The sequence below is a fragment of the Podarcis raffonei genome, chromosome 5 (genome assembly GCF_027172205.1).
Source record: "Podarcis raffonei isolate rPodRaf1 chromosome 5, rPodRaf1.pri, whole genome shotgun sequence".
Classification (NCBI taxonomy): Eukaryota; Metazoa; Chordata; class Lepidosauria; order Squamata; family Lacertidae; genus Podarcis; species Podarcis raffonei.
In genome coordinates this window covers 48,202,292-48,346,470 of record NC_070606.1, presented here as the reverse complement: position 1 = coordinate 48,346,470, position 144,179 = coordinate 48,202,292, and the positions used below count along the sequence as shown (strand labels likewise).

The following is a 144,179-nucleotide window of genomic DNA, read 5'->3' as shown; positions in this document are numbered from 1 at the left end:
GTGCTCCACTCTTGCTTATGTTGGGGAGCCTTCGCAAGTTTGTTCACAGCTGCACCAAGTAAACACCTCTCTCCCCACTTCTTACTTCCATGGAGACGACAAGGTTTTCTCATTTTTCCTGCTAGGAGACGTGGGCTTGTACCATTGCACAGCAAACACAAATTCAGCAGCGGTGGCTTTTCTGAGCATGGAGATGAAATGACACAGAATTTATTCCATGAAAAATGGGAGAACCATAGGAAAGCCTATAGTGCAATACTATGGATATGGACTCAACTCAGACGTGATGCCTGTTGAGTTCAATGGGACTTGCTACCAGGTAATAGTGCTTAGGCTTGTGTCCTTAAAATACTTGCCTCGTGTGTTGTCTTGGCTGATTATCTATCCAGGGAGAGCAAATTATGCCTATGGCCTCAGAGTCATGACCTCAAGTGTCATTTCCCCTGAACACTCTCTATATCTCTGAAAGTCTTTACGATGTTGTTAATTAACCATAACTGAGTAATTTGATAAAGAGATTGCTGATTGATTTCCAGACCTGCTACTGCTGTTCACGTAGCCTCCTTTCTGCTTTGATTCCCTGAAATGTTGTCTTTGGGCTTTGCCTGTTTCTTCCTCAGAATCCTACTCAAGCATCATGTCTTTTGTGTGTGGGCGTTTGCCTTCTCCCATTTGGCTTCTTTTTCTAGTGTTAATTTCCATAATATAGTTTCCAGTCATTTTCCTCTACCAGACTCATGCTGCAGTCTTAATATCTGTTGGCCAGTTAGGTATCCCAAAATGCCTCGGCCTATTGTCCTCTTTTGAATGTGGTATGAGCATTACTTCACTACTACTACTTTTGGAAGTGGTATGAGCATTACTTCACATTGACCAAAGTTAGGTCATTTCCAAAGTTTCCTGTTTCATACCATTGGGGACCAGGGACAAGTGTGATTAAAATGCCACATGAGAAGTTTTAATATTAGTACTAAAGCAATCTGCAATGTGCAAATATAAACAGTCTCTTGACTCCTTTATGCGCTTCATTAGCAAACATTTTCAAGCCCTTCAGAGGAAAACAATCTGCTTTTTTTTCTTTATTCTGAGGATGGCTGTTTGAGTAGGAATTACTGTAATTAACTCTGGGTTTTAAAAATATGCGCTCTTTCTATCAAAATGTGGGAAAGCGAGGCTGGTTTGGTAATCTTCATTTGTAGAGCAAATATAAATACTAAAACTGATGAAGCCTTTAAAGATAACAAAAAAAAAGCAACACAAGCTTTGTGCTAAAGTTATGACAATGCAATGCTATGCATATCCACTCAGAAGCAAATCCCATTGATTTCAATGGTCCTGATTTCCAGATAGTATGTATAGAATTGCACCCTTGATCAGCTTAAACTTGTCATTTAAGAGCCATGTAATGTTATTTACACATCTGTAAAGAACTCATTGCCTTTTGACTGGCACCTTTGCTGTACTGTTTTCAACACCTGCTAAAAATGTTTTTGTTTCGGCAAGACTAACCAGATAAGTAAGATTGATGTGTATTCTAATATGCATTTTTTTGAAAAAATATATAATGTATATTTTTAACTGCTGGCCTTTGTTTATATCTTGTTAGGTTAACTCCTTCCTTAAATTTGATTTTTATCAGTGGGGCAGCATGTGACTGAGTCACTCAAAAGACCTATCTCTTACATGTGAGTATTTAGGATCATGTGTGAATTAAATGTACACATGTGTTCCTAGAGCCATTTGTAACAGTGTACAGTGGAACCTCTGGTTATGAACTTAATTCATTCTGGAGGTCCGTTCTTAACCCGGAACCGTTCTTAACCTGAGGTGCACTTTTGCTAATGAGGCCTCCTGCTGCCGCCGTGCCGCTGGCGTGCGACTTCTACCAGGAGCATCTACTTCTGGGTTAGCAGAGCTCGTTACCTGAAGTGTTTGTAAGGAGAATGGTACATAACCCAAGGTTCCACTGTGTAAGTTTGCAGCCTCAAGCTACAATCCTATAACTGCTTTCTTAAGAATATGCCCCACCGAACTCAATGGAACTTACTTCCAAGTAGCCATGCATAGGAATGTGCTGCATGGCTGCAAAACTATGCTTGCTTAGCAGGAAGTAAAACCCAATGAATGTAGTGGAACCTACCTGCAAAAAAGTATGCATTGTTAGGCTACAGTCTGAAAAACGTACACCTGGGATTGATTCCCTTGTTGACCCTAAGCGGAACTTAAATTCTGAGTGAATCATACCATAGAGATAAAGCTCTGTTGGAAGCTAAAATGCTGTAAACCAGCAAGATGAAATATGAATGACAAGCTAGATATTTTGGCAGGCGCAATCTACAAATGCTTGCTGCGACTACAGGTGCTTCCCAGTTTGCAGGCCATATGGGTTCCTTGGTAAAGCAGCCAAATCCCAGATAATAGAGCGAGCTATCATTTCTGCTGCAGTTGATTCTCTGGCAAGCTCAGCATCCAATGTTGTACACTGTGGTCTCATTGCCAGAGAGCAACAATCATTCCCACCGAACAAGGGTGGAATGCAAAACACAAAGAGTCTCTCCAAGTTCAGAGATACAATATGCTGTGCCAAACAATTATTTTGTTAACAGAACTGGGTGTTGCCATCCAGAGCAATAGTCAAAGCAACCTTGCCAACCTGGTTCCCTTCAGATGTTTTGGACTACAACTCCCATCAGACCCAGCCAGCATTACTGGGAAGGGCTCTAAGAGCATAAGAGACTGCTGGATCAAGCCATTGGCCCACCTAGTCCAGCATCTGGTTCTCACAGTGGCCAACCAGATGCATGTCAGAAACCAGCAAGCAGGACCTGAGTGCAAGAGCACTCTCCCCTTCCACAGTTCCCAGCAACTGGTACTTGGAAGCATTACAGCAGGTTCCCAGCTTGATAACACAGTAAGCGTAGCTAATTAAAAAGGAGGATTTATTGCAAAAACAAACAGATAGCTCCAGACGGCTCTAACAGTGCCTCCAGCATCATTACTCAAGATGACCCTTCTGAAGACTCCTTCCGGTATCTCCAGCAGATATTGAACTTATGACCTTTATGACTCTTGTTTTGCTTCCTGTCTAACAACCCTCCCATTTGCCGATTCCTCGGACTTATTGGATCAGCTCCAACTTCTTCCGGTTCTGAGAGGCTGTCTCTGAGTTTATTCATACCTGATTCTGCTTCCGGCAAGCTTTGGCTGTGTTCCAGCCAAACACAGAGCCAGTGTGGTGTAGTGGTTAAGAGCGGTAGTCACGTAATCTGGGTAACCGGGTTCGCGTCTCCGCTCCTCCACATGCAGCTGCTGGGTGACCTTGGGCCAGTCACACTTCTTTGAAGTCTCTCAGCCCCACTCACCTCACAGAGTGTTTGTTGTGGGGGAGGAAGGGAAAGGAGATTGTTAGCCGCTTTGAGACTCCTGAAGGGGAGTGAAAGGCGGGATATCAAATCCAAACTCCTCTTCTTCTTCTTCTTCTTCTCTCAGCTACTGCCTTATCAGTTTCTCTGTCAAGGTCAGGAAGAGCCAAAGTCTGCAGCTGCCGGCTCTCCCCTGTCTGACTAACATCAAAGCCTCTCTGTTCCTGGCTGTTTACTGCAGTTGACTGCAAACCTTCACTTGGAGCTGGCTCATTCCAGACAATAGCCATCATGGATAGTAGCCATTATCTTCTATGAAGTGCTGTTACCAATCAGCGTGGACAATGTTGAACAAGATTTGTTTCTAAGATTTCCTGCCTACCCTTCATAATAAGGTCCCAGGGTGGGTTGCAACAATATAATCTTACAATTAAACACAGGTACAACAGTTTATAGAATTATCAAAACAATTCCCAACAAAAGCAGCGTAATGAAGTTTAACCTAAACGGAAGCTGTACAGCCCACAAAAATACCCTGTTGAAGATCAGGGTAAAGATGGACTGTTGATCAGACTCATCATACGGCAGCTTCCTATGTTCCTATCTAAAAAAAAAAACCACTTCCAGGATTTATCTGTTATGTCTCTCTGTCTCGAACTCTCTAGCAGTGGTTCCCAACCTTTTTCTGGCCATGACCCACCTAAGCATATCTAAAATCCTAGTGCCTTCCCCCTGTGACATATAATTCTTATTATTCAAAAAGTGAACTCCTGTTCATGTGGAGGAAGCCTTAAAGGCCATTAACTGTTAATAACTCATTCTCAAACTGTCCCCCTTAAAAATCAAATTGTCCCCCTGTGTGGGGCAATTGTGGGGCGTGTGCCCCACGTTGGGAACCACAGCTCTATAGTCTGTTACTAAACTTTTAATATTTGCCATGACTGCCAGTTCCATTCTAGAGATATTTGCATGGCCCATCATGGAACTGCTCTATCTTCACACTGGGCATCCTGCCATATTAAGCTTTGCTATTGTGTACCATGCTGGCCAAAGCTGGTGAAAGCTATTCAAGGCCATCACCACCACCACCATCTAGACAACCAAGTAATGTTGGGGTCCAGGATTTGATTGATTATATTTCTATGCCACTTTTCATTCAAATGAATCCCAAAGCAGCTTACAAACAATAAATAATATGGTAGAACATAACAGAATATCACAAATAACAGCATACATCATTCAGAAAAACTAGCAAATCACCAGTGAAAACAATTGCAATCTATAAAACACTGTTAACAAAGCAACAGCTAAAATATAAGCGATACATCACAATTAAAGCAAAAGTCCTATTATATGATTAATAAATCAATACAGCATTTATAACCTATAAAGCAATATTAGCAACATTAACAAAATAGCAGCCAAAAGATAAACTAAGTGCTGTTAAATCCATACACACACTCTCCACAACCCCATGACTCATAATCTTTCACTCTGTTCAGCTCATTAAAATACACGTACGCATAATGCCCAAGGTGTAAACTCCCTTCTGAAGGTTCCTCAGGTTGGAGGTTGAAAGCAACCACCCCCCTTCTTATATTTCACATTCTATGTGCTGCAGGTTTTCAGTTGCATTTGAACAGCTTTAAAAGCTTCACGTGCTCTGACTGGTAACTCATTTTGCCTTGAAATTTTACTATATGTTGAGGAGGAAAGGCTGCACATGTTCACTTGAAGACCACATGAGCCAAGTGGCATGATGATGATAATGATGATGATGATGATAATTTATTTATACCCCGCCCATCTTGGCTGGATTTCCACAGCCACTCTGGGCGGCTTCCAGCAAAATATTAAAATACAATAATTCATCAAATATAGACTCTCCTCCTGCAAAGAGGGGAGGGGTTGTGGGCGGGAGCCAATCTCCGCCTCAAGCAGGGGGCGTTAGCCCCCTGCCACCCACTCACCTGGCTGGCACACCACGTCCACGGGCAAGCGCCCAACCAGGTGGCTTGGAAGGGGCGTGGACGGCAGCTTAACTTGCTGCTGCGCCAGCGACGCGGCCTCACTTTTCGCCGTCCCGTCGCAAGTCACCCACCCTCCACTCCCGTAGAGCTCAGGGTTTCAGTTTTTCTCTTGGCCTTGCTATGGACCTTAGGTTGGTCACCCAGGTTGTCCAGGGGGCCTGGTAGGAATTTTTCCATTTGGCATTCGGCTTTGTGGTTTTTTCGCCTAACTCGTAGCAACCGTCACAACTTTCGTGGTATTGGTGGGTAGGTTAGGCAATGGAATAATGTGTTTGTGGTGTGTGGAAGGGCTAGGTGTGGCCATCGCCTATGCCTTCAATTTTTGGGTATTCCGTTAAAGGAATCCGGCAGTCGTGGAACTTGTCCGATGCCTGTGTGGCGGGGGGCCATGGCACGACCCTCGGTGACATCAGGGGAGAGCTTGTAGTTGGATTAGCATCAACAGGCTCCACCTACTGGTGAATAAACCTCCCTTTTAGACTCACCCCTCTCCGAGTGGGTGGAGTCAACTGACGTGATCCAATGCCTAAGCCAATACCTTTTCACTTGCTGTAATCAATAAAGTTGTGGCCTTTTCTTGCCCATTAACCTTATATTATGTGACGTGTGTCTTCATTCCACTAAGCGGGGATCGGGTCCTCAAACCACAATCAAAGCTTCCCTAAACAGGGAATACTGTTAATACTGGACGCTTTTTGTTTTTTTGTTTTTGTTTTTAATGCAAAGATACAAACTTTAGGCAAGATATAATGGGTGTGAATACCGGGTGAGTAGATATGTACATCTGGATGAAAAATTTGAATGGTGTTGCTGTTTCTTTACAGACCAGCTTGTGGGCCTGCAGGATATAAGCTCTGTGCGCCCAGCTAGAGTGTTATGTTGTTTATGACCCATTCATACCTGCAGGTCATCCCTTGATAATCAACCTGTACAGCGGCTTTGACTCCTTTGGACCGATGAGGCTGGAGTCACCTATCCCTATTCATAAGAGCTGTTGATACTGGTGTATGTGTGGGTGATACCTGTGATATCCTCACCTTCACTTCTCCCCCTACTCCTTTGCCCAGATCAAATATTACAGCCTACTACGAGGTCAGTGAGGCACCCATAGTCTCATAACTACTATTGATAAACTCCCAGAGTAATTCATGTACTACCACTCTGGATTTGTAGTCACATGGATACCTCACCGTCATTTTCCAGCCTCTGGAAAAATATTAATTTGATTAAATGCAGTTTTGTTATGGAATTCAGCTCCAGTTCTGCAGTAATAAATGGAGGAAATACAAGATTAAAAGGGGGGGGACATGATTACAGCAGGGAGAAATTATCTGATGTTTTGTGATTTCTTTAAACCTTTTAATATATTTGTCATGGAAACTGAAAACAGAAAATACCTGCTTTTCCGATTGCACTTAATGGATTGTTCCTTATGGTACAAAATGTCAGCATAATAATTTCACTGCCTTAAGTGCATCTTGGTGACATTTTAAAAGTGTAATATGAATCCACTCTCTGACTAATCTTTGAAATGCATGTATTTTTTTATTGTTGTTACAGACCAGCATATGTTGTAATGGGCATGTACAGTGAGATAGACAGCAGGCTTGTGCATGGTGAAGTAGACATTAATCACAAGTGGTGAATGGACTTCTTTCCTACATAGAAAATCATCATGCATGAAGCAACCCTCATTAGATGTTTTTCCATTTTGGTCTGTCTTAGTGAGAATTAGAAAATATACATGTTTCACCCTGTAGCCACATGGAGTATCACGACATTGCATTTCCTTGTTAAAAGCTGAGATGCCATTAACAACCCATCTGAATATCATGAGGCTGTAGCTGAATATTTAGACTTAAGAGCACAGTATTCATCTGATACATCAGGATATGGACTAATCCACTCCTCACTGCAGCATTGTTAATAGCGAAGCAGTGGCCTAGTACTTCACCCGGAGATGAGATAGCTGGCAAGTTCACATTGAGCTGAATGACTTGACTCATTTATGATTCCTCTAGAGAAAAGTGAATTTGTAAACAATGGTAGAGTCATCATCACAGAAGTGGGTGGGAAGCTTTCCGGATCCACCCAGTCATCCACCCTGAAACCCATGACAACTTGAAATGGTCCAAGATACTCAGTACAGAAAGGCAGATAGAAACATTATAGAATTCTTGTGGCTTCGTAGTTCCACTGGTACTGGCAACAGAAGAAGTATAAGTGGCAAGGGATGCATTGGGGAGATTTATGGTTCTCTCTTTTTGTACAAGCCTCAGAAACGCAGGTGGCGCTGTGGGTTAAAGCCTCAGTGCCTAGGACTTGCCGATCGGAAGGTCGGCGGTTCGAATCCCCGCGGCGGGGTGCGCTCCCGCTGCTCGGTCCCAGCGCCTGCCAACCTAGCAGTTCGAAAGCACCCCTGGGTGCAAGTAGATAAGTAGGGACCGCTTACTAGCGGGAAGGTAAACGGCGTTCCGTGTGCTGCGCTGGCTCACCAGATGCAGCTTGTCACGCTGGCCACGTGACCCGGAAGTGTCTGCAGACAGCGCTGGCTCCCGGCCTATAGAGTGAGATGAGCACACAACCCTAGAGTCTGTCAAGACTGGCCCGTACGGGCAGGGGTACCTTTACCTTTACCTTTACAGAAACAAAGATGAGAAACATGAGTCATTCATACTTCCTTTGTCATCGCTGTGGATGAACATCTGAAGCTGTTCTCAGAATAACCATCCCCAAACAATAATGAACCTGCAAAACCACCCTTGATTTTTTAATTGTGAAAACAAGCCTAGAAATTGCTTCTGTGCTCCTCCACATATCCTTAAGCTTCCACACCCTACAATTCGTTATCTCCAGTGCTTTTTTTCTGGGGGGACACAGGAGGGAGGCATACCCCTAAACATTTTGTGAGTCTTTGTACTTTTGTCCATTTACTGTACAGTGGTACCTCGGGTTACAGATGCTTCATGTTACAGACTCCGCTAACCCAGAAATAGTACCTTGGGTTAAGAACTTTGCTTCAGGATGAGAACAGAAATTGTGTGGTGGCCATGCAGCGGCAGCAGGAGGCCCCATTAGCTAAAGTGGTACCTCAGCTTAAGATCAGTTTCAGATTAAGAACGGGCCTCTGGGATGAATTAAGTTCTTAACCAGAGGTACCACTGTATTTATTTTTCCTAATTTGAACTATAAAATGGTGATTTTCTTGAGTTAAAATGAGAGTACCCCTAAACATTTTTTTAAAGAAAAAAAGCACTGGTTATCTCTACCTCTAAACCGACTCTCCAGAAATCATTCATTGCAATGCCCATTATTGTTAACAACGGCATTTTTAAAAGGACAGGGTGTTAATTTCATCTCTGCTTCTGTATTCAATTAATTTTTGCTTGGTTTTGTTTTCAAGATGAGGAATAGAGATGCTGGGCTATGCTAATCCATGTCAACAGCCAATTCGAAGCTGTCAATATCCCAACACATGTTGACAGTTATTCCCCTCGGGGAAACACTTTGCTTTTTTATATACTGGAGCAGGATATGGCAAACCATAATGAAATGTTTGCTGCTGTCAACAGCAGGCCTTGCATATCATCTGCAGATTGTTTCCACCCTCTGCCATACAGCAAATGCTTTCCTTTTTGTCAAATCAAACAGCAAATTATAAGTGGCAACCAGATAGAGAGGGTCAGCTGATATTTGCTGAATGAAATTTGGTTTAGGTGCAGGGGAGCAAATTAATACAGTCAGAGATTAGCTGTAAGCAGTAGCGTGCCTTCAAGGGAAATTGGGGTCAGGAACTTGGCATTTGCAGCCTCCCTGATTGAAATTTTTAATTCCGGGAGCTCAGTCGTCTAAACCCCATGTACCAATGTGCCAGTATTCAAGTAACCTTTATTTATCTATTGAATACCATAAAGTTGCTGGAGTAGTCTTTTGATTTATTATCTTCTTGAGCAGATGCTTTATCACTTTTCCTCCACCACATTCATATGGTGTGATGTATTGTGCTTTATTCCAGTCAGTATAAACAAAGAGAAGAAAATAGCACCACCATCGGAGAGAGCTATTGTACCTAAGCACTTCTCTCACTTAATAATACATTGATGGTCTCTTTGGAACTAGTATTCCCAGGGGATCAGCTTTCATCAGGACAGTTTGGGTCAACAGCAATTTCCCAATCACAAAAGTTAATTGATCAGAGACTAATGGTAGATCTGGGGTTTAACAGCACATAAATTCCTCTTCATATGGGAGTAATTTGCAGTGTGTTGGGGGGCAGGAATTAAAATCCTAAAAAAGCACTAGTCCTTTTATTAAAACCCAAAACTTCATTAAATCTTTCTATTTGGTCTCTTATTTCTGGAATGCCCTGCCTCCTGAGATAGCAACATTTCTATTGGTTTCATGCTTTAAACAGTATTTGGAAATATAGTTGTTTTCCTTGAGTTTTACTTCTTAGTTAATTCTCCTCCATTTCTCTTCCTGTATCCCTCTTGCCTTTGTTAGTAAGGCCGCAGATAGGGATTATCTATAATGTGATTTATTCTACCACACTTGTTTTCAAAATGCTTTTGGAATAATAGTTCTTCTTAATGCATTGCTAGTGGTTTTCTTTCTCTAGATTCTGGCCTCGTCTGTTTGCACCTGTCTGTTGACTTCCCTGCAGTTACCCTGAGATGATGACATGGGGCAATGGAAGGGTCAGATAAAGAGCTATGGCAAGTGGAAAGAGAATGCAGCACTTCTTTTGAGACTGGGCCAAATCAAAGAGCATGTTTGACCAAAATAAGAGGAAGAGAAAATTACTGTATCAAAAAAACAAACCACTTTAATAAGGGATCGCCCAGTAAGATGTGCCACAAATAACATGTACAAAATAGAGCAGTCTTTTTGTAACAAAACCAAACACTGAATCAGGAGTTGCCCTTAAAAATATATATATTTAGCTAACTGTCGACTCCTGATTTCATCACTGACGGATAACCGTCTAAATGAAGAGGGCGCCTAGGGCAACAGCCTTGAGCACAAAACCTTGACTAATGGACCTGCAAGCCCGTTCATGGTCTCCAGTGGCACCCTGCTCTACCCATTATTTCATAGCTATCTGGGGTCATCTGAAAACAGAGCAATCTGCAATGTTGCTAGGCAACTACTCATGTAATGTTTATCAGGCCCTCTCCTCTTTCGGGAGACATTTTTGCCACAACATTAAGCAACAGGTGGTGTTCTGCAGCAGTGAATAGGGTCATGACTCCAATGGCCAAGAGGACAGTCCCTGAAGAAGAGTATCGTGGGAGCACATCCTATACACTGCTAATGCCTGCCATTCTCTTTATAGGTTTTCAGTTTGAATGCACTTTACGAAATAGTGATGCCCTTACTTCAATATGGTTTTTGTTGTTGTAGTGAAAGGTGTTTTGACAAACCTTTTATAACTTCTTCCATCATTCCTATTGCTGTACTCCACCACCAGTTAAAATAGGATTTCATGTTTTTCTAGAACCTCATGTAATTTTGTATCATGACGTTAAACTACAAAGCAATGTATGTAGGGCAAAGCTTTAAAAATGCAATGTAGGTAGGGTTTCCTTTAAAAATGCTCCAGAAACTACAGTTAGTCTGGATGAGGGCAGCAAGATTGTTAACAGGGCCTGGGTGATTTGCTTACTTACAGTGGATTTCAGTCCAATGCCAAGTCCAATTTATGGTTAACCATTACTGTCTTAAATACCCAGACATGTAAAGTTGGCATGCATTTTAATCTGTAATTTTATTTTATAATGTATTGATTTTATTCATGGTTTTTATTTATTTTTAACTTGTTTTTAACCTTCATTTTTATTGACATTTTCAATGTATATTTTATATTCTTTGTACGGTGCTTTGAGGTTTAGTCTGCAATCAAGTGGTATATAACTTTTATTAAATAAATACATAGCTTGGAGCCATACATATCTCTATTTGCATGTACCTACTGGGACCTTGAGATAATCTTCCTTCTGCAGCTGTTCCTTAGATCTGAGATTCAGAAGCAGCTATCCTTTAACATACAGGACAAACTCCATCAAATTTTATGATGCAATTCTGCATATATTAGGGGAAAGTGAATATCAAAATGTGTATAGAAGTGAAAATAACATACAAAAATGCATTTTATTCAGGAAAATGTCTTGCAGAAATGTGTATATTTGGAAATAATGTTCACAGAAATGTATACGAATTTTCATTCCCACATGTAGATGTGGGAATGAGGTGAACTGAACTTGTCTGGGGGCAAAAATAGTAATTTGGAAAAATCAAAATTGTCAAATTCACCGTCCCTACTTCCAAATAAACATGTATAACAGATGGTCTAGCTAACTTGTGGCCCTCCATATGTTGCTGGACTGCAGAACCCCCATCCCTGATGCTTTGGCCATGCTTACTGGACCTGATCGGAGTCCAACAACATCTGAGGGGGTGGGGGTGGCACAGATACCAGATATACAGGCTTCCCCCCACCCCCCGACACACATTCTACTATAATCCCAGACCATTAGTTGGAGCTGAGTCCAGCAACATCCTGAAGGCCACATGTTCCCCAATTCTGATGTATAGAAGCCAAATCCTTTCAAGGAGTTGGGAGAAGGAATGTGAATCAAGGTGCCCACCCATGAATAGACCTTGTTTACCATGGAATTCATCCATTTTATACTATGGTGGAGCTCAACCTTCAGGATAATGTGATCCTATTCAACATTTGTGTGCTTCCTTTGTTGAATAGGGCTTAGCACTACCAGCATCTCAAATGGTGCTAACAGACAGTGAGACACTATCCTCTTTGGGCAGAAAATTGCAATGCAAATGTAGAATTATTTTCTTACCGGTTTGAAGGCTGGCTCAGTTCAAATTCAGTTAAGCTCAGGTGGTGTTGGTGGCAACAGTGATAATGAAACACCATCAGATGGTTATGTTCAGCAGATGGTTGTACTGAGCAGATGGTATCCCATCCTACTGTTATTTGAAAACTCAAGGAAGCAGGACCAGATTTGGTTTAAATTGGACATATTGCATTGTTAGCTTCTGTGATTTGGGATTCAACCAGGAACAAAATGAAATATTTTTTTATTTTATTTTTTGGAGGAATGGGCTTAATGGAGATGGAAGATGAAGATGTTCAGCTCCTCACAAGGAGCAGCTAATAGCTTAGAGGGCCACTTTTTGCACTGCTTAAAGTAATATCCTGCTTCCCTGTCCTCAAGTAAAAAAAAAAAAAGTATGTTCAAAACTGTGTATGTTCAGAACATAAAGTAACCCCATTAGGGAACATTACCATAGAACACAGTGGAAACTACATTAGTTAACTGAATAGGGAGGAACCAAAGCTATTCACAAACTGCAGGAAAAATAGCATAGCTAATGAACTATCCTAAGTCAAAGACTCTCTTTCCATTTTCCATTTAAAAGAAAAGCAAGAAACTGCTTGAACTTTAGTTTTCAGAGTGAGAGATAATGAGATGGAAGAATTATTGATCATTCCATTTATATGGCCTGAAAGTTATTCTGAAGGGGAAAATATTATGGAGAATCTAATTTAATTGCAGCTGTAAAGTGTGACTCACCCCAAGCAGATTTTATTGCCATTCCACCAAAAGGGAAACAAAGAAATCAACCCTAATTTTGATAGTGATTACTTCCTCACTAACAAGAGTACATAGTTCTTGCGCAAGCAGTTTCTAGTACTACTAGAAGGGTGGTGAGCCAGCCTGGTCCAGGGGACTGAGATTTGAATGAAAAATGCAATTCATGCGCCTAATCAGCCATGGATTCTCCTATCTGTCATTTGGACAAACTGACAACTCAGTCACAGTCCCTCATCTGCAGAACTGGAACAGTGATCAATATTAACATAACAACAGGACAGAGATGATGATAAATGGAGTAAGGCTTGCATGACACTTTGCACATACAAAACAGAGAACCCCACATTATGTCAGTGGTTTTGATATACACTTTCGCCATACAGAAATGAACATGCATGTGTTCCATAACACATGCTATTGTTAGATACAAGCATGACAAATATAAGTGGATACGAAGGTAGCACTTCTAATTGCAAGAGGAGTCCATGATGGAATCCCCACAAAACTATTTCAGAACAGACAAAATGTAAATTGGGGGGGGGGGACACAACCCACCCCCAGCAGCTCACTACAGACAAGACATGTAAACATTTCATCAGATTTGTTGCACTGGAAAGCAAATTAAATTTTTACCGTTCACTCTCTTTTTGGCATCTGAATTAAAGAAAATGTCTGAGTGCTTTGAATCCCTAACCTCATGTTTTTCTCCTTAATAATTTAAGTGTCACTGCTTCCCAAGAGTCAGATCATTGCAACCAGTTTCTAACACTATCCTTAGTTCACCTTTTGCATTCTCTCTCTCTCTCTCTCTCTCTCTCTCTCTCTCTCTCTCTCTCTCTCTCTCTGATATGCAACAAAATCTTCCTTATTGCCTAAGGACAATGTTTCAGACAGTTGAATGTTTTCAGGCATCTGTGGGGTTGTTGTTGTTTTTCAACCAAGACAGATGGTTTTTAATGAACTCACATAAAATTGTATATGTGTGTGTGAGGCTTTTGTATTTTAGTGCTGTTCATTTGGTAGTTTGAAAAGTTTCCTCTAGGGGCAATATCTGTGTTTGGGAAGATAGCAATGGCAGTGCTGAAACAATGAGGGCCTGTGTGTGTGTGTGTGTGTGTGTGTGTGAGAGAGAGAGAGAGAGAGAGAGAGAGAGAGAGAGAGAAGGAGGGAGAATGTTGATTTTTATGGGAGGGTGAATGTGGCCCATTGTATATTAGAGTAAGTGAGCCTTCCATTGATAGTTCTCTATGATGTGCTAACAGGACTGTACTCAACACCATCTTCAGCTTTTACCATAGTCACTAAACATGGCATCAGAAATGTCATTTACATTGTGGCATCAGAAGCACTTATATACATAGAGTTCCAAGATAATTGAAAATGAAAGGTTGTGCTGAACTGATTTATATAGCTAAATGTATAAGCCATTTCTGTTTTTTTAAATCTACATGGTATACAATAATACATGGTTATAATCAGGAAAAGTAATAATAATGCCCTGCCCATCTGACAAGGTTGCCTCAGCCACTTTGGGTGGCTTCCAATAAATAAACACATACATATAGTTATGCAAATATACAAATATGCATAACTAAAGCAAGGGGGTTGATTACTGTAAATGGCCACAAGTTCCAGAGCATGGGCTAAGACATTAAAGTGTCCAGACTGTGTCCCTGCTTATTCAGAGAGAGTGCAAATGTAAAATCCAGTGGATAGTTAAGTTCAAACAAGCACATTAATAGGATCAGCACAGATCAAGTCACCTTGTATCAGAATCTGCAAAACTCCCAGTTCCTCAAAAATCCCAACTCGAACCTTGTGATTCAAATAGAGTAGGATAAGCCCAGTGTTCTATACTGATGGCAGCCTTTTGAGACCCAGAGCCCTTCAGATGTTCTGGATAATTTCCGTCAACCTCAGCCAAAGCATCTGGAGGGTGTGAGGTTGGCAAAGGCTGATCTAGGGGACGGTACATACTTGCACATATTTAACAACTTAATTTCGGATGTTGTGTACTTTCAGCCATTCCAGAGAAAACCTACCGGGGTGCCTATGGCAGTAATAGAGAACTCAGAAATTATCAAGAGTTTATAATGTATCCAGCATGAAAGTGGCAACTGTGAGACATGGTATTGTCCAGAAGGTAAGACAATTTGGAAACATGCCAGTATGCCCCAGATATCTTTGCAGCAGGATTCAGTTATAATTTTATGAGACTGAGTGTGAAGCTGTGGAATGTACTGAAATAAGTTCTACATTACAAAATCAGTTTGAATTGAGATACCACAATTCCATTATTCACTCTTCTTTTCCTTAGCCTTCATTTGAAGGGCCTGAATATATCTTACTTTCACAAGTCACTATGATTCCTAAAATGGTGGGTTGGACTGTTTGTTACATTTGCAATGGTCAGAATGTTAAGATCTTATATAAATCCAATGAACTGAAGGACTCTGGTTCATTATGATAAATGATATGTGGGAGAATTTTTGCAGCTGGGAACTGATTTTCACCTTTTGCCAAAAACAGCAATTCTGCAGGATGTTATTGGTGATGTAATAAGTCATGAGCCAATACCCTGATGGCAACATTCTTGGGCTACCTTAATTGAATAGACCTAAATGACACAAACATTCTACCCTATCCGATTATTTGTTTTGTGTCTTGAACACATTTCTGCTTCTTAAAAACCTGCACCATTTGTTCTTTTGATAAAGGAATTTCATATCATTGTCTCTTTTTCTTGCAATTTAAGAATGTCAGTTTAAGAACCAGGGCTTTTGTTACCAGCTCTTAAATTATCTGAAATGCTTTTCAATTGGATTAAGTTTGAGCTTTCAAACAATCCAATTTTCAGTAGCATCTTTTAGAATTTAAGCATTGCTCACTTGCGAGAAAAATATCAGATTGTCAAAATACTAGCTTCCTGTGTTTCGCATAAAGCTAGTCATCAGCATATTGGTGACACCGAACCCCGAAATTCTGGATGACCTCTCCCAGAGGTTTCATGTAACCTCACAGGCCAATGGCTAATGCATTGAACAGGAGTCCCCTAGGACCACCTACTGGGTTCACCACTCCAAGAAGGAACAGAGTCATTGGAAAACAGTGCCTCCAAATCCTATCCCAGCAAGGCCACCCAAAAGGATGTCATGGTCAATGGTATCAAAAGCCACTGAGAGCTCCAGGAGAACCAACAGGGATACACTCCCCCTGTCCAGTTCCTGGCATAAGGCATCCACCAAGGTTGTCAAAGCTATCACTGTCTCATAACCTGACTGAAATGGATCTAGATAATGTTAGGAATAAGAGCAATAGCACTCTTCTGCTTGTGATTCACAGCAAATGGTAGTCAGAGGTATATTGCCTCTGATATAGCCATTATTGATAACAGGCATTTATAGCTGTTTCTGCCATGAATTTATCTAAACCCAGGCATCACTACATCCAGAACAAAATGTGGAGGGTCAAATTTCTCTTCCTTAATCAACAGGCTTCAACAAAGTATTATGTTCTTCTTGCAGAGATGCTGAATTCAAATTACACAGCAAGGCAAAAATGAGCAATGTATTGTCTTTTTATGTTTCTTTTTTTCTTTCTGACATCTAGAATGACATCTAGAAAAGTTGCCTGAGGGCAGTTCCACACCATACATTTTGAGCACATGCCTTCTTCTCCCGTCCTTGGACATACCAACTGTGAAAGAGGTACATTGCAAAGTTAGCATTTTTAAGCCACAATGATTTTAAGAGGAGCCTAAAATTCACATTAACATCAAGATTTAAAAGTGCTTGAATTTGCAGCAAGGTATTCCAAATTTGTAGGGCACTCTGCATTTTTGCATTTTAAATATACTGTTTCTTGCTTTTTTTTTTTTTTTTTGCAGGTGAATGAGAAGCAAAGCAGCATTCTTCCGAGCAGTCACAGCTACATGCTATGTGCAACCCAAATGTAAGCAGCACCCGTGAAAACAGTATCCCTCAATTATCTACATCAGAATACAGCTGTTTGATTTTTATGACTTAAGAAGGTGACAAATCTAAAAGGACAATAGTGATAATATCCATGGCACAGTGACTTATTTTCTAAATGTGAATAAGTTATGTTAGCTGTTCCAGAAGGCAGGAGCCACAAGAATAGGTCATAAATCCCCTCCATGAATGAATAAAATATGGCATGCATTGTGAATGCATGCATGGATGGATGAATAAAAGATGACTCAAGTCGTGTGCAGATGACTGAAATGTGGAGATATCCATATGTGGCTGGGAGCGTGAGGTTACTCCTTTTGATTCCATTTTGACCCTCCATACATTGAGTTGGTTCCTATACACAGATAAACTGTAGAAATGGCCTCCAGTATAAATAGCTATAAATGGGGATTAGACAAATTCATGGAAATTAACGCCTATCAGTGGGTACTAGTCATGATACTACCTCCAATAACAGAGGCAACATGCCTCTAAAAAGTACCAGTTGCTGAGAAACATGAGCAGGGGGGTTCTTGTGGGCTCCCCACAGCCATCTAGTTGGCTACCACAGGAACGAGGATGCTGAACTAGGTAGTCTGTATCCATTGGGGCTCTTCTTATCATGGGATACATTTTGCCTGGAGAGAGCTGACTCCATCAACATATGGATGTGGGGCCTGGGGCCAGTAGGCACAATCCTACTCTACCCTCCACACTCATTGTCCCCACATTTTGGTCCTCTGAGCATGGAGCTACTGATTGCCTCACTATATAGAACAAGAGGAACTACCGTAATACTAATAGTATTTACAAACTGTAAAGCAGAAACGTCATTCATGTCACTCAGCTTCAGTGGGGAAAAGGCCATTAATGATATAGCATGGTGAAATCTGACAACTGCCCTTTCAGGCTGCCCTTTTAGGTAAACGTATGTTCAAGCATTAAAGCTATAGCACGTCAACATTTCAGATGTCAGATAGGCTGTTGTATTGAGGTAAGTTTTCCATCCTCTCTTCACTTAATAAAAGTTGGGAAATAGCATCTGACAGAGGCCAAGCCTTCTGTTATGCTTTTAAATGAGGTCACCAGGTCTCTGTTCTACAGTTTGATGTATTTGGGTGTTTACAGCTAGGGAAAATCCCCACCAAATAGCTGTTCATTGCATGCAGGCATCTCAAAGGGGACTTGAAGGTCCAAGTGAAACTACACATATAGAGGAAATGCAAAGAAAAAGAAGGGACATTCTTTCATCAGTGGTGGGAATGTAAGAAAGTGAAAAGCTTTTGGGAAATGATATATAATGAGATGAAAAAAATGTTAAGATATACTTTTGTGAAAAAACCCGAAGCTTTTCTTTTAGGGATTGTAGGAAAGGACATAAGAAGAAAGGACTGTAAGCTTTTCCAATATGCTGTAACGGCAGCCAGAATTCTGTTGGCCCAGAAGTGGAAACAAGAGGAGATACCGACGATAGAAGAATGGAGATTAAAATTGACAGACTATGCGGAACTGGACAAATTAACTGGGAAAATTAGATATATTAAAGATCAAAAGTTCATCGAGGACTGGGGAAAATTTGTGGACTATCTGAAAAACATATGTGGTGTTAACACAACGCTAGTGGGATTTCAAGAGGCACTGTAAAAAATAAATAAGTATTGTTTATTAGAAATAATGGGAGTAAGGAGGAACATTGGCAATACGAAAGAAGCGAATGTGTATCAAAGGTATAAATATGGATGATTGTCAGACACGCTGAAGGAAGTCCAAAACAGTCATAATTTGTTGTATTCGGGATAAAATGTATAACTGGATGAAAATTAATAAAATTTATATATATATAAAAAAAGAAACTACACATATAGAAGGAAGATTCAAACTGAGATAGAAAACTGTTCTCAACTCTAAAAACAAGTGAGGCTCCATCTGCATTATACATTTAAAGCAGTATTGTGTTACTTGAAACTGTCATGGCTTCCCCCAAAGAATCATAGGAAGTGTAGTTTGTGAAGGGTGCTAAGAGTTGCTAGGAGACCCTTGGTCCCCTTACAGAGCTACAGTTCCTAGAGTTCCCTGAAAAGAGGGGTTGATTGTTAAGCTGCTGTGAGAACTGTGAGAATTCCCTGGGAAAAGCCACGGATGTTTAAAGTGGCATGATACTGTTTCAAATGTATAGTGCAGATGGGGTCTTCTGACAATGATGAGAAAGGATGTAAATTTGTTTCACATTATTTAATCTTTCTCATTTGGGAAGCATGGCAGTATGGGACCTGCAGTTTGGGCACAAACAAGATGGGAAGGAAAGAAAGTGTGGAAAATAGATGTACATTACTGGGATCTAGAGGCCTGTGCAGGGGTGGAAGGCTATTATAATGTGGGGTAAAGGTAAAGGGACCCCTGACCATTAGGTCCAGTCGTGACCGACTCTGGGGTTGCGGCGCTCTTCTCGCTTTATTGGCCGAGGGAGCCGACGTACAGCTTCCAGGTCATGTGGCCAGCATGACTAAGCCACTTCTGGTGAACCAGAGCAGCGCACGGAAATGCCTTTTACCTTCCCGCTGGAGTGGTACCTATTTATCTACTTGCACTTTGACGTGCTTTCGAACTGCTAGGTTGGCAGGAGCAGGGACTGAGCAATGGGAGCTCACCCCGTCGCAGGGATTCGAACTGCCAACCTTCTGATCGGCAAGTCCTAAGCTCTGTGGTTTAACCCACAGCACTGTCGGATTTCAAGCCAGCAGAGCACATCTTAGTCCAGAGGAATTTGGCCACCCTCCAGGTGCCCGGCTTGAATCCTTGTTGACCTCCCCTGCCAGCGTCTGCCGGCAAGATCAAGGGAGGTCTCTTCGGCGATCCTTTTCAAACGTGAAAAGAACACACCACTCCTCCCCCTCCCATCTCCAGCGGGGGGAATGAGACAGACAGAAATATATCTACATGTCTTTATTCCTGTCTTTCACCAGTACAGAGAAAACAAGTCTGTACCCTCTGATTCCCAGCTGCAGAGAGAGAATAAACTCCACCCATGTACTTCCAGTACAGGGTCATGTGCCACTCTGAGCTAACATCTGGCTCTCAGTGCACTGAATAGACTGTCCCTGGTTCCCACGGTACATTCCAATAACATCAGTTTCCTGTTTACCATTCCAGCCACCTGGGGCTGGCTTCTGCATTGCTCCTTTTTCGTAACATCCTCCCCCAAAAGAAGCAATGCGTGTTGCAGCAAGCAAAGCGTGATCCAGAGAAGAAAACAAACAGTTGTTATACACATAACACTCCCCTGTTGTTTCAGTTCCACCCTTGGAACTCCCCGCCACTGGTTTCCCCAGTGTACCTCTCTGGTTGATTGGCTTCCAAGGAATGAGTGCATCTGCATTACCTTGGCTAGCAACTCTCTGTTGTGTCTTTGTCTCTGACTTAGACACAGCTCCAACCTGTCCTTGGTTGTTTACAACAGCAACACATGCAACAGCTAAGTTAGCAAACTCTTTTGAGTACCTCTTGGGTGGTTGACCCTTTGTAACTCTCTCAGACCTACGTATGAGGTGCTGATCCTCTCTGCTCACTGGTCCAGTCTCAGGACTCTTTGGAGAACCAGTTCCAATGGTAAACAGTGGTTCATCCTTCAGTTGTGAAGGCCTATCCATTGTGTGAGACTTCCTCTCAATGACTGTGACAACTGAGCTCTCCGTGCTATCAGTGTCATCACTTTCAGTACAGCTGTAATCAGTAAAATCATCATCATCTGAATCGTCCTCAGTGGGAAATGTGTGTACTATCACTCTCTCCTGTTCAGGAGCATTCTCTAGAAATTTTGTGAGAATCACCTGACCAGATTCAGACAAAATTACTCTGTAGAGACCCTTTTCATACCCCACAAAAATGCCTCTGGCATTCTTTACTCCACCTGGAGCTTCTGTTCTCACATGAGACCCAAAAACCTTGAAATGGGCAACAGAAGGTTTTCTGTGGAACAGTTTCTCAAAAGGAGAACTTCCCAACTCTTTTGAAACCTTTCTCATTTTCGTATAACAGAACGACATTAGAGACTCGGCCCAGTACTCATGTGGCAGATGTGAACTAAGCAATTGTGCATTCATCCCCTTTTGCAATTCTCTGTTCACCCGTACACAGACACCCCTGTTCCACGCTTCCGCTGAAACCGCAACTTTGTGTCTTATCCCCTTCTTCTGCAGGAACCTTTGGAAATCCTGTAAAAGAAAAATCTGCTTCTCATCTGTGAATAGACAATCAATGTTAGCATCATGCATACTCTTAACTTTGTCACAAAACTCCTGAAACCTCTCCAAGGCTTCCTGTGGCTTTCTTAACACATAAACCCAGACATAGTTAGAGAAATGATCCACACACACAAGATAATATCTTGCATTGCCTCTAGATGGTTCTAGAGGACCAATCACATCAGCATACACCTGCTGAAATGCTCTGTTGACCCCGGTCTTCTTCTTGCTCACACCTGCAAGAGAAACTTGGTTAGACACAGATGAATTACATTCCATGTAATCACTTTGTGCAAAAGTCAACAAATATAATCCATCTTTCTCTCTGGCAGAAAGATATAACTCTCCATCTTTGTAGATCTCGCAGCTCTCAGCATCGTAGGACAATCTCAGTCCTTTCTTTGCAATCTGCGAAACACTCAGCAGATTGAACTTCAAATCAGGAACCAAGTAAACATTGTTTATTGTCAAGTTCAGACTCTTAAGATAGACAGTCCCTACGCCGGCCGTTTCCAGCTCCTGACCGTTGGCCTGTTTCACAGTGAAGCTTTGCTTCTTTAACGTTGAAAAGAGTTCTCTGTGTGGGGACATATGGACCGTGGCTCCCGTGTCAATAACAAACGAGTTCCCAACATCTGGCGTGGTTCCTTTCGCCATCAAAGCTTTTCCAGGTTTCACCGAAGTCTTGGTGTGACCTTTGCCTGACGCCTCAGGCTTTGCTGAGCGGCCCTTCGCTCCTTTTGGCTGACGTGGCTTCTTACAGTTCCGCTGAAGATGCCCAGCCTGTCCACAATTGTAACATCGGACAGCGTTCAAAGCTAGAGCTTTCTCTCCAGTAGCTTCATCTGCGGGGGAATTAGAACTCCGTTCCTCCCTCCCCCTGTCCTTTTCTTCCAGTGCAGCAAGTCTGTCATGTTCATTCAACACGACGGCAGACACCCTTTCCGCGGTCAAATCTTGAGCGGGGAGGGAACCAAGCTGACTGGCAACGGTTTTGTAAGTCCGATTTAGGCTGTTGATCATCATGAAGCAAAACACTTCCTCCTGCAGACGGAAATTGCGTTCCACCATCTGCTGGCGCAGATATTTCATCTCCGTCAGGTGCGCTTGAACATCTCCATCAGGCGCAAGCCTCAGATTGGTCAGCTTCTCAAAATACAGCAACGCTGAAGAACCAGCATCCCTCTGATGTGTTCTACGCAGCATTTCCCAAATTTCCCGTGCATATTCCAAACCCTGAATATGCACCAATTGGTCATCTGACACACACAGAATTATAGCCGTTCTGGCTTTCAGATTCTGTGACTCCCAACCTCGGGTTGGTGCTGCTGGGATGGGGTTCTCAATCACGTCAAAGACCCTCTGATTCTGCAGCAGGGCCTTCATCTTTATAGACCAAGATGAATAATTGTCATTAGTCAGGGGAGGGGGATAGGGCAACCCCCCGCCTTCTTGGAATCCATGCTGAACTCAAGTCTTTACTTTCTCTCTCAAGCCTGCTTTCACTTTCCAGCCAGTAAACTCCAAAAGTCTTTAGGCTTGTTTACTGCTTTCACTGGCAGGCAAACCTTTGGGCTTATTTTCAAAACCCTTGCACAGCTGCGCAGATATCAAAACAATTCGACTTCCCAGGCTCTTTTGAGCCATTCAGTAACTTTACAAGTGCTGGCGGACGTTGCCTAGCAACCTGCTCAAGACGGGAATCCTTATCTCACCACAGGAATTCCTGGTATGCAAGCTTGCTCTCTTTCAGAGCTGTGTTTCTCAAACGCAGCTCTCTCGTGAACAGAAAATTAAACCTTTCTGTTCACTCTCAATAGCCCGAAATGCAGCATACCTTTGAGCATACACTCCTCTCGGTGTCCAGCTGTCTGTTCTGTTCAGCTTCTGGCTGCAGGCAGACGCATTCTTTATCTCCTTAGGTGCAGAGGATGGCAACGATTCATCGACCTCTCACCTCTCATGCAGATTCTCATGGATCTTTAGCCATCGGCTCTTGCTATCAGATGTAACCTCTGCTACCAGATGTCGGATTTCAAGCCAGCAGAGCACAGCTTAGTCCAGAGGAATTTGGCCACCCTCCAGGTGCCCGGCTTGAATCCTTGTTGACCTCCCCTGCCAGCGTCTGCCGGCAAGATCAAGGGAGGTCTCTTCGGCGATCCTTTTCAAACGTGAAAAGAACACACCACTCCTCCCCCTCCCATCTCCAGGGGGGGGAATGAGACAGACAGAAATATATTTACATGTCTTTATTCCTGTCTTTCACCAGTACAGAGAAAACACGTCTGTACCCTCTGATTCCCAGCTGCAGAGAGAGAATAAACTCCACCCATGTACTTCCAGTACAGGGTCATGTGCCACTCTGAGCTAACATCTGGCTCTCAGTGCACTGAATAGACTGTCCCTGGTTCCCACGGTACATTCCAATAACATCAGTTTCCTGTTTACCATTCCAGCCACCTGGGGCTGGCTTCTGCATTGCTCCTTTTTCGTAACAAGCACCACCCGCGTCCCACATAATGTGGGGTAGGGAAGCAAAATTCTTTAACATGCTTGAGGATGCGTATACAAAATTATTGCCATGTACATCTGTATGGTTTTATGTAGTTTCTAGATGTTACAATCTCTTGGGTCTTGTAAGAGCTGCTGGATCCTCTGTGAAATAGTGTACAGAACAAGCAGCAGTTTGACAAATGAGCTGCTACCCGTGTCTTGCTCTAGGCTGCCATATGTCTGGGGGAATTTCTGAAAGGTGGCGCTTTGTCCTGGATCTTAGGCAGGTCAATCAAAAAACCGTGGTGTTGTTTTTTCGCCTTTTTGTAAAAAGAAGCTCAACAAGTTTCAGGGTGTCCTGGTTTTTACTTTTTGAAATATGACAACCCAACATGCATACAGAATGGTGAAATAGGCACAAACTGTCACAGTGAGAGCAACTTAGTGACACAGAGGGAAGGCACGTATTGAGGAAACTGAATCATGAAGTGACTCTGCAGAAATAGCAGAGCCACACACACACACACACACAGAGAGAGAGAGAGAGAGAGAGAGAAGGATGGAGAATGAGAAGTTTGCAGCAGTTTATGGAATATGAATCCTGTATACTATTAATAGGAAACTCATTCTCTGCGTTCCTCTCTTTGTTTACCCAAGATGGCACCATCTGTGCATAAGCAGGCGTCTGGGGGCAATCCCAAGGCTTGCAGAAGTACAAAAGGATACACTAAAACAAGGGGAAAGCTGAAAAAGCCAAAGAAGACTAGAATATGGGCTAACTGAATGGAAAGGGATTGTGGCAGAGGAGAAGCAATGGAATAAGGTATCCTGGGTCATTTCTTGCACATTCATCTGATTTGTTATATGATGTTTGCTCTTTATTGAGCATTTGTTTATCATTTGATTATCTCTCCTTTTTTATCATCATTTTACAGCAGTGCTGCAAAATCAAAGTCAACAAAAACAAACAACTACAACTGTCAGTTCTGGAGATTTTCCAGTTTGCAATTGAATCCCTCTTGCAAAATAGTGACAGTTTGGAAGAGCTCATTGGCATGACTGGCTGGAACCTTGACCAGGAGCACTGCAACATTTTGTTGCAGACTCCACTATTTTGTTCTAAATTGTTTTGATCCTCATCAATCTGCTAAATTTAGAGAGTAGAAACAATGCTTTTCTCTGCTCTCCATTTACTTAGTACCTTCATTTTTCCGAATGTTTAACCAGTACTTTATTGTGTTGCCTTTCTCCTTATGTAACAAAAAACACAATCTTATACAAAGCCTTGACAAAAAGAAAATCCCCAGCACTGCTATTTTCCTCCCCCAGGTGATTCATTTAAACCACCAACTAATAGTGCTTAATGAAATGTTATGCCTGAGATATTGTGGAAATCAATAGTATCATTCAGGCCACTCAACCTTTGGCAGTATTCCTGACAAGTTAAATTTGTGCAGTGAATACACAAAGCTGAATTCTGTGACTGGTGGTGATATCCACTACCATATTATATCAAGTGTTCACTGGCTTGAACATTCCACTAATGAAGAGAGAAGACACAACTGCACACCAGTTCCATGTTCCCTTAGGGCCATATTTATATCACAATAATAACCTAGCAATAATGACTGAAATAATTACAAAGCAAACAGAATTTAAAAATGTGCCTTTGCAATCCAGACATCCGCCAGCTGGGAAACAGAGAGAAAGAGAGAGAGAGAGAGAGAGAGAGAGAGAGAGAGAGAGAGAGAGAGAGAGAGAGGAGGCTAAATAGGCATGTATAAACCTGAACCAAAAACCAAACAAATGATTGGGGGAGGGGGCTTACTTTCATAGCCTCTGTGATTCATGAAAGATTATTCTCCTCTTCCAGCAGCTTCTTTCTTAACTTACTGAATAGAATTCCTCCTCACAGCTGAGTTGTTGCCACTTACCAAGGCAGAGCAGTGGTGAGGTTGGGGCTTTGTGGACACACCGGCAGAGCCTATATAGCATGAGTAGGCAAACTGAGGACCAGGAGCCAGAGCCGGCCCTATCGTCTTCTAAATGCAGCCCGCAGACGGTCCGGGAATCAGCATGTTTTTACATGAATAGAATGTGTCCTTTTATTTAAAATGCATCTCTGGGTTATTTGTGGGGCATAGGAATTTGTTCATTCCCCCACACACAAGGTCTGAGGGACAGTGGACCGGCCCCCTGCTGAAAATGTTTGCTGACCCCTGCTATATAGTGTTTCTGCCATGCTGTCATGCAGCTCCAACCTTTCCACTGCTACCACCCTGCCCTTTTAAATGGGACATATTGGGGGGGGGGGAGAGATATGCAATATTGTTTAAAGGCAAATATGCTTAGTTTGTCCATTCCAATATAATATGGGAACCAGAACACAGCCGTCCTCCAAATTTCCGCCTTTAAAATTTTGCAATGCAAATCTCCAGCCAAGTAATACGTACAGAACTGTGCATACTCGGGGAAGGTGTGAATGAAAATGCATTATACTAGTGAGCTTCTGAGTGTCCAATTCTTCTTCTGTAACCTAAAGAAGTAGGATTCCAAGGTCATCTGCTCAGCACTATATTTGTGCAATTATATTTACTCATGCAAATAAAACTACACATGGCATTGGGTGGGGGGGGGGCTATAAAATCCATAAAGGCCCATCTGTAATGCTTAGCCTCCTGTAATGTTGGATAATTTTGTAATCGATTTTAGGACTCCCAGGCTTTAAAAAGGGAAAGTTTTGTTTCTCCTCAATGAACCTATTAATATTCAATATTGATTTTGCAGTAACATCTTACTTTAAAAATTATGGGCGGAACAACCAAAAAATCGGTGTAAGACTGATGGTGTCATGGCCCTAGGAAGAAACTGCCTTTCAGGAGATGAGGCTGAGGATTTGGAATGTGAGACAGAATTGCCCCCAGGCCAGATATGCATAACCAATCAGAAGTACTTTCATAAGAGAAGCCCATGATGTCAATGCCTGAGGACATTACGCTGTCCTCCTCTGATTCAGAAGACTCCAGCTCGAGAGGTCTGATAGAACCAAAGTCTTTCCTGCTCCACTAGCATCAATATGAAGGCTTTATATGAAGGCTCCCCTCTCACTGAAGGTAGAGACAGAGCTGCTGCTTCTACTTAGCGCACAGTCTGAAGATGGCTGCTGCTGAAACAAATCCTGAGCCCTGTTCTCAGGGAGTCTTTAGCACAAACCTTTCACTGAGCTGTCCATGGTACTATGGAAGCCTTGCCTTTGTACTGCCAAGGCCATGGCTCAAAACAGAAGAGGCTGAGGGTCCATTGGAAACACTGCAAGTGCTGCTCCTTCAAGAGCAGGGGTAGGCAACCTAAGGCCCGGGGGCCGGATGTGGCCCAATTGCTTTCTCAATCCGGTCCTCAGATGGTCCGGGAATCAGCGTGTTTTTACATGAGTAGAATGTGTCCTTTTATTCAAAATGCATCTCTGGGTTATTTGTGGGGCATAGGAATTCGTTCATTTCCCAAAAAAAATATAGTCCGGGCCCCACATGGTCTGTGGAATGGTGGACCAGGCCATGGCTGAAAAAGGTTGCTGACCCCTGATCAAGAGAGAGGAGCTTGGTTTGTGTGTTGATGTTTACAACTGGTAAGCTGGTGGAAAGTCGTGCCAGAGTAGAATAGAACACCACTTAGAAATTCCTGTGAATAAGTAGTATATAAATATTTCAAAGAAATAATAGATGTATGAGTGGTGTCTCACCAGCAGTAGGACCTGAAACAGGCCATTCTGTGGGTGTGTTGTGGGCAGGGCAGGGCTCAGCCTTGAATCCACAGGACCCAAAGCTGCCTCGTTTCCCTGCCATAAACATAAATAAGGCCTAAAAACTGTATTAGCCCTGGAGCTGACACAGTTCGTTTTCCTCCCACTGTGGTAAGTGGGAGGGAAATGGGGTGGGCTGGAAAAGAAGTAGAAAAACTCCCCTTCTAGGCAACAATCTGTCACACTGACTGTAAGGAGCTGGCAAGGCTTTGTAAGTGGCAGAACAAATGCCATGGAAACTTTGCTCAATGCCCCTCCCCCCCCCCATTGAAATGAGCCTTAGTGTGCTCAAGAATATTAAGATGCAGTATTAGAAAGGTTGTTTTCTTGTTTCTAAGGGACTGCAATGGGTAATTTCACCTTAACATTTTATTTTACTTTATTGCATTGGGTGGCATACTTAGAAATTGCATTGGCCTGTAAAACACTTTGGAACTATGTTTTCTTCCAGTCATTACAATCTTATCTTAGAAACCTGTTTATGATTATTATTTTTCTAAAAAAAACCAAAGAGAGAAAGAAACAATTGTGCCCTACAATGAGGTAAAATAAGCACACAGTCATGTTTTTAGTGAATTTAATTAAAACAAAGATGTTTGTGACAGAAGCCATTAACTAAGCAATTTATAGATTCTCAAAGGAAACTAACTCTTCCTTATGCAACCACAAATGTATAAATCCCTCCTGTAAGTTTTATAAAAATCAAGCCAGTTTAAGAACAGCAACAAAAACACTGCAGAGTAAAAGGAAGAATCATCAAAACTAGGTTCACACAAGGTAATGCATAAAAACCAGTTCTGCTCTGTCAGAGCTTTTGACAGAATATCCAACCTTCCTCTTTGCTAGTGGCAGATTGAAAGAAAATAAGCCAGCAGCCAGAACCTTTCCGAAATGGAAAGGCCTTCTGGGCACAAAATTAGTACCAGTAATTATTTCCGTGTGGACCCTAGCAGCAGACCCTCCAAGGGTCCCTATTTTCCAGTGATGTCCCTGATTTAGAGAAGCCATCCCGATTCCTGATTTGATCCCAGAATGTCCCGCTTTTCCTTAGGGTGTCACTATTTTCAGTGGAGAAATGTTGGACAGTGTGGAGTTATCCAACCTCCAAGCTGTCTGAAGGCAATCCTGTATAGGGAAGGGTTTTTTAAATGTTTAATATTTTGTTATGTTTTTATACATGTTGGAGCTTCCCAGAGTGCTGGAGCAGCCTAATTAAGATGTGTGGAATATAAATACTAAAATTATCATTATGGAAAGGGACGGCCCTATTTTCATTGTAGAAATATTGGAGGGTATGTAGCAGAATGAATGGGAGCCACACCAAAGAGGCTCTGGATTACTCTGCCCCCAAGAAAACCTCAGACCCAGGTCTAAATGTGGAATTCAGGACTCACCCTTTCTTTCCATGACACAACCCTCCCTGACCTTTCTTCATACACTCCTTGAGCGTGTTTTGCCTGGCTGGAATATGACCTTGAACTGCAATAATGATGCTTGCTTCTCTGGATGGAGGATACAGAGGGAGGAATGTAGAAAGCAGCCTAGTGCACAGAGGTAACAATTATATCCATTGTTTCATTGGCTTTGTCTCTGACCTACGACTAGCATGTGGCCACTGGAAGGTTGCCCAGTAGTCACAGAGGCCCTCAGGCTAAAAAAGCTTCCTCACTCATGTCTTATACCGATATGTGACCAAGTGAGTCATACATTTGAGACACAGACCAGTGGCTGTGATCCCTTTCTTTCCTGTACAGACTTTCAGTTTCGGCTGCCTTCAGCAAGATAAACTCTTTAATCTGATTATTGTATTGATTACTTGCAGGTCATAGATCAGTATAAGACATGGAAGGATGGAGTAAGTAAGATTAGGGCTGCTAACAATACATTGGGAATTCCAGTCATTGTCACTGGACACTGAAAAGTTGGATGCAGTGGGAAAGATCCACCCATTGTTATTAATAGTTCGAATAAGCAAGGCACATGGTTTTACAATTTCAGATATCAATTTTGTATTTTCTTATTCTCCCAATGCCAGTCTAAATTAAATATTTCAATTGAGAATGAAGACATGAAAAGTTCCTGGATTTTTTTTCCAGCTTACCACCAAATGATTAATGTGTGATTTGGAAAAGTGTGTCTCAGGTGTAGCCTGGAAAGTTTTTTTCTGGTTGCCCTGTTTCTTACCATATTTGGTGGGTTATTTAGCTGCCATCCTTCAGTTACCAGTGTAGTTTCAGCTAACATTTTACAGCATTAATCCTGTGCTGTCCTTCACAGTCCAAGCTTTAATTCCTCCAAAATGTGGCATATCAACTTCAAAAAAGATAAGGGATAGAGTTCTTCAGATCAAAGTGGTGGTGCCGGATAAAAGAGAACCGGGTAGTCCTTGAGGAATTAGAGGGGCTTGAGAAAAGGTATACAGAGTACTGATTGGCATGTGTGGAGAAATACATCTTTCCTGAAGAGGTGCAGAGTCCTAACAAAGAAGCAAAGGATTGCTCTTAGTTAATCAAAAATTGATATTGTAATAGGAGAGACAATAGATGACCACTCTCATTCCCCCCCAAAAAGTATTGCCTAATTCTATATGTCAGGTTATAGAATCACAGTCATGGCCCTATATTCAGGATAAGCCAGCTAAAAGGTATTCCATCATTATAATGAGAAATCAGTAGGGGGTGGGGAGATTTTATGACATAGTTATAAAGTGATTCAACAGATGATGAGAATCTTTAATATTTTACTTTGAAAACTTCTTGGGGCTATAAAACAGGATTGTTCCTGACAAGCTTGGTGGAAGTAGAATTCTGCACATACCCCAAGATTATGTGTTTATTTTGGCTTCACTTTGAATGAAGAACGTAGCTCTAGTGCAAATAATCAGAGGAAGTTCATGCCAAGTAGAAGTTGAGCTAAAGCCCAGAATCATTTATCTATGGGAAACCCCAGTCATTCCCAACAGGGATCCTCCCCAGAGTCACTGCTGTAGAGGGATATTTCCCTGCAGTAACTGATATGCATAATGAATCAAGTATCTGCATGTCTAATCAGTCCCCAGAACTTCTACCATATCTAATGCAAGGATAACCCTTATTTGGCATTAATTAATTCTAGATAGTAATGAAAAGGGGCAGCCTCCAGCAAGCATCTCCCCCTGGTAATTCAATTGCATAAATTCACAATTCTTTGGAAAGCGTCAATACCATTTCCAATGAAGACAAAATTGCACCCCAAGAGTATGCTTTGTTTTGCTAAAATGCTGCTCATGACTCCCCTGAAACTCTCTGGCAAGAAATCATATTGTGATGTTTAGTAACACCACATTGCCTGCCTCCTCTACCCAGCCCTGTCCTGAACAAGATTATCCATGCCTTTCAAGAAGCTTCTTCTTTACAACTTGATACCTCTCAATTCCTAATTTGTTCAGTTCAGTTTTTCCCACTTGGACTATTCCTTGGTTCAGCTTGTTGGGAATCCTCCAGGAGGCAGTTGAATTTTACTCTAAATGAGTAGATCATTTTGGGCGCTAGGGTTCTTCTTTAACTTCAGCTTGACCAGGGATGGGGAAACCTCTGGTCCTCTGGGTGTTCTTAGATGCCAACTCCCACCAGCCACAGCCAGCATGGCCAAAACTCATGGACGATGAGTTTTCTGCCAAGTAATCTGCCAACATCTGAAGGGTCACAGGTTCCCTATCCCTGACCTAGACCTGTGTTTTTTTGTCCTTGCCTTTAAGCAATGTTTGTTGTTTCTCTTTCAGATCAGTTAGGAACCTTGTGGGGGAAAGTCTGCTTTTTTCCCAAAGGAAAGCTTCTCCTTTTAAACTGCGTGGGAGAGTTTGAATCTTATTTAGGAAATGAAAACCCAGGCCTTGAAATCAAGTGTGGCCACTACCAAGGTAGCAAAGGACCAATGGTGGTCCTTTTAGAAAATAAGCTACCAATATCTGGCTCTGCTTATGGACCTACCATCCATAAGAAAATTCTGCCATCCATCACAGTCTCATTTGGATGCAGACACAATCTTGAATGCTTAAATCATGGTGAAAAGCCAATAAACTGCTTCTCTTTGCTCCCACTAATGCAAGATAGGCAACCCTTGTATATGAACCATTTTACTTCTCTTAGTTCACTAATCTCACATCTCTAGTTCTCTCAAAATCTGGACTGTAGCCAAATCTTTTCCCCTTTTCTTGGTTTGCTTATTCTCTCTGCAATTTTAACAGGTTTCAATATGTCAACATATCTCTTCCTATCTCTATATATCTGGGAGGCATTGGTTAGGGTGATTAGTCTGTGTAGTTTGTAGAACATAGACTTCCTCAATCTAGTACCTTTGGCCAGGCTTGCTGGGGCTGGTGAGAATTGTGATCCAAAAGAATGGTTTGGAGAAGGTTGGTATAGTGTGCAAGATACCGTAATCAGAGATTCTGATCTGGTTCAGACCATATGTACTTCCTGCTCATACTTCACAATGCTTTGCAAGAAAATACGATTCTAAGTTCTTCATACACTTCATACGTTTGGAGACTTAGAATGAGTTAGACCTCAGTTGACAAAGGCGGCAATAGTCCCTGTGGCAACCATTGGCTTTGACTGTCATTGGTGGAGTGGGAAAGTTTGTGGGCAGGCAGCTAACATGCTTACAGGCTCCATGGAGTCTGTAGAATCTTAATTTCAAGGGTTTGGGCTTTTTCTGTAAGCATAGCAAAGCCGCCAGTAAACTAAACCTAACTCCTTTCTGTCAGTACTCTGTGGGCTTTAGAATGACATCTTGTTGCAGCTACAGATGGAAAAGGGCAGACAGCAGACTTCAAGGTGCATTATCTGACAGTTGCTTTGAGTTTCGGTCTACCAAAGAGAATCAGATCCTGACAGGGCCGACTTACCAATGAGACAAGGCAACAGCCTTGGGTGGCAGCAGCCGCAGAAGCAGCAAAACTGGCCTCCTAGGAATGCATCACCTGCTGCTGCTGCCACAGTGACATCAATAGCTGTGGTGCACTCCTAGGAGAACAGATCTGCCCCCCACTCCCAACACCACCTCTACCGTGGTCTCTTGGTGAATAGGAGGTGCTGCTCGTCTCCTCCCACCCATGTTTCTGGTGTAGATGTTATTTCCATCCTGTCTCCGATGTAGGACTTCACTTACCCATTTTCCCCGGTTGGTGGTGGGGCCTGCCATTTTGTGGTTCACCTCAGGTGCCAAAATAAATGTCAGCCCTGGATTCTGAACTACAATGTGTACAAAAGAAAGGGGGGGAGGGGAAAAAACTCAGTGGCAAGGTATAATAAATTGTTTCCAAATACATGTATTAAAGCTTCCCTGTTTTAAAAAAATGAAAAGCAATTTTGGAAGGAACGGGGAAAGAGATCCTTCAGATTTTATGCACAAGACTCCTTTCTGCTGAGAGTTGCCCCCAGCTGCACCTCACAAACTAGTTACATGTGCCATAGCTGTCAACGTTTTCCTTTTTTTAAGGGAAATTCCCTTATTCCGAATAGGATTCCTCACAAGAAAAGGGAAAAGTTGACAGCTATGACATGTGCATGTATCTTGAACCTCATGGGGCACCCTAAGGGGAGCAGTTTGGAGTGAATTTGTGTTGGGAAATGACCCTTTACTTATTATTACATGTATAGCCCACCCAGGAGCTCAAGGTGTCATGCATGGTTCACCCCCTGATCTCCAGTTTAAGGTCACCCAGTGAGCTTCATGGTTGATCTCCCAGGTCTTAATAAGACACTCTAACCACTATACCATGCTGCCCATTAGGGAGTGTGTTATGTACTGTCTTTTTCAATCTCCGTTCCCATTTCTCAATTCAAAATAGCCTGACTGCTTTTCTTTTATATAAAAAATAATGATCATGATTAGGCCTCCATTCTACAGCTTTGCTTGTAATGTGTGGTTTGACCTTTCTTCCTATTACAATGATCTTGTCACGGGAAATTTTAATTAGTGGGTCCTCCAACTTCACATTACGACCACACATTATGTAATCAATGTGGGGAATGGAAACGGCTTGTTTCAGCTGGCAATTCTGTTCTGGAAACAGAAGGGCAGACTCAACAGTATTAAGTGTGGTTCAAATGACATAGGAAGATGATTCAAAATGCACAATTAGTGCGATACCCCAAAAAAGATCCCATTAATCTTAAAAAATCTGTTATTTTTCCATTAGCTGAATGTCACCAGTCAATGAAGACTTTCAGGAACCATTTGCATATCTGTAGGGTATTATTTGTTAGGCTACACACTTATATCCATGGATAACTGTTACTATGGACATTTTGCCAAAGTTGCCTTCCAACTAAGCCTCATCAATGTTGATCACTGACCTACCAGATTATCCTTTTGATGATGACGACGATGCAAAATAGTGACACATAATTTCCTAACAACCATCACTTTATCCACAGCAGGGGTGGGGAAATATCATCAGCTTTAAGGCCATATTTCCCATGCACAACCTTTTGTGGACAGCCTGCCAGGGATGGACAAGGCCAGAGGGTAAAAGCAGGAAGAGTCGGATGTGACAGAGATTTTTACATAACACCTCCACCCACCCACCCACATGCATACATCTTCACCTAAGCAGTGATCACAATTCAAAGACACGTAAGTTTTTTAACTGTTTTAAATGCTGTCTTTAAAATTGGCATCACTGCTCTGTGATCTTAGGGTGAAGGGTGGAATGATGAGAATAACAACAACAATAATAATATATTTAGCCAGGCAAAAGCACTTCAGGAGGGTGCAGAACCAGGACAAAGGGCTGTGTGTATGTGAGATGGTGTAGTAAAAGTATAGCATTATTACAATTTTATTCCACATGGTTGGTATTCCCACATTTTCTTCCTCCAACTATGAATCATTTGTGACATTGCTATAGCATCAGGTTTGTTTGTTTGTTTGTTTGTTTGTTTGTTTGTTTGTTTGTTTTAAAAGGGAAAGAGATGGAAGTGGTCTTCATGAGGCCTCCATAAATCTGAGAAGGGGTTCGTGGTGTTTGGTTCTAATCAGTAGTTGTGCCTCCACAATTCAGGCTGCAATCTATACACTCATTTACCCATGAGTAATTCCCACAATGGTACTTACTTCTAAGTAGATATAGATTTCGCTGTTGGTATAATAATATATTACAAAAATGGAGTCTGTTATCTGTGTGAATGGCACATATTTATTTGTGTGTGCAGTTTTCAGAACATGTAGAAGTTGAGCTTTCTGCTTTTAAAACAGAGTGAATATGCAGAAATATGAGTGAGCATGGGATTCTTGTCCCACTGTCCTATGCATGGGTAATAAGGGCTTATGCCACAGCATACAATTGCCACAGCATACAAATCAGGGTCGAAGTTTTTCTCTTAGTGTACTTTCCTATGTTGCAAAACTGCAATTTATGTCCTTCTATCAACAGCAGAGTAGGCAATAATCTGGGAATTAAGTCTTAATGGATTCTTATTAAACTGTATTTTAAGAAGGCTGCATCTGGCAAATCAATAAGACATTAAAGCATGGCCCTTGTATTCATCCCCAAGGGCTGTTCAGGTGGATATTAAGGATCCTGTTTGAAAGGGAGAAAAGTTAATTCCACTGAGCCACTTAGCACGGAGAAGAAATATTAAGACTTCCGCAGGGTGTGGGGGCAGGGTGGCTGCACATGGCAACAATTACAAAATGTTTGCTGTGGTTTTAGTCACTTAAAAAAAATCTCCTAAAATTGTTAGACATAGCAAAGTTTCTCCTCCTCCTCATTAATAAAGATGTAGTAGATACAAAAGAAAAAAATGTATATGCCAAAAGCTTTTTTTTGTGGGAACAGTAAGTTTGTTTCAGTAAGTACTCCTAAAAGCTTCACACTGAGAAGCACTTAGAGTAGCCAAGAGTGAAACATATTGTATTGTGTGTTCTTGTATGATTATCTGGTTCTTTTAACTTACTATTTCTGTACTTGCTTCTCTTATCTGTCAAACAGAAAACTCTTGTTTGCATTTATCAAAAACTGAACACAGAACAGGAAACTTTGTGGTGTATTATAAAAGATAACATCTTTTCTTCTTCTCCACATCTACTAAATATTTTTGTCATTGGCTTGGATCTTTTAAAACATTCACTTAAAAGGCGTATGTGGAAGGAAAGTGTCTTGTCTGCAGTCACGGTACCCACTCAAAAACTTAACTGGGCCCTCTTGAATGACATGAGATGGGGCAGAGAGGGGATGCTGCAGGGAATCACCCCAAATCGAGTAGAGATCTAAGGCTGTCAGAGGTTGGGAGCTGAAGATGGTCTGGAGACTTTGGCTCACTTTGATTTATATTGGATTTACACAGTGCTTTTTTCTATGTTTAGGGGTACTCTCATTTTCCTACTCATATTGAAATACCGCCCCTCAATGAGGTCAAACTTAGATTCACAAAATGTTTAGGGGTATGCGTACCCCTGCATCCCCACCCCCGAAAAAAGTACTGGATTTATACACCAAGACACCCATGGTGTGCTACAATTTTAAAATACTAAAACAAATTCAGTAAATAAAACAGAGAGAGAGAGGCCAACTAGAAGCTGACAGTTGCACAAGCTCCCATGCCTGGGCTCCCTCACTTTTCACTCCCTCAGCAAACACAGAGCTCTAGGGAAGGTAGCAGAGAAGCTGTCCCAACATTTCATTCAGTCCACTGATGGAATATGTGCTCCCTAGTCTTGACCCCCTCACTTCTGAATATGATAAGGAGAGTGTTAATTCGCTGGGACCAGGCATCGTGAGCATATCACACTGCTTCTTTTACAGCTGCGCTACATACCAATTGCTTTCTAGGTTCTCATCTAGTCTATATGTGACCCCAGACACTGATTTCAATATTTCCATCACCTCACCTGAGTCAGATATGAAGCAGGGAAGGGGGGGTTGTGTCAGGTGTCCTTTGCATACCAATAATGTCCAACTTCAAAACCCCACATGACTAACTCAGCAGTTTAATGCAGACACTAAAAAGTATGAAAGATGAGATGCAACTCCACACTGCAGCTTCCTTTGAAATTCCATTTAGGGTGAGTTTAGATTTCAGCCTAGTAGTCTTAACCAGTATGTTTGCTACTGCTGCATTATAATTCTTCAATTAAACGTATCAGCTCTTCAATGGACCAGTGTGATTGCTCGCTGCAAAGGATCACAGTTAAAATGGAAGTGGAGGAGTCTGCCTGCCTTCTCAATGTATGAGTCCTTTTAAGGCTTATGACTGGAGCAGTGCAGAAGCTGTGCCTGTTTACTTGACAACACAACAGCAAACAAAAGCCCTTATTAAAACCTTTACAAAGAAAATGGCAAAATAAGCTGTAGATAATTTATGAGTGTACAACTGACTTTTGCTGCTAGCATATGTAATACCCTCAAGGCAGATCAGACTCATTTGTAGAATGTTGCTCAGCTCTTATAAAATAAACATCACGCTGCTCAGGTTGCAGTGACTACAACGTTCTCCGAGACTAATTGTTTCCCAGATGGTTGGTCTATGGACAGCCTTTCTCTGGATTTAATCTGTGATGAGGCAGACAATAAGACGAGAGAAGTGACGCTGCAGGGACAATGCAGTACATGCCACAGGGCTGCAACAATGAGACTTGTCATTCAGGAAAGAGCTAGAGCACAGAATCAAGAGCTTGCTATAGAATCCAGGCGATCCCTTGTCCAGACACTGCACAACTACTTTCTTAATATTTTACACTGGATCTCCAGTCCTGATCTCCTTTTAAAAACAAATAAACAATACAGTTGTACCTTGGTTGTCGAACGCTCTGGAACTTGTAAGTTTTGGCTCCCGAATGCCGTAAACCCGGAAGTGATTGTTCCAGTTTGTGAATGTTCTATTGGAACCTGAATGTCTGATGGGGCTTCTGGTTGGCTGCAGGAGCTTCCTGCAGCCAATCAGAAGCTGCAGTTTAGTTTCCGAATGTTTTAGAAGTCGAACGGACTTCTGGAGTGGATTCCATTTGACTTCCAAGGTACAACTGTACCACCTTTCCTCCAAAAAGCTTAGGGAGCTTACAACCTGCCTGCCAGCCCACTTGCTGTCCTCACAACAACCCTGAGAGGTAGGTTAGTCTGAGAAGTAGTGGTGAGTCAAGGTCACCAAGTGAGTTTTTTGGTTATTTGGGGTTTGAACCTCAGCCCTCCTGGTCCTAGTCTGCAACTCTGACCACTCACAGTGATTATTACAGCAGCTACACTACCAGCATAGTTTGAAAAAGCTTCCTCTCTGCTAAAGCTAGTTGGTTGTTTTGTTATGAAAAGGCAGAAGGTACATATCTCATGACAATATCCCCTGGAGCTCTGGCCTGGATTCTGGAGGCCATGTTCTCCCCTCCTGGGGGCCAGGGTGGGATGTGAGCAGGCATTGGCCCATTTAAATGGGCCAATCAGAAGTTTTGGAGGAGGCTTTTGGCCTTTTAAATGAGGGTCGCACCTGGGGTTCCCCCTTCATGGGGGTTAGTCATGTGAGGTTTGGAAGTTGGACATTATCAGTATGCAAAGGAAACTTCTGGAATATTCTATATGAAAACAAATGAGGTTCCCCAAGCTGCATATATAAATAGTGCACAAAAACAGTCCAAAGGGCTACAAATGCAGCACTAAATCTTTCTTTTCACACTTATTTACCTCACACATATTGTGAAGGCGGAAAGGCAGCAACACACAAGAGCTCTTTGGTGCCCTGAAACCCTGTTTGAGTAAAGCAAATACCAACATTTCTAATTAAAATTCAGTCAGGCAACAATGTTATCTCTGTGTCCCAGGGACCTGCAATGATGCAATTTCTTCCAAGTTTTAAGTAGCAGGAAGAACTTGGGGTGACACACTAATCACTGGGAAAATGTAGCAATTAATACAAATAATTAAGGGCAATAAAGCAAAGTGAAGAACTTGGAAGGGGATATTTATGTGTAAGCAGAGCATTATTTCCTCACTCCCCCCCCAAAAAAACCCCCTTTGCAGTATGAATTAATATAAATTCACAGAATCGGATAAGACTTAAAGCCAAACAAATCCGTTTTAGATTAATTTATTTTTAGCTATGGAAACAAGGAAGTTCTATCCAAAAGAGGTGTGTGCTCTCTATATTACATCTGGAGCAACATGAATTCAGTCTGACAAGTTCCAAAGTTTAAAATATAGATGTAGCTCCCAGCAGCTGCCTGAATAAAATTAAACAGGAATTATTTGTTCTCTTTGAGGCTACCGAACTAAAAACATTAGCTATGTACAAAAGGGAATTGCTAAATCCAAAGATAATGTTGCTCAATGGATGGTCTGAGCTGCTTAAGAAGAATGTCTATAGCAAAGTGTCAGGGAACTGCCATCTGAGACTAAGGAGGTGAAAGGGCTCATGGAGGGTGAGAGAGACCATTCAGCGGAGGAGGGGACCAGCAGGGGGAGAAGTGGAGTTCCAAGGGAAAGTGAGTCGGAGGGAGGGCTCAGAGACACTTCAAGCGGGAGCAGCGGGGAGATTTCAGGACCTCCTGTAGGGACACCCACTCCTCGGCGGAAACTGTCACGCCGAGAGTCCAGAAGACGCGTTTCCGTTAAGGAGCTTTTATGCTGGAAGAAGTTCCGTAAACGCCCACTGTCCGATTCAACGAGCGATTGATGGAGTCATGTTTAAGGAGCTCCATCACAGACAGAGGTTTGGGGACTTAGCCAAACTCTGAGGGATTAGGATTTTACGCACAAGCAGCTCATCATCCCATCACAGCAATCGGACAGTCCCTGAAAGCAGCTTGTGCAGAGAGGCATCATGAGTAACCCAGCCGGAGCCGGAGGAGCAGCAGGAGCTGGAGAGGGTCCAAGCCTGGAAGAAAGGTACAGAGTGTTGGAACTCCAGCTAGCAATGCAAACGGCGAGGCTAGAAGAAAGGAGGGCGCAGGATGCAGAAAAGGCAAAAGGCGCTACACTAGCAAGAAAGATGCCAGGAATGGTGCAGAAGTTTGGGGGGGACCCCAGGAACTACCAAGCCTTTAGGACAGAGATGCAGTATGCTCTTGAACTGCAGTTTAATGACTTTCCCGACGAGGCATCGAGAGTGGCGTTTGTGATTGGCCATCTCGAAGGAGGGGCGAGAGATTGGGTCAGACCCCTGATGGCAGGGAATAGTGACATGCTGAAGGACGCGAGGAAGTTTTTTCGCGCCATGGATTTGATGTTTTCCAGCGAGATTGAACAGGGGCTGGTGCGCAGACAATTGATGGCGTGCAAACAGGGGAGCCGATCGGTTCGTGAGTACTGGACTGAGTTTACAATGTTGATACATAGATTGGGGTGGGACCTTTCGGCGGAACCCATTCAAATGCTCTTTGAAGAGGGGCTTTCTTCGGCGGTGAAAGATGAACTTTCCCGGGCGCCCAGGGCGGAGTCTATGGACCAGCTGACCAAATCAGCGCTGACCATTGGAGCACGCCAGGAGGCAAGAGCCTTGGAGAAGCGGGAGGGGAAAGGAGAGCGTTGGAGGGATTTCCGCATTCCAGAGATTCCAGAACCAAGTTTCCCGCCAGGAGAGCCGATGGAAGTTGGAACAGCGCGCGCGCGCGCAGTTTCAAATCCCAGTGAAGGGAGGAAGAAGGAGGGAAAGAGCGCCAAGAAATGTTATCTCTGCCAGCAGCCAGGTCACTTTGCCAGAGTCTGCCCGCAAAGAAAGGAATGGCAAGGGATGGCTGGAGCTGTTGGGGGGAAGGAGGAGGAAGTCCAGGAGCCAGTAAAAGCCAACGCCTGTCTGCCTCTGTCAGGGCACTGCAGACAGGCCAAGGAGCAGTAAAAGTGCCCACTCCGGAACCTCCAAGACCAGCCCTAGTAATAGAGGTGTTGCTAGAGCTGGCAAACGGATACCCACTAAAGACTAAGGCGCTGCTGGACTCAGGCAGCTCCTGTAATTTTATGAGCAAGGAGTTTGCAGCTGAACACCAGATACAGACACTCCCTTTAAGCAACCCCCTGCAGGTCACCACGATCGATGGGAGGGAGCTGCTGGGAGGAGAAGTCAGCCTACAAACCGTCCCAATGGTTATGAGGGTGGCCAGGCACACTGAGAGGATAGCGTTCAATGTAGCCACCCTGGGAGGGGCTCCAGTCATTTTGGGAATGAGCTGGCTAGCGTTGCATGACCCGCTAGTGGGCTGGCATCAGAGAGTGGTCTCCTTTGGGTCAGCACATTGTCTGGAACACTGCAGAGAGGGAAAGGTGCCAGAAGGGGCAAAAGCCTCTCTAGCAGGGACGGAAGTGGCGGACAAAGGGAAGGTGCCCAAACAATACGCTGACCTGAGCAAGGCCTTCAGTGAAAGGGAAGCAGATAAATTACCACCGCACAGAGACTTTGACTGCCAAATTAATCTGGTCCCTGGGGCCCAGCTCCCCGTGGGCAAGCTGTACGCCATGTCAGACAGGGAAATGCAGGAGTTAAGGGAGTTTATTGATAAAAACCTGAAGAGGGGCTTCATCAGAGAGTCCAGAGCGGTGGGGGGGAGCCCAGTGTTTTTTGTGGACAAAAAAAAACACGGATAAACCGAGATTGGTCGTGGACTACCGGGCCCTAAATGCCGTGTCAGAACCAGTGACTTTCCCCATGCCCAGGATTGATGACATTTTGACCAGGGTGAGGAAGGGAAAGATATTCACGAAACTGGACCTGAGAGGAGCATACAACCTGATACGAATAAAGAAGGGGGATGAATGGAAAACTACCATGTTCACCCCTTTGGGGGCGTTTGAATATCTCGTTATGCCATTCGGATTACAATCAGGCTCCGCCTGTTTTCAATCGCTCATGAACCACGTACTGGGACCTTTGCTCTACAAGAATTGCGTGGCCTTCCTCGATGACGTGCTGATATATTCAGAGAATGAGGAGCAGCATGTAAAGGATGTCAGGGAAGTGCTGAGCCAGCTGCAAGCAAACCAGTTGTGGGTGAAATTGGAGAAGTGTCAGTTCCACACCAAGGAGGTGGAATTCCTGGGGTACCGCTTATCAGACAAGGGATTAGCCATGGATCCAGGGAAGGTCCAGGCGGTGCTGGAATGGAAGACACCGAAAACGAAAAAAGATGTGCAAAGGTTCTTAGGGTTTGGGAACTTTTACCGTAAATTCATCAAGAACTTTGCCCACTTAACGGCTCCCATCACGGACTGTCTAAGCAGCAAGAAGAAATTCGTTTGGACGGCGGAGGCGGAGCATGCTTTTGAGGAATTGAAAAGGGCATTCGCTTCGGAAGAACAGCTCCTGCATGTGGATTTACAAAAACCCATGAGAGTGGAAACTGATGCCTCAGACCGGGCGGTGGGGGCGGTGCTGCTTCAGCCAGGGAGCAATAAGTCGGAATGGAGACCGTGTGCCTTCTTTTCGCGTAAGCTGAACAAATCCGAGAGGAACTACACGGTATATGACCGAGAACTACTCGCCATTCACGAAGCGTTCCGGAGATGGAGACACTTACTAATTGGCGCACAGCATAAGGTGCAAGTGTGTACGGACCACAAGAATTTGGAGTATTGGAGAACGGCACGGGTGCTCAACCAACGACAAGTGAGATGGGCCCAGGAGTTCTCCAGATTCCATTTTGAAATTTGCTATGTGCCAGGTCCAGAAAACATCAGAGCGGACGCTCTCTCTCGCAAACCTGAATATTTGGAGGGGGAGGGAGCGCCGGAAGAGAGACATATTATCCCAGAGGACCACTGGGTGTGTGGTGCGGCCTGGGTGGGGCAAAGAGAACTGGTAGAGGGAACGGTAAATGATGAGTACGCCCAGGACAAGCTCAGAGGTCTAAGGAGAGAGGGAGAAGACCCCGGGGGTTTTGAAGAAAGAAACGGGGCATTGTATTACAGAGGGGCGCTATATATACCCGAAGGGGAATTGAGGGGGAGAGTACTCAAACAGCTGCACGACAATCCCACAGCGGGGCATTTTGGGCAACACAAGACCATGTGGTTGGTGACCAGGGAGTTTTGGTGGCCCAAGGTGAGGGAGGATGTACGGGAGTATGTGAGAAGGTGTGACCAATGCCAGAGAGCCAAAGGAGAAAGGCGGGCACCAGCGGGGTTATTAGAACCGTTACCCACACCAGAACGACCGTGGGAGGCGGTGTCGATAGATTTTATGACTGATCTGCCCAAATCCCAGGGGAAAACCGCCATACTAGTCGTAGTAGACCTGTTAACTAAGATGGGTCACTTTGTAGCTTGCTCACATGCAGTCACGGCGGAAGAAACAGCGAAATTGTTTGTAGAACATATTTTCAGACTGCATGGCGCCCCCTTGAGGGTGGTTTCCGACAGAGGGAAACAGTTCACGTCCAGATTCTGGAGGAAACTTATGAGCTTATTGCACGTAGAGGTCAACTTTTCGACTGCCAGGCACCCTGAGACCAATGGGCAGGCGGAGAGAGCAAACGGTATTCTCCAACAATACCTGAGGTGTTATGTCAATGACAGAGAGAACGATTGGGTCGAAAAGTTGGCACTAGCGGAATTTGCTTACAATAATGCTGAGAATGTGTCCACCGGGATGAGCCCCTTTTTGGCTAATTATGGGTGCCACCCCAGGGCGTTTCCAGGGGAAGGAGGGGAAAGATGGAGTGTTCCGGCCGCGGAACTTTTTGTAGAAGAAATGGAAGCGATCCATCGTCAACTCCAACTCAACTTAGAAAGGGCCAAGGAAGAATATAAGAGGCAGGCAGACAAGAGCAGAAGGGAAGGTGAAACAATTAGGGTGGGGAGTCGGGTCTGGCTATCAACCCAAGGGTTGCCGTTCAAGGGGGGTTGCAAGAAATTGAGACCCAAAAGATTGGGACCATTTGAGGTCATCCAACAGGTCAACCCAGTGGCGTTCAGACTCCGGTTACCGAACCACATGAAACTGCACCCAGTATTCCACAGGTCATTACTGTCACCATACGGGGGGAAGGTGAAGGGGTATCCACACGGGGGCCAGCCATAGAAGAAAGGGAAAGCCGCAACCATGTGGCAGAAATCATCGACTCCAGGTGGAAGGGTAATCAGGTGGAGTATTTGGTCGCGTGGGAAGGGGAACCGGAGTCGGAAAACACCTGGGTGAAGGCAGAGGAGGTCCGTGACGAGATCTTGATCGAAACGTTTCACCAAAGGTTCCCCAGGAAACCTCAGCCAGTAGCGAGGTTTCGGAGGGAGTACTTTGGCACCACCGACGATGAGGAGGAACTGGAGGGATTCAGGGAATCGGAGTTGGAAGGAGGAACAGACTCCGATGAGGAGGAGTACTTGGAAACCGGAGACAGCAAAAGGTGGAGGGAAGTGTTCGAAACTTCGGAAGATGAGGGAGGTTCCTTCAGGGGTTTTGCTCCCTCGCCTCCCGCAGAGGAGGGGAGGGAAGGGGGTGAAGGGGGCCCTGGAGGGGAGGTGGATGTCAGGGAACTGCCATCTGAGACTAAGGAGGTGAAAGGGCTCATGGAGGGTGAGAGAGACCATTCAGCGGAGGAGGGGACCAGCAGGGGGAGAAGTGGAGTTCCAAGGGAAAGTGAGTCGGAGGGAGGGCTCAGAGACACTTCAAGCGGGAGCAGCGGGGAGATTTCAGGACCTCCTGTAGGGACACCCACTCCTCGGCGGAAACTGTCACGCCGAGAGTCCAGAAGACGCGTTTCCGTTAAGGAGCTTTTATGCTGGAAGAAGTTCCGTAAACGCCCACTGTCCGATTCAACGAGCGATTGATGGAGTCATGTTTAAGGAGCTCCATCACAGACAGAGGTTTGGGGACTTAGCCAAACTCTGAGGGATTAGGATTTTACGCACAAGCAGCTCATCATCCCATCACACAAAGCTATGTGATAGAAGATCTGTGGTTTTCAAACTAGCTTGAGCATAACCGTGGGATGGCTCAGCAGCTTACTCATCATAAGATAATAAGTCATGGTGTGCAATTTTTCTGAATGTTTGTTCACCATTTTAACTTACTGTACCAGCTACTGCAGTGCTCTGATGTTTCCTTGGCCATCCCTACAAGCTGGGCAATAGAGGTGTGTCAGGCCTCACACACTAATATCCCTTTACCTGTGGTTGCACTAACCCAACCCTGCGATACAATAATAAAGAAGCGAAATAACAATAGACATCACATTTAAACACTTCAAAGTACAGTAAATGCAATTGTTTATATGTAATCGCAGTGTGTGGCTGATGTTTATAACTCTCAGCACTTTTAAAAAATCTTATTGCTATTGCTTTGTAACAGTAAACCCATTCTCTATATAAGGGATTGTGAATATCAGCACCTTTAGAATGCCCAGGGCAACAAATAAACAGTCTAACTGAAGTGGCTCCTGTGGATTTGATGTTCCTGCTCAAATCACGCAAACAGCTAAAAACAGGCTTGTAAGCAGTAGCAGTGCATGCGGTAAGACAAAGCCATCCTCCGAAGAGAGCATTGGTGTTGCTTCCCTGGATGAGAGTGGACAGTGGCGAGGTTGGGGTGGTGAAGTTGCTCTGCTGGGAATGCCATTGTCAATCTGTTACTCCTGCACAACCCCTAACCTCACCCCAATATCTGCAGTCCTTCTCAGCCTCTCTAGACTGGACTTCTGGGATCTTCCCAGAGCAGTAAACCCCTCCTGAAATTCCTTGTACTGAGCATGCCCCACCAGCTAGCTCTGAGAAGAGAAGGAAGACAGCAGCTGCCACACCTTACTCATACTATCCTCAGTCCAGAACCATTGAGAGCTAACATTGTTGCAGAAGGGCTATGTCCTGCTATAATGGTTACGAGTTACAATTTTTTGCATTGAAGGGTCTAAGGTCACTTCCAATGACTGCTATTGTAGTCTTCGATAAAGGCAATACTCCTTGGAGGACAGAAATAAAATGTGAAGGTCTCAAGTTTACTACTTGTTACTATGATAATGCAAAAGGTTTGTTGAGAGGGCAGCAAGTTGTCACTGTGACAAAGCTAATTTGTTGCCACGGTGCTTTTGTAGCAGGAACAGATTATAAGGTTTACTACGTGTGACACTGGCATCTGGGCTTACACATTCAGGGATGTAAGAACTCTGTGAGGCTTCATTGTGCACCATTATGGGGTGGTAATTAAAGCATATTGCCATTGTCAACTGCTACTATTAGGATCAGCCACATGACCAACCACCGGCACATTTTTAGCATTAATACTACCTTCTGTGGTGTGGGCAGAATGTTTGATAATCAAAGATGCTTGTGCCTCCAGTGGTGCAAAAATTGGACAGATGGAAAGCACTTAAGCATCTAAGAGACTTAATGTGCACCAGGAATGTGAATGAATGTAAATCCCCAACCTTCAATGGCAAAAAAGTACAGAATAATATTCTGGCTCCTGTGCTGTATATTTATCTTCAAACTGCTTTTGAGAATTCTTGAGTTTTAGGCTGTAGTGCTATATACACCAACCTGGGAGTAAGCCCCATTGAACGCAATCAGACTTACTTCTGAGTAGACACATGTGGGGTGGCACTGTTACTTTTTGTTGTATACCTGATCAGGGAGATCATTTCCTAGTTTGGGGGGGATGTGAGGTGAGAAGGTCAAAATTACCATGAAAGAAACCATACTGTGTCAACCGTGGTTGTGTATGGGTGTATTTTGTCCCTGCTTTGCATATTGCACCAGAGTTCCTTTGTCTGTTGCTCGGGTCAGGTTGTATGCCTTTCTTGAGTTTCTTCTATTGTGGGATGAGAGAGGATAGGTAAAATATTTTCCTCTGTGTGAATTTGAAGGAGCATACTCCTGAGTATATGTGGTGCTGTTACAGACAGCACCACAGAATTTCCTCACTTGTTGCTAGTGCCTGGCTCTATGTATTTCTTTCCCCATGTGGATTTGAGCCAGCAAACTACTGAGCACATGTCTGCCTTAGCAGACAGCACCACATCAGAGTTTCCTCATTGAAACATAAAAAACCATCATAAAATAGCAGTCAGAACAGATCAAAAAGGCTTTTGGTTAAATACTAATCTAGAAATTCCAGGCAAAACACATTTGGGTTACCTGATTTTCATAAATGAAAATCATATATTAAAATCAGGTAACCCAAAATGTGTTTACAACAACGGGGTTTATGATATAATGAAACTCATGGCATATAAATCCAGGGAAGAAGAACAGCACATTGCAGTTTTCTTTTCAGTCTGTCAAAGAGACCTATAAATGCTTTTAATGCCAGCCAAGGTAAAAGTGTGGGATCTCAGTCCATTTTTAGATAGCAGAATATCATTAATATTCAACGAAGGAGAAGAACTTGCAATATTTGATGCAGATAAAATGCATATAGAGAGAAGTCAGATTAATAAAACATTAATTTCATATCAACCTGTCAAGTAACATCACAGGTAAATAGAGAAGAAAGAGAGTCAGGTGTTTTCTGTAGGCTTGGATCCTGACAAAATGAAAGGGAGATATCAGGAATAATTAAGTCATCAGCAATACTTTAACTAGCTGTTCTAAATAAACAAGGCCAGATCCCATCTCAGCTAGGTAAACATGAGTGTTCCATTTGCTATTCATCATTTAAAGTTTGGAAACACTCAGAAAATCTCCAACTAACTGCACACTTGATGTATCTGAAAGTATATACTTGTGATAACCTAAGCATTTTGTTTATATGAAAATCAAGAAAAATAATGGTGGGGGGAACAAGTTCAGAAAGCATCCTGTACTCATTTCATCTTAAAATTCTAACATGCTGCACTAATGTGTTCTGTGGTGGTAAGGGTCATATTAAATGTGACATTTGTCACATAGTTTGCCCTTGCATAGTTCCACAAAAATAAATTGGCAGAGTTGTTGTTTTTTCTCTTTAGTTGGCTTTCCTGGATCTATTGGGACCATGACACAAGGGAATATTGAGTTTATCCCTGTGCCCAACAGTTATATTCCTTCAGAGGCACTAAGCACCTCTTTTCATACCAGCTTCAATAGCTAGAGTAATTTAAATGATCAAATACTGTACCATGATTATAGTGTAGTAACAATACCCTATGTGTTTTAACATATGGGCATGCTGAAGATTGTGAGGTCAATACTTAGCAACTATATTTGGGGCTTATTTTATGCTAGCATCAACATATTATTTATATAGAACTTTTAAACATACAAAGTGGTTTATTTAATTACTAAAGGCCTTCTTCCTGCTTCTTCCCCATAGAAGAGGCTTCCTATTTTGCAGAAGGGAACTGAGAATGATATATAATAACTTGCTGTTAACTGAGCTTACGACTGAGATGGGATAGAATTATCTCTGCCTAGTCCAGAACTACCTTTATCTTCTCTTAATGAATTTCACTGACAACCTTAAAGCATCCTGCAAATGTAATGGCTGAGTCTTGAGTTTTACTATTGAAGAATTCCTGCTAAATTGTAAAATATCTCTGGTACCTTTTCAGCTCAGATGCAAGGCTATGATTGCTCTCCAACAATACATTTGATCTTCAAATGTAATATATATTATTTAAACTGCTTCAGAGAAGGTGAATCCAAATGCTTTTGTCAAGTGAATGTGTTCTCAATCTGACTTATTGCTTCTGTGAATAAAACAGGGTGAAGATGAAGGAATGGGGAAAACTGAGCAGCTGCAGAATACATAAGCAGCACAAAATATATGCTAGTGCAATAAAAATGTTTCTCCTACTTAGGAATTGCATTAAAAAATATGTTCACATTAGAACAGGGGTGAGGAAAATCAGAGGAAGGGACAGGAGAGAAATTCGGTCCTCTTTGCATTTAAAGGCAAATCTACCTAATTTGCACTTTCTGAAAAAACAAACTGAAACACAGCCATTTTAAAAAATGTGCACTACCCTAAATTTTGGAGCGCAATTCTCCAGCCAAGCAATGTGTGCAAAAATGTGTATACTAGGGTAAAAACTCATACATTATTGAAACTAACACACAAAATGCATCATAATAGGGAGCATTGTGTTATAAAAATGCCTATATATTAGGCAAAAATGCACATTATTATTATCATTATTGGCAGGACTCAAGGTAGTTTACAGATAAAAACAAGAATTGTTTAAAACATAGGGGGAAATCTATATATAAATATTGTGTAAAACATACAAATAGTTGCAATGGAAACAGCATGGCACCAGCCCTTTCATTCAAAGCAGTCAGTTCCCAAAAGACTGTTGGAACAAGGACAAAGAGGAAGCCAGTCTAGCTTTACCACACAATGCTCCACATGGAGGGAGCTCTGGAGTCTAGGAGCTGCCACCAAGAATGCCCTTTCCCACGCCCCCGCCAAGCATTCCTGTGAGGGTGGCAGGACCAAGATAATGTGCATAATGTGCCTCCCCCAATAATGTGCATATTAGGAGAAATGGGCATTAACATGCTGATGTTACTGAAATGAAGATTCAGGAAAAATGAGAAACCAGGAGAAACTGAATTGACAGATTTGCCCAGCAGTAAGTGGAGCCAGCTCCTGCCCACCTAGCAGTTCGAAAGCACGTCAAAGTGCAAGTAGATAAATAGGTACCGCTCTGGCATGAAGGTAAACGGCGTTTCCGTGCGCTGCTCTGGTTCGCCAGAAGCGGCTCAGTCATACTGGCCACATGACCCAGAAGCTGTACGCCGGCTCCCTCGGCCAATAAAGCGAGATGAGCGCCGCAACCCCAGAGTCGGCCACAACTGGACCTAATGGTCAGGGGTCCCTTTACCTTTACCTAAGTGGAGCCAGAGCCAAAAATGGGTAGGACGCCGTCTCTCTCCGTCTCTCTCTCTCTGTCACCCCTTTCCTTTATTTTGGATAGCCATCTCTCTCTATTTATTTCTCTCTCAGCCCAATGGATTTTAGAGGGATGGACAGATCACTCTGAACTGATGGCTTACAGAGGGCTTTCTCTGCTCCTCTTCCATCTCGCCATCCATTTCTGCCCCCCTTCCCTGTTTCTCTTCCTTCCCATCCCCCTCTTCTCCTTTGGATTCCCTCCTACATCTGTATGAAATTAGGCCAAGGGCCTCGTGCAAACCTTGAGCTGCAAGTTGCCAATACCTCTATCAGAGCCCTAGGTCACCTGTTTTCATCTGTGAGATTTCCACCTGGCAGCTGCCTCCAGGGGCACGACAATAAATTCTGGTGTCTGAGGTGGAATAACAAACAATGCCCCCCTCCCAAATTGAGGTGTATATCAGCCCAGGGCTCGGTAAAAAACAAATGTAGATCATGCAAGCCTAAAGCTTGTCAATTTCTTGAGGTAAATACTCCTGAGAGCAGATAGCATCCAATCGTTCTACAAGAACTGTCAAAATAGTCATGTACTGCCGAAGGAAATCAGACAAGATGATGAATTCCACTAACTTTGTCTCTCTTAATGCATGTTTGCCACTTGGGCACGTGCTTTCTGAAGAATAATCCTTAACTGTAGTACATAGGCTGTTTACTCTGTTTTACTAGAATTATGATGGCATACTGAAGCAATCTTTCCCCAGAGTACCTTGTGAATGTGACAGCGGCTAGATCTAGACACATCAAAGAAGCATTTCAGTTTGAAGCGGCGTAAATTTAAACAGGGAAAACAGGTAGAGAGAAGCGGAACTCCACATCACCATCTGGTGGCACAATGTTATATCGCACATACAACACGTATGAATTGCTTTTTCTTTGCCAGTCTAGCTGAGTCCAGCCTTTGATACACACACACACACACACACACACACACAGAGAGAGAGAGAGAGAGGGGGGGGGAATGCTTTTTTTCTGGGGGGACGCAGGGGTACGCATACCCCTAAACATTTTGTGAATCTAAGTTTGGCCTCATTGAGGGGCAGTATTTCAATATGAGTAGGAAAATGAGAGTGGCCTTAAACATTTTTTTAAGAAAAAAAAAGCACTGGATGTAGGGTTCCAGTACACTAATGTCAGTGTACTGGAAGAAGCAAAGATCACCAGTGTCAAAGCGATGATTCTTCAACTTCGACTTTGTTGGACTGGTCATGTTCTGCAGATGCCTGATTATCTTCCGAAGCAACTACTCTATTCTGAACTTAAAAATAGAAAGTGTAATGCCAGTGGTCAACAAAAGAAGTTTAAAGACTCAAGGCAAATCTTTAAAAATGTAGTATAAACACCGACAACTGGAAAACACTGGCCTGCAAGTGCTCCAGCCTTTACCAAAGGTGTCATGGGCATTGAAGACACTCGAATTCAGGACAAAAGGGAGAAACGTGCTAAGAGGAAGGCACGCTTGGCAAACCCTCACCATGATCAACTCCCACCCGGAAACTTATGTCCTCACTGTGGAAGGACGTGTGGATCCAGAACTGGCCTCCATAGTCACTTACGGACCCAGTGTTAAAACCGTGTTTATGGAAGCCAATCTTACTTGGCTACGAGTGATCGCCAAAGATAAGAGATTTAGTGGTCTTGGGCTACAAATATTCTCCAGTGCAATAGCTTTTATGATATTAGTATTGGGGTGGGATGCTGGACAGGAATGGAACTGTACACATAGCTGATTAATTTCATTTCCTTCTGGACATGTCAGGACAAAGTCTGAATAATGCTCCACTTCCAAGCCCCTCAGCAGCCTTTGGCTAAGGAAGGTATTTTCTGTAGTTATGCTGTTGTTACAAGAATTTATCAGTTAAATGGATAGCAGGTAACAAATCTAGCAACTCATCTCATGGTGAGAAGTAGCATTATGGCAATAATTACAAAGCTTCAGAGAGCAGAATGGTTTGAATGAGAAGGAGCAGAATGAAGTGGAAAGATGATATATCTGTTTAAGCCCCATTCAGGTATTCTTAAATTGCATCCCTGGAGAGGGGCAAAGGGTGCTCTTGTCAGCTTCACCTCCTCTGAGAGGGATGAATCTGTCAATGTTAGTTTCTCTCAGTGTCTCGTTTTATCAATCTTAAGCTCACTTTGTCATGATTTCTGCATTAGCTTGCATTTTTAAGTCCTCACAAAAACTGGTCAGCGTTTTCGTGCACAGTTCTAAAATACACATTTCTGTATGTGACCTTGCCTAATAAACATGGTTTTGGCAAGCAATCGTCCTAATAGAATGCATTTGTGTGTATCTTCTTTAAAAATATGAAACTTGGAAACAGAGCCTAATTTTATCTGCTTTGCTACAGAAACTCCACACGATCCTTTTGAAAAACTGTGGGGATATAAATGAAAAGAAGGTGGAAAATGTAGCAGTTCCTCGAGTGGTTTAAAATCCTGTTTATAAGGATGGGAGTTCTACTTTTGAGAGAAAAGTTGAAAGTTCTTTGGAAGAAGATGAGATTGTTTGAGGCCAAGCTTGTTTTTAAATGAGTGACAGACCATTGCTGTGGGAGGATGCTCTTATATTTCAGAGAGCCCTTTTTGTAAGCGTTACCTTCAAACTCTGAGACTGGGACTCCTTAATTAGGCATTTCTTTGGATCAATATTTCATATTCACTCCCTACCCAACATACCCTTGTTTTTGGAAAAAAGAAGGCTGCCTTGCTTTCCCATGGTTCTCAGGAGACATAAAAGCAGCAGTTATAAACAGGAACACTGTAAATAAAACCTACCATAACATTGCTGCCAATGTGCCCTGGGATTCACAAGCTGATCTCTTGTGCTGCCAAAACTGGTCATTAAAGCTACATGCATAGACAGAAGAGTACACATCAGTGGCAGCTAATGCTTTAAGGGACCATCTGTTGTACCTCTGGGAAATTCTGCTGTTCTTTCTGAGAAGTTCCTTGAAGAAGGAAATGTGAACATAACACCCCCACACGTGCGCACACACAATCTAAGCGGAACAAGTTGTATCTCAGTAGATTTTCCTCACATGCTTTGAAAATAATTTCATCACCTGGGACTAGAGGTGGGGTTCACAACCGTGTATCTATTTGTTCGTTCTTTTCTCACAGTAAACTTGGTTTGTCTCAGTTCTCAGCTTGTAAAATGCATGTCAGCTTGGCCTGCTCTCCCCTTTTATGAAAACGATGCAATTGACTTTGATTCTCCAGTTCTCTGTGTTGTGAGAACTCCTGACAGATTTTCAGCCATTTGCAGTTCTGCTCCTGTTAATCAAGGCCCACCAAATATCCATTCACTTGCCCCCAGTAATGTTGTAATTTGTTCGTCTTGCAGTGTCTTTGATACCAACAGAGCAACTTGGGCTCCTGACCATCTTCTCCCTTTTATATCACATTTCCCCCTTAATTTGGTTTCAATGCAAGAAATAAAATGGTAAAGGGAATCAGAGAGCAGGGGTGGCTGAAATTTTCTGCGATAGTTACTTAGCAACAGTAAAAAATAAAAAAGGTATAAGGGTGGAATCCTAACATGACTTACCTGGGAGTAAGCACCATTGATTTAAATGGAAGTTACTGCTGAGTAGACATGGTTAGGCTTGGTTTTCTGGCTAGGCCAGTTATGTACATAGATGCTATTATTTTACTATTTTTTTTATCATCTGTTAGCAAAAGCAGTGACACTGCCATGGCAATGGCATCTTGTACAACATGGCAAAGTGTGTGTGTCCATGGATGTCTCTCTGTGTACAACTTTTACCCAAAAAATTGGTTTCCCAGTTACCACCATTAAACGTTATCACCTTCACAAGCACACACATCACTCACAAAATCATGTCAGGATTTGAAACATAACAAGGAATGTTAATGGCTACTATCATTACTTCAATTAAAGAGAGTTCAAGAGAATACACATTTCAGCAGCAGACTAGATCTGACATTGAAATGGGTTGCGCAGTTATTATGGTCTGGTTCTATAAATTGCCATTTAGCTTGTTATTTTTTTACGACTGGATAAATTTGTACTGCTGAGTATCAGCTACACTCAAATGAAATCTGATCAGCTTGCAAAGCTCATGAATGGCTGTGAGCAAGCAAGTAGGACTCAGCTTGAGTGCAAACTTCATTATTGCAAAAATCATACCACTCCACTGGAGACTAGGGCTGCCAGGTTGCAACAGGCAGAGCAGCCCAGTAAGGATGGGCAAGAAAGAATCTGTAGCAGTAGATCATCCAACCCTTTCTGTAAAATTTATTTTATTTATTAATTTGTATGCCACTCTTCATCCATCACAGTGCGGTTCACAACATAAAAATACAAAATGAGAACACAAAATATACATTTTGAATGCATTTACCCTTAAAATACATATTTATTGTACACATTATGGATAAAATATGCACTTTTGCATATGTATCACAAACTTCAGAGTAGTGTGCAATCCAGCTGAAAACAGAATTCTCATCTGCATATATGTTTGGGAGCTGGGAATAGGCCAGTTTGTTTTAAAACGTGGACCAAATGAAATTCTCCTTTTTGTCAACTTCAAATGCATTTGATGTTTGCTATGTCAGCCTCCAGCTCTAATACATTGATAAAGTGTTAACTTTAAGGACACCATTATTTGAAGAGTGTGAGCAAGTTTGTGAGTCCTACACATGCCAGATGTGCAATATTGGAACATAGCTAGTCAGCACAGCTATTCCATGCTCATATGTAAGGAGAACCTGCAAATAAAACTTCTGAATAGGACTGCCATTTGGTCAACAGGTATTTGGTGATCAGGGTTAGAATCAGGTTGGCAAATGCAATATCTTTGTTTAAAAGTGTTTCTGACAACCACAATTCTTTAGGAAGTCTAATATATTTTCAACTCTACTAATGGACGTAATATTTCAGTAATGTCATTCCCTTGTAATGACATTTGCAAGTGCAAGACGTTTTTATATGTGAGTTGCGATGGTTCTTGCGGGATGCTTTATTTCCACATTAATTTTTAGCAGTGAATGTAAAACTTGCTTTTTCAGCACTATTTCACAGTCAGATCAAATCACGGGGGTACTTGAGGGAAACATTTACATAAGCTCTTTCAACTCTAAAATTCAAACAGGGAACAGGCCACAATAGGAAAAATACCAAGAACTATTTTTTTTCTGGCTCTCTTAACTCATGGCATGCTTCACTGAAAAAGTTAAAAATGCGAAAATAGCTTCCATCCGTCACTGCAGTAATTCATATAATCATTAATGAAGGATAGCACAATAATGCAAATCTCATCCATTGTCTATGGACCAGGGAAATTTCAGCTGAGGCAGTTTTTAAAGATAGATTTATCTGCTTTTGGCAACTATGCCAAACTATGGAGAATATTCCATGAAGATTTGTCTTAGAAGAGACAGGAGCAAATGCTGTTGTTTTAAAATTGCAGATAGAAGTGGGTGAGGCTAAGGCTTTTATATTCAGAAGCACAGCCAGAGCTATAAAACTTATACACACAGAGGGAGAGTGGTGCTGTATTTAGGTATCAAGCCCAGCCAAAGACATTTTTTTTGCCGGAGGTGGCACAGCAAATGACACTGACACACACACACACACACACACACACAGAGAGAGACAGACAGACAGACAGACAGACAGACAGACACACAGGCCAACCAGTAGGGGTGGCTTCTCCCAACTCAGGTCTATGCTAAAGGGAGTTCCAACAAAATATAAGTTGGAGCTGTATATCCATTGCAGCTGCAGTCCATATATGTGGTTTAGAATGTAATGTACTGTGAAACTTCTTTTCTTTTTAAAAAAGGGTATTTTTTTGTTTTTGAAGCTTAAAGGTAGGCATGAAAGCATATGGGCAAGGAGTGACATCTCAAAAGTGAGACATGGGACCAACCAGTGGTCGGTGAGTCCCTTCCCGTGACTATCCCAAACAGAATAAATTATGCAAATATATGCAAATATCATTGGCTCTGTATAAATTATGCACGTTGGAAAATTCACTTTTCTTTAACATTATTATTATTATTTTTTCCTTTTAGGCCAACAAAGATAATTCTGATGGCTTGATCAGGGATTGATAAAGTATTGGTGAAGACTGAGTAGAAAACAGATGGAATTTTGTAATGTTGGTCATAGTAGTAGTAGTGGTAGTAATCTATTATTATTATTTAGTCCTCCTGTACCCAAGTTTCATCCCTGGCTTAAAGAGATTAATTAGTTAAATACAATACTTATTTGGAGTGAGGTTTTTATTCTTGCTGCTTACCCAATAGGAACAACCAACTTTTTAACTCATTAGGATTCTGCTGTACATCCGTTTCCTCCCAACCCCAAATGTAACCACAGAGCTTCTCACAGAGAACAAGAAAACAACATCTACACAGGCTGCCTTTTGCACTAAATGGGCCTCAATACATCACCTAGGACTGGTATGAGGGGCAGACCATGATGGTGGCTTCACTTGGCAGTATATCGCAAGTGAAATCACCACTCTTGGCTCCCTCCAGCTGGCACTGTTAGCAGAGGGACTGAGGAGTGGCGGCAGTTTCACCAGCAATATACCCCTGCGTGAAGCCACCATCCCACTCTGCCCTCATACCGGCAGAGGAAGAAACAAGCTGCATCCACGAGGCGTGATACAGCTTGTTCCTCCCTCTGCTTCTTTAAACTGCTCAGCTAAGGAGTGTGCAGCTGCCCTTGCCTCAGCCAAGCAGTTTTATAGAGCACCCACTGGCTTGCACGAGCTGGTGGCGGGGTGTGGGGCTCCATGAAACTGCTCCACTGAGGGGGCAAGTGGTTGCTGCTCTCCTCAGCCAAGCAGTTAACAGAGTCCCGAGTCTGCCGTTGGCTCGTTCAGCTGGGCGGGGGAAGAGGTCTCTTCCACCCCCCAGCTGAGCAGTTCAGGGAAGCCCTGATGAGCCTGAGAGGCATTGGGACTCGCTCACTGTGTACGGCTGGGTCATGCCTCTCAGCTGCTTCTTGCTTCCCTAGGGTGGGAAGAAGCAGCTGAGATAAATTCCAGTCATCGTGATATATCAGCATATTCCGGTATTTAGCTGCTGATATATCACGATGTTGAAAAGAAAGTATCGCCCAGCCCTAAACTAAATCATCAGAGGCTGAGCTGTCATTCTAATCATAGTGGCAATTGGCTTAGCTATTTCCCCTGTTGGGCAAGATGAAGCATGAATCCCAAACTTGTAAGTCAAACCCCTAATTAGGAACCACTGGTATAGAATATTCCGACTATGTGTTCAGCAGGTACCTGGGAAATGTGGGGGCACTTCAAATGTCTACATTTGTTAATATTATATTGTCCTCTACATTCATTTTCAGCAATAGTAACATATGGTGTTTCTGCTCCCCCTGCTGGCCAGGTGCAGGTAAATCTTTTAAATGTTAATTATTGCTGACACCTTAGCCCTGTCTAGGGAGATAAAGAGTCTAAACTTTTGTTGACACTGAGACAAAACCAACCAAAAAGTGAGGGGTGTGTATGTGCCAAGGAGCTCAGTGGAGACAAGGAAGAGGCTTGAATAGCAAGCAAGGCTCCTCCACGAAGAGCCTTGGGCCAGAGGCCTTCTGCAGGCTCGCCCCCATCAAGCCCAAGTGGATAGAGTCAGAGAGGAAATATCAGATGGAGGCTCTGTGGGTGGCTGAGTCCTATGTCCTGTCCTATAGCTTGAGGGTGCTCCTGGATACAGCTTACTCAAGCGTCCTCTGCAGATAGCAGTGCCTTCTATCAATCTTGCATGATTCTCCAGCTACAGCTATTCCTGGTCAGGGATAGCCTGGCCACTGTAGTCAATGTGCTGATAACCTCCAGGCTGGCTTACTGCAATGCACTCTAGACTGCCCTTTGGTCTGGTCTAGAAGCTCCAGCTGGTGCAGAATGTAGTGGCTGCTGAGAGGGGCAAGTAGCTGACATATGGCACCACTATTAAAACATCTGCAATGACTGCCTATCTGCTACCGACCAAAGTTCAACTTTGTTTGCAAAGCCTTAAACAACTTGGGCTCAGACCAGCTTAGTTAAGTGCTGCTTGAGCCCTTCTATCCCACCTTGATCACTGAGAAGAATATCTATAGGAGCATCTTTGGTTGTCTCCCAAGTTGGCAAGGCTCATCTGATGTCAACACAAAACTGAGTCGTCAGGCTTAGCGGCCAAATCTTGCGGAATGCCCTTCCCATAGAGATTCTGCAGGCATTATTCAAATTAATGTTTAAGAAAAAGAAAAAATCTTAAAGTTAGCTGGTGATCTGTGAGTTTCCTTACATAGGGAGGCCCAGCATGTGTGGATGTTCTCTGTGTTTGCTGAGCATGTAGGGATGTTCTCCCCATATCTGAGGTCCTTGCAATAGTCACATGCAACACCTTGTCCTTCATAGTGCTGGGCATCTTGCCAATACCACCAAACAAGGTGCTGAGAGACAACTTCATAGGAGTACAAATTCCAAGTCAGCATTTCCCCCTTCTCCACCTTCCCTCTCAATTATCACTTCCCTTCGTGTCCAACCTCCTCTCAATTATCACTTGCCTTTGCCTTCAGCCTCTCTCTTTACCTAGCAGAAGATAGCCCTGAATCACTGAGTAGCCAGTCACAACACACAAAGGCACTGGATTGATATTATCTTTGATAACTGCAGAGAGGTGAGTAGTAGTTATCTACCAGGGCAATAACACTGGCTCTAACCTTGCTGTCAGCAGCTACTGTAAATTACTATTTTTGCACTCCCCTGATGAAACTCCTCAGCAGCTCACCTTAAGCTGGTGTTACAAGGTGGCACTCAATTAAAAATGCTGTAAATCAATTGGTTTGCTCCAAAAAAAAGGCAATCAGCAAAGGCAACCATTGAGGAGTTTCTGACAGAACAGGCACTGCTGCCTCTGGGCACTTCCAGACAATCTGTTTATTTAGCACTCCTCCTGATTTGTAATTTTTTACAATTATTATTTAATTACATTTCTATACTGTTCTTCATCTGAGGACTACAGGGCAGTTTACAATATAAAAATGCAAAAATACAAAAATAGTTAACATAATAATGAACAAACACAATTCCCCCTCCTCCCCATTTTAAAAGGCCATATGTTGTTTCATTAGCCAAAGACCTGAGAGAAGAGGAATGTTTTTGCCTGGCACCTAAAGATATATAACGAAGGCACCTTACCTTTTGTCCTGCACTTTCCAGGGACAGGTCTGCACTTTAAAATTCAATGTCTGAGATCTTTTCTTTTTCTTTTCTCCCACCACGTTCCCCAAGGAAATACACTCTTTAACACTGGATCAGAACAAACAGCAATTTGGGTTTTCTGAGGACTGCAGTTTGCTGCTATTCAGCAGTAAAGAATGACTTTTTGTGGGGAAAGCACCAGGCAACAAAAAAAGCAATCAGAGGGAGCTTTAAAGCACAGACCTGTGCCTAGAAATGCAGCACAAAAGGAAGTCTGGATCAGCCCTACATCATAGTCAAGGGCTAGTTATACCATATTTTCCAGTGCATTTCCCATCACCTTTCCTACTGCAAAAAGACTGATTACTTTTTTTAAGAAGCAGGTTTGTTGAACATTGGTGCACCTTGTAAAAATGTACCCCTTATCAGGGACATTGTATGTGAAATTGTAGGATTCTGCTCTGGTGCCACACCCTGAAATGTTCTGTGGCACTGCAGCAGGATATACCTTGCCTATTTTGTTTCCAGAAACTGGTATGTATCTGTGCAGAACAGATCTTGGGTGCAAACAAATGGGTTAGGTAAAAGGTAAAAATGGCCGGAGTGTTTCACTGCACCATAGCAAGACCACTGATCTCTTTGATTATATGGGATGAGAGCAAAATACAGGCAGCTCTGAAGTAGAAGTTGGACTACTGATTGCTTCAAATACATTGGCAGTCAGTTGGCTGCTCATGTGCATAACCTGACTATGTTGGAGTGCTAGTAGAAAACACAAGTAAAGCATATTGAATTTGAATGTGTGAATGCTATCTGAATCAGACACTGTAACATTTCCATTTTATCAGCAGCTGCACAGCATCTTATGTGTGGGTGCTGTTCAATGTACAGTAACTAAAGTTCCACAGCTGGTGACAGCTGTGGAGAAACTTTTTACTAATGATATTCACACAGTAAATGTTGCACAGTACCTACAGGGAAATGGGACTAGAAGCCCTATCTTTGTTACTCCCCTCTAAAAAAGGGGGGGGCTGTAAGTGTAAAACTCTTGTGGGTGGCAAGAAATTGCAACATGGCAGGACTTCATACCTGACTGAAATCCTATCTGCCTCTTCTATCTAGGCATAGCAAAATATTATAGCTGTCTTTTTAAAAATGGAATGAAAAACATCCACTTCTCAGAGTCTGCTCACCTTATAATAACATGTGATTTCACAACATATGGGGAATCAAGGCTGGGAAAGGCCACTTTAATAGCTTTAGGGTTGGCATCAGGGGAGGAAAATCACCCTGCACAATATGTATGCAAGATGCATCTTCCCAGAAAGTTGTGTAACCTACACACAAAGGGCTGTGTGTCAAGAATAACAGAGAAAAGATGTATCAATCTGGTGGTGTCTATGATAACAGCACATTGACTGGGAAACAGAATTGTCCTATTGTTTCTCAACGCATTGTTTGGAAAATGTGTTTGTCTCTTCCCATCAGGGGATTAAATTTCTGAATTATTACAATACAGTATCACAAAAACCTATACAACTCCAGATCCTACAAAATTGCTGTCACCTTGCTACCTCACAAGTCTATTCAAGTCAGACAAAGGAGAAAATAGCAATCACTCTTTGCAAACAGCTTATCAACACACGGCATTATCCAGAACAGCAAAACCCTCAAGTAATTATAGAAAGCATGAATGGTGCAGAGCCAGGAGTAAAAGAGCAGCAGGAGAGACATTCTCTGATCTGTGCTTCCAGGGAACTTCCTTACTACCCAGCTGCCTGGTCGTCTTTTGTCTTCAGTACAGCACCAAGCCAGCCTCTGCCCACTTGGGAAGGACAAATCACAGAGAAAGTACAAAATAACATGCTTTTCAGTCCCACAAGGCTTGTTAGGCTTAAAAATAGATATCTTCTGTAAAAAGCTGCCAGTTACCAAGCAGAAAATTATTCTTAAGGAAAGAGTTTTCATCCAAGCTTGGTCAGGTCTTGTTTCTTTCTAACAACCTCAAGGCAACAAGCAGCAAGCCTGTGGTTTTCAAACCGTGTTCCAGAGAACCCTTAATTACCTTACACTAGGAAAGAGAAATGTCGGGACTAGAGGCCAAATGCAGCCCATCATGCATCTCTATCTGGCCCTTGGGATTCTCCCCAGGGCACCCCCCCCCGGCACACTGGTCTCTAAGCCACATCCTTCACCAGCCCTTCTTTGCATCCTCCTTGACTGTTTTTGTCTGGCTATATACTGTATCTTTGAATTCAGGTAATACCTCTTGTTCACCTTAGGTGAAGGGTAGGGAGGGTTCTGTGAGCGCCTAAAGTGCCAAGTAGTCACAGAACATTCATAGTTCTTCTACACACACTTTTGCTTCTGGCATCACTGGCATGCCGCCCTCCGCCAAAAAAACCCTCCTAAATAAATTAGAATTGCAAATATCGTGCATTTTCCTGCTCTAGATTTAGTTACATCTCCTTCGTTCCTCTGAACAATCCCTGCCTCCTCGCTCTATCGCAAGGCAGTAAAATAATAAATGTCAGAAATCCCGTCCGCGTGGTTAAAGCCAGAAACTAAAGGCAATGTTTGCTCTGAAGGCTCCTGAGCATGCTCAAAAGAGAACGAAGGCGGGTTAAGCAACAGCAGTTTCCGTTGCCTTAGTACGCGGAAAAGAATCAGCCGGGAGCCCTGCCCAATCTTTCCTAGGATCCCCTTCCCCCTCGCTCCCAACACAAACTCCAAACTGAACTATCATTTGGGGGGCGGAACCAATCTTCTTCAGCTGAGGGGGTACCCCGGATCAGTCGGGGAGCTGGATTGGTGGTGCGCCACCTAACGGAGATCGCTTCCTTCCTTAGTTCTTCGTAGGTACTTTTCCCTGACCTGTCGGCCGCTCTGGCCCTCCGGTCCGCCCCCACCTTGTTCCCTTCACAGCCATGCAGCCCTACATGGTCAACATCAAGCTGTCGGCCCGGACCCTCACCGGGGCGCTCAACCCGCAGAACCGAGGGGCGGCGGACTGGTGAGTGGGGGAAGCGGCGAGGGACCGGGGAGGAGGCGGCCACAGGCCACCCAGGCCGGCGGGGACAGAGAGGGTCGTTATAGCTCCGCGCGAGCTACCAGAGAGAGAGAGAGAGAGAGGGAGAGAGAGAGAGAGAGAGAGAGAGAGAGGTGGCCGTCCCATCTCACATGCTGGAGCCCCGTAGACTTCAGCGAGGCTTACTCGGGAGTAGGCGTGCACAGGGTCGCAGTGTATAGGTGTGAGAGGGGCGCCTAAGACCGACCAGCCTTATGGTCCTAATGTGAGAGGGGGTTTTAGGGGCAAAGGATCCAGTGTTTCCGTGAGGCGTGTAAGCTGCTAATGGCAGTTGAGTGAAGTTCATAGAGCTTTCAAGAAGAGCTGCATAATGCAAACTATGGCTAAAGCCTGTATGGGGTTATGGTGCAAGTGTGTGTATGTATGTATGTATGTATGTATGTATATACAGTGCTTTTTCCTGGGGGTATGCAGGGTGAGCATTCCCGTAAACATTTTGTGAATCTTTGTGCTTTTGTCTATTTACTGTACTGTTTTTATTTTCCCCGATTTGAACTATAAAATGGTGATTTTCTTGAGTCAAAATGAAAGTACAGTGGTACCTCAGGTTACAGATGCTTCAGGTTACAGACTCTGCTAACCCCAAAATAGTACCTCGGGTTAAGAACTTTGCTTCAGGGTGAGAAAAACAGAAATCGTTCGGCAGCTGCGCAGTGGCGGTGGGAGGCCCCATTAGCTAAAGTGGTAGCTCAGGTTAAGAACAGTTTCAGGTTAAGAACAGACCTCCAGAACGAATTAAGTTCTTAACCCGAGGTATCACTGTACCCCTAAACATTTTTTTAAAAAAGCACTGTGTGTGTGTGTTTATGGATGGTGCTTCCCCCCCCCAAAAAAAAAATGTTTAGGGGCACTCTCATTTTCCTGCTCATATTGAAATACCGCTCCTCAATGAGGCTAAACTTAGATTCCCAAAATGTTTAGGGGTATGCGTCCCCCCAGAAAAAAGCACTGTATGGAACATGTGTGGGCTGACATATATGTAACTGACTTCTCCGCCAAAGGCACGCTCTTTCCAAGGTCCCCCAAGACAGATGGGTGCCAGCCATGTGTGGGTTAAGAAAAGGATGGCAGGTGTAGTGCTTGATTATGGGAGCAGGCAGCGTCATGGGCGCGTGAGTTTTGGCAGCTGGGTTGATTTCAATCAAGTATAGGATGAAGAAACTTGAACTGGTTTGGTTGGCATCTTTCTGTCTCGGGAGACAACAGAAGAGTGCGCCTTCGGGGGTAAAGTCAAACTGTTGGGGGAGTTACAGCACTTGCTGTGGCTGTAGAGACCCATACAGGAGAGGCGTGTTTTGTTGCAGCCTGTCCTTATTAAGCGGAAATGAAAGCTTTTTGTAAAACACTTAAGATGTCACGAGCAGAGGGATTTAGGGTAGGGTAGAAATAAAAGCACAAGACTTGCCTTCACTGGAAAACTGAAGGGAAAAGTCTCCTGTAGTTGGTAAATACAACAATTTGGGGGTTCTATTTATGTGTAGGAGTGGTTTGCCAAAAGATTCTTTCAGTTCTCTAGTGATTCAGCTAGAGTTGCTTTCACTTCCCTTTTTTTTTGGAGTGGAGGATGGTTTGAGACATTCAGTGACTATAACTTTGGATCTAATTTATTTCTATAATTTATATACCACTTAACACCAGTCTCCAAGCAGTGTAGTTTAATCATGCATTTCATATGTTTTGGCTTTGTTTTTGTTCTACGGCTTACCCAAATTATGTTTCTGTGTCTGACAGTATGATTACTATTTTCTAGGGGCTGGCAAGGGTTGATTGCATATGGATGCCATTCTCTCGTTCTGGTTATTGATTCCAAGACTGCCCAGACCCTACAGGTTTTGGAAAGGCACAAAGCTAATGTTGTCAAGGTAAGTTAATAACATTGTAACCTGTTTAATGTAAAAATCAGGTAAGAGAAAATAATCAAACAGCAACCCTATCATGTTTAGGCAGTAATTGCATTTGTTTTCATAATGCTGTTTCAGTTGTAAGAAGTAACAAACGTATTGCTATCTAACCACACCTCTTGACAGAAGTGTTCATGTTCAGTGTTCCAGTGAGCCATTATTTTCAATCAAGATATTTCATTCCTATCATCCAGTTCTCTTATTTTTCTTTTTTACCTAACTCTCAACATTTTGTGGCTACAGAGTATATTCAGAGGCTACAGAGTATATCCAATCTTCACTGGGCTCTTGTGGGGGGAGGTACTTGTTATGTTTTTTTTTAAGTTTGTTGTACTTCTCCACATCTTGGTGGTCCTCCTCATGCTTTGGTTTAATTTCTGTCAGCACTTACTACTTGAGTTCACTGTCAGAGAGAGTGCTATGAATATGAAATTTGTTAATTTCAAATTGCCATATAAGAATATTGGTGGTATTAGATTTGTTTGCGCCTTGGGATTTATTCACTCTTCCCAGTTCATTTATTACTTACTATACAACCTCATGTTACAGATTTGTAAGTTGCATATACTAGTATTAGTCTCAGGTTCTAATTTCTTCAGTTCCATTATTTATTTATTTATTTATATTAAGTTTATATACCGGCCTTCATTTGTAGATCTCAGGGTGGTTCATAACATAAAAATACAGTATAAAAACACAATTCGTTAAAAATAGTATTTCATGCTTCTGTTTATGTTACAAATATCTCTGAATGTTACTTATCTTCCTATGTTTAGGTTAAATGGGCTAAGGAAAACTACCACCACAATATTGGATCACCTTATTCTTTGCGCTTGGCTTCTGCTGATGCCACTGGAAAGATCATTGTTTGGGATGTTGCTACAGGAGCTGCTCGCTGTGAAATACAAGAGCACACAAAACCCATTCAAGGTAAGGAAACTTGTGTGTGTGTGTTACACCATCGTGCAGTAATACAGTGGTACCTCGGGTTACATACGCTTCAGGTTACATACGCTTCAGGTTACAGACTCCGCTAACCCAGAAATAGTACCTCGGGTTAAGAACGTTGCTTCTGGATGAGAACAGAAATTGCACTCCAGTGGTGCAGCGGCAGCAGGAGGCCCCATTAGCTAAAGTGGTGTTTCAGGTTAAGAACAGACCTCCAGAACGAATTAAGTTCTTAACCCGAGGTACCACTGTAAATAGATTTGCTAGCTAAAAGAAGAAGGTTATGAACAATAAGTAGTCAATCTGTATGCTTCCATTTAAGTAATTCCTGCATGTGTGTTCCTTCTTGCGTGGAAGACATATTTCATTTACCTGTTTTTAAACATTTAATTTGCTTTGCTGGTGGGACTTTTGAATAGGATTGTACTGTAAGTTTATCTGTTAGGAAAGACCAGAGGCCCAGGATGGTGAGAAGTTTAGAAACCGAATCCTGTGAGGAATGGTTGAAAGAGCTGAGTGGGTTTATTCTGGAGGAAGATTTAAGAGGAGACAAGTTAGTGGTCTTCAAATATCTGAACAGCTCTCATGCAGAAGATGGAGCAGGCTTGTTATCTGCTGCTCCAGAGCACAGGTCTGCAATTAATAGGTGCAAAGTGCATGAAAGCGGATTTCAGTTGAACATTTGTACAAACTTTCTAAAAGAAAGATTTGGTTTAACAGTGCAGCAGGCTGCCCCAAGAGGTTGAGGCCTCTTGTTTAAGTGAAGCTTGGAACAGCCACCTGTTATGGAGGCTGTGGTTGCATCCTGCAGTGCAGATCCTACATTGAGCAGGGAATTGGGATTAGATGTTTTCCTAAGGTCCCTTCCAACTCTATTATGCAATGGTAAATCCTTGCATTTCAAGGTCATAACTCTCTCCTTATCTCACCTCCTCTGGGCATAACAATCTCCCCCCTTAGTTTTCTGTACCCACTACCCCCTCTCGCATTCTCCATGGTCTTACAGCTTCTCTTGGTTTATTTGTCCAATATTGACTTACTGTCTCGTACTGCTGACAAAGTCTAATAAATATAAACGACCCTCAATTTATTGTGTGGTTTATACATTTTGAAAAATGTGTTTATTTCAGTGTTCTGTTGCTCCTATCTATTTCTATTAGTGGCATAGGGAAAGGGTTTAAAACCTGCGGAGTTGGGCTTATACAGACTTTCCAGCCTTGTTAAATATGACAAACAATGCCCCATTGTTCAAGGCTACCCTAAACTTGTTAGCTCAGTTTCTGGAGAAGGCCACTCCGTCGCTAGGCAACAGTGAATTAGTTCAGCAGCTGCATTTCAGCTTGTGGTACAGGTTGTATAACTGCCGATTTGCATCCACAACCAACAAACTACACTATCACTGAAGCTTGCGTACCCAGGCTTGTTCATATTTTTTGCTTCATCACAATGCCTGGCAGGTGGGGGATGAAATTTGGGGTCTTTTATGTGAAAAGTAACAGGTATCTTGAAATGAGCCTATGATATTTCTCTTGATGATGCCAGCAAAGCAATATTGGAGAAGACTGATAATGTTATAGACTAACTTGCAAAAATGAAACATTGTATAGAGTCATAGCTCAGTGGCTGAGCCCCTGCAAAAGGTCTTCATGTTGTCTCTATCTTCTTTTTCAGCCTTTTGGTATCAGGCTTGACAACCATATGTCAGGAGTGCTCTGATGGTGTTTCCTGCTTGGCAGGGGGTTGGACTCGATGGCCCTTGTGGTCTCTTCCAACTCTATGATTCTATGATTCTATGTAATTGATCTAAGATAGATTTGGTTTAAAATCTAATAAAGGTATTTATGGTAACCCTGACAGATGTATCATTATCAAATGGCACTAGCTGCTAATTTAATATCTCTCAGTAAAAGGCAGTACAGTGGTACCTCGGGTTAAGTACTTAATTCGTTCCAGAGGTCCGTTCTTAACCTGAAACTGTTCTTAACCTGAAGCACCACTTTAGCTAATGGGGCCTCCTACTGCCGCTGCACCGCCGAAGCCTGATTTCTGTTCTTATCCTGAAGCAAAGTTCTTAACCTGAAGCACTATTTCTGGGTTAGCAGAGTCTGTAACCTGAAGCGTATGTAACCTGAGGTACCACTGTAATAATATACAGGAATTCCCCTTTAAATTGTGGACCTTGGCATCTTGAGCAAAAAGAAAATACTGTATTCAACATTTTCTCTCTCATTCTGCCTCCCCCCCATTAATGCCCTTTAATGTCTCTCAGTTCTCTTGTGGCACTCCACTCTCTCTCCCCCTCCCGACTTTCCAGGAAGCTGTGCATCTCCTGCTGTGTATAATGCTGCCCACATTCCTCATTATCATCACAGTTATAGATGTCTTTTATTCCTGAAGTAAAATTCACAGCATCTTGGTGAAATTTAATTTCCAGCATGGGTTTTCATGAATAATTGATAGTTTGCTTGCCAAGTTGTCTCATAAAACTTTTCATGTACCATAATGACCCAAAGATTCCACCCCCACCCCTTTACTGCATTGCTAAAAAGCTGGTGAAGTTACGCGAAATCTGTGTGGATTGCTTCTGATGATGATGTGGAAAAGGAAATGGTCACAATGCATAACTTAATTATTCAATGCTGAATACTTTTATCTAATACTAAGTTGTTTAATTGCTGAAAAGTTTTTGCTGTTATTTAGTTCTGATGTTTCTCTGTGGATACATTCATTATCTATTAAGCTGCCCACATACATAAGGTAATCTTTAATGCATTCCTCAATTGTTGGCAACATAAAAATGAAAGCATTGTAATTCCCTTCCAATAATTATTCACATTCTCTTCAGAATTCATTTTTCTTAGATGTCATTTTTACTTATTAATTTTAGCTTCCTCTGTCACAGATAAGGAATAGTTTAAAATGAGAACAATGATTTATAGATTACTTTTTCCCACTGATGGAGGTGGCTGATGCCCACATCATTTTCTGGCCCTGTCTCCTTTTTTGCTCTGTTTTAGAAGTAGCAGCCCATTTGTGTTATGCCACACACCAAATTGCAGCAAAATTATGTCATGCAACATATCCAACTGCAGCCATTTTCTGGCTGGCACTCCATAACATTTTCTCAAAACTCCAGATGTGCCCACTGGTCCCAAAAGGTTGGCAACCTCTGACATAAAATTTAGTTTTGTGTAGACTTAGGTATTATTTTAAATCGCTTCAGGACTTTCCTAGTGAAAAGTGATGTTACAGTATAATCCTAAGGTTTAGATTTATTAGATTTGTAAGTGCCATTTGAAGATCTTAGCTGATGGGCAAAGAAATAAAATCTACACCCATTATGTCAGATATTCTGTCCTGGAACATTTATTGATCTGAGCCTTGGTGATCCTAGCTGTAAAAAAAGAAAAAGACTTCATGATTAAGATTTGCTGAAACAACTTACTGCTTAAAAAGTGCAGTTGAAATATGAATTCTCTTCAGTGAACTTAGTGGCAGGTTTTGGGTTTATATTTCATTTTTCATGCTTACCTGTGAAATACAAAATGTGTATTAATTGGTTGCCTTTAATCAAGTCGTCATGCATCTCTGTTGCCCATGGGGTGGGTGGCTAAAATTATTCTACCAGAAATTTTTGTTCATTTAACATTTATAAGCCACTTGCTAGAACAAAAGACCTCTAAGCGGCTTACAATTTTCTTGGAAGCGCAGAAGAAACATCTGCAAAAGTGCTAGTTTCACAGACCTAAGTGCTTAAATGGGCATACACTGGATCAAGCAAACAGGTCTCAAACTGTTGATTGATTTATATACTAATAAATAGCACCTTGAATTTGGCCCAGTAACACATTGGCAGCCAGTGCATATCTCTGAGCAGGGCATTGTATTATGTCTGGGTCTCCTGACAGTGGAGAATACTACAGCATAATTTGGATTGCTGTTTGTAGCTTGAAGTAATCCAATATTGATGTCACCTGTGCTTGAATTATTAAAGTCACCGTATCTGTTAGAATTAATTCATAACTATGAAAGTTGCAAATACAGCATTAGGTAACGTTGGCAGCTTAAAGGTTTTTAGCTAAACTTTGCTAAATACAAGTAAATAAGCATGCTAGGGAAAATATTTCCAATGCACCTTGAAAAATTTCTGCATTTTCTGTTAACAAAGGGAAAATGCAATTTACACTTGCACACTTATGTGGGTTTGGCTCAGGATTCCTTAACTGCTGGTTTTTACTAGCTTCAGTCTCTTTTGATGTCAAGCTGTACCCATGTACAAGTGCCATGTTCTTTCACTGATTACAAATGTTCTGGGATGTCCTTGGGCGAGATACATTGGCAAGGGTTGGCAGCAGGACTTGGCTGAGTTGTGTGAGCTCTTGGGACCATGAGTTTGCATGAGGAAAGAGGTGCTGGCTGTGCGTGGCTCTCGTTACTTGTAAGATGGTTTGAGCAATTCTGGTATCAGTTTTTCTTTTTACATCAATAATGAGAGCTCTAACTTTATGTTTTACTGATGCCACATTCTGATGTTTGCCTCAGAAACCTAGAAGATGAAAAGGGGAGCTGTTATTTTTAGTTCCAAGATTGACTGACTGTTTTCATCTCTCCCTCTTTTTCCTCCACCTTTCCTTTCCTTTCCTTTCCTTTTCCTTTTACTTTTTGACAGACATGCAGTGGCTGTGGAATCAGGATGCCTCTCGAGATCTTCTCCTTGCAGTTCACCCACCAAATTACATAGTGTTATGGAATGCAGATACTGGCACAAAACTCTGGAAGAAAAGTTATGCAGAAAACATCCTTTCTTTTTCGTTTGATCCCTTTGATCTTTCAAATTTGACATGTGAGTTCTGTTTTAGGAAAGTATGTTACCTTTCTGTTCTACAGGACTGAATATTGCTGTCATACAAAATCTTGCTGTTATATTGTAACATGTGCCACAGAGGCTTAAAAATGCAACATGAGAACTGAGAGTGAACAACATCGGACAGCTTCATTAACCTTGTGTTATTTTAGAGGTAGTTTGTGGGGGAAATGAATCTGAATGGTCAAATAAGATTGTGAAGGGAAGTCATGAATTCGTAGTTAATTACAAAGTTTGCCTCAAGTCAAAGTTGTGGAGGGTGAAATTGTAGCTCATATTACAATGCAAATACAGCTTTATCATGCCTATGGGGTGTAATAATTAGAAACGAGGAAATAGCTTCTGTGTATTACATGTGAAGAGATACGTAGCTTGGCATGTTCATTCAGAAGATGGTCCAATTAAATTCACCGGAACTTGCTTTTGGGTGAGTTGTATAGGACTGCAGCTCTCTCTCTCTCTCTCTCTCTCTCTCTCTCTCTCTCTCTCTCTCTATTCTTATATAAAGTGTTGCATATAAGAATTGACAGCATTTTCCAACCAGATTCCTTGTACTACAATTCCCCTTAGTCTCACCAAGCACGGCCAGTGGTCAGAGATTATGGGAATTGTGCTCCAAAACACCTTGAAGGTGCCTGGTTGGGGAGATTGCTTTGGGATAACACAATATAGTTGAGGAGCTGCAAGTAGGTGAAAGTTAGTGAAGGGCAACTGTGTCTGCCAGTAACCTTACATAATTTTTTTAAAGGGTTAAACTTTTATGGCCTCAAATAAGAATGGGTCATCTATCACTCTTTTCCACAAGGATGTTCCTTTTATCAGTTTGCCATGTATTTCAGCATTCGTAAAATTTGTTACCACTTTTCATTCCAGAAGTACATTGAAAAGTGAAATGCTACCATGAAATCTCTCCTCATATTTTACAGTAATAACTGTCTCTTTTCTTGGTGCAGTGCTTACAAGTGAGGGGATAGTGTTCATTTCGGACTTCTCTCCTTCCAAGGCTCCTGTCAGTTCAGGGAAAAAGGTTTACATTTCCAGCCCTCGTTCTAGTCCTGTTCATAACAAGCTGGTATCTGCTGCAGGGGCTAAAAAGGCCTTGGACAAAGTAAAAATTCTCATCACTAATGAAAAACCAAGGTAAGTCTTAAGCATGTGTTTTCTACTGTGACACAAGACTTGTTCTATATAGATAAATCTATATAATATCTACAGTGCAAGGCATGTTGTTCTGGCTAATCAAGAATGGGATAGGGTCAGCCCAGTATTCCATTTTTGTGCTTGAGACCTGGGACTGCTGTCAGTGTTTCAAGCCATATATGGCTGTGAAATATCAGGCTTTCAGAATGAGATATTTCCTTTATCCATGTAGACATGGTTACTTACCAGTTTTCCCTTTGTGACTTAAGTTATCTTGCTTCAAAAAAGTTTATTTACTTTTTCACTTTTGAAACAAGATTGCTGCCAACTGGAGCAGACTTCTGCTGGTGCAACCAGCACAACCAGCTTGTGCAATCCATCCTGTGCACCCTTGAAATCTGCTCCGGTTAGTCAGGGCATCATTTGGAGCAAATTTTTGGGGTGTGTTGGAGACTGCTTGTGGGGTGAGGAGAGGAAAGCGAAGTCCCAATGCACAAATGTAAGTCTGTTTGTGCAGCATTGGATTCCTCCCAAAGGGAAGCAATGAGTAATTTTCTACTCTAAGAAGTGATGCTTGGGTCAGCTCTACCAATAGGTAAGGGAAGGCAGCTCATTTTCAGATTTTGAAGTACCATTGCAGGGCAGAAAATCATAAGTTATTAGGTTTTTTATATTCTTTTGCCATTTGAAGGTGGTCTTACATACAATTTATTGTTTGTCTTGGCCAGTCGGGCTGTTTCTGAACAAAGATGACATTATACCCATGGTTCCCAGCATGGGGCACATGCCCCACAGGGGGGCAATTTGATTATTTGATTTTTAAGGGGGGCAATTTGAGAATGAGTTATTAACAGTTAATGGCCTTTTAGGTTGCCTCCACATGAGTAGGAGTTCTTTTTGAATAATAAGAATTATATGTCACCGGGGGGGGGGGGTGTGTGTGTCAGGATTTTAGAGATGCTTAAGTAGGGCATGGCCAAAAAAAAGGTTGAAAACCAATTCATTATATTCAATAAATAAGCCAGTTGGACCTTTCAATACTTTCTTTGAATGGACTATAAACTACTGCGTGCATTTTCAAGCACTGGAATTCATGGACAAGTTCCAGTGATTTGGATTCTGAAAAAAGCAGTACCCTGAATCATCATCTCATGAAAAAATGAGGGTGCATGATAATTGTCATTATAAACAGCCCAGAATAAAAATTTCAGTAGTGCAATAAGAACATTTGAAGGGAGGGATGGGTATCTTTGTTGTTGGTTGGTTGGTTGTATTTGTTGTAGCATAAAAAGAATAAGTTTATATAAATTGCTTCAGAATTTATCTATTTGTTTGCATGTGGTGGTATTTCTACATGGTTGTGGGGCATTTGAGAATGATCGCAGGGAGGAAATGTGGTAAAAATTGGCTTCCTGATTATGTAGTCTGCTGGAAAGCTCTCCTGTAAAAAGCCCTGTTTAAAATGCGTGCTCTTTTGTGGGTCTTGGAAGTGTCTACTGGTGTGTAAATGTGTGGGGGGGGAGGGGGAAATCTCTATGTTGATTTTTAAAATATTACCACCTATTAAACTTGATTATTGCATTTTGATATGTTTCCTGCAAACAATTAAACATTAAGCTCCATATGGCACAATTTTCCTTCTTTGTTGCTGTTTTTCATCCTGAATACCTTTAAATGTGTCAGTAATTGTTTTAACAAATTCATCAGACTGTATTGTGAATCAGTGCTGAATGCAACATGTTAATGTTGGTAAGATCAATACTTTAATGAGAGCTTTAAGTTTTGAACAATAGGCTTGATGGCATCTCATTTTGCAATTCTTTGTGAAATCTGATCTCGTGTCAACTGGAAGGGCATGAAAAGCCTAGAACTATTTACATTTCCTCCTTGTCAAAAAGGAAACTAGTGGGGCAGCTGCTGTTTCTTTGTTGCCCAGTAATGATGGAAGTATTTTCGGTGATGACTTGCACATGCCCTTAAGAATTATGGGTCTTACCCAAGTTTCATTGATTTCAGTGGGACAATTAATTTTGTCTGAATTGGAGCCTTTTATTAGGATTAGACATATGTAAGTGCTATTCCATGTCCCTCTCAGATTGCTTTAAATGGGTACATGCAGGTATGAATAAGCTGCAAAGGCTGAAATATTATAAATAAATGTGATATAATGGTGGTGAATTTCCATTTTTCTTTTGCTGTTCTCTGTAATCAGGGATGGGAGAAGAGGGCATTGAACATGACAGGTGGGTTATCGTAGCTAAAAACTAAAAGGGTGTGATGGTGGTGTTTGTAAACCCATGTAGGGAGCCTGGGTTTACTCCAGAACCTAAACCTGCGATTGCAACAGATCCTGGTTCTGTATGATGTTTCCAAAGGCACATTTGTCACAGTTTACATGTTCAGGTTTATACTTAAAACTTAGGTGTATACTTGAATATAACCTGTAAGTTTGTTCTCACCATCCAACCAATACGTCTGCTCAGTTAATGAAAGAACCCTCTTTTTCTTGGCCCGGGCAAAACCCTTTAAAAATGCTTACTGCTTCCCTTAGTAACTAATGTAATGGCTCGGCTGTTCTTAAGAACATGGAGAGATGCTGCTTCTATAGTTGCATGATCAATTATTGATGAGAGAAGCATCTGAGATGGGCTTGGTAGCTGTTTGCAAAGCTTGATTACATATAGCTGTTTAATTTGATCATAGATTGCATTTTGGATATTTGAACACTTGAAATCCTGGCCCCTTTGCAATGAAATGTATTTTAATAAGACTTATTTGTGATGTGTCTAGTGCTGAATCAGTAACACTGAATGACTGCCTTCAGCTATCCTACCTGCCTTCCAAGCGAAACTACATGTTGTTACTCTACCCAAGAGAAATCTTGATTCTTGACCTTGAAGTAAACCAGACAGTAGGTGTGATAGCAATCGAAAGAACAGGAGTGCCTTTCCTCCAGGTAATAAATGCATCTTGCCATTGTGCATGCCTTCGTTTTCATTTTATCTTTAGATTTCCATTCTGCCCTGTATTTGTCCAAAGCTGTAGATGACACAAGAGACAAAACACTTTAATTTGCAGGCTAAATGCAGCCCTGTGCAAATAAGCTTGTTTCTTCCACAAAGCATTTCCCAAAGGTTTTATTGAGACTTAGTGCCTTGGCTCACTTGCTCTGTTTCCTTATGGAATACAGATGTTTCTGTTGACACACTGGATGTGTGCAAAAACCATCCAATACAAAAGTTGTGAGTCAGTGAGGAACATGAAAGCAAAGGTTGATTGCTAAAAAAATAAACTAACCTTGAAGGGGCATTACAACTGACAGCTATAACCTTGAGATCACTTTTTCCTCCTTGCTAGCACTATTCCAGAATAATTGTTGACAATTTTATTGATGTGAGCTGTTGAAGATTGTGGGTGACAAAATGGAGAATAGAACATAAGGCTGTAATCCAAATCTACTTACCTGGGAGTAAGCCTCATTGAACTCAATAGGACTTACTTCCGAGTAGGCATTGCTAGGCTTTGCAAAGTGTATTTTATAAAAACCCAAATACAATAAGCAGTTGCTGGGTTTTTCTTGTGAGTTTGGATGCTGGTAGTCTTGCGGTCAATGTGTAGTGAAAAGCTGTAAGGTATGAGACAATTAAGAGTCTGACATGACCAATGATTCAGCTCTTTAGTGTCTGCTAGAAAAATCCACCTCATTTTGTGGTATTATAAAAATTACTAAAGTGGAAACAACCCCATAGTGAAAAGAAATGGCATGTTATACTTGTTTAGAAGTTTCCTCCAACAAAGGCACAAGCTTATTTGAACATCTGTTTCTGCTTGGTTAGGCAGCTAAGTCATGTCTGAAGCCTTATCTGAGCTGCCTTGATCTTTTAGAATATTTTCTTTATGTGAGCTAAAAAGAAAGAATGCTAAGCTTTATAGCTTTTGTCTGAAACTAAAATGTGTGTGTTTACTCACTTATGTGGATGGTTCGCATTTATGGCTGCTAAGATGCTGCTATTTTGAATGTATTCATAAAAAATAAAATTCACCTTCATGTGAATATGACATCAGAGGCTTATTATTTTAAGAAAAGAATTAAAACCTGAATGATTCCATTGATACAAGCACTCATGTGTATTATTAGGACAGAGTAGCTGAAATCCCCATTATAATTAAACAATAATATTGTTTCAACTAAATAATAATAAATAACTATAAATAACTATAATCAGCTTTCAAGACATCTGAAAAATTGTTCATTGCAAAGCTGCCTGTAATTGGGTGTCCTGTCAGACATTTTAGTTTTTTAAATCTCATTCCCCAGTCTTTCTCTGCTGTGCTTGGTATCTTCATCAGCGGGGGAACAGCTGAAGCAAGAGGGGGTTGGATAGAGCCTCTCATCTGATGTTTAAAGAAGTGGTGTACCTGCTGGTTGTCATACGATGTGCAGTTTTCTTAAACTGAACGTTCTCACTATACATATATATATACCCAAGGTTTTCTATACAAATTCTAAGGTGTGGTGCTGGTGAGTTAAATCTTCTACTTTCCAAGTTCTGCAGGCGGTATTAAACTAAATTATTGCATGAGCGGAACAACTTCATCTTGTACAATGGCAATTTTGCCCTTCTTCACTCCCTCTGTGTACCCTGTGCTGCCCTCAAATCCTGTCCAAAGGGTGGAGGGAGCCTCAGATCAGATTTAGGGGTATGTGGGTCGAGGAGAAGGGGAAAATGTCCTTTTGTGCAATCTGAAGTGCTGCTTGTGCACTTATTTAGATGAGTACTTTGCACTGCTGTTTACAGGGAAATTGTCCACTGTGGGGGGACAGGACACCTTCTATCACCCGTAATCATTCTAACTTTATATGATGTTAAGTGTGCATTTACTCTAAGCAGTAAATTACTTATTAGCATGTATAATTAACATTTTCAGCCCTTTCCTTTTGGCAAGTAACCTGCCAGACTACCCTGTGACATGAACAAGTGTGTGTACAATTGGGAAAAATGGACTGATAGATTTCTGTTTGTCTAATAAAATAGTAGGCTTTTAAAAAATGAGTCCCATCCTATTCCATAGTGAATAATGGGTCAATAAACTTTTAGGACGTTTGAGATATCTGTAACAAGTCCTCTTGTTTACGTGATTTGTGCAGGGTTATTAATATGGAGGGTATGATTTCAATAGAAACATGAAGAATAATATTAAACTTGGGGGATCTTGTTTGTTTGTTTAGGTAATCCCATGTTTTCAGCGTGATGGGTTGTTCTGCCTGCATGAAAATGGCTGTATTACTTTGAGAGTTCGCAGATCTGTTGGTTGTATAACCAGTACATTAAATGAAGATCCAGGTGAGCAAGCTACTCCAGTCTACTGAACTAGGTATCTAGCATTTGAAGTTACAAATTCAATGTTACAACCAAAATTTGCATTTATTCTTATTAAAACTTGGGCCATCAGTTTTCCTAGCTGTATCATTTCCAGCATAGTAAATAACTTGAAGGTGTTTGATTACACAAGTCAAATAAAATCCCTCCACCTGGCCCAATGCTGAGATGGAGATGAGTGTAATTCCAACTTTGGCCTTGCCTTTCGCTGGCAAATATTGCTGCATTGGCCAGCAATATATGTAGCACTCACACTGAAATAGGTTAGTGACCCCTGGCACAGATTTATTAAAATAGACTTGAACAGGGTATGAAAGACATAAAGCTGTAGATGTGACAAATGTACCCTATACCCTCACATTCTAAATGTCTTTTTAGTAATTAGTTACTATGTCTTTATTATGTAAATCCTCCAGTGCACTGACCTGCCTCTGTTTCAAATCCCCCAATATTTTGTGTACCTCTATATTATTAAAAATAATGTCCGTTTATATCATACTATAGATGTAACAGTGGTAACCAGCAGAATTAGCACAAGAGCCCAGTGGTTGCTGCATTTGACTGAAAGCTGTGCGTATCTGATATCTCATGTTTTGACTTTTGCAGAACCTGACCCCATTCAGGAGCTGGTCTATGACTTACGAAGTCAGTGTGATGCCATCAGAGTTACCAAGACTGTTCGCCCCTTCACTATGGTGTGCTGTCCTGTGAATGAAAATTCTGCAGCTCTCATAGTCAGTGATGGTAGAGTAATGATATGGGAGCTGAAGTCCACCATTTCAGGCCGAAGTCAACGGACTAGGTAACCTTACTGAATGTTCGGGGTTTTTTTTTAATTAGTAGTTTAAATACAAGGAATCCGTGGACTTGACAATGGTGCTTCATTTCTAATGTTTATAACCATGTTGTTTAGTACAACTATCTACAACAAGGGTTGTTGTTCAGCAAAGCTGTCATTTAAAATGAGCAGCCAGATGACTATGGCTAATAGGGACGTGGCATACATAACGTCTGACAAGACTTGTATATGATTTATACTAATGTTGTGTGTATTAGGCCACAGTTATCAGGCTTATTGCACCTGTGTGATACAGCATGGGTTGTACATCTTACTTGTATTATTCTTGGTAATAGTGGTGCTGTCTTCTCTCACCTTCAAAATCAGTGTTGACATAAAATGAGCTCCTTCATTCTTAAAAGATCCCAGTTAGCTCCTCAATATCATTCCATCAATTTAAATAGGCATGATCATAACAAGCTATGTCTGCACAGAGGACAAACTTGTATATAGCAGAGAGGTGCAGCATGTTGATGTCATCTGTACATGAGGCACTCTAAGGGATCTCAGTTGACACAGAACGGGGAAACCAGCCATTAATTGCAACAGTGCAGTAATGTGCTGTGTTTTACTCTTGCCCCTGGACATGAATGCCATTTGTTTCATGAAGGAATACCATCAGGGTGGGGGACTAATCAGTTGTTAATTCCAGCCACTGAGAATCAAGGATGCTCCTTTTTGTAGAAAAGGAACCTTTCTGCATAGGTCATCCTGGATTCTGTTTGGTGGTCAGGCTAAAGCATGATAGAACGTTGCATTCTTCAGTTTTATTGTAATTGTCTTTTTGCAGCAATTCAACTGCATCACCTTTGTACTCGCCAGTCTCATTCTGTGGAATACCTGTTGGGGCATCTCAGAATAAACTTCCAGACCTGTCACTGGATAATATGATAGGTAAGAGTATGTGAGCCATAACAGTCTTCTATATTTTACTTCAGCTTTGGTAACTAATTTAGTTTACTATAGTATTCTAAAGCAAAAAGCTGTGTTTCACAGTTTTGAGATTGGTAATTGCTTATGGCCAAATCATGCATCATGAAATCTATTTTGCTTTTTCTGTTGTATTGTACATCAGGGCAAGGCACACTTTCTACTGAAGAGCAACAAAAAAGTTACTGTTTGCAAGAAGTGCATTTAAAGTTCCTGCTAACAGGGCTTCTTTCAGGACTCCCTTTGCCTCCCTTTGCTATCCGCATGTGCCCACCTCTCACCACAAAAAACTTAAAACAGTATCAGCCTCTCCTTGCTGTCGGTAAGTGTCTTAAACAGTACAGCTGAATATATTGCTCAGTTTGACTTTTTTCAGTGATACGTTTGTATTATAAACTGTGTGTCAGTCTGGGTTCTATTGCTGTCTGAAATAGCATGCCCTTGAGTTGCTTGAATTACTTCCCAGAATAAATGCTGTCTTAAAAGAGAGATGAAAAGTTTTTCCTGTTCTTAGATATTCCTGCCATATATATTATTAATTTTGTGATTTGTATCCCATTCGAAGACAAACGTTTAGTGTGGCTAAAAATGCATTTTCCCACTCATTAAAATACAAAATGCTAAAAGAGCAGTGAATTTAAATGACCCCAGCTAAATACCTGCTTAACTCTGGCTCCAAAATGTCAATCAGCACATTAAGTCCTGGCTTATGTTTTAATATAATGCATTCTTAAAACTGGTTTAGTGAGGTATTAAAATGCATCTTCTGAAAGCAATTAATGGATTCAGTGTATAATGGCTGACCTGATCCCATGCTATGTGAAGAAATCCAAATTGTGCCCACTCAGATCTTGTCATGGCTTGCCTTAGTTTTTACACAGCACAATAGATTTTTGAAGGTTCAGTACTGACGCAAGTTGAAGTTTGATGCTTACTGTGGCAAGTTTCTCACTGACTTTTTAAAGGAAGCATTTATGTATGAAATGAGTCCTAAGTTCAATGCATTCATTCTGCTTGTGTAATGACAAGGGTAATAAATCAAAATCAGTCTATCAGGATTCTGCCTTGAAGGTTACTTATGGTCTGGCACCCTCCTTACTTGAATATACAGTGGTACCTCAGTTTTTGAATGTCTTGAAAGTCAAACGTTTCAGTTTTCGAACGTCAAAAACCCGGAGGTAAATGCTTCCGTTTTCGAACGCACCTCGGAAGTCGAATGGCTTCCGCTGAGTTTTTTTTTCCAATTTTCTGTATTGAATTTGCAGACCACCCTTTGAACCTAGGTTTTCGAACGTTTTGGAAGTCGAGTGGTCTTCTCTTCTGGAACAGATTATGTTCGAAAACCGAGGTATCACTGTATAAAGTCTGTCCACTTGGATTATCTTCTACCCAACTACCTACCCAAGTGCTACTATTTATGAAGTATACCTTCAGCCTTGTGAGAAAAAAGGCTGCAAAAGTCACTTGCCTACTAAGAGGCCAGTACCTTGTGTTTTAGTATTGGCTGTGGAAAAGGACAAGCTCCTTTCTCCACGGGCAACATGGAAGCCCAGGCTGTTAGTGGTGTTAGCAGCCTGGTTAAAGAAAGCGGGGTAGCTTCTACCAAATGAGCAGACAGAAAAATCTGTCCCTCCACTGCCAGCCTGCTTCATTTCTTCATTTGGTTGCAGATGAAGGGACTTGCCTTCCTTCACGGCTGGCATAGAAATGTAGTTGGCTAGTGGAGGGGTTGTGGAACATTCTGTCTCCTCTCCACCAACTCATTGAATTTCCATGCTTGCTGCAGAGAAGGAGAAGCTCCTTCCCCCTGGCCTCCTTGGACACTACCTTTGCTAGCATAGGAGTGAGAGTGACCCATTTCACTTCTACTGCACTACCCACTTTCCTCCATGGAAGTAGTCTATGTAGCCTATGGCTACCCAGTGAGCTCTTACACTCAAGGCTAGTGTAGTTACCAGTGGGTCGGGCCTAAGGTTGTGGGTGGGTGATGTAAAACCTGCCTAGCAATCTAATCCATCACTTGAGGATGAGTGACTAAAGGAAACTATGTGGAAAAATAAGTATAAGAGATTCACTTTTGTGGTGGGGAGGGCAACAAAGTTGATTTTAAAATGTCAATGTGATTTCTGTAAATTTTGCAAATATTCAATTGACTCCTTGCAGGAACAAGCAATGGCTCGGTCCTGGTGTATAACCTTACCAGTGGGCTCCTACACAAAGAGTTAAGCATTCATTCCTGCGAAGTCAAGTGAGTTTCTTTAAATAGTTGTTGATTTTCTGGAGAAAGGAAGATTAAAGTGTTTAATGTTCTATAAGCAATGCTGGCATTTGGCTTAATCATAAAATAGTATGCAGGAAGATTGTTCAATAGGGTGGTTTTCTTTTGCAAATAGAGCCATAGTTCTGTGAAAACTGTTCTGCTTTATAAATATTTGAATTGGTAACTAATGTGTGTGTGTTGATCAAGGCTGAATACAAGCCTTTGTGTCCCTAGACGTTGCAGCATAGAGAATTTCTGCCTAATGTGAGTCTGATTACAGCTATATTTATAAGGACCATACTATGTGCGAGGCGGTTCCACAATTCTTCCTCCTGACTGCGTTTTGTATTAAACAAAAGCCCCAAATGGCCATGGAAGTCTGAAAAGAGGAATGGAGGACCAGCAGCTATGGGAAGACCATGTACTGCTGAACTCTTAACTCTCATCCCATTGTTTGTCCTGTGTCTTTGTCTCTTGTGTGTGGGGGGGGGAGAGGTGGACATGACAAGTAGGGAAAGGGTTGCACGGTCCTTCAAACCTGCTGACAGTCCTTCACCATTGATCTTAGGCTTACGTGGCTGCTTATTTATTTAAAATTAAAACTTCAGGATATGGAATAATAAAATGGCTGTTACAAGTAACTTGGTTGCTACGACTCTTGTGACATATTTCATTGCAGATCAATCTGTCCACGGAGACTTACTTTTGTGCTACAACTGCATTTACAAGGAGATATACAGTTATGAGATGCTGCCCTTAGGTAACAATTCAAGAGGATACAGTCTCATGCTCAGCATGTTTTGTGAGCATCTCAGTGAAATCTGAAACAAGAGTAAACCAGACTTGTTGCAAAGCCTCTGGAAGTTACTAGCCTGGAAACATTTGTACCCTGCTCCTTTTTACTCAAAAGATTCCGCTTCATTTTCCCCCCATGGGTGCTGCTCTCATTATTACCAGGAAGTGGTGCCTTTCTGTTTCTCTTTCTCCTGCCCCCCCCCATTTTTAATAATGGCACACCCACCAAAGGGAAGTGCTGTTGGAGACAGTTCAAGCTGCTTGAGCCAGTCCTTCACCCAGAGTATCTCTGGGCCCACAGCTTGGGCCCAGAAGCTGGTCCACCTGGCAAAGCAATTCAGTTTCCCCCTGCTTTGCCAGCCTATTCAGCTTCTATATACCTACCGCCTGAGGAGGAGGTGAATCCACTTCCTTTGTAGCCAGTATAGTCATTGATCTGGCTGGCAAAGCAGAGCTGTGCTCCTGCTTCACTCACCTGCATGGAACTCCTGGTCAGAGTCAAGACAGAAATAAACAAGCATGCAATTTGAATATACAATTACCCATTTGTACTTGAAGCACCAGGTGTTTGGTCACAGATATGCGGAGCTGATTGAAGTACTGGTCTCTTTTACCTACATGCTGATCTTTTTTAAAAAACAACAACAAAACTTGCCACAACCTTTCAGGATGTGGTATGCTGGGGAAAAAATCTCTGTGACAAACATTATTTCTGTTATCTATGCACAGAGATAGCACAGTTGGTTCTGATAATGCTTTTTTCCAGGCTACAAACAAATCAGAAAGTGGTTTATGCAATACAGTACAACATGACATTTATCTGTGGCACGTGGCAGACCAAATTGCTTTGGCTTATATCACTGCTAAAGACATCAAAACACAAGAAGCAGTTAACCAGAAGTGGGTGATCATGAAATTCTGCTGTGAGCTTTATTGCCAAGTTCATATAGAGGATTTCTATTGCACACAGTGTCTAGGGAAAAGAGTTTTTGCTTTTAATCTTTGTCTAATTTCTTTTCTCTTCCATCATGTGCTACTGTAACTTTGATATTCTGTTGCTTAGCTTTTTGAGTCTTTTGAATCCTGCCATGTTTTATATTAATATTAGAACATTTAATGCTTTAAACATTAGTGCTAATATTTCCCCAAAGTTAATTTTAAAACTATTTAAAATGCCTTATCTCATTGCAGTTTGAAAAGTGTCTTACATAATTTTATATGCTTCACTTTAAGCATAATTATACTTTCATCTTTTTCTCAGTTTAATAATTGATAATGTTAGTTTGGGCATTGGAAAAGCCCAATCTTAAATGCAATCAAGTATTAAAAAACGTTTTGAACATTTTAGATTTTAAATTAAATTTAACCGAAATTTGCACGTGGCCCATAACTATGGAGACTACCTCAGAAGTGCGTGAAATAAAAAATATTTTTGTAATGATGGACAGAAGAGTGACAAAATGCAACTGAATTTTACATTTTCTAGCTACAAAACCATGGAACCTATTCATTATTAATTGTTCTGTTTTATATATGAAGTAAACAAAATATATTCTGTTTTGGGAAATAAGTTATTATTATTCTTGTATATAGGTTCTGAAATTATGGATATTTTGAAAGGTAAAGGGTAAGAGTTTAAAAGCATACCAGTGCAAGTAGATAAATAGGTACCGCTGCAGCGGGAAGGTAAACGGCGTTTCTGTACACTCTGGCACTCGTCATGGTGTTCCATTGTGCCAGAAGCAGTTTAGTCATGCTGGCTACATGACCCAGAAAGCTGTCTGTGGACAAACGCCAGCTCCCTCAGATATTTTGAAATATATTTGTCAGTAAGCATTGTGGGACTGATTTACAAATGAGTGCCTGCCATATATTTTCTTACGAAGTCCTGCAGAATCAAATAGAGTAAACTCCCAAGTGTGAACAGTGTGGGTATGTGGACATAGTCAGCAACCATTTTCTTCCTTTTTAAAAAAATAAATCTGCCGTATTTCCAAATTGCTCAGGCACTGTTTGCGCTCACACCAGTTTTATCCTAGCAACAATCCTGCAATGTAGATTAGAGTAGACCAGGCATGGCCAAACTTGGCCCTCCAGATGTTTTGGGACTACAGTCATACCTTGGGTTGAAGTAGCTTCGGGATAAGTATTTTTGGGTTGCGTGCTGTGGCGACCCGGAAGTAAGGGAGTGCATTACTTCCGGGTTTCGCCGCATGCGCAGACAAGTCAAAATGACGTCATGCGCGGAAGTGGCGAATCACGGCAGACGCGAGTTGGGTTCGCTTCTGGATGTGAACGGGGCTCTGAAACGGATCCTGTTCACATCCAGAGGTACCACTGTACAACTCCCACCATCCCTAGCTAATAGGACCAGTGGTCGGGGATGATGGGAATTGTAGTCCCAAAACATCTGGAGGGCCAAGTTTGGCCATGCCTGGAGTAGACTAAGAAAAAGTGAATGGCTTAGGGTTACTCAGTGAGCATCTTGCTCTTCCAGAAGGTATTCTAAATGGGTACCAGCTTGGTGATATCCAGAAATTGGGGATTACAATTCCCCTCAGCCCCAGCCAGCATGATGAGGGATGACTGGAGTTGTTGTAGTTCAAAACATCTGGATGGCAGCACCTCAGCTAGTCGTCCTCTAAAGCTCTGTGGGACTTTACTGAATGCATTGAGGGATGTGTTTGCTCATTAGAACAAGCAGGTGTGTATCAGAACTGTTGAACTGATAAGCAACAATTTTAAAATAGCAAGGTGGAGTGGAAGGAGAGCCTAGCAGTTATTTCTCTTCTACAGGCCACATTTCCTCACAGAGGCTGTATGAATTTAATATTAAAGAGTGACTTGAGTAGGTTGCCGTTGGGTTAGTCAGAAGTTAAGAAGTTGCAAAATTCAATATCTTTCTGTTCCATAGTTAAAGTGGCTGTTACAAATTGCACTGTATATAAAAATACATGAGCCTTGCACTAAAGAAATAGGTGCAGTTCATAAAACCGGTGTTCTGTGACTACTAATTGCATCCAATGAGAGGTAGGTAGTTTTTTATGCCAACTTATCTGAAAAATGGCAATATTCCAGTAATAGATTGCTCTTGCATTAATGCTGGAACATTTGCTCTGATTTAATGCAGTGAACAAATTTCTTGCACCTTTATTCAAAGGACATTAGCGGGGAAAGGCTTTATCAAGCATTTATAAGCAGAAGTACACTTGACTCCCAATGCTTCTAAGTGGCTTTCCCCCCATCAGCATGAAACTATATTTCTCTCTGTGTGTGTTGTGTTTAGATGTAGCAGAATATTTTTTTTTTCAATATACTTTTTATTAATTTACAACGAAAATCATACATTTTTAGCCAAATTTTCACAAATTATACTTTTGAGACTTCCTTCGATTTTTCTGGTAATCATCCATATATACTCCTAACTATAACGCATTTCCTTTTTTGCATTGCCTTTTAACTTTCACCTTTACCAATATATATTTTCCCAAACAATACATCTTAACCTTTACAGTGCTTCTTGAAACCCCACTAGCGTTGTTTGTGGATCACATAGATTTTTCAGATAATCTACAAACTTCCCCCAATGTTCGATGAACTTTTGATTTTTAAGATATCTTATTTTTCCAGTCAGTTTATCTAGCTCCGCATAGTCTATTAGTTTCATTCTCCACTCTTGAATTGTCGGTGTTTCTTCCTGTTTCCACTTCTGGGCTAGTAAAATTCTTGCTGCCACAACTGCATACTGGAATAGCTTACAGTCTTTCCTTTTTATCTCTTTTCCTGTGATTCCTAAAAGAAAAGCTTCTGGTTTCTTGACAAAAGTATATTTTAACATTTTTTTTAATTCATTATATATCCCTTCCCAGAAGTTCTTAACTTTCTTACATTCCCACCACATGTGATAAAATGTTCCTTCCCTTTCTTTGCATTTCCAACACTTATTGTCCGTTTTGTACATTTTGGCTAACTTAACAGGTGTAATATACCATCTATAGAACATTTTCATCACATTTTCCTTCAATCCCATGCATGCAGTGAATTTTAAATTTTCCTTCCATAGTTTCTCCCAATCTTCAAATTGGATATTATATCCAAAATCTCTAGCCCAGTGTATCATTACTGATTTAACTTCTTCGTCCTTCGTACACCATTCCAACAATATCTTATACATTTTTGACAAAATCTTATTATCACTATTAATTATATCCATTTGAAACCTAGAGTCTTTTTCTGCATACCCCTTTTCCTTTGCATCTTTCTTAAACATTTCATTTACCTGGAAGTAGTGTAACCAATCATATACGTAGTCCTTAACTTGTTCATATGGTTTTAGTTTCCATTTTCCTCCTTCCTTCATTACCAATTCTCCGTATGTAGCCCAATTGCCTCTCATATTCACTTTCTTTACACTCATAACCTCCAACGGAGATAACCAATGTGGAACCCTTGGTTCTAAAAGACTTTTGTACCTGTCCCATACTTCTATTACCGAGTTTCTGAAGATGTGGTTTCCAAATCCTTTGTGAACCTTTTTCTTATCACACCATAAATAAGCGTGCCACCCAAACCTGTTATTGAAACCTTCAAGATCTAATAATTCCTTGTTTTCAAGCTTAATCCAATCCTTTAACCAGCAAATACATGCTGCCTCATAATATAGTTTCAAATCTGGCAGGGCGAAGCCTCCTCTCTCTTTCGCATCTGTAAGTAATTTATATTTTATTCTTGGCTTCTTGCCCTGCCAGATATACCTTGATATCACTTTTTGCCAATCTTTGAAGGTTCCACTCCCCTTAATTATGGGGATTGTCTGAAACAAAAATAACATCCTTGGGAGCACGTTCATCTTAATTGTAGAAATCCTGCCCCAGAAGGACAGCTTCATTCTATTCCACACCTCCAGGTCTTTTTTTATACCTTTCCATATTTGAACATAGTTATTCTGGTACAGGTCAATGTTTTTGGTTGTTAACCATATTCCCAAGTATTTTACTTTCTTCACTACTTCTATCTCCGTTTGTTGTTGCAATATTTCTGTCTTATCCTGCTCCATATTTTTAGCCATTATTTTAGTTTTTTTCTTATTCAATCTGAACCCGGCCACCATCCCAAATTGTTCAATCTCCTCCAGTACCTCTCCAACGCTTTCTAATGGTTCTTCCATCGTTATAACCAGATCGTCGGCAAAAGCTTTCACTTTGTATTCATTCTGACCTACTGTTACCCCTTTTATTCGACTATTTTGTCTTATTGCATTTAAAAAGACCTCCAGAACCGTTATGAATAACAGTGGTGAGAGCGGACATCCCTGTCTTGTTCCTTTAGATATTTTTATATCTTCGGAAACCACATTATTAACTATCAATTTAGCTCGCTGCTCTGTATATATTGCCTTGATACCATTAAAGAACTCTTCTCCTACCTCCATATATTCAAGATTTTTCAACATAAATTCCCATATTATATTATCAAAGGCCTTTTCAGCGTCCACAAACATTAGTATCGCTTGCTTCTCGTTCCTGGCATTCAGATATTCCAAAATATTAATTATATTTCTTACATTGTCTTTCAATTGTCTGCCTGGCAGGAACCCTGCTTGGTCTTTGTGGATAATACTCATTAATATCTTTTTGATTCTCTTTGCTAAAATACCCGCAAATATTTTATAATCTGTATTCAATAAAGAAATAGGCCTATAATTTTTAACTTGTGTTAAGTCTGAATCTTGTTTGGGAATCAATGTTATAAATGCTTCTTTCCATGTTTCTGGAATCTCTCTTGTTTTTAAAATATTATTCATTACTTCTTTCAATGGAGTCATCAAAACTTCGCTCATTTCCTTATAGTATCCTGATGTAAATCCATCAACCCTATTGATGCAGCCCAGAATTGCATTGGCTTTTTTAGCTGCCGCGTCACACTGTTGGCTCATGTCAAGTTTGTGGTCAACCAAGACTCCTAGATCCTTTTCACATGTAGTGCTCTCAAGCCAGGTGTCACCCATCTTGTATTTGTGCCTCTCATTTTTTTTTGCCCAAGTGCAATACTTTACATTTCTCCCTGTTAAAATTCATCTTGTTTGTTTTGGCCCAGTTCTGTAATCTGTGAAGGTCGTTTTGAAGTGTGATCCTGTCCTCTGGGGTGTTAGCCACCCCTCCCAGTTTGGTGTCATCTGCAAATTTGATCAGGATGCCCTTGAGTCCATCATCCAAGTCGTTGATAAAGATGTTGAATAAGACCGGGCCCAAGACAGAACCCTGTGGCACCCCACTAGTCACTCTTCTCCAGGATGAAGAGGAACCATTGATGAGCACCCTTTGGGTTCGGTCAGTCAGCCAGTTACAAATCCACTGAGTGGTAGCATAGTCAAGACCACATTTTACCAGCTTCTTTACAAGAATATCATGGGGCACCTTGTCAAATGCCTTGCTGAAATCAAGGTAGGCTACATCCACTGCTTTCCCTTCATCTACCAGGCTTGTAATTCTGTCAAAAAATGAGATCAGGTTAGTCTGACATGCCTTATTTTTCAGAAATCCATGCTGACTATTGGTGATCACAGCATTCCTTTCTAGGTGCTCACAGACTGTTTGCTTAATGATCTGCTCCAGAATCTTCCCTGGTATTGATGTCAGACTGACATACATTTAATGTTTCCAATTTGAGTGCTGTGCAGTCCTCTATAATAATCTGTTGTATCCCCCCCCCCCGCACCCCTGCAGCATGCAATTGGAGCCATATTTTCCCCACTCCATTAATTTGCAGCATTTCCTACAAATTCAGATAGTTTGCATAATGTGTTCTATATATTCTACTCCGGCAGGGGCATTGAGTGGACAAGCTTGAGCGGCTTCCTTTCCTTTGCCACATCGACTCCTAATAATCTGGGGCAGGTGAGAAACGAGCTGCAGTTGGTTGATCTTCCCACAGGTAAATATATTGTGACGCATAACTGTTGATGACAAGATAGGTGAGAAGTGATACCTGTATAATGTAGGGTTTTTTGCAGACTCCTATGGGTTGGCTTCATCTCCATTATAAAGACAGGAGTGGAATAACTGAGCAAGGTGGCCAACGTAACTATTTTGAACTCTGAATTCAAAACATTTAAGACCATGATAGCTCAGCAAGCCCCACACTCATTTCATGAATCATCTTCAGGGCATAAAGGAGAAGAAGTGTCTATGTCAGCAAAGGGTTGAATACTATTACAACTGCATATATTTTAGCTTCAACACCAATTCATACAGCACTAGGTTATCATTCTAGCTAACTCAGTAGTTTTCATACTTTATGCAGTCTTGTCCTCATTCTAAATTTACTATATTTGCTGTATTTTCAACATCTCCCATTTCTCTGCATAGCCTATTTCTCTGCATAACTTGAAGGCAATGGCCTGTGGTAGCGAGGAATGCGTAGTACGATTCTTTCCTTCTACCTGTCTTGTAGATTCTTTCCTTCTACCTGTCTTGAAATGATTTTAGTTCATAGTTTAAACAGGGGTTTCCAATGTCTTCAACTTGGTTTACTATATGCAAGTAGTATATATTAATCTGTACATGTTTTTAAATTTGAATCAGTTGGTTGAAGGAAATGGGATTTGTTCAGTTTCCATCGCAAGAATTAAAGTGTTTTGATGTTTATAGCAATATCTCTTCAGATAAAGGGAAAATGTGCCATGTTTATGCAGTTTAAAAAATACTTTGAACTATAGCTGGAAGTATTCAAAAAATAAAATCAGTTATGTACACTCAATATATTCTTAGATATTTAGAAAATGTAGTTTTTGCTGTGTTGGGTAATTAGCCCAACCAATGAACATCATGGCTGAGCTAGATTGTATGTTCAAAAAATAATGATTTAGCCACAACACCACACCGGTTTTCATACTGATGATATAAACTTAGCAGCCCTGTGCAAACCCCATTGAAATGAATTGTGATGGCTGGGACAGTGCCTTCCATCTTCTTCGTTTTCTTAGCAACTTGGTAGAATATGCTTGCTAGTAACAAACTTCACACTATATTGTGATTACTGCAGCATATTCAGCATATTTCTCAATTTCAAAAATGTTACCCAGATGGATTATGTTTTTAAAATGTTCATACTGTTTTATAACTATGAGCTATAATGAAAGAATGTTGGTGAGTAAATGTGAAAATACTGGATCAGTTCATTTTCCTCCACAGGCAGTCTGCTATTGCTGCTTCCTGTGATGTTCTCACTAAGTAAAGAAATCTGCCACTGATAGGAAAAACAATTTTAGAAACGGCTAACGAAATGGAAACGTCCTTTCCATTTTCTGAAATAGCTTTCCCACAGTTTTTTAAATATACAATTCTATACTATTTAATATGGGGTTTGTGCAGAGGTAAGGGCAGCAAAAATAAGATTGTAATGATTTGGAAAATCTGTTCCTATTCAAGTAAGCATATTTTTTGACATTGTGCTAGTATCCTTCTATTAAATATAGGCTGTGAATATATCCAAAACTTATTGTCTTGTGTAGGAACCATGTAGTTGGAAATGATCTAACAGATCATGTATCCAGCCTCCAGTAGTACCACAAATTATCTTCACCTTAAATTATCTTCGATAGATGCTCCTCTAATCCTTACCATAGGACTTTAAAAAAAAATTAAGCACAAACAAACAAAACTAAAAATATGCAAATACTTTAAAGGGACAATTATAGGACCAGTACAGATAACCACAGCTGATACAGAGGTCATTTAAGATACCCAGATTTCTCTCACTTATGCAGAAAGATGAGTTCTGAATCAGAACCAGAAGGATATGTAATGAAGTCCCACTATATGGCATTATAATATTCCGGGACTTTTGTGGCAGTGGAAAATTTTAAATTTTGAGGGGGTTTTCTGAAATAGCTATTGGGTAAAACCACAGAGCCTAGGACTTGCCGATCAGAAGGTTGGCGGTTCGAATCCCCACAACGGGGTGAGCGCCTGTTGCATGGTCCCTGCTCCTGCCAACTTAGCAGTTCGAAAGCACCTCAAAGTGCAAGTAGATAAATAGGTACCGCGTTATAGCGGGAAGGTAAACGGCGTTTCTGTGCGCTACTCTGGTTCACCAGAAGCGGCTTATTCATGCTGGCCACATGACCCGGAAGCTGTACGCCGGCTCCTTCGGCCAATAAAGCGAGATGAGCGCCACAACCCCAGAGTCGGCCACGACTGGACCTAATAATGGTCAGGGGTCCCTTAATCTTTACCTTTATCTGTTCTTTTACCAGAGTGTGATGTGCAAGTCCTTTAGGTCTTTCCATTTTTGTTAAGTTGAAATATGAGCTGCTGTCAGTAGCCAGGTTGCTAAATCCTTCAGGTATTGAGTACCCGCATGCCCATTCCATAAATTCTACAAAGCAAGTTCAGGAGACATTATAATATTGGTTTTACAGATTTTAGTCCTTTCCTTACAGCCATCAGACCTAAATTTAGAGACCTATAGACATTCCCACCATAAATAGCAGAAGATTTAGGTGAGATTGATTGAAAAGCAGCATAGAAATATAATCAATTAATCATTCACATGAATCACAAAGCAGCTTACAAACAATAAGTAACCAGTTATACCTTCAGAAATCCAGTCCTGCCTCCCTGGGGCGTTTGAAGTCTTTTGTAGCTTCCTTAGGAAATTGCTGCAACTTGCAGTACCTATTACAATAGTTTGCACAAATAAGGCACATTAGAGACTTCAGGTGTTGTGCTGATTGTTCTGTTTCTGTAACTTGAAACTGATTGAGTTAGCACAACATCAGCGAGAGATCGTTGGAAAGTCTTAAATCAAAAAGACTTGGAGAACGGTGGTAAATTGCAGATTGAAATCAGAGTTTCCATCCTTGTGTAAAGCAGAGGAAAATTGGGTTTGTATAATTGAATGGCTTGGAGCCAGCATTATAGTAATGCTTCATGCTCAATATCCATATTACAAAATGCTAGCATAATGTGTTTGCGTGGGCAGCAGAGACTCTACGTGCAGTTGAGTGCTGAGAAGAAAAAGCAAGATGATCAGTGTGATTAAATAAATAGCATTTGATATGTCAATTACAGTGGCTTTGCTTGTGGTTGCTACTTTACATCTTTTTTCCTGTATCTCTTGCGTCTTAGGTAGAAGCATTGCATTTCGTGGCGAACGAGGCAGTGATGAACCAGCCATTGAAATGATAAAGGTGTCTCACTTGAAGTAAGCAGATTGGCCAGGAAAATTTGGTGTGTTGAATTGTGCTAGAATAATCCAGTACCTGCAGTGCATTTCTTTCTGTAGGAGGAAGGCAGTTGAAGAAACGTTATTAAAATATTGAGCAAACAAATCCAAATGTACCGATGAAGAACTTGGTTGTGTGCCACTCAAATACATTAGGCTTTTCTTCAGTGCTATGCTTATGAACTAGGACAGGGAGTTATTGCTGTAATATTATACCAATCTTCCCACTTTTCCATTTCTCCCAGAAGCAGTTCAGACATTATTTCGAGTTGCTTCCTGCACTGGTAGCAAGCTGGTATCTCCTTTCAAGGGGGAAGATCTGAAACCAGGAAGATCAAGTATTTTCTAAAAACTGGAGTAAATTTGTAAACAGTTAAAGTCTTTGGCAGGGATGTAATGACACTTGTAATGTGGAATTATTTATGGTAATTATGGTTATATAATAGATGGATAATGGTAGAAGATGCAGCAAATTTAAATTTAAATATAGAACCCATGGAGGGAGGGAAGGAGATCTGAAGGTTCGAAAGAACCTTGTATTTTAATGTTTGAAATGGTTTTGTTTTATATGTATAAAATTATCAAAAACTCAATAATACATACATACATACATATATATATATATGTGTGTGTGTGTGTGTGTCCGTCCCCTTTCAAGGTTGGAATTACAGCCTATGCAATCACTCCCTGACTCTTCCTCCTCTTTCCATTAAACATATGCAATTTTTGAAAACGTTGACATCCTGAAAAAAGTTTTGTTTTGTTTTTTAACCAAGGAGCGTGGGATCAATGCTTGTTGCAGCAGCCATGCTTTGTGCAGCTCCCATTCAGTTCAATAGCACTTCTAGGCTACTAGGAAATTCTCTTACATATGTATAATGCTGTAAATAGCTTCTTTTTAAAATTTCAGACAGTATTTGGCAGTAGTATTTAAAGACAAACCTCTGGAATTATGGGATATCAGGACTTGTACTCTTCTCAGAGAAATGTCAAAGAACTTCCCTACAATTACTGCTTTGGTAAGGAATGAATTCAGTCAGCTTCTCATCAAATAACTAATTCTTACATACCTTCTTGCTTTCAGAATGGTGTCTGTCCACTAGTCTTAGAAACCTTTCACCCTAGGTGGTTGGACTAGATGACTCTATAGGTTTCTCCCAACTCTACAATTCTGTGATTCTCCCAATGTAAACAGCCAGTAAGGAAATGGGACTTGACTTGCATATTGTTATCTTTCATAGCATTTTTAAAAATCACTCTCATGCATGTAACACTGAATCTAATTTAGGGTTGGTAAATAATACCTTAAGATGTGAACAGTCATGACTTCTGTTCTTCCAGGAATGGTCGCCTTCTCACAACTTGAAGAGCTTAAGAAAAAAGCAGCTTGCAGCCCGCGAAGCTATGGCCCGGCAAACAGTGGTATCAGAAACAGAACAGAGCAGTTTGGAGTCATCGGTGATCAGGTGTCAACACTATTCTCAGTGAAAAATCACACCAGCTTCTCCTTTGAGTATTTGTTTTCTTGCCAAGAATGCATTGCATTAGCACTGCATTTTGGATTTACAGACCTTTATCGATGTTGTAATTTAAATGGGCTGACCTTTAAGAATCTTTATACAGTGAAAGTAACAGTAGGTGGCAAAGCATGTGTCAGAATCTGATGCCCTGCATTACTGTAGCATGTAAATTGAAGCCCTGTATATGTGAGAGACATTATATGAATAGATCAGCTTCACTTTAATTTGTTGGTTTAATCATGGGCCTCTAGACCATGCCCTGGAACTAGGGACCAGAAACCGAAGGTGGTTGTTTCTTGCCTCCTTTAAGCTAATTGTGTTTGATTCTTTATGTTGCTTTCATTAATAGACTACTTAGGGTGGAATTCAACATTGCCCTAAGTTGATAATTCTGTCTGGCAAACAGAAATGCGTGCACTGATTGAACTATTTCCTCTCCCCCACATTCACTGTTTTGGGGGTTCACTTGACCTTCCAGAGCAATATCTGGGGATGGCATGCAAGCAAGGGGACGGGGGCAAGGTCCTGTTGCACTACTAGGACTTCTTGTGCTGGCTTCTGTTTGTGCTGCTTATAATTGCAATGTTTGAATTAAGATACGGCTTTTTTTCTAATTACATAATACATATACGTACAGTATGTGTTCATTTAATAGTGTAAGTGTAATTTGAGTGAATCTGATCGTTTTGAAAATAAAAATCAGCAGTTGGCTTCTCTTTCAAAGCTTATTGCAGGAAGCTGAGAGTAAATCGGAGCTGAGCCAGAACATTTCTGCTCGGGAGCACTTCGTGTTTACAGATACTGATGGACAAGTTTATCATTTGACAGTAGAAGGGAATTCTGTCAAAGACAGTGCAAGAATTCCTCCTGATGTAAGTTCAGTGCTATATTTCTAACTTTTTATTCCTTTTATAGATTTTTACAAAACAGCTTCCAACAACATACAACAAAAAGTACCAATTCTTTTTTTCCCCTTTCTTTTTTTAAATGGTAAATTTTATTAGTATTTTCCACACAACAAAAAACGAAAAATGAAAAATAACAATACACAAAAACATACATATGAAAAACAAATCCAAATCTTACAAATCGATAGTATAAACACTAAAAAAGAAAACAAACATTGACTTCCACCAATCCCACAGCACCTCCTTTACCTCTCTTCCTGTTTTCCTTATCATCTCGATCCTAGCATCTAAATATATATCCCTCTTTCTTATCCTTTCACTTCACAAGGTTATTCCAGACTCAGCCAGACTTCTGTCCTCGAACTTTGTCTTTTAAGGTATTCATTTAGGCACTCCCATTCCTTTTTCACAACACTTTTTGGTTTTTGTCTTATTATATCTGTCAGTTTGGCTAACTCTAAGTATTCTGAAAGCTTACATAACCATGCTCCCCTAGTGGGCAACTGATTCCCTTTCCAATACTTAGCCACCAGAATTCTTGCTGCAGACGTTGCGTATAAGAAAAATTTAGTTTTATCTTTTGGGACATCGTCGTTTAATATTCATAAAAGGAATGCCTCTGGCCTTTTACTATATGATATTCTTAGTATTTTCTTTATTTCTTCATGGATCATGCTCCAAAATTTCCCAATTTTAGAACTAAGGGTCATGCTTAGTATCACCGGAAAGAACACTGAAGAATATAACAACTATTCTTGAGGCAAACATTGTTAGTTTGACCCAATGACTCCAGTAGCCGTGTAATGACTCTGGTATGCATAAGGAACTCCATGCCAGTAGGATTTGGAATCTATTACCTCTGGCAGCAGAACTAAGAATACAAAATCTTCTGCTATGCTGTCCCAGTGTCTCCAGTAGGATTACTTGTTAAAAACACTTCAGAATCTGCTTTCTTCCTTTGCCTTCAGATTAGTAGCATGCCTAAACACACACTCTTTAAGTCATAGTTATGCATATGAAATGCTGACCTCCTGTGGCCACATAAACAACTTTTCATTGCTGAAATGTTCTAAATTATAGCCTTTGGCTACGTCCCTGAAGCTATTCACATTTGACAAATTCCATCAACCTTTACCATCTCTACATGATTTGCAGCTTCACTGTCAGTTCTTAAATATGTTCAAACAGAATATTTAGTTTTCTGGTTCTTTGCTTTCAAATCCAAGTAACAAAAGGAGCTTCTAAATTAACCCCAGAGGCTAGTTTCCTGCCTTACTGCCCATTTATTATTTGACCACTAAACAATTGTAAATCTGACATCAAGAACCCCATTTGTCTTCTAAAGTGCCTGGATTTTTCTAAGCAAGACATGAAGTCATCCTTGCAGTAGCACACCATGTGTAATTTTGCCTACAGGCATTTGTAGGCTAAATGATTGTTTGGCTTCCAAATGCCATCATGTCACAGTAAAACTGATCCCCCTCTTTCAGGGGAGATGAATCATGCCACAAAAGAGGACATTCTTGGCCCAGCTCAACATTTCACTCTGAAAGTCTTCATTTGTTCTTTTTCATTGCTTTAAAGCTTTACAAATCTTTTAGAGATGCTTTTCTCATGTGGTGTTGCCCTCCTTTATATAGGTCAGCAATCAAGATATTTTAAAAATCCTTCTGTTCAAACTGTCAGGATGTCTGTTTTCAGATAATGTGACAGCTATCACAAAGAGTGACCTGCTGTTATAAATCCAGCCTCCGATGGCTTTAGAAATATGTCAGATTATGGACTGGGGAGACGAAGAATAATAATGGCAAAACTCCTGTATTTTGTGGGGTTTTTTCCTTGGGGTTTAGTAGAAAATTATCTGTTACAAATATAGATGTAATATATAAATGTCGAAGCTACTTCAACAACCTTTTATGTGAATGTCATTGGTAAAGGGAGGGGGTTATTCAAGTGATAAATAATCTATTTTACATTCTGTATGGATAATGGTTTGTGTCTGTGCAGAGGCATACATATAACTAGAGAGCATACATGTTCTGCTATTTTCAAATCACTTAACATCAGTGGATTCTTAAGTGCATTTACTTGATTGTGTGTAGATACGTCTTCATTTTTGTATTATGTGCAGTATAGTGCTAAACAAATAAATAACTTGTGGTTCACGAGTAGTTTAAGGGTCAGAACCTGGCTCTCTGTTTTTCATCTCCGAGCTACATTATAAAATAGTTCATCTAAGCAAGTAGCTTTGTCAGGGAGGACCTTTTATTCAGTTATAGGATTAAAAGAAAAGGTAACTGAGGTTGACTACATATTCGACCTTGGCTTCTCTCTTCCCTAAAGCAAACCTACAGTTGCTACCCATTGATCCTTTTATTGACATTTGTGCTTTAGCATTTGAAAGCTTTCATTTTCAAACCAAGGAGGAAAAGAACCACAACTCTACAGTGTAGCACACATATTCCCGAGCTTTCAAAATACAATATTTAAAAAATAAGATTCTGGCCTCAAAACTATATTAATGTTGTTTTTAGTGGCCTCTCTTGTATCAACAATGGAAGAATTTGACTTACTCTTTTTTGGTATGAGGTCAAAATACTCTGCATGAGTTGGCACAACATCACAAAGTCTAGAAATTAACCACATAGTTGATAATAAAAAGCAAGTATAAGTTTGCATATTATGGCTTAGATCCTAAAGCAAATTTGTTTAAGAAAGTTCACAGAAGAAAAGTTTTCCATCCCTTGCAGCCACCTGCATGCTACTCCCACAAGCCTCTTCAGACAGTTGTGCAACCCTTACGATCAATGTGAGTGGAGTTCGGGGCAGTTTGGAATGATTCCCACATCCCCCAGCATCCATGCTGGATCCTACAATGATCAGAAGAGCCTTCTCACCCTCCGAAGAGGCTTTGCAACAGGGAGCAGGAAGAGTCTGCAGAAGAGACTTTCCTTCCATGAACTTTCTTAAGCTAACTTAATTTGGAATGCAAGCCCGGTTTAACTGTTTTACAAATGATTGATTGGTTTATACTGCCACTTATGCCTATTTTGTGTAGTTTCTGTTTCACAGCTTTAATCTCTGCTTTTTAAAACTTTGCAGGGAAGCATGGGCAGCATAACATGCATTGCGTGGAAAGGAGATATCTTGGTCCTGGGAGATGTTGATGGAAATTTGAACTTTTGGGACTTAAAAGCCAGAGTATCCAGGTAGTGATCTGTTAAACAACAACTACAAAACAAACCCCTCCAATGAAGCCTAATTCGCACATGACTCAAGTGATTGCCCCCCAAAAAGTCAGAGATTGAGGTGTGGAAAGTCATTTTCTGTGAATCAATAATCCCGTCGTGAGAAACTGCCCAGGAAAGCTCCTCTACACATATACCTCCAGAATCTTCCTGACATTTCTAGAAAATGCCCAAACCACATCGGTTATGTTTCACAAAAATGGCTAACCATGCACACACATAGGAGTTCAGTGCTGTATTTACTTTTGCTGGCAACTACTCTACCAAGTAATAGAGAAAGTGGATCTAATTCATAGCATGTGTTTGAAATAATTCTAAATTTTGCCACAAAACCAGGTCAGACCCAAGTTGTCTATGAGCACACTAGCCGTACAGCTTTCTTTTTACAAAATACGGGTCCAGAAGGATTGCCACACAAATACTGGGATTGTGTACGTAATAAGCTGACATGATGCTGTTGCTATAGTGATGCTTCCTGAGGCGGTTTTGGGGTGGCACAACCAGTGTGGCAGCACAGGGTGCTGTGCTGCAGGGACCCCCGCAACAATACTGCAGAACGGAACGAGAGAGGTTGGGGGGGGGGTGCGTCAAATTTTAGCATCACACAGGGTGCTGCTGAAATTTAAGAGCCCAAAGCCCACCACTGATGCTTCACTAGTTTGCTATGTATTTAATCAAAATAAGAATATCTGTAGAGGGGTGTAGTGGTGGTTTAGAGGACAAGTTCTCCTTATCATTCCATTTGGATGGAATACTTCCATTTAGATGGTCTCTGAAGTTTAGTTCTTCAGTCTGTCCTTAAGGTAAACTCAAGGGGGAAATGTACTATTTATGTCCTACCTTTTCCTTTCCAGAGGCATCCCCACACACCGAGGCTGGGTGAGGAAGATACGCTTCGCCCCTGGAAAAGGAAACCAAAAGCTAATAGCAATGTACAATGATGGAGCTGAAGTTTGGGACACAAAGGAGGTCAGTACATAGCTGTCAAGATTCCCTTATTTGGCGGGACAGTCCCAGCGCCATGTCCCGCTGCTGCCCCTTATTGATGATGTCCCTTAAATAAGCTACTGAAGGTAATGGGGCCCTTTCTGTGTCCAGCTGTGCTTTGTCAACAACAAATTGTTGCTGTTTTTTGTGTTGAATATATGCTATACGGTAATTTATGGACCTAATAGGTATCTAAAGCCATTTGCACGCAACAAAATATGTATTTTATCAAAGTAATTGTTGATCCCTTATTTTGGCTGCTGATCCTTTATTTTCGAGGCTGCTGGTCCCTTATTTTCAAATCTGTAAGTTGACAGCTATGGGTCAGTACCAATTTTGCTTTACTTGTCTGAATTGGTTCTAATCTGCAAGCTTAAAATGATGCTTACTTGTTTCACAAAAGAGATTTAACTTTTCTTTGCTCTTTCAAACTGCTACCAGCTGCTTAGTTGCTTTTGCCTAGATTTTCAAGCCATTAAAGTGTTGCTAAACTAATTGGGTGAAATCCAACATTAGTCATACACTATGCAGAGCCACTGAAATCAGTGGACTTGAGTAATTGTTTTATTGTGTTTATTATTTATCACAGATGCATTTGCTGCCCTGGGCTCCTTTGTGAAAAAGTGTGGGATATATATTTACTTGAATAAATCAGTCCATCAATTTCAGTGTATTTAATTTGTCTGATTTTCAGACCAAAGGCTCTTGGAAGTTAAACACATTCCACGTAGAAATACAACCAAGCATGACAACAGTTATTGAATGATGGCTTGCTCTTTTTTTTCTTTCAATACTAGAGTTTTGCTTAACAGGCATTGTGCCCTGTTCAGACACATCACTACTATCTTGACTAGATTTAATTGAATAGAGAAGCTTCAAATTCAACCACAAGGATGGAAGGGAGAACCAAGTATTACTAATTACAGTTGAATGTATGTGTGGTGTTAAATTTATTTTTTTTAGATGTTTATAAAACAAAAGGAACCCAGTAATATTTGCAATAAGGACTGACAGTAGTAAAGTGGAAAATATTTAAAGCATTTATGAAATATTCACATTTTGTAGACTGTCACAGTAATGCTGCCACATATTAGCTGGTAGGCTTTTACATTTTAATTTTTGTTTTATATAATTGACTCAAAAGGACAGCCTTTCTCCCTTGCCTGATTATATTACTGAGAATCATGGAAACAAAACATAATTTCACTGTGTCTGTACATGGAAAGGGAGACCACTTCGTCTTCTAAAGCTAAAATATGTTGCATTTTTTTCAGGTACAGATGGTGAACAGCTTAAGAACTGGAAGAAATGTCAATTTTAGAGTACTTGATGTTGACTGGTGTACCTCTGACAAAGTGATCTTGGCATCAGATGATGGCTGCATCAGAGTGCTAGAGATGACAATGAAATCAGCATGTTTTAGAATGGATGAGCAAGAATTAACAGGTATGGACAAAGGCCAAGCAAATGCAGCTCAATGCTTTATTAGATTGCATTCATTTGGCACATGAAGTGATTGACAGAGGAGTGTTCCCTGTTCAAATAGCCAGAGGATGAGATAGATGCATATATTTTTTTACCAGGATTATGGAGAATAGAATAGAATAGACTTTATTTGCATAGCCAACAGGCCGTAGCATCAAAGGACAGACAAAAACAAAAATACATTACGGAAATAGTTATCATAAAATAATCTCAGTACTTAAAACTTGGCAGAGGTAATGATAGACAGGATTATGGAGTCAGAAGAACTGAAATGTTCTTGACTTCAGGCAGGAAGCTACCACTAGCAGTTTTCCTGCCAGTGGTAGCGGCAAAGGCTCCAAAACTGAGTGTTCACAATAATATTAATGTTACAATATATCTGTCTTAAATGATTACTGTATTTCATAACAGCACTTCAGAACGAAATGAAGAATGTTTCTTTGTTGACTATGTATTCTACCTTTTAAAATTATTATTAAAAAAATAATTGGCCCATTCTGAGGTCCTTTCTCTGGTTTACTATCAAAAAGGCCAGAATCTATCTGATTTACTTGTTTAGACATTGCACTGTACAAGAGTTTAATCATTGTACTTTGGCAATTACCGTATTTTTCGTCCTATAGGGCACACCGGCCCATAGGACGCACCTCATTTTTCTGGGGGGGGGGGAATGAATAAAAAAAAATTATTTTCCCCCCCAGCCGTGGCTGCCTCCCCAAGCCTTGCGGACACCCGCCCGAAGCACGGGGAGCCCTCCGGAGGGCTCTCCGTCCTTTGGGCTGCAGGCTGCCACTCCAAGCCTTGTGCACCCGGCGGGACCTCCCGCTGGGCGTGCAAGGCTTGCAGGCACCCGCCCGATCCACAGGGAGCCCTCCAGATGGCTCCCCATGCTTCCGGCTGCAGGCTGCCACCCCAAGCCTCATGCGCCTGGCGGGACCTCCCACCGGGCTTGCAAGGCTTGCGGATAGCTTCTTGAAGCCTGGAAAGCAAGAGGGGTCGGTGCGCACCGATGCCTCTCGCTCTCCAGGCTCCAGCGAAAGCCTGCATTCTCCCCATAGGACGCACACACAGTTCCCCTTCATTTTTGGAGGGGAAAAAGTGCGTCCTATGGGGCGAAAAATACGGTACTCAATATTTTTGTTTTTAGTATCGTGACAGTGCACTTTCCTAAAGATACTTATACACAAATGTGTATGCAAGTTCCATGTTTAAAATAAATTGCCATCTTCTATTCAACAGATTCAAGAGGTATTTCAGTCCATATTTTTTGAAAAATTATACTTCTTGAGTATGTGTTGGAGTACATCATTAATTCTCTTTGCAGTGTAAAATAATGATGCTTCCTGCTCCCTGCTATTTTATTAGACTGCCAGTGTGATTTTTAAGAATAATAATATCTATTACTATTCACGGTCTTGCATTTTGAGTCAGATTCAGATTTTCTGTTGTATATTTACTATCAGATAGCCCCTGTAAACACAGACAATTCTGTGACATAGCTTGTGCTGTTTCTGCAGAATGCATCTTTTTCCCTCTGTGCTCCTGCCTTTTCATGAGCCACTTTATAATTCCTCTAGTGGTATCTAACTATAAGTATCCGCTTGGGGTTTTTTTATCATCACTGCTCAGATCTTTATTTAAATTGTGGTTAATGCCCTAGAACCAGAGCAGCAGAACTATATGATTCCAAGGAAAAATTACACTTTGGAGCTCTTATGTACTACTGAGAAATAATCTGCCTAAAATCTGTGCTGGACTTTGTTAAGCCACGCCCCTAAACTATGCATTTACTTCTTTAACAAAAATTTGATGGAGGAGATGCAAACCAGTTACCTTTTCAGATCAGTTTTTCAAACCCAGACTGCAGAATGCCTGCAAGCCAAGTATTTCCAGTGAAGCTAAGCACTGACAACCACGAACAAAAGAGAAAACCAGTCTCCTAACCCTTGGTCATGATTCCCAGGGTAGGCACTCAAAATCACACCCGTCCATATTACGGTCTGTGCAAATGCAACAATTCTGGGGTCTGCAGTTCTTTCTGGAACACTGTAATGAAAACAAGCCTTCTCATACTCCATTGCACTGTAAGCAAGCACAGATCCCAAGTTCTTTAATATCAGATTGAACAACAACAGATTTTCTTTCTTTTTTCTCCCTTTTTTTTGTTTCTAGAACCTGTGTGGTGCCCATATCTACTTGTTCCAAGAGCTTCCTTAGCATTGAAAGCATTTTTGCTACACCAACCGTGGAACAATAAATACTCTCTTGATATTTCACATATGTAAGTCTAATATATATTATTATATTGAAGCGCCTGCTTTTTATAAAATGGCAACGTTCCCACTAACTGTTTAGGGGTATGTGAGTGGGTAATAAAACCCAACTACTTTCCATTTAAATATTTGAATTTTACCCATCTAGAAGTGATAATTAATCATCATTTTAGTGTATCCATCCATGGGCAAAGTATATTCTCTCCTGTTCATGCATGAATAATCCACTGGTTCCTTGCATACATGCACATATAGAGCTTCAATGTATTGAAGTACAAATAAATGCAATTTGGTTCAATTTGGACTAGCCCTAAGAAGTGCTAATGACTGCAGAGTTGGGATTTCTGAGCCTTCATTTTTCCCTTTACATGAGTAGAGCGCCCCTAACATTGCATTAAAAGGGAAAACCATTCCATTCACTGGACTCTGTAAGAGTCCTTGGTTGACAGATATGGAAGTTTTCAGAGAAGGTGACTCACAGTCCTGACTTGAAATGGAGAAAAGTGCCCAGAGTGACTCTGGGACATCTTGTCAGCATCTAAACACTGATCCAGACCTGAGAGAAACCCACTTATTTCAACTTTGATTGCTCTTGATTATTTTTGATTTGATTATTTAATTTCTATACCGCTTAATATATTTAAATATATCTAAGTAGTATACAAAACACTGAAGAAACAACAGACAACTTAAACAAAATATTACAAAAATCCATGGTTCCATATAAACATGTTACATTAATACAAAGTAGTATATATAAATCAATATCAATTCATTTTCCTTCTGACACAACCTCCCTCTGCGTTCTCACCCAGCATCCAAACAAACTTGGCGCATACAGAAAAGTTTCACAACGAGAGGAGTTCCTAGAAACAGCAGACAGCACTCTTGTTTCTCACTCTAGACTTGCTTTTTTTTCCCTTTGGCTCTTCTGAACTCTGAGCACAGCCATGCTCTTCATCAGATTGGGATGTTTCATCTGAGACTCTAGATATTTGTCTATTAAATCAAATGTTTGCTTTGCAGAAATTATCCAGAGAATGAAAACGTTAAAAATCTGCTACAGGAACAGTTGCACTCCCTGTCAAAGTAAGCATATTTCAGTTTGTGTTATGCTACTAAAATGCATTAACATTGTTTTCTTTTGAGTTCTCCTCTGTTTCTCCCCAATATGCATCTTGAGAGATATTAATGTGGCAGTAATCTTTAAGTTCATATTTCTTATCAGATCTAGTCACACTGTTAACTTCAAACCTATATAGACTGAAATCCTATACATGCTAGCCTCAGAATAACTACCATTCAATTTAATGGAGTTTCTTCTGAGTAGTGTATAAGACTGCATGGCAGACAAGGAAGCTTTTAGAACAGTTTTATATTTTTACTTTTTGTGTTACTTTTTGTGGCAGTCATATTGATCTGGAAGCCAAATTAATGTTACGGATTAACAAAATAGTTTAGTTTAGTGTGATGCAGAATCCGTGCTGGCACATACTACATATACTTAAATACAGTTTTAATCCATGACTCAGCTTTATCACATCCAAAATTTGCCATACGTTTCAAGCTTACTTTCCTTTAAAAACCCACAGCATCCCCTTAATAATAAATGTTTCCGCAAAATACTGGAGGGGCTATGGGAACATATTTTCATATATGCCAAGAATATAGTACCATTAATGGGTTCTGGAGGCAAACCATTGATGAAATTATGCCCTAGAATTTTGTACTTGTAGCTAAATCAGCAGTGTAATGTCTTTTTAGACAGCCATCCTTTTGTCTTGCTAGCAGCAATACTAGAAATAGCATACCAGCAGGAGAATCTCATTGGGATTCTAGTGCAGTAAAACACTGATATTGACAAGCATACAAAACAGCTCCATGCTTCTAATTGAATGGCTATGAATCACCAATTAAAGAGTACAAATTATCTGATTTGTAAATGAGTCATTGGTTCAATGGTTTTGTAAAAGATGGATGTCATTCTGTATAAATAGCTTAAATCCTGTAATAGTGATATAATGACTATATATGAACACAGGAAGCTGCCTTATACAGAGTCAGACTATACAGTCAGACTATACAGAGTCAGACTATCGGTTCCCCTAATTCCATATTGTCTACACTGACTGGCAGCAGCTCTCCAGGATTTCAGTCAGGAGTTTTTTCCAATCCTACCCAGAGATGCCAGGGATTGAACCTGGGACTTTTTGCATACAAAGCTCCCTGTCAAGTTTCAGTGGTTATAATTTGTATGTTCACCTTTTTCCTTTTTATAAAAATGTGTGGGAAATGGTTTCCTTTTAAGTAAAAACAACCACCACCTGCAGTATCTAGGTTGATGCACATAATGTGTCTGAATGTGTTTCATAGCAAGATATGAAACTATAAATTATCTTTTCTTAGTGACATCAGGAAACTTTTGCTTGATCCAGAGTTCACCCTCTTGCAACGATGTCTATTGGTTTCAAGGTAACAGAGAACTTAAGTCCAAAGCACAATCCCTGTTTTGCAAGTAATTTTTCTGTAGTCCTTAGCCTGGTGATCAGTATTTTTGTTTAAAACCAATAGGGCTATTAGAGCATGCTTTCTGTAACAGAATCAGCATCCCTGTATAAATGATAGGCGCAAAGGGGTATGTTTCTCATAAAAAAATCATTTGAAGTTCTGTATTTGATGGTGTTATTTATAAAGTTATGTACAGTAAAAGCCTTTCAGTCTTTAACTACCTGTCAAATCACCTTTAATCCTTTTTGTGCGACTGCATATATTTACTTGTGCAAGATACATCGTCTGGAAAGCATACATCAAGGTTTGGGACTTGCCATGTCAGAATGCTGGTATGAGATTGTGTGGCTGAATGTTCTTGCCTGTAGAAAACCAGCATGTTAATTTAATTTTCTGTACATGTGGGGAAATAGTAGAAAGGACCATCTGTAGTAGCCAAAGGAGACTTGCCCATTCAAGCTAATAAGGCACTGCTCCACCAACCTCAAACTGCTCTCAGTCAGCCTCCACCTGCCCACCTTCCTATTTACAACCAGTCCAGGGAGAATCACTGCATGGTGTTGTCCTTCTGGAACTCAGCAGGGAGGAAGCTGGAGGCAAGTAGAATTAGTTGGCCCCACCTGTCATTGGTTCTGGCTCTACTTACTGATGGACTCACTGTCTTCTGCCCTACTAGCTCCAGTGGGCACCAGCCACCACTGGTAGCATCATATCCCAATTGGGCTATATCGCTGCTTTTTGTCATTACATAGCAATTAGCATAAGAAGAGCACTGCTAGATCAAACCAAAGTTATATCCAATCCATCATCCTGTTCTCACAGTGGCCAATTAGATGCCTATGGGAAGTCCACAAGCAGGACAGGAGCGCAAAAGTACCCTCCCCACTTCAGATCCCTAGCAGTTGGTATTTAGAGGCATAATCCCTTCGATACTGGCTACAGCCATCCTGATTAGTAGACACTTGATAGTCATATTCTCCCTGAATTTGCCTAATCTCCTTTTAAAGCTGTCCAAGTTAGTGGTCATTGCTTCTATGATATGCAGTAAATTTTACAGCTTGGATATGCACTGTGTGATGAAGTGCAACCTTTTGTCTGTCCTGAATCTTCCAACATTCAGTTTCATTGTATGAGCCTTGGATAGGAAGGAAAACCTCTGTCTGCTTCTCTATACCATGGTTTATTTTGTACACTTTTTACATGTTGTCGTTCTCAACTAAAAATCCCCACTGTTGTGACCTTTCCTCATGGGGAAGATTGTACAGTGCAGAACCATGTGGTGTAGTGGTTAAAGTATTGGACTAGTATCTGGGAGACCAGGTTTCAAATCCCCATTCAAGCCATGAAGCTCACCTTGGAGCAGTCATCACTCTCAGCCTAACCTACCTCCCAAGGTTGTGAGGATAAAATGGGGAGAAGTATGTACTGAGTTCCTTGGAGGAAAATGGGTTACATATGTGATAAATAAATTGCCTACTTTCTGCATTACTTCTTTGTGTTGCTGATGGTGAATATAATGGCAGTGATTTTATTTTGCCAGGCTGTATGGAGATGAATCTGAACTGCATTTCTGGACTGCTGCTGCCCATTATTTGCATACTTTTTCCCGGGGGAAACCATTAACTGTAAAAGCAGAAGACACACTGATTTCTCAAGGAAAAGGGATCAATCCACTAGATATATGTTATGATATACTGTGTGAAAATTCCTATTTCCAGGTATGGCAATATTTTAAAACTAAGTCAAATCTCTTTGACATAAAGGCTTTTCTCATATTCAGAGCTTTTATATTTAAGAGCATGTCTATTTGTTTTTGTTATTCATGCACCAAAATATTTAATTATGTGTTTTTTTAAAAAGCAATTATACTGCTTGGTTATAATAAAATCTCTAAGTGGTTTACAAGGAATGTAAATAGATGTACAGCACGGTTCAATGTTTGTTGAATTTAGAGAACATTGGTCACTGATCACAGTAGAAATAGTATTTATTTTTTATTTTGCATTTATAGCTACATTGCCCCATAGCCTGTGGCCTTATTTATTCCAATTTTGCTCTAAAGACTAGGTGAATTACTATCAGGAGGTTCACTGGTCTTGGTTGTGAATTTGAGTAGCTTTCAGAAACAGAGGCGTTAACTCAAATATTCCTGTCTCCTATTGTACAAATGGGCTAAATTTCCAATAACTTAACCTCAGTGTCAGGCAAACCCACAGCCTATTGTCAATCATAGACCCAAAGTGATGCAACCTAAATACCTGGATTCATTAGTGGTGTTGTCTCATATGTCTTGTTTTCTGAAAAATCATTCTCAGTTTCTTAATCACTTGATTATTTGCAGAAATTCCAGCTTGAAAGGGTCAATCTCCAAGAAGTTAAGAGATCAAATTACGACCACACCAAAAAGTGCACTGACCAGCTGCTGCTTTTGGGCCAGGTTTGTGACACCTAGTTTAGCCTTTCTACAGTTGTTCAGTTTATTAGCAGGCTATGAATAAATGAATGAAACATTGACATTAGGCATCGTTACAATGTAATTTTTGTTTTCTTTTTTAAAAAAAAGTTCTCAAACTTGTGCGGTGGGTTAGATATTTCTGAGTGTAAAGGAACCATTGAAAGCTGCATAATGTTTTGTTTTTCCTCCTTCCTAGACTGACAGAGCTGTGCAGTTACTTCTGGAGACAAGTTCCGAGAATCCCTATTACTACTGTGATTCCTTAAAGGCATGTCTGGTCACAACAGTCACTTCCTCAGGTCCTTCCCAAAGTACTATTAAATTAGTAGCGACCAACATGATTGCAAATGGAAAGCTGGCAGGTGAACTGTTCGTTCTGTTTCTTGAACCCAAAATAATTACTGAACTGACTTAGGGGTCATGGGGAGAGAGGAGAGAGAGGGCAAGTTCCTTTGTGCAGCCAAAAGCAGCACTTAGTTGGATACCGCTCCCAGTTTTGAGTGCCGCTAGACACTTGCAAAATTGCCTGCACCATATTTAGCTAGGATAAAGTTCAGCTGATTTTATGCTGTGCAGGGACTGCCTTCATAGATAAAAACAGACATATTTATACTTTTTTGTGCTAATGAAGCATTAAAAGAAGGGGGATAATAGAGTTAGGAAATCAGCCCTGAGTGCTTACTGGAAGGACAGATCCTGAAGCTGAGGCTCCAATACTTTGGCCACCTCATGAGAAGAGAAGACTTCCTGGAAAAGACCTCGATGTTGGGAAAGATTGAGGGCACAAGGAGAAGGGGACGACAGGGGACGAGATGGTTGGACAGTGTTCTCGAAACTACCAACATGAGTTTGACCAAACTATGGGAGGCAGTGGAAGACAGGAGTGCCTGGCGTGCTCTGGTCCATGGGGTCACAAAGAGTCAGACATGACTAAACAACAACAATAGAGTTAGGTGCAAACACGGCACTGCAACTGAATGGTTTCTTTGAGCTCTTGGAAAGTTTGGGCTCTTTTAAGTGTCTTTCTACAGGGTAGAAGTAAATGTTTGTAAGTAATGGAATTTGGATCAGAGGAAAATTGGGCTGCTTGCACTCTCCAGGTAGAAATACTCACAATCTCTTTGATATTCTCCATGTTTTTAAATTGTGTTTTGTTAAGCTCAGACAACTTCTTTTTCAGAGGGGGTCCAGTTACTGTGTTTAATAGATAAAGCTGCTGATGCCTGTCGTTACCTGCAGACCTACGGTGAATGGAATCGAGCAGCATGGCTTGCAAAAGTAGGCCGTTTTTCTCAGTCTATCCTGTATGAGTTGCTCCTTGCTAATAAATGTTTAAAGCTGGCACACTCTTAGTTCACTCACAGGAGGGTGAAGGATTCTCAGCTTCAGTGTTTTTAACTCTTGGAGGAGGTAAATTTCACACATGCACATTTTGATGACAGCCTGTTCAGGAAACATCACACTTAAGATTGTTCAGGTTTAACGATACACATCAAAGAGAGTATTGCAGACTTCTGAATGGAAGCAACCAACATTGGGATGGCAGGGGGAGGCTGTTAGCCAATTCCAAGGGAGAAGAGTTGTTTAACCAGAATCATTGCCTTTGGAATTGTGCTGTCTATGACAGCTGACGAGTTGTTTTCCCTCATAATACTGCCAGGTAAGTCTTGCCCATGTCTCCTGATTGGAAACTCATAGATCTCCAGAATTTATTTATATTTTTATTTTTTAAAAAAAGCAGTTCAGGCCCAGCTTTTACTTCCAGGTTCTTACTTTTGCCTCCCCAGCTGGTCTTCCTTCACAGTCTCCTTCTGACCTTATGTTACTCTTTGCCTCCAGTTCCTATGGTCTCTCAAGCTCCCTTGTGTTCTTTATTGTGGTCAGACATTTCCCTGACCTTGCCTCTTGTGATGATGTTATTGTTGCTTTCTGCTAGTCCACTTCCTATGCTTAACTGGAACCCTCTTGCTTTTGGGGAAATACGTTTCCACTCAAGGCTCTTGGCAGGACCTGACCTTGGAATTTGTGGTGGGAACACTGGTGCTTTCTGCAGGATGTTCACCAAAACAGTTGTGTGAATACAAATCTATAAGAATTCTCCCCACCCCCAAATGTTGTTTACCAAAAACCTTTTTAAAAGCTTCCACCCAAAGGAGAGGCAATATAACTGGTATGCAGTATTATGTATATTTTTGTACCTTATTGTGCTGTTTCTTGGCTTCTAAGATTGCTTCAAATATTTCTAATCTGTCGCAGGTTCGTCTGAATCCAGAGGAGTGTGCTGATGTCTTCAAGCGTTGGGTCGATCACCTTTGTTCTCCACAAATCAATCAGAAATCCAAGGCCATCCTTGTCCTCCTTTCCCTGGGTTGCTTCGTGAGAGTTGCAGAGATGTTGCACAGGTCAAATGAGGCGTTTTTTCTTTGCTTTGTTTATTTGAAAATTTACTAGGCATTCCTCAATAGATGTATATACTCAGCGGCATACGTAAAAATACTGTTGTTACAATTTTTGAGGTCAACAACAGGACCATATATACAAACAGAGGAAAACCAAAAGTAGAAAAGACACACATTCAATTGAGAATTAAAACAGCAATTATACCTAAAAGTCATATCTGAATAAGTTCAAATGCATGTGTTTTCTCTGAGAGAGAGCATCTTAATTTTTCAGTAAGTACCGTATTTTTCGCTCTATAGGACGCATCCGACCATAGGACGCACCTTGTTTTAGAGGGGGAGAACAAGAAAAAAAAATCTCCCCCTCTCTGCGCAGCGCACCTTCAGCGAAGTGGCAGGAGAAACGGAGCCCCTTCCATTTCTCCTCCCGCTTCGCTGAAAGGGTGCTGCGCAGCTTTCCCACATTGCCTTCGCCTGCAGTGAAGGCAGCCCAAAGCCTCCAGAGGCTTCGGGTTCCTTTCGCTGAAGCCAGGAGAGCAGGACTCTCCTGGCTTCAGTGAAAGGAGCAGCCTTCCCGCTGCTCCCCGAGCTTGTGGGGCTGGCGGTGGGGGAAGCCCAGGTTCTCCCCCCCCCCCAGCCCCAGGGACCACACATTCACTCCATAAGACATACAGACATTTCCCCTTAGATTTTAAGAGGAAAAAGGTGTGTCTTATGGAGCAAAAAATACGGTAATCTGATTGGGCTCCAATCCTGTACCCAGTTACCTGGGTGTGAACTTCATTAAACTTCAGTAGACATTTATTGTATTGTGCTGCTGTTTGTGTTTTAGTCCGTTACAGCAAACACATTAAGTGTCCTTTTGTAGCCAGATACATTGTGGTATAAGCATTCATGGATTAGCTCACTTGAAGTGTCATTTTCAGTTGGTAGGTAATACAGTGGTGCCTCAGGTTAAGTACTTAATTCGTTCCGGAGGTCTGTTCTTAACCTTAAACTGTTCTTAACCTGAAGCACCACTTTAGCTAATGGGGCCTCCTGCTGCCGCCGCGCCGCTGGAGCATGATTTCTGTTCTCATCCTGAAGCAAAGTTCTTAACCCAAGGTACTATTTGTGGGTTAGCGGAGTCTGTAACCTGAAGCGTATGTAACCCAAGGTACCACTGTATAGAAGTGTGCGAGCACAGTTGCACACAAACATAACATGTAAGAGAACAATATAAACGCTGGGCAGAGGTCTATGGAATACAAGCATTTTCATGGACTAGAGTCCACTCCATCATATGCTATGGGGAATCTTCATCTGGCAGATAGATACATGCACGCAAGAGACATAATTTCACACAGTGGGCCTCAAAAGCTACAAAATGAGTAAACTACTATTTGTATCTGCTTGTTAATGTGTTTGAACTGTTACATTTCTTTAGTCAGTAGAGGCTAGAAAATAGTACTTTTACTTTTAGTGGCGCAAATGCACGTGCTATATAAATTCTTGCTCAGAATTGGGGAGCTGAGCCTGTGACCCTTTCCAGGTTTTGCATTAGAGGCATTGCTGAGTACAGTCGCAAGCCTCTCAACATGCTCTCATAGTGACAGAGAATGTTGTAAGCTGCCTTGCCCTTAAGAATAAAAATCATCTATTCTATTTTAACAGCATGAGGTATTTTGACAGGGCAGCCTTGTTTGTTGAAGCTTGTCTCAACTATGGCACAATTGAAGTCAACGAAGATGCAAATATCCTTTTTATCCAGCGACTGAATACAAGAAGTTTCTTAAATAGGATTGCTTTGGGGGTTCTGTACTGTGTAATGTGTGTTTCAACTGAATTACTCATTTTGAGAGAAGAAAAAAATATTCATTGTTGAGGGAAGGGATAACATTTCCCCCAAAATGATATGGAGGATCCAGGTGATTATAAGCAGAGAGTTCAGTGAAAAATAGCACAAGTAGTATTGGGCATTTTCATGTTCAAGAGCCAAGTATTCCTCTCAGATAGTGCTAGCTTATTTAATTTAATTTAAATTAATTTGCATCACTTTCTAGAGTCATTATGATTACTCTGTTTTGTGGGGGATGGGAGAGAAGAGGTCTGTTACCTGGTTGTCTGTTTACTCGCTTCACTCTGTGCATTCCTTAACCCACACTTTACAAAAACTCATCCATGCGATATTTGCAGACTATGCCAGAAGCCTGAAGACTCTGGGGTTTAAACAGGCTGCTACTTTATTTGCCTCAAAAGCGGGACCAGCTGGTAAAGATCTATTGAATGAACTTGAACAGCTGAAAGAAGAAGAATGACAGCTCTTAAGCAAACCACTAAAAACTGAGATTTCCCATCAGATGTAATCATCAGTGAAGTAACTTTTTTAAAAGACAATGAAGGGGGCTTCCTTATGGTGAAAAATACAGTTTGGTCACAGTAGAAATTGGAAATGCTGAATGTCATGTGTGGGCAGAATTTTCTCCTAATTTGTAGAGATAATGAGTTAAGGAAAATGTCTGCATTTCTCTTAAACCAAAATTTAAGTGCTCATAAGAGCTTTTAGCTACTTAAGGTAAAGAAATGATTCATCTTCTGGTGTCTTTGAATGAAAAGTACAGAGCCAGGAGCAGTCCAGCATTTTGTAACCCCCAAGCACCCATGTCACATGACCTGACATTTCCAGCAGAATCTCTTGCAATGATGCAGATGATATTGGGACTCAGTCCTGCACTCTAGCATCCTATGTGGCTTTGTGAAAGTGAACATACATTTCAGTTTGTACACTGCTTCACTCGTTCTGCTAAATATATCACTGCTCCAAGCAACATCTAAGCTGCTTGCTCACTTGATACTGGAGATGACCTGGTATTTCATCTCAAAGTGAGCTTCTTCAAAAAGGGGGAGACTCTTTCACCCAAAAGCATGGGAGCTGTGCAATTCCCAGAGCTTGTCTGACCAGTCTTCCTTACCAGTTGAGGAAAAGCTTGGACAAAATTCCCTTTTAAAGCATGATCTCTGTGTATGTCTTCCTTCACCCCCTCCCCAAGCCCACGTGACTAGTAAGCCCTGCTGTGGACTTGCTTGCAGCCACTTGGATGAGAAAATGTGTCATGGGATCCTGCCTGAGCTTTAGCACCTTGTTGGGATGCTTCCCAAGCATTGTCAGACAAGCTCTGGAATTTCCCAAGTTCTTGCTGTGAAGGAGTTTGGAGGCCTTGAGAGCCAGCATTTGATACGCTTCCTGCTTGTGTCAAGGAGCCAAGCAAGAGACATAGATGAAATTTCAAGTGGACTTGAATAAAAAACATATGAGCTCTGCTGGATCAGACCAAAGACCTACCATCTAGCCCAGCATCCCGTTTTCCACAGTGGTCAACCAGATGCCTATGGGAAGCCCACAAACAGGGCATGGGTGCAAAAATCCATTTAATGCTGGACGTTTATGCAGAAGTCCCCTCATGCTGTCTCCGATTCTGGAGGTTGTATATGGTTATCGTGACTACTGGTCATGATAGCTTTAACCTCCTTTTGTCCAATCCCCCTTTAAAGCTGCTCATTTTGCAAACAAAACTAAAAATGAGAGTATGCTCTCATGTACATTTTACTGAGCTCTCTTGGCTATTTTAAATGAACCTATAACCCTAACCTATTTTAAATGAAACCAAGGTTAAACTTCTGCCAGTTGCGTAATATTGTTTTCTGTTTGGAACTGGGACGGGGGGCATTTTTCAGAGCCACATTTCCCTGTGGGGGCAGCCTTGTGGGGCCTGCGTGGCACTGGTTGGTGGGGCCCCAGGCCATAGTAGGTGGAGCAACAGATGAAACTCTCACCTTCTGTAGTGCAGTCTACATTGCAGCCGTGTGAAAGCCCCACTCCAACTCTTCTGTCCTTGATCCTACATTTAGGCAAGCAAGAAACATTATCAAAGTTCAAGGGCTCTTTTTTCGTAGTTTTTTGGTTTTTTTACAGTCAAACTGTATAAATTTTATGAAATAAATTCCCTCCAGACAAAACCACTCAAGGTAGCAGACCAGTGAGGGCCTTGGCCTAAGGAAAGTTCTGAGGGCCAGAGGCTTAGAGGGACACATTCGACCTATAGCTTGTAGGTTCTCTCTCCCTGGTTTAGGAAGAAAAGCACAGTTCTATTATTCTAATTCTTTATTTCTCCTTTTGTATTTTGGGCATTATGTGTGTGTTTAATTGCACGCTCAAATACACTCTGATCACGGCCTGGTCTCTTTGTGTCGAGGCTGCCATCCCATTCTGTATACATTAAAGCTTTATTAATGAAAAATAATGTATATTTTAAATATTTTATGCAGCGCTTCTCCTCCAGAAAATCAGCATGGGTTTTCATCATCACTGTGGCATAATATGTATGGCTTCCTGAATCGCTTTGGTTCCACGGAGGTATCTATGGGTTCTGTTTTTTTAAGTATGCATCTTCAATGGAAGGGAGCACACAAAAGTTTCCTCCTTTTTGGCTGATGATCTAATCTAATCGAATGGGTATACTGTGCATAAAATGTATAGCTGCAGTACAGTACCAAATTCCACGATGCACTCACTCATTCTTAGAGCAGAAAAAGATGTTATCGCTTTGGGACAGCTTCTCCCTACATCATTCTTGATCGTAGGAGATAGTAGTAAATCATTCAGTGAGAGCAAATGTATATTTCACAAGCAAGCACCCTAAGGGTGGGGATGGAGAGTCAGAAATGAGCAAACACATGAAGACTTCATAAAACTTGGGAGGAAGATTTCCTACCTACATGGGCTTCATAATAATAAAATATTAATGCAGAGTACAAGAAAACAGGGGAAACACACACATTTGGTATTTGGTCATTTAAACTTGCCCATATTGTTTTGTTCTTTGTGTTTATTATAAGGGTGTATTATCAGGACCTATTTGCATTCAATGATTTTATAATTTCACTTACGATTTGCACTTAGAAATGGGTTCTAGGTCCTCAAACACAACTTTGTTTGCCAGTTTAAACAAATCAGTTAATTGTGCAATACTGATGGATTGATGTGAAACCAATGTTTTTGCTTTGGAGCACAGCAACCACACAGACGGCTGCATTGCCTTTAACAGCTAATGTCACTTTGGCACAGCGAAGGGCGAAATGAAATATCTTATCAAAGGAAGAACAACAAAACGACCCCTTTTCAAGTTCTTGTGAGAGAAATGCTCATGTTGGTTGGATTTCTGACTTCTCTGGGAACTGGATAATTGGTTTCTGGCAATATGTAATGTGCACTGAACTGTGGATTCATTTAACTGTGTTGTGAATGTCTCCTTTGGCTCCTTTTCATACAGATTGCTTCATAGGATCAGTGCAGTAGAGGATCTTTTGATGCCTCCTCTTTCATCAGGTTGTGATTTCAAAATCGTTTTTTGACTGAGAATAGTCTTACTCAGATCCTCAGACTTCTTGAAACACAGGGAGTCTTTGCAGTGGTTGAAAGGCTATTGTGGTTAACAAGACTGTTTGAGTGACCTGCCTTCTGTGCTAGTGCTAAACAGTAGTGGTAGCCACTTGAAGACACCCTAAAACAATCCTAGGTACTATATACCATGGCTAAGTAGAGATCTGTTCAAAACCCATTTATGATGTCTGGAAGCATTTCTATCTGCAGAATGGTCATAAGCTGGAGAAATGTATGAAGATGATTGCTTACAAATGTTCTCAGCCTGCAAGACAGTTCATTTATCTGACAGGAATTGTAAAAGTCTGGGTGGAGGAATATCACTACCCTAATTTCAACTGAAGCATAGATCTGTGGGCATATCTTTCTACGTGCATGAAAAAGCTGCGTCCATTGAAATTAACAGGGCAGCTCACAGGAGAAATACCTCTATCAGAAAAACACAGATCTAGGATGTGATGACTGCATGATCGTATCTTTATTTCTTTGGTTCACAGTGGCATTTCCCCCCACATCTATTTTTTTGTATAGCAGGCCAAGTTATCTCTTTAGAAATACTGGCTGGGGGAAAACATGATTATATGTGATTTGCGCTCATGAAAGCTGGTCAATTCAAAATAGTGCTTGTTGAGTGAATAATGTTCAGAAAACTGATTATCTTGATTTTGATAATTTGCTCATTTGTTAGCAGTTTGTCAATATTCACAATTTTTGTAGTCTAGTTTTTCCATATATCTCCTAGTCTCTTAAATTTCCTTTCCCTTTCTTTTCTCCTCCTTATGAAAGACATGTCTCTCTTTTTATGAAGCCGTTAAGAAACCCTTTTTAATTCAATTGACACACAATTACTTAAAGTTGCTCAGTAGTCTCCAAATTTGTGGACATATTATTTTAATCTAAGCCAAGAGAACATTGCCGGTGGCAAACCTATTCACAGTGGAATTTGTTATATGGCATTTATGATAAGCAAAACTGATGCCATTGCTTATATACATGGAAAACTGTAAATTATAATGTCTTGAAGTGTTCTCAAGACATCTTCCTCAACACATTTCACTTGTCACAATATGCTTTCCTTTTAGACAATACAGGAAGTGTGCAACTCCTGCCAGCTCACTTTGGAAACACCTTGTGGGGCTTTGTGGGGGGGTTTTTTAAGTGTGTTACTGTCACATCACTGCATTCAGTGTCCCCTTGCAAGCTGTAGACAATGACTTGAAGTGGGAGACAGGGAGGAGGTGCTAAACTTGATATTGCATTGATAAAGAGAGAATATGTAATAACTTGGCCTTGGGGAAATTCACAACAGAACTGGCTTGAGGCTTTAACTTTTAGGCTAAGCCACATAACATACTGTCAGCCATGCTCTCGGTAGGTTCCATCATTAAGACATGTATAGCGGCAGCAGTCTTTTTGTAAAAATAAGGCTGTGCATTTGCCACTCTAGAATTTCACATAGTGATAGTTAACATTTTTTTAATCAGTACCATCATGTTTGGAAATCGTTGAGGTTGAGAGAAGCCTTACTTACACTGGGTGTATGTGCTTCACAGCATGTTCTGGTGCATGTTTACTCAGATGTAAGCCCCACTGTGTTCAGCTGGGTCTACTCCCAACTAAATATGCACAGCATTACAGCCTTAAAGTTTATATATTTTGCACAATGTGAAGTGGCGTCGATTCCTTGTACAAAGATGGAACAAATCATTATAAAATGTTTTTTTGTTATTGTTAAGTCATGGAAAAGTTACTAAAATTTAGTTTCAAAAACAGTTAAGTGTGTTGTGATGTAATCCTAGAAATTGTAGATGTACCCTGATATTGTACAGAGGTACTTAATGAATGTGTCATTCACATAACTGTGGCATAAGCTTTTGTGTGTTGTATCTGTTTTCGTCTATTTGTAAGCCATTGGCTGAGTTGCTGTGGTATCACAGATGCAAGAAACTGTCAACACAGTGTTGACAAGCAATGTTCTTCCTCAAAGAAAGAGATCAGTTTGGGAGAAAGCAAACAGAGACTAGGGACAGAGAAGAAGAAGAAGAAGAAGAAGAAGAAGAAGAAGAAGAAGAAGAAGAGGAGTTTGGATTTGATATCCCGCTTTATCACTACCCGAAGGAGTCTCAAAGCAGCTAACAATCTCCTTTCTCTTCCTCCCCCACAACAAACACTCTGTGAGGTGAATGAGGCTGAGAGACTTCAAAGGAGTGTGACTAGCCCGAGGTCACCCAGCAGCTGCATGTGGAGGAGCAGAGACTCGAACCCGGTTCACCAGATTACAAATCTACCGCTCTTAACCACTGCACCACACTGTAGGGTGCAAGTAGGGAAGCTTTAGAACTGGAAAGTGCACAAACTACGGTACTTAAAATATAAGAATCAATTGGAAATTTTCTCCCTTCTACAATGGCTACATTGAACTCTCCTGCTGCCCCTGGTGGTGTGTAAAAGGTATAGCAGGTGGGGAAAATCATTATTAACAATTCAGTTGCCTGGCCACTGGTATATTCGGCCACATGGAGCATATGAAAATGAGCTTTCATGTACTAAATATTTTACACTTTCCTTTATGCCCAAACATATGCTGCCAGCATGTAATGGCTCCCTTTTCTTCAAAATAAGTGGATAAAATTCATAACTGCAAGAGAGAGGGTTCTGTTGCTATGAAGTGTAAATAGAGATTCTCTGAAGGCAGGCTGGTGACAGGTTAAGTCATTCTTTTCTATTTCAATTAGGCTTCACCTTTGACAATGATCTATTGGTTCTGACAAGCTGCCATAAGATTACTCTTCCTCACTGCAGATCTTGGTGGGAGCAAGGTATGGTAGGAAATAGGTATCCAGATGAGGCTGAAATGTGATCAGAAATATGAATGCTGCTTACAGTGGAGAGTACTCACCTTTCTCAGTTCTTACATATTGCAGAGCTGTCTTGAGTAACCCATGATGTGTTGTGCTACAGTTAGACTGGATGAAATGGAATGGCCAGATACTAAATTGAAAAATTAAATACTTGTAAGGCTCAACTGACAGCAATAAAAAAGCAGGCCTTTAGCATCAGCAACAGAGTCCTATGGAATGTTCTGCCAAGAGATTCAGCAGGCGCCTTCTGTTTCAACTGTAAACACATGCTGAAAATGTCTATGTGCCAGCCGTATGCAGGCAATAGTTAATGGTCTCTAATTTTAATTTTTTACTTAAAAAATACTTAGAGATTATAAACTTTGATTTTTATGCTATAGCGACATATTAATATTTCTATTAATGTAGAAATGTTGAGAACAGCAAAATGCATAGCATGTTACTGAACTTAATGGAACCTGGTGACAGCACTCACTTAAACCTTACAAATGAAACTCTGGTTCCCATTGTATTGAGATAATGAGAGCTGTAAGAATACTTGCATTTGGTACCCTTAGTAGGAATGATAAATGTCAGCTTTCATTTTAGAGGCCTCAGAGTGCATGGTGGAGAAGTGTAAGTCGTCCCCCCAAAATTGGATTAATACGTAGCTGAGAGAAAAAGTTTCTAAAAGATGGGGGGGGGCATTACACTCTTTCACTGTGGCAGAGGTGAGTCTCAAGAGACTCTTTTTCTGACAGAGCTGTTAGACAGTGGAACGGACTCCCTCAGGAGGTAGAGAACTAAACTTATTAAAATAATAACCAGTTCTAAGTTGTTGTCTGGAAGAAAAAAAGCAAGAGCGACTCAACTTTGGTTGATGAAATCCAAGCACTAGTGATGCGGAAAGAGCTGTTCTGGAAGAGCCGCCCCTCATGTTTCCTCTGAATTATTTCCTGCTACCAGCTTGTCTTCCATTCAGACCTCTCATTATCTCGTTATAGTCAAATTAATTGCAATGGGTGTTCTTAAATGTTGTTGTTCCTACTTTGCAAAACCACAAGCATCCTTCTTAAGGAACAATCTAAGCCATTCATGACAACATCCAACAGGCATTTCATCAGTAGGGCTCATTTTATCCTTTCTTTTATCCTTTTCTTTTCTTTTTTCTTTTCTTTTTTACAGAGCCTTCCAGACTCGGAGGAAGTAATTTGCCAGATCAGTGTTCTTTTGCTCTTGTTTTCATGGCCCACCTTTCCTCTCAGGCACTTCTTATCCCAAACATGAGACACGGGCACTAAACAAACTTGCTCTTGTTTGACTCACTTAGACTGGGTCCCCTGACCTGGAACTTGGCCAAGGCAGACTACATAATGTAAAGATATGAACCCGCGAGGCATAAAACCCAGGAAGTGAGCTACAAAGGCTTCCAAAAATATAGTGGGTATATCTTACTAATTTGGCCTGCCTCCCATTCTTCTCTCACACATGCTGTACAGCAGTCAGTGCCCAAAGCCCCAGGCCAATGTATGCTGCGATCCACACCCAGAGCTGCGGCTCAAACCAAGAACGTGTAAACTAACAGAGCTGTGTCCCCATTCAAACAAATGAGCTTTTCTCATGAGGTAGCTTAAGTATGTGTATCATCAGGGACCCTGTGCCCATCAGGAATCCTTTGACTATGGTGCCTGTGTGATTTCTGGTTTAGAGCTATCCTTTTTATTTTCGTTCGTTTCCTTCTAAGACCAAGTTGAGCACCACAAAATGCCCATTTTCGATTGCTTTTCTCCTGCGCTTGGCAGAACCGTTCAAATGCACACCTCCTATCCACCCTCAGTAAGACAGCAATTGAGATGCTGCCTTTTCCAGTTAAGGAATCAATCCATTAATTATTCCTGTGTCCAGATAGCTTGATACACATGTCATTCACTTCACTGGAATGCATTGTTCTGAGGCTGGAATTGTACGCTTGGTATGCTTGCTTCAGTTCCATAAAAGACTTTTGCTAAACAATAACTCTCCATGTGCAAGATTTAGAAATACCACGAAACCGCATTTTTTCCTGCATAGCTAATAGTCTGAATTCTTATTTGTACATCACAGCCATGAAAGGGCTGCACAAGTAGAAAGGGTGGTGACTTGTGCTGGCTTCCCCATGTTTAGGGGTAACTTAGTCAGCACCAAGTATCCCCCAAGCTGTGTACCTGCTCCTTCAGAGGGAGTGTAAATCCCATGAAGAGCAGGCAACCTCCAATCCATCTGGTCTAGGGAACCACCCACTAACAATGCTTAAGTCTTATCTAGATTGAGCTTCATTATATTGAATGTCATCCAGTCCATTACTGAGGCAAAACAATGATCCAGCTCTTTCACTTCCTGGGATAGAAGTTAAAACTTTTCTCTCTAAATGGCCTTGGTCCAGTATACCTGAAGTAGCATCTCCACCCCCACCGTTCAGCCCGGACACTGAGGTCCAGCACTGAGGATCTGCTGGCAGTTCCCTCACTGCAAGAAGTAAGGTAACAGGGAACCAGGCAGAGGGCCTTCTCGGTAGTGGCACACCCACACCCCCGGAACGCCCTCCCACCAGATGTCAAGGAAATAAACAACTATCTGACTTTTAGAAGATACCTGAAGGCAGCCCTGTTTAGGGAAGTTTATATTCTGTTGGGAGCTGCCCAGAGTGGCTGGGGAAACCCAGCCAGATGGGTGGGGTATAAATAATAAATTATTATTATATTATCATTATTATATTACCTTTGATGATTGCTTCCCTATTCGGTTGTGCTTTTATTTTGCAGGTATGAATTGACCATTTTAAGACAAAAATGAAGAAAACAACGTAGCAATCTTGTCCCAATATTTTCTTACATTTGTGACCTGTCTTGTGCCCTACTTTGTAGCAGAAGGAATGTTATCCGTAAATGAAAGAAGTGTGTTACGTTATATTTTAGACTACATAATTATAGTATCATTAGGAAAGATGGTACTGTTCCGTTACCGTCTGACACCTAGCACAATGTAGTCCGATCTTTGACTGACTCTTCTTTGGAATAAATGTGCATATGATATTTACTGTTCAAAATAGTTGCTTTCAATGAAATGCACTAACCTGTAAATGATAACCATAGCTCCTTTAGTAAAGACAGTCACAGACATTCTTACATATTTAATCCAGCAGAGTGCAGCAGAGATCAGGGAATCATAATATGGAATACTTAAATGTATCAGGGAACAGTGATTGTTGTGGGGAACAGATACAAGCTCAGTAGTTATTTTCATCTTAATGATATGGCAGCCCCAATATTACAATTTAGCAGAATAGCAGCAGTGTTGTGGCTTTTCGAGGAAAAATTACTATTTAAAATTAGAATAATATGCATAGGGCAATTTGCGTTTGGAAAAATTTAGTTTGCCTCAGAAAAATTGCTGATTAACTTGTTTGTTTTACTTTGTATTTAGTAAACAAAGCTGAAATGTTTGAAAATGCCAGTTTTGCCTAATAATGTGTTTGCAGTTGTTAACCATTCATTGATACTAAAGAACTTACAAAAGCGGGAGGGAAATATTTTGAAAAATATAGCAGTAGAAAATGTTCTGCCCCCTATCACTTGATAAAATATTTTCTTGAAAATTCTGCTTTTGTGTTTAACTGTCTTGAAAGGTAAAAGTTCTATTGCTCTGCCAAGAGAAAGCGGAGACTACTTTTTCTTAAAACTGTGGAAATAATTCAGAATGAAATGATCTGATCAAAGTAGTTTAATGTGAACTGATGGATTATTGGAGAACATTTGGTTTTCCATGAGACCTCAGTAACATCCTGTCAAAATTCTGAGGACAGAGGTGTTAAAAGCATAGATGATGAAGGTATTTGGCTCAAAAGTAGTCAACAAACAGTAGTTTCTTGATTCCAAATTGAAAAGCAAACTACTTAAAAAATATCTGACCTAGGCTTGAAGAACCTATCTAGAACTTGAAATGTGTGTTACTTAGATCAGTTTACATATCTTACTGACAGAAGAAAGGAGGGCATGAAAAATTTATGACAGGAAAGACTTGGCGTGTCAGAGTTTTGAAAGACACAGATCAACAAACTTGCTTGTACATGTTTGTGTGTTCTTTCCCCCTCTCAACTTCTGGTGAATTGTTGCTCCAGAGACTGATTTTACAGATTTAAACCTTTTCAATAAGCTATGACAAGGTAAGAGCCTAAGTGACCTCAGGTGAAAGAGACCGGTTACTGCTGGGAGATATATTTGTTCAATAAATCATCATTTCAACAGCCAGGTTGCTTTAACTTTGCCAGCCCTTACATCACCTGTTAAGAATGCTGCCTTGGCTGCGGAAAGTCATTTTTAGGAGAAATTCAAAATGCTGGGGCTGTCCTTTTCTTCCTGTCCATTTCAGCATACAGTGTATTATTTAAAGCCTGCAGTAAGATTGTTCTGAAGCCATAACAGGATGCAGAGAAGCTCATTTAGGAGTGCTACTAGGCAGCAGCACCACCTTAAAGCATTCCACCGTAAAGTCATTAGGGGACCACATTTCGCTTACAGTTTGCATTATGCTTCTCTCTGTGTGTCATTTGAGCTCTCTGTGTTTCTCTTAAACAAGAACCAACTGGGGGAAAGCCACATCATCGGGATGAAGAAGAAGAAAAAACGTCCAATATTGCTTTGGAAATTTCACAATCAAAAGCACATTTTAGAAGCCCAGCCACTGAGAGTGTGAACTAAAATAGGAAACATATGACACAGGGAACATGACAGCCGAAAAGAGAAAGTTGAACATTGTGACTATTTCATTATTTGTCTTCAAAGAGTCTAGAGCAGCCTCCTCCAACAGAAGGCCTTTCAGATGATGTGGATTACAACTCCCACCAACCCCAGCCAGCATGGCCATGGACAACCTGAGTTCAAATCCTCACTCAGCCTGTGTAGTCAGCTGATGGGAACTAAAGTGCAAAACAGCTGAGGGCACCAGGTTGGGGAAGGCAGCTGCAGTCTCTCTCTCTCTCTCTCTCTCTCTCTCTCTCTCTCTCTCTCTCTCACACACACACACACACACACACACACACGCTTCAGAAAACTGTCCTAGCACTGCTAATAACTTTTTTTTAAAGATTATTTTGCCAATACATAAATCTAGTCATCACTAACTAAAGACTGTGCCACCAGCTTTTTGCCAGTGCATGCTTGTACACGAGGAGCCACGTCTTGAGTGAGAGCTGAGCTAATGCACTCACTTTCTACTGCAGCAGCAGGAGGACTGGGAAATCTTCCTTCCAATGGTTGACATCTGTCCTCTTTTCCCAGGACGCATCCTCTTTTTCATGGGTAAGTAAAGTGAGAGTAGTCATAGCAATCCATAGTTAAAAGTAGAAGTCGGCAAACGTGTCCTCTTTTTTGCTCTTCAAAATACGGCGACCCTATTAGGTGAACAGAGCTGGCTTTAAACAGGGGAGATGAAAGCTCAGATCTGCACTTGCCTGATGTCAGCTACAGAGTACAGTGGTACCTCGGGTTAAGAACTTAATTCGTTCTGGAGGTCTGTTCTTAACCTGAAACTGTTCTTAACCTGAGGTACCATTTTAGGTAATGAGGCCTCCCACTGCTGCCGCACAATTTCTCTTCTCATCCTGAAGCAAAGTTCTTAACCTGAGGTACTATTTCTGGGTTAGCGGAGTCTGTAACCTGAAGCGTCTGTAACTCGAGGTACCACTGTACTGGCATTAACCAAACGACAGAGGCAGAATTAGGGGCATGTGACCAGTTCGATCACACTTGGTGCAGAACCTCAGGGGTGCTGCAGCGGTCCACAACTATTATGTAGAATGGAGTACAAGAGGAGGGGGTGCCGATTTTTGGCATCACATGGGGTGTTGCTGAAATTTGAGACCCTAAGGTTTGGCACTGAAGACTTAGATCAGGGATGGGAAACCTCAGTCCCTTCATGCTTCTCTGTGTGGGCCTTGGAGTCCTCCCCAGGCTTTACCCCACACTGGTCCTGCTTTGCACCCTCGTATTTTTGCCTGGCTGGAATCAGTCCTTTGAGTATAGACAGTAGACTACATTGGGTTTGATTGATAAATGGCTTGAGCTGTTATAAAACAGCTTCCTGGGTTCTTTATACTCTAAAGGCATCAGATTCATTACGTCAGAGTGTAGCTGTACAGAGCAACAAGATAAAAACTAAAAATGCATAAGGATCATAGACAACATAAAATGGCAACTCATTCTACTTTCTGGTGCAAAAGAAGAGAGAGGAGGAGGGTGCCCCTAAGTTAGTGGTGGGACCACACATTGAAGGGATCACTTTGAGAGTTAATATGAGCACATGGATAAATGGTTTAGTTAGCTGAGAAAGACAGTACGCGTGGAAGTGGTATCAAAATACAAGGCTGTGCTAATATTTATACAGCTGTAATATAAACAACCCCCTGTCCTTATGTTCCAGGTCAAGTAACTTTTTGGGTCATGTCCTTATCTTTTAAATATCTGTTTGGGCATAAAATAATCTCCCCTAAAAATCTTAAAATGACACAAGATGGCAGTGTTTCAGAGCATTGCTTGAGTAGTATGCTATATAGCTATAGGGTTTTTTTAGATGTCCATCTCAGAAAATCCTCTCTGTCCAAGTGACCTGGGATACAGCTTAGCTTGATCATGGAGGTTTGTATAAACAGAACATTTCACCAGTGTATGCCACATAATTGAGACCGATGGGCACCGGCAGGGTGTGATTGTGACAGGCTGTAGCCCATTCTGGTCAAATGGCCCCAGGTTGTTTAGATGCCCTACAGCAGCTTTCCCCAGATCTGTGCTCCTCCAAATGTTGGACTGGTGATATCAGTTGTAGTCCAACAACAATATGGAGTGCACTAGGTTGGGGTAGACTGACCTAGAGACATAAATATGCAAACATGCTAGTATTTATGTTCCTGCATTTGTAAACTGAATCCCAAGGAATGAAAATCTCTTCAGGAAATTAGTAGTTCCACCAAGGGACTAGGGAACAGTTGATCTGAGAAAGATGTGCTTAATTGCCTCACTGTCCCTGCCTGCTATAGGCCACCCTTGTGAGGTCCATGCATATAACTGAAAGTCTTTAAGTGCGTGGTTTTTCCATCCATCATTAACTTGTAACTGAACAGCATTGAATTTTTTTTTAAGAAAACCTAAACCTTTTATTCCCCTCTCATATGTATTGCCATCAGTTCATTTTATTTGCTACTTTCTTTACAGCACTTTGCAGCATATGTTACCCAAAGGCATCAGAGCAAGTTATAACAGTTAATGTAGATCATAAAACATGAAATATACTATCTAAACTTGCCCAATGATTTATTCTTGGCCACTAAATGCCATCTAAAAGAAAATTATTGTATGCAATTTCTGCTTGGGCCACAAGTTTGTACTTTTTTCAGTCTTTGGGGAAAGGCTATTCTTCACTTGTGGAACAGCTATTAAGAAACCTCGCTATAAACCTTTCTTCTATATACAGATATTTTCATGTGTGGGGAAGGGAAGCTATGTTCTCTCTCCCCCCCCCTTTTCTTTTTTTTACCTCTGAGGCTTCCCTGATAGTGTAGTGTCCATGCAAATAAATTTGCTGGGAAATTTAAAATCTCACCCCAACACATACACCCAGTCTGTTTGCTATCCCATTTCAAAATGTGGCTCTGTAGATATCATGAGCATCTATTTATTAGCATTTGTAATACTGCACTAGATCAGAAACACAATTCCCCTCCCCTCTCTCGCACTCAATACCAGTACAGTTTTTGTCTATGTTTAATATTTTATCTCACTTAAATATATATATATTTAAAAGGTTAGTCAAAAAAATCTTAAGGTTGTCTACTAATTCCCTCTCCGCTTGCCAGAATGTACATCTTACAGTACAAGACTCCTGCTATTATTTTATGGGTACTGTATTTCACATCTTTCAAAAACATTTTCATTGCTCATCTGCTTAATTTGCCACATTGGTATACATTTAACCTAACTTCAAAGTAGAAAAATTGTTTGTCCTAGTCATTGAATGAGGATGGGAAAATCACACTGTTTGTAGTGGAACGAGAAACAGTACAAATAATGGCTATGTGAGTTTTGGGGCTTGCCGAGAAGCAGTTCCACATCATAATGTGCCATGGAAATGCCCACACAGACCTTAGCAGCCATTGTAGTCTTCTGGCTCAGACCATTTAGGGCTTTTAAGGGGAGATCCAGAACCTTGAATTGGGCTCAAGAACAGACAATGGAGTTTGTAAAATATTGTTCCGTGCCACCCCAATCTCTGAGTGCTTCCAGGCACTTACTCAGGGTTCACATTTCCTGTGGGAAATGAGGAACAGAAGAGACTGTGGTGTCTTTAGGGTATATGGTTTACACATATATATAACTTGATCCTACGATAGAGGGCTTCATGGCATTAACACTCCAAGAAAGTCTTGTTTGTGCCATAGGCACAGCCTTGGATTCAAGCATTGCTCTCAAGCGTTGTTCTCCCTCTCTCTCTCCCCAGCTTGCTGCTTTACTTCCAGGTAACATCACTGCCACTTTAAACTCTGGCTTCATCCTTCTAATGAGCTGGGGGAAGGGGCCAGACCTTCTCACACAGAGCCCCTTTCCATTGTTTCCCTTAATAGTCCATCACTCAGGCTATTGCCTCAACACAGGAAGCTAACCTGGCTTCTATTTTAACACTTGTTGAATCCAGGGGTTAGAAGGGTCTCACATACAGCTTCCTTCCCGCCCCCCAACTCACAACTGTATCATTGATGTGTAACAATATCATTGATGAGCTATAATCTGCAGTCTAGCTACTGAATTCTGCATAAAATGAACTTTCTGGATGCCTTTCAAGAGTAGCCCTGAATAGTATGTTAAAGGAGTGCAATTTGGAGGTGGCCAACTCTAGGAAGTTCATAGGGGGTACACCAGCTGAAGTTATGTTCATTATCAAACCATGTTTAATAGTATTTTCATTAATGAATAATGTTTATTAGTGCATTGCATGGGGAAAGCTATAGTTGCTACCCTCACAAAAACATATTGGCCACAGATGGCAGCCATATTCTTCCCTCACCTCCACTGTCCCAGTGCTTTAACTTCCAAGGCATTTCAAGGAAATCCAAGATGGTAGTTGGAAGCCACTTAGCTGTGGAACACTGGAAATTTGTTTTAAAGGAATCAGACATTGGAAGAGGTGCCTATGGAAGGAAGTCTACAGAACAGCACTTTGCTGTGAATCCCCTTAACCCTTGATCATACCCTGTCACCATCCTTACATTCTAGGATCTGACTTTGGCATTTGCTTTACCGTTGAATCAGCTGTTCAAACATATCCTGTCCATTCACAGTATGTCAACTTGGCTTTGTATCTTTCAGGAGAAAGTGCTTCAAATCATTTTGTATTAATTGAGCATTCCCCAACTCCCCAAAGGTACTTTTCCATTTTTTTCTTTTATTATTATTGAACAAAATCTAGGAATGCTTTCAAACTGTAGCTGTTTTCTATTTTAAAACATTTTAGCCATTCCCCCACGGAATACAAAATAGAAGAGGTATTTATGAATGATGGCTGCAGCATGAACCAAAAAATTATTCTGTATTAAGACTTGTTATCGCCAGTCCTGGTCAAATGCCAAACTAAGCATTGCGGCCAGTGACAGTTTTAAGATCTTATATACCTTGGGGGGGGGGAAGCTAAAGAAAGAGTTGACTTATGCTATTAGAAATTGTAGAGTCCCAGGAGCATACAGACTTCCTTTCTCGGCCTGGTGTCCTCAGACTCTGTAGCCTCTACATGACATCATTCCAGTATACAATCCGACTTTGTCCTTCCAGAACTCCCAACCCACCTGGCGTGGTGTAATATTTGTTGTTGCTCATTTTATGAACTACTACAGCTAGGACCCAACGAATCCTTAATTATAGTGCAAACTGCTTCTCTGCTACAATGCTTCCTGCCTTTCTCCCCTGGGGATTTGTAGTATTTTCATTGAGGCCAAAACTTGTGTGCAACAGATTTCTTTCCCTATAGAGATCGCAAAGCTGTTTATGATGATAATAAGAAAATAATTCTACTATCTCTTGCTGAGGCACGGGAAGGGAATGCGGTTATGTATGTGTTAATTCTTTTAATACATGCAGTCAGCTGACAACTCAAGTGCCCCTAGTTACATACAAGCTGCCTTTTCTCTAATGCACCCCCATGTGCCTTGGGTCTATGCATAAGTGACATAACCACACATGAATGGCTGCAGTTTAGTAGTGGAGCATTGCATAGAAAAGGTTCAAGTTTCAACAATAGGAACATAGGAAGCTGCCTTATACAGGGTCAAATTATTGATCCATCTAGATCTAGAGTGGCTGGGGAAACCCAGCCAGATGGGCAGGGTACAAATAATAAATTATCATAAACATCATCACGTACAGGTAGCAGCTCTCCAGGGTTTCAGGCAGGAGACCCTCCAAGCCCTACCTGGAAATGCTCTACACGGGACTTTCTGTATCCAGAACTGATGCTGTACCACTGAACTATGGCCCTCTAGTGGCATCTCCATGGACGGATTGGATAATCCCCAGTCTGAAAGCCTGGATACTTGGTGCCACTCAGGGTGGATGCAACAGAGCTAGATGGACCAGCAATCAAGTCTGGAATAAGGAACCTGTGACCCTCCAGAGGTTCCTGGACTCCAACTTTCATCAGCCATGGCCAGTTGGCAGGGATGATGGGAGCTGTAGTCCAACAACATCTGGAGGAACATAGGTTTTTCTATCTTTGAATTAAATGATTCTTGTAACACTTCAATAGTGACTATTTAGAATCAGATGTTTATAGGCTTCCCTTAGGCATCTAGTTGACTGCTTTAAGAACAGGTTGCTGAACTAGATGAGGGAGCAGGGTTCTTCATACATTCTTTTGACCCTACCCCAATTATGTGTGCACACAATAAGGCGTAATTGATAGGGGTAGATTCATTTTATGGCTTGCTAATAATTTTGTTATTGTGGCATGATACTATATGTGTCCCGACCAAAGCTGTCAATGTTTCACTTTTTTAAAGGGAAATTCTGTTATTCCAAATAGGATTCCTCACAAGAAAAGGGAAAAGTTGACAGCTATGGTCCCGACCCCTTGGCCTACCTAGCGGCAAGTTAGTATGTGAAGTCCCAGTCCAGGATTCATCCAAAGTCCAAACTGAAGCACAGCCCTGCAGAGATCCTGAAACATCCAAGCTGAGGTCCATAAATATGGGCAGTTGAGTAGACCCAGCACCTCAGCTCTGCTGCCCTTTTGTACTCTGCATGTTGACTGCAGCAACTGGGCTTGATGAGGCATATGACCCTCACCTGTTCCAAGCCCACTCCAGCTGAGGAATCACACCCCAGAGCTAGCGAGATCCACCTGGCCAGCTAGGGAACTGGGCTGTGGGCCCTTGCCTGCCTCTGCCTCCTGGAGCACCCTGACTGCTGCTCACAATGCCTCAGAGCCTGCTGTGTTTGTGGACATGGGCCCCTCTGGCTCTGGTGGTGGGTCCTGCTGCTTTCTGTGTACTGACCCTCATCTCCATGTCATCTTCCGTCACTCCGTGAGTACTTCCTACACCAACCTCTCCTTCTCCACTCCCAGCTTGCCTTGGTGTGTCCCACTTCTAGCTACAGCCCTCACCAGGATCTTCTTCCTCCTCCCTGTAGCCCTGCCAGTTCATGACATTATGTGAAATAGATCCCTGAATTGCATTGTTGTTGTTGTTGTTGTTGTTGTTGTTGTTGTTGTTGTTGTTGTTGTTGTTACGGCAATGTGATTTTTGGCATACATTTTGCCATTAGTATGTAGTGTAAACCACCCTGAGTACAGTATTCTCAAAAGACAGGACACAAGTTTAAAAGAAACAAAATGAGGATTGTTTGACTTTGAAGTGCCACAAGGCTCTTTGTAATTTCTTTAGAAAAAAAGCTTTCTCAGTTTAAAGGCTGCTGCAGGTTTTTGTTTCTGATAGAGAGAAATGGACTAGAACTCAACATTCCTGGGGCGTTTGCTAAGGGAATAAAACAACAAACACTTTTTAATCTCAAGGGGGTGAAACCACGAAAATAACAAAAACAAGTACTGAACCCCACATATTTGATACTTGTTCTCTTCTTTCCATGCTATTTGACTCGCCTAGCTTATTATGATCAGGTACAACTTTTTCGGACTGCTGCTTAATTCTTTATGATGCCCATTTTGATTTCTATTAGGTCTATAACATAGTTCAGCTGACACTTCTGACTGGCACAACTCTCAGAAATCAACATTATTGTGGCTTGCACAGCTACCAGACACCATTTGATACCAAATATATATGCTAACAAAAGAACCATCCAGGCATGGATAAATGCTTCTCCATGTTGCTCCTCATAGTCCTATCATAGTAACTTGGTTGGAGATGTCTGATGTCCGACTCTGCTCTATTTTGTGGCTTTTTTTTGTAGGTGCAAATCTGCCAGGGAAGCAAGATTTATGGTGTTCTTTGCTGTTGATTCGTGTTCTTTTAAGACAAGTAGCAGAAAAAAGTGAAGACAGAAATGAGTGGCAGAAAATGACTTTCATAAGAGACAAATGCAATTTGCTTACATAATAAAAACAAACTTAGAGCATGTGTATCCAAGTTATGACATTGTGTTTGGTTCACTTGAGAGGAGAACCTCTTTTCTGATACTTGGCAAAGTACATCAAGAGACATTTTGTTTTGCCCTGATGCTACTCACTTGAAATCTAGAATCTGAATCCAAAGCAAGTGGAAATGTTGTGTAACAAATGCATTTTTATTTTTATGCGAACGTGGAATTTGCCATCATTGCCCGCTAGTAAATCTGTCTCCCTCTCCCTCGTTCTTTCTCTCCTTAGCTACTGTAATTTTTGTGTTATGCGCTCACTGCTATCCTTTCTCCATGACAAGTCTTCCAAATTAAACTTTAGGATTCCAGGAAAAAATTCTAACAAATGTTTAAATCACTCAGAAGCCTGGGCTAATGTGAGGAAAAGAGAAGCATCCTTTGCAAAACTTACACCGTAGCACTGGGCCATTTTAATCTCCATGTTACTTCTAAGGGATTTCATATGGCAAAATGATGTAAAGGAAGGTGAAGACTTTAGGCTGCAATGAAGTAGGAATGAAGATACATTTGAGCAAAGGTGGTCATTTGAGTTAAACCAAAAGAGCACAGGGAAACTTGTACTTGGAAGAACATTTTGACATATTTTTCTTGCTGGGATCTGACAATCAAAACTGAACTTTTTATCTTGTCATTTGTTTTCTACCACAATCTCTAGCCAAACCATCGTTTGCCTTTTGCTGAATGGAAGTTGCAGTGACCTCGCTGCAGACTGTTGACTGAGAAGCGGGGTGGCAGTGGCACTGAATTTTGGCATTACACAGGGTGCCACTGAAATTTGAAAGCACTGGTAACAGAACAGTTCTCCCCCAAAGTATTGATTTGGTTCAGCAGGTGAGGGGAAGATGATGGCATATATTTATTGTTTTGAAACAGCTTGGTGCCATTTATTAAAGGGGCCAAGTTGGTTCACAATGAAATAAGTAAGTAAAATTACTGAAATAATCAGTAAAATCTACACTTTAAAATGGAATACAGTAAAATGCATCAGCATACATCTCAAGTTACCACAAAAGCTTGGTATTAATAGCCAGCAAATGCCTGAATGAATAGATGAGCCTTGTATGCTTCATATTGGGCTATAAGTAGCTGAGAAACACATAATCAGATGTTGGTTACATTCTGCAAGACAGTTAATTATTTGAAAAGCAACTCTAATCTGACACGGGCCATTCACATTTTAAAAATAAATAAATAAATCATTCACATACTGCGAAATCAGTTCCCGTTATCAAGCCAAAGTACATTTATGTAGGAACAGGAATCTGACAGGGGAGCTACCCAGAAAGGCCAACTTTCTAGCTCATTGTATAGTTGGAACTTTTCATGTTATTGCATCTGCAATGCGATTTGCATGCTGGTACCCTAGGAACTGGATCTATTATGTTTCAAAGTGATGTTCACCTAAGTTTCTATCTCCCTAAGTGCAAGATTCTTCAAACGGGTTGGTGGTCTGTTCAAAAGTATCAAATCCCAGTAAGGGCCGCACTTGTTATCATACATATAAATGAAATAGCAAGCAACTAAGTGGGAACTGCAGTTCTAGGAGTTTTAAAATATCAAGTTTTGTTTGCTTGATGTTGACCTCGGTGCTTGCTGTAATTTGGAAATATAAGCCCCTGTTGAGTTTGTTAGTTCTATGGAAGCCAGCCAGAGTACTGGAGCTTCTAGGAATGCCTGCTGGAAGAAACAGTGCAAGTCAAGGTTAGATCACTGTAATGCAACTTCCTATATTGCCTTCTTCCGATATGCTATTATCAAAAGTTTCAGCAGGGTACATGGCATTGGCTGGGTTGCAGAAATGCATGCCTAGAATCACTTCTTTGAATCCCACAGCATACACATCCTGTCTAAGCAAATTTCACGTGACAAAGTCTTATCCCTAAAAGTCTAAGAGATTTGGGTGTTTTCAAATGAGTGATTCAGTCCCATTCATGTCTCTTGGGTTTTATTCCTTTGAGGGACCTAAACAATAATTTCTGTTGGGTCTTTGCATTCTTCCATTTCTTTACACCTGAACAGGTTTGGGTCAATTCTTGTACTTGAGGTTGAAATCAGATTGATATGAACCACATGCAGATACGTTTTGGAATAGTGAGACTTCCTGCTCAAACTTCCTGACCTCATAGGAAGACTGCTCTTTTATTTATAAAGCAGAACCAAAACTCACATTTTACCCAAACTGTAGCAAAATGTGCTTTCTAGCAAAATTCTACACATTATGCTTCTACATAAAGCTTGTTAGGTTCAGTTTGTATGGAGAAAGCAGTTGTTCCTTACAAGTTCTTTGATTACACTGTGGTCTGAAATTAAGGTCTTTGACTGATTGAAGTGACCATTGCAATATGGACTGGTTGCATGTCAAGGTCCCCAGGGCCACCCCAATAACTCACACATCACACAGGAATTTTTGTTTATGGTTTTTGGCATAATTTTGGCCACAACTTTATTAAAATACAGTGGTACCTCGCAAGACGAATGCCTCGTAAGACGAAAAACTCACAAGACAAAAGAGTTTTTCGTTTTTTGAGTTGCTTCGCAAGACGAATTTCCCTATGGGCTTGCTTCGCAAGATGAAAACGTCTTGCGAGTTTGTTTCCTTTTTCTTAAAACCGTTAATACCCAGGGAATCGCAAGATGAAAAATTCACAAGACGAATTTGCGAGGTACCACTGTACAAAAATGTGAGTGGTTGCTTAGGTATTGGTTGCGACTATCTGCCCCCCCAGTGGGGGACAGACTGACATTCCGCTCCCCTGCGAAAGTCAGGAAAGGGGAATACACTTGGGGGTAGCAACAGAGCAGGGAACCTGCCCTCAGCCCTCCCCAAATGCAACCAGGGGCTTTTGCATGGCCCGAGCCCCTTGCTAGGGTGGACAAAAGCAATAGTGAGCCCCTGATTCCTTTAACGGAGTCCCTTGTAGCAGCAGCAATAGAGGGGCAGGCATAGCCAATCCATGCCCCTCAACCAACCAAACCATAAACCAATGCCTAACTGCAACCTTACAAGTTGTGACGATTTGCTACGCAGTGGGCAAAAACCAAATGGCCCCAGCCAATCAGCCAGATGGACAAAATTCCTACCGGGCCCCTGCCTCAAGAGCAGACGATCCCATGACAGGCATAGCAAGGTCAAAGCGAACAACCCTAAATATAGAGGGGGGGGGGGACAGGCAATCCGATGCATGGGCAAAAAGAGGAAGCCCTAGCCTCGTGCAAGGAGTTTTAGCATTTCTGGCTGTCAATCAACAAATGGCAACATAAACTTCTTCCCAACGACAAGGGAAGCCCAATCACATCAGTGGCCAACGATCAATTAGCCTGCCCCACAACTTCGGAGTGTCCTGTCGCCCCCCACTGCAACTCGTGCTCTCCATGAAGGAGAACATGCTTTATTCCTAAAGGCTTTGAATGATGTTGTGTGTCTTGCCTTTGTACAGTGAGTTCTTAAATTCCTAGGCTCTGCTCCAAAGATCTTTGAGCACAGCAGAGGGCGAGAATCTGTGAGTTCTCACCTGCCAGACATATGCTGATAGCGATGGTTGGTGCTGTCAGACCTGATAACTCTGTCTATCAGTTCAATCAGTGCCACGCATGTAGTCCCATCGTGGCAAATGAACTGTGCATGCGTTTCATCCTTTTGTACATATGGAACCTAATTACGAAGGGATCGATGTATGGAAGATTTATTCCATGTGCCGACTGGTCCTTACTCATTCAGAACAATGGTGGTTGCCGGCTCTGAATTTGTTTGTAAAACTCTTCTGGAGGTTTCTAAAAGCACTCCATTTCCTGTCTCCAGTGGTGACAGAAATATGTTTGCCACTATTCGATCCTGTATTGTTCTAAAGCCAAGAACAATTCAGAGCTATTTATTTTAATATTGATGGACAGCAAGGATTCTATTTGGTAAATCATTATCCTAACAGTGAGTTGTTTCTAATATTATCTTGCTGCTTTTTGTATGTGTATATTGGACTCGTATGAACATATTTTATGTCAAATACATCACGGATTCAGGGATGATCTTAACAGATGAACATTTATTTTGGGTTGCAGTTAATAATTTTTCACTTTGAAGAATTGTTGAAGCACTTCAAAGAAGTGAAAAAAAATATGCCAAGGGTGAACTACTTATTTTGAATCATTATGATCCATTTCAGGAATGTGACCTGGTTTATAGATTTTATAAATAGATTTTCTTTCCCAAGAATGCATTCAGTTTGAATCCCATTACAACCGTTTATGATAAAACTCTGATCTCCTTTCCCCCATTCTCCCCTCCCCCAAGTACATACAGGAACACAGAAGCAATCATGGAGGTCACAGTTTATAATTATGAAACTAAGAAGACTCACGGTGTGGTTTGCTTCTTAATTAGCTATGAAATAGCCTCTTTTTTTACCTTTGGGAAAGCTGTGTGAACTTTTTTTCTTAGTAAGTAAAAAAAAAAGGAGGTGTAATTATTATTTGTTGAACCTTAACTTCTCTAGTCAAATAAACACATTTTCCATTTAAAAAATCCCTGAAATTCCCCTGCAGCAGGGGACCAAATAACTGGGAACTGCTAATGTGTTCTAGATCCTCATAGAAGATCAAATGGGGAACTGGCCTCGAACCACTGATCAACACATAATGTTCATAGCTTTTCAGATATGTTGTTGTTTTGACAATATAATGAACAGTACTTACCACTGAACACCGGTAATATTCAGGATTTATAGAGAAAACCGGTGATGTGGTAATGCAGGACAAAAGGAATTAAGGCAATCTTTAGGGTCCTCGCAGAAACTTATGTAAAATCTGGGAAGCAATGGTTCTGGCTCAATGAAGCACTAATAAGAACTTGCTTAGAGTGCAGTAATGTTGAGAAATAAAGAAAAATGACAGTGAAGATTATTAAGGCATTAGAAGTCAGGTAGGGCTGTACGAAACGCAGTTCAAACAGGGAAAGCAGGTACTGCGTTTTCAAATAGTTCAAAAACTTACAAAATGGAAAATGGTTGTGTCATGTGTCTGTTGAGGGTGGGATGGAATTGTAGGTGGGCATCTAGGTGCAAAGTAGAGGATTGGATTAGTAGAATGTGTGTTAGATGTTTAAAGAACTGTGCAATAACTTTTCAACAGCAGCATCATTTCCCTTATACACAGACCACATTGTTGTTGTTTAGTCGTTTAGTTGTGTCCGACTCTTCGTGACCCCATGGACCAGAGCACGCCAGGCACTTCTGTCTTCCACTGCCTCCTGCAATTTGGTCAAACTCATGCTGGTAGCTTCGAGGACACTATCCAACCATCTTGTCCTCTGTCACCCCCTTCTCCTTGTGCCCTCCATCTTTCCCAACATCAGGGTCTTTTCCAGGGAGTCTTCTCTTCTCATGAGGTGGCCAAAGTATTGGAGCCTCAGCTTCAGGATCTGTCCTTCCAGTGAGCACTCAGGGCTGATTTCCTTAAGAATGGATAGGTTTGATCATCTTGCAGTCCATGGGACTCTCAAGAGTCTCCTCCAGCACCATAATTCAAAAGCATCAATTCTTCGGCGATCAGCCTTCTTGATGGTCCAGCTCTCACTTCCATACATCACTACTGGGAAAACCATAGTCAAAACAAAAAATTTTTTTCCTTCCAGTAGCACCTTAAAGACCAACTAAGTTAGTTCTTGGTATGAGCTTTCGTGTGCATGCACACTTCTTCAGATACACTGAAACAGAAGTTGCCAGATCCTTCTATATAGTGAGAAGGTGGGGAGGGGTATTTATATAGTGAGAAGGTGGGGAGGGGAAAACCATAGCTTTAACTATACAGACCTTTGTTGGCAAGGTGATGTCTCTGCTTTTTAAGATGCTGGCAAACCTACACAGACCACATACTGATTATCAAATTGTGCTCAAGTATCACACAATTGTAAAAACACTCACCCAATTCACAAATGCTGGTGTATTCTCTTCATTTTATATGGATCCTCACAGTTCTTATATCACCACAGACCTTGAGTATTGTTTCACAACATCTCAGAGTTATATTAGTTAAAGAAGTACTTAATGTTTTAATCTTAGGTAATGTCAAAATGGCACAGGAAAGGGATGGGGGCGATATCTCTCTTTCTAAACACTGAATTCATATCACTCAGTCTTCGAGCTGGCTTTTTTCACTTGGTGGCTACAATGTCCAATAAAAGAGACTTCTTAGAGAAAGTCAGGCATAATCTTCTGTCCTTTCTGTACAATTCATTCTGACATAATTGGCTAAATAGCATAATTCTTCAATGGGGAAATTTGTGATCCTTTTATACCGGCTGAATTAAAGCAGGCCAGCAACAATATTATGTGGTGGCTAAAATGTCCTGTAAAATGTTATTGGCAGGAAGAGGATCCATGAAATGTATAGGACATCCTCCCGATTGATAATCACTTGAAAAACAAAGAAAGAAAAAAAGAACTGAAAGCTGTTGATAAAAAATGTTTTAAAAGGCTGCTTTTTATTTAACTTCGCTCATACAAACACTGGCACATCTCTAGTTTACTGAGTCCCATGATATATGGCTGTACCAAAATGAGTTTGCAAAAAAACCCATACGTTTCCCCAAGATGATGAAGATGTAGAGGGATATTTTTTTTTATGTTTGATGTTTATTGTGTTTCTGTATTTGCTGTATATTCATTTTTTATCTGCTCTTCACCATAAGATTTCACCATAAGATATAGTAATAATGGCACTGAGATATTATTTCCTGCTCCAATCTCCAACTAACTTTAAACATTTATTTCATGCAACACACACATATACCAGAAGTATATGATAGCTTCCCAAAGCCATCATGCAAATTTCCAGCTAGTTTTCTTTGAAAAGAATCTTCCAGGGATACATTATAAAAGTGAGAGAGACAGAGAGAGCGCAATTGCTTCATTTCTTGACAGAAGAGTCTTTAAAAGTACAGCCCATGCCAAGGTAACAGTTCACAGCCCCATTAAACTTCTCCAGCGAATGCCAACAGCTTCTCGTTGTGTTATCATGACTAGACCTGACCACTTATATCTTTGGCCTCAGCTCCATTTGTTTTCATGTTTCCTATTCTGTTCTTCGTAAGGTGGGGAAGACAGAACTGTTTGGCACGACATTCTTTCCCCCTTATTCCCTCAGCCTGCTTATCTTAACAGAGTCCAGGCTGGGTGATTTCATAGAAGCCATCTTACTTAGTCTTATCTGTGTTATGCTTCTATATTTAACCAGGGAGGGTTTTGCGTTGCCAAAGTAATATAAAGCATAATGCTACTAGGTGGCTGGCTTGTAAAGAGAGGCCATATATCACTTTTATGTGGCTGTTCAAAGAAGGAGGCATTTAATAATGCCGAAAGACCAAGCCAAGGGCCTCAGTTAATATAGAACCAACAGTTTAATTATTAACGTCTCCAAGTACTAAATCAGCTTGTGGGAGGACAATGCCAAAATATTACGAAAGTCAGACTAGATAACTCGTTGCCTTGAGGCAAAAGGTGTAGAGCAGCACAATGCAGGGAGAGAGTGTTTTGTTTTGAATCTATATCTAGAGATTGGCCTTGGTTAAAATATGGGCTAGATTACATTTAATGGAGCCCTTGACCTTTGGATCATGGGTATTGGAATTTCATCTTCATTCAGAGTCATGGTCTGGATCTCAAGCATTTCTGACTAGCCCCATTCCCATATAAAGAGAATTCCTGTTTCCAGTGGCCTGAGCAGTTTCGACCTGCAGTAGTGTAGCGGCTAAGTGCATGCATATGTAATGTACTTGGCCAGCACTTTACACCGGTGATGGGGAACCTGTGGCCTTTCAGATGTTATTGGGCTACAAATATCATCCCATGCAGGCTCACAGGCTCCCTTCCAACAACATCAAATAGGCCACAGGTTCCCCATCATATTATTTGATGTAGATAACAGTAGCCATATTGGATAAGTGGTGAGTCATCGTCTACTCTTTAATAGCAATCCCTCAACTAATGATAATTTTATCCTGCTAAAGTTGGCCTACTTACACTACATTCACATCATAAAATGTTGGTTTAGTCATTTGTTGATTAATGTATATGTAACCCTCAGATTCTTCCATTTCTTCACTGATTTTTTTACAGAGCATCCTGGGGATTCTTAATTATACATCCATTTCATTTTTGAGATACTAATTTCCTGTCCTATTCCACATGATTTTGCTCTGGCTATTCCTTTTCACTCTCTAATTCCATAGTATCACTAGTAAATACCAAATATTGGTCATCAGCAAAAGCTAAGGGGATTTGCTGTCAACACTAGTCCCATATGCCATTGTTTGTGTGTATGCATGTGCTTTCACTGAACAGCTCAACAATTCCAGAAATTCAGTAAATAGCTTTGAAAAGTTCTCATTCTTTTGTAAACATGCATGCATCATGTATGGCATAATATTCATAGTAAGGGTTGGGCTGATTCAGACAAGTCAGCATCTACCAAGTCAATTCCAAAATTATTCTGTGCATTAATTACAGTGGCTTCCCAGATTCCATTTTCCCTTCTAAATTCTTCATAAATTTCCTGCACTTTCCCAAGTGTTTCTCTACAGAGTACGTCACAATTTCCCCACCCTTTTTGTCGTAAGTTTCAGCATTCTAAACAGCTCTATTGTTTAGAGCAGGGAGTATCAGATTGCCCCACACCGTGGAAGGAAGACATGAAAAGCCAGAGCTTTATTAAATTATCAAACTCAAGGAACTGCAACAAACAGGATTGGTAAAATCAATCTGGGCAGGTATCATAAGAAGTTCAGACAAAAGGGAGTATATATCCCAGTTTCCCTTGAGGGTGAACTCACCCTGGCTTTAATTGACTGATTGGAATAGTAACTGATGCGTGCTTTTTTCATCTGGGCACCTGGAGGTGTGCCGAGGTGTAACCTGTTGTTAGCTGCACGCCTCCACCACTGTCCAGTGTCTGGAATCACAAGGGATGCTTCGCTCTCCAACCCCAAAGCTGATGAGAATGATGAGAGGTGGATTAGGAAGTACCCCTCCATATAAATAATATCATACATTGCGTGCTGTCACACACAAAAACAATACAAAGGATTCGAGGATTGCCCATACCCAAGCTGGAAAAACAAATGCAGTCATTTGACTGAGGTCTCAGGTTTGGGCCATTCATAGGACGCCTGAATTTTTTTCGAGCCTGGTCTGAAAATGTATTCAGAAGATAGGCCTTCCTTGTTAGTTAGCTAACTAATCCTTGCTTTCAGCTTCAGATGTTCTTAATGCTTTGCACTGTTTTCTTTGCTCAGTCAATAATACAGACCTTCTGTTCTGAGCATGCATCAATCATAGTGCAAATCCCAGACAAAAATAAACAATGTGTGTGTCTTCAAGGTGTAGCTGGAGTTGGGTGGCCATTTGTAGAATCTGAAGCTGCATCTTTCAAGGCTTATTCCTTACAGTAGGCCTTCATTGCTGTGTCAATCAGCATGCCTTTTGTGGACAGCTTTAGTCTATTTTCATTGCACTGACTGAAAAGAACTTTTGTGTAAGACTTGTCATCCCCCAGCAAACCAAGTTCTGAATGACTTGTCCAGCAACAAGAACAAATAGAACCAATGTATGCTGAAGTTATTATCTGCCTTCATAAAAAGTCTTTCGTTGTGATCTTAAAACAACAACTGATTTAACCAATTACTGATTATTGTTTCAGTAACAACAACAACACAAGGCCATGAGTGCAAATCACAACGCACTGTCTCACGGAATTTCCATTTACCCTATATTTTAAAGATATTCTTATTAATAGGGGCCTGCTACCAGGAATGGATGAGAAATTGGTTTGACTTGTATTTTAATCCAAACCTACCAGATCCGCATGTTCTGAAGCAATACACAAACTGAAACATACTTCTCCCCTGAAATCTGTACTTCTCTGAATTTTGCAATACTGTTCTCCCACCAAAGAATACAAAAATGTGTATGTGCCTGAAAATAAAGTATAAAAATGCATTCCGTTCAGGAACATTGCTTGCAAAAATGCTTATATTAGGCAAAATATCATTCAAAATAAGTCAGTCAGTAGTATAGTGAGTCAGTATATCCATTATAAATTAATATTCTTTTCTCTTCTGACCACAAACTTCACTAGTTTATGTTTTATTCCTATAGTTCTTTTTTAAAGCAATGATTATATATATGGTTCATATATATGAACCAAAATGATCCCTCAGAGCAACTGTATATGGTAAGTCACTCTGAGGGATAATTTTGCATATGGCTGGACATGAAAATGAGACATAAATTAATTGATTGCATTACCTTGCAAACTTCTTTGACCCATTTTTGGCATGCAAACGAAGGTGGTGGGCGCTGACCACACACCCACGTGGAAAAACAGGTGCCCCTAGAAAGTGTTTAATTGCCACCATTAAGCTGTCTTGCAAATCTGCAGCAGTCCTTCAAACTTTAGGGGAAAACCAATCCAACTTTAACCTGGTCTCTTTTTTTCCCTTCTCCTTCTGCAAATACGTCTGAACAATGACTTGAGTGTTCTCTCTAAAATCTCTTAAAAGGTGAGCGAATGGACCACTATAAAGTCCAGAGCTTTTGGTTATGAAGGGCACCTTTCATTTGCCTGAATGGGTAGCCACACAGCACCGCATAACATTTGGTATAGACTTGTGTCATCACACACCAGAAATGAGGTAAGATGTTTATGGATGGAAATGTAAGGAGTGTGGTCCTGTACCCCTGAAATTATGCACAAAACACTGTTTCTTCACCTGCCTGTCAAAAGCTAAATTAAGGAGGACATACGGCAAATTTCTTTAGAGGTAAACCTCCAAATCATTTATTTGAGAGCTAATTATGTGGAATGTGTTGACCTCCAATATGTGGTCCAATTAAAAAAGGGGCGAGGGGCAACTCTGGAAACTGTGACATTTGTTCATAGTTCACTAGTTTCTCAGGTAGTGGTGAATGCATTTATCAAAGAAATATTAGGACGTCTATATAGTTAGGATACCATGTGCATTGAAAATTCATTTAAGTATCCGAAATCAATTACACCATACTATATAAAGCTTTCCAACCTGTTAAGATCAGTTCTATAATTCAAAGTGGTATAATATAGCACAGATCACAGATGATGATGATGGTGATGATGATGATGATACTGTTGCAGCAAACATCATAATATTGTGTGTGGGTATAACATATGCATTGCTTTTTATTGTTAAATACTGCATACAATTTTTCTTTATGCCTTAAAAGGCATAAGATTTTGCCAACATTCCATGATTTCCTGATGAAGATTTTCTGGTTTCTGTTTGCATTTCTAATTGCAGCCGAGATGGGTCTGAATGCCTTTTATATAATTGTTTAAAATATATTAAAATAAACTCACTCATAATTTTGAGTTTATAAGGAATGAAACAAACAAATGCTTCTTCAGTGATCCTGAATATTGTTTCCTAAAAGGAACTACAGATGAGAAATGGTTGTCACTGTTATTACTGTTGTTGCTGCTTTCTGGCTGGATGTTCTTCTGCTGTGCAAAAACACAGGGAGGTCTGTAGCTCAGTGGTAGAGCATATGCTTTGCATGTTGGATGCAAATGTCTCCTATCTGAAACCCTGGAGAGCCACTTGCAATCAGCGTAAATAATATTGAGCTGGAAGGACTAGTGCTCTGGCTCAGTGTAAAGAAGCTTCCTGTGTTCTTACCATGTCCTGACATGGATAATCTCTCTTTCATTGTATGAAAAGGCCCAGTCCATTACTGTGGCTTAGAACCAGTATGAATGTGCCCTCATAGTGGAACTTTGATATTCAGTCCTGTGAGCTGGGATGTTATGTCTCCAGGGATGCTTCTGAAAATATTACCTGAATGCCCTCACAGAATTGGCATTCCAGATTACCTAGCCAAATCTCCAAAATGGAACTGATGCATTTGGTAAGACTGGGTCTAACGGGCCAGAGAACACCCCAAAATGGTAACCTGGAGGGATTGCCCTATTTGATTTGCATCTCGGGGTGATCCTTAACCTAGGATCAAACCTGAAGGAGTTATCAGCCAGCAACCAGGTTGGCTCATTCAGGATACATACCCAATGCCTATGCCAAATTGATTACAGATTGATTATATCTGTAATCAATAAAGCTGTGGCCATTTTGATTCCAAGCCATTTTGCTGCTTCTACACCCCCCTCAGTGGCCCCCGGCCTGCTGAGCATGGGCCCGCAAAGATGTGAGTTGCTTATGTTGAAAACAATTGCATTTTCATAGCCTCCTGGGCTTGACATCCCTCCAGATAGAAGTTATCTACACTTTTTTGAGAACATAAACAATTGGTTTAAGAAAGTTTCCTTCATCTGTCTTTTATCTTCTGTACTATGAAGGCTATAATGAGATGCAGAATGGCGTCCTTCCATTTTATAAGCCTAATTAGGTCAAGCAAGCTGGTTCTTGTTTAATGTTCTGGTTGCACACAGAGAGAGAGTGAGTGAGCGAGATAAACAAACAGAAAGGCAGGTGGTATAGCAGGCAAAGCCAAATGCTACAGGATTGACTTCTCAAAGGCAATGCATTTCTCTTAAAGCAGAACAGAATAAAATTGATATTTCTTACCTCTCTTCTTTACAGTCTGCTCCATTGAAGAGAAACCTCGCTGTTCAATTGCTAGCAATGCACCTGCCTATAATAATCCAGCATTCCAACCACTACACCACACTGGCTCTCAGAGGTGGTATGCCTTGGAATACTAGTTGCTGGGGTTTACAAACAGGAGGTTGCTATTGAACTCATGTCCTACCTGTAGGCTTCCCATGGGGAGCAGAGTGCCACTGTGAGAACAGAATGCACCTGCAATGCACCTGCCTAAAACTATAATTTGAAGCGTACTTAACATCAGTATGGTTAGGCAGTTGAGAAAAAGGTAAATAATTCAAACTCTTGTTTCTAGCACTAGACCAGGTGGATTGGTAGAAAAGCAGCCACAGGAACGTGGAGGAAATCAAAATGCACTTGGTTCAGACAGATCTCCCAAACTGCATGAGCTCACAACTGTGGTTCTTTAAAATCCAAAGCTTGTATGATTGAGCTATGCATAAAAATGAGAACATTTCACTATGTTAGACTCAGACCTCTGGCTAATCTACGCCAATGCAGCAACACTTCTCAAGCACTATATAAGTTATAACAAACAACCATTATTTCTCATCTGTCTTTAAAAAAAAGAGTTTTATAGTTTTAGTATATCATGTCTATGTTCTCGTTTGTTTTTCAAAAACCAAAACGCATGCTAGTGGAGAACAAAACACTCTTGCACAATCAAATCTAACCAACATGTTAGCACCCTATAAATGTATATTGTTGGCTCACATAAGCACCAGTAATTGGGGTAGTGTAAATGACTATGTCATAGACATAGTCTTTATGCTTGTATCAACCTGACCAGAGGTAATGGTTATTTTAACGCATTATGAAAGAAAGTACCCGGTGTACTGTTATGGCATAAAGGGGAGTCAGATGCAGAAAAACTGGGATCACTAAGCAAGACGGGGGAGAAATTAAACAAAATGGAAGCAGCTCAAATTGGGGAGCCATGTTGTTAGAGCAGATGTAGAAAGGCATTCCTTCTGAAGTAGAAAACTGGATGACTCAGGAGGTTTCAGAATCCCGAATCTTCAAAAATTCACTTTGGAAGTATAGTGGTCAAAAATGGTTTGAAAACTTAACGTGTGCCATTTTGATTGTATAAGTTGAGTGGGAGAGGTTGTCTGACAGTGTACATGCAATGGTGTACATACCTTGGGTACATACAATGAATTTCATGAAGGAACATGACAATCCACACACAGCTTTCATGCCATTTCCTACATCAATGTGAGTTCCATGAAGGAAAATTTAAAATAGCTCTTAAGAGTCCTAGCTCATAATACTGGAATCTGAGGTCATCCAATAAAGCTAGGCAATACAAAAGGAAGTACTTCTACACATATAGCTAAACTATGGAATTCGCTAGCATAAATTGTAGTGATGGGTTGGTACCCAACTAAACAGATCTTCTATTGCAAGGACTTTTAGCTGCGCAGTGAGAGACTATGTCTGGCTCAAGTCACTCAGCGAGTTTAGTGGGATTTGAACTCTGGTCTCTCAGGTCCTAGTCCAGCATTCCAACCACTACACCACACTGGCTCTCAGAGGTGGTATGACTTGGAATACTAGTTGCTGGGGTTCACAAACAGGCGGTTGCTATTGCACTCATGTCCTACCTGTAGGCTTCCCGTGGGGAGCCAGAGTGCCACTGTGAGAACAGAATGCTGGATTAGATAAACCTCTGGTTTAATCCAGCAGAGTTCTTTTTATGTTCTTAGGAGTAGTTCTCAAATTACTACAATTCCATATGTCTCCGAGTTCATATATGACAGTCAGTGCAAATCCTTTATGTGTCTACTGAGACATAAGTGCTATTGAATTCAACGAGTAATTCCGGGTAATAGGACTGTGGCTGATGTGTGTTTTGCAACATGATAGTGTCCTCACAAGTCTTGCAGAGGGCAATGTTGGCCACATCATGCATCTGGAAATGGAAACACTCATTAGGGTCCAGACATGCATATTTCACCTTCAAAAAAGGGGCATTTGTATGATT

General features: G+C 41.2%; 1 protein-coding gene across 1 annotated transcript; it reads left to right on the top strand.

Moving 5' to 3' along the window:
• The first annotated feature begins 61,153 nt into the window (after positions 1-61,153).
• Positions 61,154-111,218, top strand: WDR11 (WD repeat domain 11). The gene is made up of 29 exons (XM_053389032.1): positions 61,154-61,477; positions 63,303-63,414; positions 64,230-64,383; positions 69,071-69,244; positions 70,219-70,405; positions 73,196-73,361; positions 75,636-75,750; positions 76,393-76,588; positions 77,415-77,518; positions 77,700-77,876; positions 79,718-79,802; positions 87,436-87,542; positions 90,740-90,815; positions 91,747-91,855; positions 92,178-92,302; positions 93,081-93,228; positions 96,367-96,473; positions 97,367-97,481; positions 98,774-98,945; positions 101,157-101,265; positions 102,284-102,346; positions 103,664-103,729; positions 105,306-105,483; positions 106,107-106,202; positions 106,417-106,582; positions 107,401-107,498; positions 108,477-108,622; positions 110,273-110,352; positions 110,768-111,218. The coding sequence occupies exons 1-29, from the start codon at positions 61,392-61,394 to the stop codon at positions 110,914-110,916; spliced, it is 3,666 nt and encodes a 1,221-aa protein (XP_053245007.1). The 5' UTR covers positions 61,154-61,391; the 3' UTR covers positions 110,917-111,218.
• Positions 111,219-144,179: the final 32,961 nt, after the last annotated feature.

Coding starts and splice junctions, on each gene's coding strand:
- WDR11 (XM_053389032.1), top strand. CDS start 61,392: ATGCAGCCCTACATGGTCAACATCAAGCTGTCGGCCCGGACCCTCACC. Junction 73,362..75,635: donor CAGGAGTGCCTTTCCTCCAG/GTAATAAATGCA, acceptor TTGTTTGTTTAG/GTAATCCCATGTTTTCAGCG. Junction 90,816..91,746: donor ATAAAGGTGTCTCACTTGAA/GTAAGCAGATTG, acceptor TTAAAATTTCAG/ACAGTATTTGGCAGTAGTAT.